General features: G+C 36.8%; 5 protein-coding genes and 1 long non-coding RNA gene across 9 annotated transcripts; 2 read left to right on the forward strand and 4 right to left on the reverse strand.

The window, feature by feature from the left end:
- Positions 1-2,749: 2,749 nt before the first annotated feature.
- Positions 2,750-19,291, forward strand: LOC113049051 (transmembrane protein 161B). Its single transcript, XM_026211081.1, has 12 exons — positions 2,750-2,971; positions 7,739-7,842; positions 9,127-9,213; positions 11,506-11,603; positions 11,713-11,869; positions 13,602-13,753; positions 14,969-15,029; positions 15,137-15,277; positions 15,811-15,924; positions 16,994-17,168; positions 17,778-17,874; positions 17,962-19,291. The coding sequence occupies exons 1-12, from the start codon at positions 2,969-2,971 to the stop codon at positions 18,225-18,227; spliced, it is 1,455 nt and encodes a 484-aa protein (XP_026066866.1). The 5' UTR covers positions 2,750-2,968; the 3' UTR covers positions 18,228-19,291.
- Positions 19,292-19,928: 637 nt separating this feature from the next.
- Positions 19,929-44,585, reverse strand: LOC113049052 (uncharacterized). 2 transcript variants are annotated; one of them, XR_003276569.1, is made up of 3 exons: positions 44,336-44,585; positions 22,706-22,961; positions 19,929-21,715 (listed from the first exon to the last, which is right to left on the reverse strand). It is a non-coding gene; the product is annotated as an uncharacterized LOC113049052 (long non-coding RNA). The 2 variants fall into 2 exon arrangements; XR_003276568.1 differs by lacking the exon at positions 19,929-21,715 and having other exon boundaries at positions 22,697-22,961.
- A 139-nt stretch (positions 44,586-44,724) lies between these two features.
- On the reverse strand, positions 44,725-46,833 carry LOC113049053 (uncharacterized). The gene is made up of 2 exons (XM_026211082.1): positions 46,678-46,833; positions 44,725-46,452 (listed from the first exon to the last, which is right to left on the reverse strand). The coding sequence occupies exon 2, from the start codon at positions 46,365-46,367 to the stop codon at positions 45,057-45,059; it is 1,311 nt and encodes a 436-aa protein (XP_026066867.1). The 5' UTR covers positions 46,368-46,452; positions 46,678-46,833; the 3' UTR covers positions 44,725-45,056.
- Positions 46,834-47,641: 808 nt separating this feature from the next.
- Positions 47,642-52,432, forward strand: ccnh (cyclin H). The gene is made up of 10 exons (XM_026211086.1): positions 47,642-47,828; positions 48,065-48,194; positions 48,357-48,479; positions 48,585-48,658; positions 48,743-48,953; positions 49,084-49,247; positions 49,329-49,399; positions 50,003-50,105; positions 52,091-52,154; positions 52,238-52,432. The coding sequence occupies exons 2-10, from the start codon at positions 48,078-48,080 to the stop codon at positions 52,268-52,270; spliced, it is 960 nt and encodes a 319-aa protein (XP_026066871.1). The 5' UTR covers positions 47,642-47,828; positions 48,065-48,077; the 3' UTR covers positions 52,271-52,432.
- On the reverse strand, positions 50,141-93,277 carry rasa1a (RAS p21 protein activator (GTPase activating protein) 1a). Of its 3 annotated transcripts, none has more exons than XM_026211084.1 (26): positions 92,303-93,277; positions 70,986-71,138; positions 68,651-68,786; positions 68,414-68,484; positions 67,070-67,187; positions 66,940-66,971; positions 66,550-66,602; positions 65,296-65,446; positions 63,230-63,308; positions 63,018-63,138; positions 62,116-62,272; positions 61,926-62,013; positions 61,334-61,414; positions 60,854-61,011; positions 60,690-60,766; positions 59,372-59,544; positions 59,076-59,235; positions 57,624-57,766; positions 57,262-57,377; positions 56,138-56,224; positions 55,981-56,048; positions 54,990-55,078; positions 54,801-54,878; positions 54,555-54,689; positions 54,041-54,120; positions 50,141-51,697 (listed from the first exon to the last, which is right to left on the reverse strand). In XM_026211084.1, exons 1-26 carry the CDS (start codon positions 92,671-92,673, stop codon positions 51,649-51,651), a joined length of 3,024 nt encoding a protein of 1,007 aa, XP_026066869.1. In that variant the 5' UTR covers positions 92,674-93,277; the 3' UTR covers positions 50,141-51,648. The 3 variants fall into 3 exon arrangements, with proteins under 3 accessions (XP_026066869.1, XP_026066868.1, XP_026066870.1); XM_026211083.1 differs by having other exon boundaries at positions 63,018-63,141; positions 92,303-92,673; XM_026211085.1 differs by lacking the exon at positions 50,141-51,697 and having other exon boundaries at positions 53,064-54,120; positions 63,018-63,141; positions 92,303-93,274.
- A 31,489-nt stretch (positions 93,278-124,766) lies between these two features.
- Positions 124,767-126,152, reverse strand: LOC113049057 (cytochrome c oxidase subunit 7C, mitochondrial-like). Its single transcript, XM_026211088.1, has 3 exons — positions 125,986-126,152; positions 125,041-125,178; positions 124,767-124,853 (listed from the first exon to the last, which is right to left on the reverse strand). Exons 1-2 carry the CDS (start codon positions 126,058-126,060, stop codon positions 125,062-125,064), a joined length of 192 nt encoding a protein of 63 aa, XP_026066873.1. The 5' UTR covers positions 126,061-126,152; the 3' UTR covers positions 124,767-124,853; positions 125,041-125,061.
- Between the last annotated feature and the right edge of the window lie 18,027 nt (positions 126,153-144,179).

Consider the following 144,179-nt stretch of genomic DNA (forward strand, 5'->3'; position numbering starts at 1 on the left):
CATTATTATTATCAATCATTAAATAATTATAATTTAATTATTATATTTAAGTGGCAAATAAGCCAGAGTTTAAATTCTAATGTTAAACAGAAAGCAGAAAAATCAAAGCAAACACAGACATAATTTAGATGTGTTGAATTTGTATGGCAGATTATACTGATACAGAAAACTGTCAAATTCATTGTATGCTACTGCAGAAGGACTATTTGTGTCTCTCTGTTTTTCAAGGGCAGAGCAGCTGGGAGCCCTGGTACATGTTTTAAATCTTTAATTAATAAAAGACAGAAACAAGATGTCATTTGGCTCTGTTTTCAGTTTTTGTTAAAAATCACCATGAAAAATAATGAATGCCATTTAGAAATGAGGATGTTTGACTAGATATAGAAAAGCTGGGCTGTAGTATTGTCACAGTATGTATTGTAGAACCAGGGAGTTGGATGTAAGCAAACAGACACCAAGGAGAAAGCTTGGATAAAAAGCAAGAAATGCCTGTGAAAGTTGACTGTGATCTCCCATGAACCAGATCTGGTATTTCATCTAAAAATAAAACATGCATCAGGGATAGTAATGAAAGCAATTTCCCACAGCACTGTACACATAATAAAATAGATGGATTCATTTATTAACACCACTTGTGTATTTCAATTATCATAACCATTTTTTAGTTAATTCATCTGACTTTTAACTATTTAATGGACATTAAGTTTTATCCTGTGTGTTCCTAAACAACTATATTTGAAAATCCAGATATTGTTGTAAGAAAATTGTATATTCTCAACGGGGAAATATATTTACCGAGTCATATTTTTGAAGAATTTATATATATATATATATATATATATATATATATATATATATATATATATATATATATATATATATATATATATATATATATATATATAAAAAAACGTGAATATTTAACAAAACTAATTTATACAATTAATTAACACACACACACACACACACACACACACACACACACACACAGTTATCAAGACATTGTTACGTCTGTTAAAAAAAAAAAAAAACTATTTGACAATAGGGGCATAATAAAGAATACGTTTAAATAATATTTGTTTGTTTTCCAGTGGAAGATGAATGAGAATTTCCTGAAAAATTGTACTGTACCATATTTAGATATGAGTTTTGAATGTATAGGCTGATGATACCTCATTGCAGATATGTCTTGCAACATAAAAATTTGTGATATAAAAGGAAAAAATTAAACACATCACTCGTAATTTTAAAATGAATGAAACTGAGGCAGAAAAAAGGTACTTTGCCCGTCAGCATTTCAGTTATGAAACCATTCAGATTATGGGTTTCAGCCGGATGGTCTATGGGTCTGTTAATGCTCACCACAAAAGCACTGTTTACACCAGCTCCATCGGTTTAATGTGTGTTTGCTGTTCACACAGCACCTACCGAGCATCTCTTATTACAACACTCAAATTTTCCAATTAGTTTCAAGGTAATGGAGACAACTAATAAGATCACAGTCAATGCACTGAAATGTGATTTGATCAGTAGGAAAATGATAATCATGTTTTAAAAGCTACGTTTCATCTGGGACGACAAAGCAACTAGAAAAGTGCAATAAAACACTTAATTGTGATATAAAGGCAAACATAAGACCATACCACAAGGCATTCACTCCAGTTGTATTTGACGGTTTAAAACATCAGTTAGACAAATGCATACAAAGGTCTTTTGTAAATACAGGATAAGAAGATGTGTTTACTGTGCACAGTGATAATGACCGGGGATGAGCCACTATTTACCCTACACCACTCACTAGTGTGGACACACCTACTCATTCTTCATTACTGCTATTACATGTCAAACAGATCAAGACTATTTGCCAATAGAATACTGCTAGAGGTGCTTCCAGTGATGCTTTTTAACAGCATTTGATTCTCTTAATTGTCTTTCTACAGAAATCATTTCACAAAAATATGAAGATATTATTAAATCCCAAGATAAAGTACATACAATATACTTTAGATAATAAATACAGTATATAGATGATGAGTAATTAACTTAAAATTAAGTAAAATAAACCATATACCGCAATCAAGCAATAAATAACATTAATAACAGAGTCCACATTTCTCATTTCACAATTCTCATCATCTTTTTGAAAACTACAAGAATGTTTTTAGCACTTTATTTATGAATAAAATAATCTAAAACAGTTCAGTTGCAAATATTTCCTATTGTTAATCAAAAGCGAATCAATCATAAGCTGTTCACATATTCAGTAATAAATATGTAAATATGTATTAATAAAAAAATAGCAATACGAATGTTATATAATGTAATAATAAACAAAAGAAAGAGGGTAAAGTCTGAGATTTAAAAATATATTTTATCACTGAATCTCCAACTAGCAATATACCCGCTGATTTCACTCAGTAGCACAATAATATTGTATTAGTTTGAATTTAAAGCCCGGCTCTTCGGTCCTGTGCAGGGTTAACAAAATAACAACACCGGTAGGAAAACGTCACATGTGCTACTTTCACTATTTCCGGTGAAGGGGGCCCTGCAAGAGACTTAAGTCGTCCAAAGAAGTGCCTGATTAAAAAATGTGACTAATACAACGTTGTCGTTTCAAATATACGTAATAATGTGGATATGTACGACAATATGTGTAAATAATAAAAATCTAAATATTACTGTGGCACAACATGTTGTTGTTAGGGAGCTCTTGCTATCATTAAGCCGCACAGGCTGGCAGTGGCAGCTCAGTACTGAGAGTCTGAGCGTGACCTCTATAGCGGTTGAAAACATAGCGGATCCTCGGCTCGATCAGTGGGGTGTTTGTTTAGGTCTTCATTTTATCTGTCAACACAGTAGCGTTACTCTGAAATAACAGCACCGCGAGACAGGCTTATGTGCTCCGTGCCGCTGGATCTCCGCTCAGGGGTCCTCAGAGAGTCAGAGACAGCACTGCAGCATCAGTATGGTGAGTGAGCACACCTTCTGAATGAACCATTACTGACATGTTTTCATTAATGCATACTAAAGACATATAGAGAGGACGTTTTATTTATTTTCCTCGTTCTGCTGATAGATGGCCACTGTTATGTTTCTAGATCGGAGTCATTTCTTTACAGATTGAGCCCATTGCATCCTGTGGGTGTAAAAATATGCGTGGCTTTTAAACAGAAATTAAGAATTATTTAATAATGTAATGCCATTTTAATGGTAATTGTAAGTCCTGGACTCGACGAATATCAAATAATAGTTTTGTTAGCAGGAGGATGTCCTCACCTGGAGCACAGGTGAGCCTTTGACCTCAGAATGCCCTCCACAGGAAGACACCAGGGGGGTCTCCTACCCTCAGAAGAAGCATCAAAATTAACATTTGATCATTATTTTCTCTCTCAGCCTCAAGTAGTTGCAAACCTGTGTGAAATGTATTTCTGACTGTATAAAGAGATGTTATGCTTCGCTCAGCATTAACTCTCAGTGAATGGAAACGGTGCTATGAAAATGAATGGAGACTGTCACAAACATTTTGCATAACATTTCGTTTTATGTTCCACGGTGGAAAGAAAGCCATAAAGGTTTGGCTTAACATAAGGGTGACTAAATGCTGACAGATTTGTCATTTTTAGGTGAACTATCCTGATTTAACTCTTATGGGCCTGTCCCAATTCCCACACTTAAAGTCTTTGCATTTGACTGCGTCTGCTTACATGACATATTTCATGATATATTCGGCCCAAGTGGACATGAAAACTGTAATCTGGGGCAGAGCTGTTGATAACCCAATTGTTTTTACAGAGCATTATTTATGCACTTTGCTTTCAGTACGTTTAGCACTCAGTCCCAGTGAAACAGATGACACAATTTAATGTGGTGCTATTAAAAGTGCGAAAGAGTCATTGCAAAAGTTTTACAAAATACACACGTCATTCTCTACGCCACAGGTTTAAATACCAAATTATACCTAAATAAACCTACACTGAAAGGTTTTCCTTGAAGCCTCGCATTAGAAGTTCCTGATCATGATGACTGATGTGATGCACTTAGCTTTAAATACTGCTGTGTGCTCGCACTTCCTACTCTTGGCCCTATGATTATAACTTCTGTAAAGGCTTCATTAATGTTTAACTCTCAGCAGAACATATAGTTTTGGACCACTGGAGGTGCCACATAGTGGAGATTGTATAATGTATACGGTAATATAGCGAGAAGGTCATGTAATTAATATATCATTTAATAATAACACTATTATATCAGTTTTAGATTGATGTCAGTTTCTTTCACACTAGCATTAACATCTTTGTGCCTGGTTCAGTTATAATCTGCAACATATCACAGCAAACATAGGTAATTGAAGAAAATGAATTGCTAAATCTCAAATTTGGATGTTTTTGAAGAGCTCAAAATCCATAATTTACCAGAGCAATTCTCCTCTTGACCATTATCTCATCTGGTGACTGAGCTTAGACCTGCCGGTTATCTTCAGCGGCCCCCCTCAGAGCTCATTTGGCCCCTGTGCTGTCCAGGTCACTGCCAGTGAGGCAGATAAGTGTCCCATGCTGCTTCAATTACCTCTCCTGCCCCAACCTCTCATGGTGACTTACACTAAAGGATCAAACTTCCCCAGCAAGGGAGGCGGCCCATTTTTTAAGTCATGCTTTTAAGGAGAATGTCCAGGATGTGACACATTTGTGATGATTTTCTTTTTTTTTTTTTTTTTGAGTATACTAGTTTTATCACTCTACCTTCAAGACCCACCCCTAAAATTAAAGGGGGGTGAAATGCTATTTCATGCATACTAAGTTTTTTACACTGTTAAAGAGTTGGATTCCCATGCTAAACATGGACAAAATTCCAAAAATTAAGTTGTACGTTTGAAGGAGTATTTCTGTTCCAAAAATACTCCTTCTGGTTTGTCACAAGTTTCGGAAAGTTCTTTTCGAGTATGGCTCTGTGTGACGTTAGATGGAGCGGAATTTCCTTATAAGGGCACTTCTGCCGGAAGAGCGCGCGCTCCCGTATAGCACAGCACTGAGAGCACAACAGACTTCACTGAGAGCGAGAGCGTCGCGAAATGTCACAAAAGGAGTGTGTTTTTGGTTGCCAGGGCAAGACAACCCTGCACAGATTACCAAAAAAAAAAAAACAGCATTAAGGGACCAGTGGATGGAGTTTATTTTTACAGAGCATCAACGAAGATGCTTGTTTTACAAACAAGGCCCAGTTTGACGCCGGATTTGCACATTGTTTATTTCTTAAGGATAATGCAGTCCCAACGAAAAAGGGTCACGATCGTCTGTTGGAACCGCATGCGGTGAGTAAAACTGCTTTCCTCACGGTAATGTCACAGCTTCCAAACGCTCTCAACGCAAAAGCCTACTGGCGCTCGTGATTCTTTAGCTCCGCCCACACGTCACGCCTCCAGCCGGTCGTGTTTTTCCGGGAAAAATCGGTACAGACCATCTTTCTCTTATGAATATAATAAAACTAAAGACTATTTGGAGTTATGAAGGATGCAGTACTACTCTATAGGTACTCAAGATTAACAGGATATTGAGTGAAAACGAGCATTTCACCCCCCCTTTAACTCCTACTTAAAACCGCTCGTTCTTCATGAAAGAAAATAGTAGAAGGCTAGTCTAAAAACTAGTAAAATAATGTTTTCTAAATAAAATTCAATTTATGTGTCAATACAGTATAATTTATTCATATTAATGATTTTCTTAAGCTCTTTTATCATGTTACTGTCTCTTTTATAAAATTGCGTATTTAAATGAACACTTAATTTCCAGCCTACCAAGAATAACATTCGTTGCTTCAACTTAATAACAATTTTTATTTTTTGGCAGTCTCACTTTCATTCTTCTGGGCCGTATAGTTCCCACTTCCCATGGCAATGGGTTGTCTGTCTGTTTCAGGTGAAGTGAGGGAAACGGTGTAGTCTGGCATCAGCTTGTGTTCTCTCACAGATTCCTGTAACCAACAGTGAGAAGAAGCATTCTGCTGCTTTTCATGTGTTTCAGACCACAGCATTATAGCTTTTGTGTCATTGTGTTGCTCTGCTTCTTTGCCGGTAGTGGCATTTGTGATGGAGTGGTGAAAAGCAGGATAAAATAAATGAAATATAACATTTTAGATTTTATGGCAAGATCTGCTTTAGCACTGCACACCTAGTGAGCTTTTATAGTGAAAGAGATGCTGGGAAACTTAGTGTTTTACTGTGAAGTAAATGGCAGCAGTGCTTAAATATCACAGCTGTTGATCCTGTTTTGGGAATAGTTTGGTATTGTTGAAATGAGTACAGAGAATCTATTTGACTAAGGAAGTTAAGCATTTTCCAGAGATACAGTAAAAAAAAAAAAAAAACAATTCATTGATAATAAACATTTTTGCAGTGATTTTCAGTCGGGGGTGGGGTCCACCACTGGGCCTCTGCAAACTTTAAGGGGGATATATATTTTTGGGGAATATAAGTTGCTTTTTATCATTTGAAATGTGCTGTGACTTGTATTCCAAAGTGATTTGTATAATACAATTAACGTCAAGCATGCCAAATGTGCAAAGCACTCATATTTAAATCTGTGCCAAATGATGGCGGTGCATGAGCCGAAGTTTATTTTTATAACATTACCCACATACCGTAAACTTCATTTTTGCTCGAAATAAATTTGCCATTTATAATAAATGTTGTTTATAATGAATGTCACTATTATTTATGTTTGTTTTATACTTCAATCGTTAATTTCTTTTTCTGTTCTGAATACCGTTGTGAGGGGAAATACATGTTTTATAGTGTTTCATTTTATTAACTGATATTTTATATATATATATTATTTCTGAATGGAATAATAAAATATCAAACCAACTTGTTTTTTCCCCTCATCAATGCAACTTTGAACTGTGTGACTGACATGTAGTCAGGTGCAGCTTATTTTCTAGAAATATTTTAGTCATATTACCATAAATTGTGTTAATTAAAATGAACACATTTGATGTGTTAATTTTGTGCATGCAAAATGCTTTGTTAGGCTATCCCTGAGGTGCTCTTTTGTGCTAGATTTTTCAAGAACATAGGACTATTATATATCACATATCTTGATAATTATTAGGCTCCAAAGTCAACCATGCAAATTTACGTTAGAGCCGAATAGTTCAGATCATTTTCTAGTTTTCTGTCTTGTGACTGAATTGCTGTACAATTTGATTCATGATTCCTGCGTTCCTGAGTGTCACTCCAGCCATGTTGGCATGTAAATTTCTTTTGTGCGAGTTTTGAAATGGCTAGCTAAGCACATAGCAATTTGTGCGGATCAGCGATCATTTGAATGCACGTCACCGTCTCCTCGACATAGGGGCAGGACACTGTGCCTTACACGCCTGGATGCGGAGATTGCCCATTGATGCCAGCAGTCCTCCCACGCTGTAGTTTGATGCTGGGGTGTTTAAGGCAATTACAGAGTTGGTAGGTGATTGACTGGGGAAGGTTATTACCTTTGCTGCACCAAATGCATTGCCCTGTGGACGTTCCACTTTTTTTTCTCAAATCCATGTCTGCAGGAAAATTTCAAGTATTTCGAGTCGTTTTATGCTCATTTTTCCTCACATTTTGCTAGTTTGGTTTCAAAAATCCCATATTCTGGCAATTGAGGTTAGTTGCTGGGTTTGTAGCGGTCTGAATGCTGTTCTGTGCTCTTGCTGCTGCGATCTGAAGGTGTTCTAATATTTCACTCTTTCCCTTCAGGGTGTGATCAGTGTGCAGCTGGTGGTTACCATGGTAATGGCCAGCGTGATTCAGAAGATCATACCCCACTACTCTTTTGCACGATGGCTCCTCTGCAGTGGCAGGTAATGAGGAAGTCCAGCCCACTGTGCCGCTCTGGCATCCCTCTCGATGGTCAGCCCAAAACGCCATCTTAATCTACAAGGCGGCCTTCACAACACAAAGCACAGATCCTGCTCCACTTTGCACACAGCATATCCAGTTTTATTGTTCATATTAAGGGCCCATCAAAAATGCATCATTATGATGTTTCAGTAGTACCAAAGGGTATCATCAAAAAGCTCTAGGACCCAAGAGAACCGCTAACGAAAGTACAAGCCACGCTTGTTTCCCCTCTTAATTAGCGCCATATGTGTTTAGAGTAAACAACTCTTCCAAATGTGCTTTAATAATTCATCTGTGCTTGTTTTTGGCTGTAAAAATAGTTTGGGGAAACTCTGGCTCGAGTGCAGGGCTTGAAGTGTTGCCCAGGAGACTTTCATAATCAAGTTTTCATTAGGAAGTAAACATGAGAACACAACTGAAAGCAGTGCAGTCCTCTCAGGGCTCGTGACAGGCCGCTTTCTAAACAAAGTTGAAGGGGTTGTGGTAAATGTTTGCCACCAAAGATCCACTAATTTTATTACCATCAAACAGCGGTTTAAAGACAGAAACGGTTTACATGGAAAAAAAAATTCTGTGATCATTAACCCTCATTCCACATCAGTATGCCTTCAGTGAAACATAAAAGGAGAAATCCAGAAAGCTGGAGTTACTTCCATGGAGTTACAGTGAATTCAGACGAAAGCTTTCAACCTTTAAAAAAGAAAAAAAGGTCACAAAGGCACCATGAAAGAATTATGAAAGTGGTCCGTGCGATGGAAGTCAATAGGTTGACTCGCATGTTGTTTTAGACCCATTTGACTTTCATTGTATGGATAAAAACATTCTTCAGAATATCTTTTCTATCTGTTCTGAGGAAGAAAGTCAGTCATACAGGTGTGAAACTCCATGACTGAGAGTAAATAATATCAGATAAAACATTTCAGGTGCATATTTCCTTTTATATTAAGCAGTACTACCTTTTTCAGTGTAGGTAATAAAAAGAAATGTTTCCTAATCAGCACATCAGAATGATTTCTGAAGGATCATGTGCCACTGAAGACTGGAGTAAAGGCTGCTGAAAATATATACTTAAAAAGAAGACAGCAATAATATTTAATAATAAATCAGTTGTATTTTTGATCAAATAAATTCACAGTGCTGAATAAAAGATACTTTTTTTAGAAACCCCGAAGTCTTGAACAGTACTGTATGTATGTATGTATAGGTTTTCTGTGATGGTAATATACTTCTTCTTGTCTTTTCAGTTTGCGCTGGTACCAGCACCCCACAGAAGATGAGCTGAGGACTTTAGCTGGAAAACAGCAGAAAGGAGGCAAGAGCAAGAAGGACAGGTAGAACACAGCGGCACTGTTGATGTGCTTCTAAATTTGTGCGTAGTTTGTGTATCAAAGAACATGTTGTGGATTTCACAACATGGTCAAAATCAAGCAGCTTTTGTTGCCCATATTCTGCAGTGGACTATGCATACAATGCTAATTCCCTGAGAAGGTAGACTAGCCTGTGTCTAGCAGCTTAGTTTTGACTGTCAACTCTATTATAGCAACCTCCTGTTCTCAGACAAAAGCCCATTTTTGCTCAGCAGGGAGCTCTTGGGCCATTTGGTCAGGCAGGTATGCTGCAATCCAGAGCAGGGAGACTAGCATGCCCACAGTGCTTTTGTGCTGAACACTGACCTTTGTAAACAACAGAGACCCCGAGGAGCAGTCCAAGAATCTCAGGTTCAGATGAGAAAGCTTGCATACCAGACCCGTTCACGCTAAGGCCTCTGCCCCTGTCCAATATCCCACCGTTCCCAGCGGAGCCCGACATTCATTTCTCTATTCTTTGTCATGCAGACAGCTTTAGAGTTGGGTGGAAATATGTTTGATTTGAACGTTGTGTGGATTTAGCTCTTTATTTTTTTTCTCAGTGGCGAGGAGGGCTCCTCTAATCCCCAGTAAAATGTGCAAACTCTGGTGTTTGGTTTCCAATAGAGACCGAGCCCTCAGTTAGGACTGTGAAATATCTGCTGTCCCGTGGGCAAAGCTGCAGATCCCACACGTTGACACCTGCTTCTCAGTTAGCTTCTTTTGCTTTCATTCATCAGTAAATGAAATTTGTATCGATTTAGCTTCAGTGTTCATATTTAAAGGCCCTGAAAGTTCAAACGATCAAAAGTGACTGTAAAGACTTTTAGCTTTTTATTTGGAATTTCGATTCATCAAATAATCCTGATAACCAATGTCTGATGGTTTCATGGTCTTAAGCATTACAACTCTTTTCAACGATAGTAATAAATGTTTCTTAATCAGCAAATCAGTATATAATATGACTGTATATAATATGGCAAATCAGGAATAAATATGATTGTTATTACTATATAGTTTTAATGAAATAAACACAGCCTTGTTAAGAATTAGAAACTTAAAAAAAAACATTTTTAAAAAATCTTATAGTTTGAGTACTAATGTATAAGTAACACTCCTAATGAGGAGAATGTATTATTGTTTGACCACTTTATTATATTACATTTGATTTGATGATACTCAGTGATGCCAATATATGGTTTCCTTTTTCTTTATGTAAAATACATTTCTGTTTAGGGTCAAACTATTGTAAAAGGTTGTAATTCTGAAAACATAAAGTGTTATCAATTTGTATTGCAACACTTCACAAATTATTTCAATATGATAATTTGATGTTTAAGTGTTCTCACTAAAATAAAAGTTTAAAGGACACTATTTCCGTTGTTCTCCAGGTTAGTCGCAGCTGATTCATTGCTAATTCATTGTAGCCTATATTGTAGTATCATTTATTTGTTCAAGTGAAGAGTAAGTAGTCAACATGACAACTCATTTTTTTTGTAGTGTAATTGACTTAAACCGTGACATCCCATGCAACTTATAGCTGAATATTAATTAAATAAATTAAACTAAAGTGTCTTTTAAAATGTAACCTGGGAGCGTCTGAACTTCTCACCCTGAAGATGACATCCCACTTCACATAACAATCTGAATTCACACGGCCAGGAAGGGAATATGAGTCATGTGACAGATTGCATTATGTGATGAGGTTAACTTAAATGCCATAGAAGCCCCACCATCCTACAACTGAAGCCACTTACAAGAAGAGTGCTGAAACATCATAAATGAATGGACCGAGGAGTCCAGTTGCTTCTGAATAAATTCTGTCTTATCTGGGCAGCAGAAGATGATAATGGCTAGTTCTTGAAATGGCATCTGTTATCATTTTGAAAGTATATATATATATATATATATATATATATATATATATATATATATATATATATATATATATATATATATAATAAAATATGCAAATTATTCTTATTTATGTTTGGCCTAGATATGTTTGAGTAATGTGCTTTGGAAGATGTGCTTTCTAATAATAAAACTGTTGTATTTGTATATTCTGTTATGTTCAAAAGCATTAATAAAAAGCTACTTTAATACAATTTATGCAACACTCCTGGCACGTGAATGGAGAAAATAGCACTCTAGCACTCAATTTGAGTTTTGGGCCCAGAATGTCCTTGGTAATTTGGGCATGTGTGTATTTCAGTTTAGGCTAATCTGTGTTTCATTGTTCACGATGACATGGGTTATGTTCACATTGCTTCTCAGGAAGTACAATGGGCACTTGGAGAACAAGCCGATGACTATTCCCAAAGACATCGACCTTCAGCTGGAGACTAAATGCATCGCAGAAGTGGACACACTCGGTAACTCACTGGTTGACATCATATGAAACTTAATGAATCCTTGAGCTTCAAGGATCTTCTTACTAAGTGTGGTTCCTACATCATCTCTCTCTTTTTTTTTTTGGTCTAGCTCTGCATTATTTTCCTGAGTTCCAGTGGCTGGTGGACTTCACGGTGGCTGCCACTGTGGTGTATCTCATCACCGAGCTCTACTTCTGTGTGGCAGAGCCAAGTGGAGAGATGAACATCAGTGTGGTGTGGAGCCTGCTGGTCTTGGCCTTTGTCATGTATCCCTTTATAATTTGAAATACTGAAATACTCTGAGAAATATTATTTCTTTCATATTTCATTGCAAATAAATCGTATTGTTATTAGCATAGTTGACAAATAACTGAAATTTAAAACTGATGTATAATGTCATTCAGTAATTTGGGGTCAGTAAGAAAAACTATTGTTTAAAATTGTGATAATATTTAACAATATTACAGTTTTACTGTATCTTAGATCAATTAAATCAAAAGTCTCGGTGAGTGTAAAAGACTTCTTTCAAAAAAGAAAAAAAGAAATCATAAAAAACTACAGACCTCAAATTGTAAATGTAATTAGACCAAGTATTATTTTTAGTTTGTCGCATTTTAGCCTTCTAAATAAATCTAAAATATAAGTAATATAAATTATTAATAATAATCAAGTAATATTTTAATAGTTCTGTTATTTTTAGAATACTTAATTTAAAATACTTAAATATGCCATATAGTTAACATGAAATCATGACGTCTGCATTTTCTGAAGGAATATTAGTGATATTATTTGTGAAAATATTAACAAGTTAACATTAGCATGCAGCTATTAGGGTGATTTGAGGTTAGCCACCATAATGTAACACATAGTTGCTTTTTTTAATTCGCTAGTCACAAATATGAGCATTTATAAGAGAAACGTTAGCAAACACCATTAGTGAGCTTACAGAGCTGTTTGATATTTTAACAGATCTACAGTAGGATCCTTAAAGTACTTTATTCAGTAACGTGCCCATATTCCCTAAATGTTAAAACAGCCTTTATATCAGACATCCATTGTGGAGATGCTCAATTTTCACAGTCTCTGTGTAGGGACATTCTAGCCATGAGTGATGAAAGCTGCACCTGTTGCCTTTTACCTGCTACTTTCCCCTTCTAGTGCCTGACCAAATCACACACATTAACCCCAACACAGTCCACAGAGATCAATCTCCCTGCGCTCGCCACTGCCCTTTACCTAGCTCAGCCTGCCACCCAAGATTGGAGGCCCAATTTTCACGACCCACCGGACTGATTTGCCTGGGGAAAAAAAGAGAGGAAGGAAGGAAGGTGCCTGGTAGGGTGATGAAGATGATGACGATGATGATAGGTCTATATGTGTGCAAATGGCTGAATGTGGACAGGAAGGAGCCATTTTTGCCTGATCTCAGTGGAAAGTGTGTGGTGGGGAAAATAGCCTTGTCAAAGTGATGGTCACTGAAACGTTTCCTCAGATGGCCGTCCGCTTGCCTTGCAGATTTGCACGTCATAGCCACAAGTTGAATGATGGACCCTAGACCAGTATAATCAAAACGGGCACACACAGGCATCGGAACACAGAGGCACAGCTAGACATTTTCTCTCTGCATTTGGCATATTTTTTTATTTTCAAATTTGTTGTTTGTCAATTGTCACCTTACGGAAATTAGCTTTGTGACACTAAATAGGAGACATGTAAGCCAGGAATCAATCAATCAGATTAGATTAGAATCCAACCAGCTTCAGTAGTACAGACAGGCTGTATGTGGGATCCATGAGAATAATGCCAGTTAAAGGAAAATTCTGGTGAAATCCAATTTAGGGTCTATATGTTGTTCTAGTGTGTCAAAAAAATGGGGCAAGTGTATAAGTTATTATAATCTAAAATATTTCCTCAATTACTCATTACAGTTATTTTTGTCTAGCAGTTTGGTCTAATGTGCCCTTTGTGAATATGTTCCTTAGCTTCATTTTCTCTCAGGAAGATCCTTTTCTCCCTCACGGCTCACTACTTCAGACTAGAGGAGGGCGGTGAGCGTTCCCTCTGTATCACCTTCGCCGCCTTCTTCTTTGTGAAAGCTATGGCTATTCTTATTGTCACAGAGAACTACCTGGAATTTGGCCTTGAGACAGGTATAGTAGTGTCAAGTTGCTTTCTCTTGTTTTTACAGTATGTAATAAACCAATACTTTTTTATAGTCTGAAATGAACACATTCTGGTAGAAATATTTAATACCAGCTACATTCATTGGCTGTTTTCCTTTGCATGTTTGTATCGCATCAGTCACAGTCCCAAGCACCAGCCAGTCTCACAAGAAAAACGTGGGGAAGATATTTGTTCCTTATGTTTTTGTTCGGGATGTCGCTTAACCCCAGGAATGTGTGGCCACATTCAGAAAAGAAAAGAAAAGCTTTTAGCTGCCTAGTTAAATTTCTGACAAAATTGTCCACTAAAGTAGAAACTTGTTAGGCAGTGCATGACAGTCGCTGTGCTTTTATGTTGCAGACCACTTTCGTCTTTTTGATTTGAATCACTTATTGTTAGCGAGGGTCAGGCTGTTATTCTTGCGTTATGATTTAGACCATGCATTAGGCGCTGGAGTATGTTGCAATTTAAAAAAAAAAAAAGATTTTTCTATTCTATTTTCTAGCCATAGACCCTGTAACCAGGGCCCAAAATCAAGACTATGACTATGACCAGGAGTTTGTAATATTGACAAAAAAAAGTATGATTTTGAAATTGATATGATATGATGAAATTGATTTTGTCAACAACAATAACTAGACAATAGTTTGCTGAGTGTGTTTCTGTGCTGGTATCTTAGCCCTGTCATGGACCGCTGACTCCCAAAGCATTTTATATTCTTTATATTGTGCATGAGTGACAAAAATGACCTTTTTCATTATGAGGTGATATTTGACTTAAACTGATTTCCTTGAAGTGATCTTATTGTATTGTATACCGGGGTGTCCAGTCCTGCTCCGGAAGGGCCAGTGTCCTGCAGAGTTTAGTTCCAACCCCTAGAAACGTCCAGGCTAAACTCTGCAGGACACTGTGACCCTCCAGGATCAGGTATGGATTCCCCTTTTTTTTTATAACCTAATTAGATGTATGCATCATCTTTTATGTCAAACTCTTAACATTTAATCAATAAATTCAGTTAGAATAACCAGACAGTGGGGGATGGCCCTGTATAAAATGAATTTCATGTGTGTTGTAACAGCATTGCAATGCACTCTCAATGTGTGTTTTTGTTTTATTTATTTATTTTATTATAGACTGCATGTATCACACACCCCAACTATGTCCAATTTATTTGCATGTCCTCATTTTTCTCCTTTTCATAGGCTTTGCCAATTTTTCTGAAAGTGCCGTGCAGTTTCTGGAGAACCAAGGCCTCGAGTCTCAGTAAGTATTATGGCTGGTAGTAGAGGTAGACCCATGGTAGATGTCTCTATGGGTTGGGATTAAAGCGTGTATGTGATGGCTTGTGCTCTCTTCCTCTGTCTCTACAGGGGCCCTATATCCAAGCTGACCTTTAAACTGATCCTGGCTCTGCTCTGCGCTCTCATTGGAGCCTTTCTCACCTTCCCTGGCCTGCGATTGGCCCAGATGCATATTGATGCCCTCACAATAAACAACTGCAAAGTCACACAGTAAATGTTTCAGAAAATCAAATTCATTATGTCTCATTTTCATAATAACTATTATATCGAAACTTTTAGTAGTCACTTTAAACGCTTGAATTGTGGGTATTTCTTTGACTTTACAGTTTGACAGTGTGTTACTTTTTTTATTTATTTAACCACTTAGCACTATTTCCATGTTAATTCATGTGGACCATCAGTGTCTGACTATATCCCTGCTAAATTAACAGATTAGTATGGACCTGGTCTACATTTTCAGCAAGCATTGGGCTCTAGGGTAACTGTGTTACAAAAGAGGGGTTAAGCATTACACATCTCACATAGCTAATCCTCTTCAGCGTGGCCATCTCACCATACCTGCTCTCATGACACTATGGGGCTTAGATTTAGACATCTTTTAGGCCTGGATTACTGCTATGCTTCTTGTACAGCTGAAATGATATATTTAAAGCAGTGACACTTTATGATAGTTGATGTTTACTGCTCCACTGATACTGATGTTACCTTATCTAATTGGTTGTTTTTATGTGTCCATCCCTCAGGACCTTGCTACATATCAACTTCTTGGCCCCCTTAATCATGGTACTGCTATGGGTGAAGCCCATAACAAAGGATTACATAATAAATCCCACATTTGGGAAAGATAGTGTGCCTTTGTGAGTATCTTTATACAGTTCTGTTTTGCATTACTAGTTTATGTTGAATTGTTATTAAACTTGTTTTAAATTTCTTTAAGAGCATCTGCACTTGAGCAAATGCACTTTAAAGTCAACATTAGCAACATTAGCGCTGATTATTTCCTTAATACTAGTGCTGTCAAGCGATTAATCGCGATATGTGTGTGTGTACTGTGTATATTTATTATTTATATATAGACACGCACATACAGTATATATTTTGAAAATATTAATGTCTATATTTTTATTCATACTATATAATTTATATTATATTTAAAAATATTTGATATATAAACAGCATGTTTTTTTCTGAAATATATACATGCATGTGTTTGTATTTATATTTACATAATACAGTACACACCAATATAATATGTAAACAGAAACTTTTATTTTGGATGCAATTAATCGCTATTAATTGTTTGACCGCACTAGTAAATAGTAAATAATAGTAAATAATCAGCGCTAATTATAGATTAATCTTTTGACAGCACTACTTAATACGTGTTCCTGGACTTATTGTGTATGTGATTATTTATCGGAACACAATATTCAAGTTAAAATAAATAAATGGCCTTGTTTGACTTTGTGAAGGGTTGACTAATGTTAATAAATAGCGATACACACTTACTGGTAACAAATTCGTATAATCTCAATCATATGTTTTTGTATTATCTGCTTACACCACACTGAGAGTTAGGTTGAGAGATACACTGCAGAATTTTTTCTACAATTGTGTGTTTTAATTTGTGTGTTTTCACGTTTTGGTCATAAATTGTCCTCAAAAGTTGTTGCTGTTGAGATTTATGGAAGGGAAGTAATCATCGGGCAATCCACTACAAACTCTCATTTGAGTTCCATTTTTGTGTGTGTTACCCGTTCCACCCTATATTTGTTAAACTCATAAATGCAGTAGTAAAATGGTTTGTGATTGCCATTTTATGCTGACTTAAAGGGATTTTTTTTTTTTTTTTAAGTGAGACATTTTAAATTCTCATCAAGTCACAACTTGGGTTTGGGCTGATGTCACCCGTTCATCTGTTTTCAGGATGTCTGAGAAGACATACGACACATTGCGTCTGTGGGTGATCCTGCTTCTGTGTGTGTTGAGACTCGCCATGATGCGGCATCATCTCCAGGCCTACCTTAACCTGGCCCAGAAGGGCGTCTTGCAGATGAAGAAGGAAGCGGGACGCATTAGTACAGTGGACCTCCAAAAGATGGTGTGTAGACTCTTATCACTACCTTGTTCTTACAGATGTGTCATCACATTAATATGCAAGTTATTGTGATGCATACAAAGCCATCTTCTAAGCCTGATATCCCATCTATCCCAGGTGTCCCATCTTTATAGGTTGTTCTTGTGATTTCTTTCTTCTTTGATCTAATTCTGGTTAATAAATGCACTCAGGGACCCTCTTGTGGCGTCTACTCTTGGCGCCTACATTACAGTGTCGACATTCCTCAAAGGTGGAAATATGTCGGTATGAAAAAGGACTGCGTGGCTTTGTTGCCCTCAAAGCTCTAAAATGAGGAGGCTATTTGAGTTTAGCGGAGCGCAAGGATCAAAACCCACAGCACTCCACAGCTGGAGCTGAGGAAAAGAGCCTGTTTGATGTTCCAAGCCATAAGTGAGACTCACAAATGGCTGTAGAGTCGCAGGGGTGTCTGGTCTTACATCTGCTCCAGAATCATACGCTTGCAGCTGTACTTAAGCTCCCAGCGATGGTTTCAGCCAGTCTGTTTGATGAGCTGCTCTCCTGCCAAGCTGCTTGTTTTGAACCAAATTTGCCTAAATGTTTTAACTGCAAATTTGTTTTTTCCTCACGCAGGTCGCCCGAGTCTTTTACTACCTGTGTGTAATAGCTCTTCAGTACGTTGCACCTCTGGTGATGCTGTTGCACACTACTTTGCTGCTAAAGACTTTAGGTGAGTGCACTAAGGTTCTTTTCGACACGTTCTCAATTGCCCCGGTAGGGTTTCTCAAATTTTTCAGACTCTTGTTTTAACCCCCAGGTGGATACTCGTGGGTGATTTACCCTGAAGAGAATTTGCCGTGTCTGTCAAATGAGGACTCGAGCCCTGCGGAGGTGGGGCAAGACATAATGCAGGCCTCTCAAAGTGTGGCCCAGCTGTCGATGGCTCTCGGGGGGCTGAGGACGGTTTTCTCCCCCTTGCTTTTTCGAGGGCTCCTGTCCTTCTTCACTTGGTGGATTGCTGCGTGCCTGTTCTCCACCTCTCTCTTCGGCCTCTTCTACCACCAGTATCTGATGGCTGCATAGCATCGTGAAGGGCTTGTTCGACTGAACTGTGCGACACGAGGCCCTGGAACGTTCCCCTTTTTCTCCAACCATATCAGCTGGGTTCCTCCGTGGACACGTTATTTTAACCTAGCCAATACACAAACAGCGACGGTAACAATTCAATCATTGTGACATTCAAAAGCATCAACGGACAGAGGATGGCGTCTGCAAGAGACCTCAGAATAATGCTGATTTTAAAGGGGATGGCGTCTTTGAACCACCAGAAGGTTGAAAGCGAGGGATCACTCATGGTCGTTGACATTCTGCTTTTTTGTTTTTTTCTTCAGAGTTTAAATGATGCTAATGAATGACTGTTTTTAAATAGTGTTTTAAAGTTGTTTCACTTCTCCAAAGTAGAAAGGGGCTTCTGCTTTAGGGGAGGTTTTCATTGCTGATCCGTGAAGGAAGAGGAGAAATGTTTTAGTAAAGCTTGGAGAGTGTAGTGAGGGGACTGATCAAGGAGAACAGTGTGTGTTGAAGGTATATTTATTTGTCCATTTCAGAGGGACTGAAGTCAGCCTTCTCACGTTTGACTGTAGAAGACTGAGAGATAATTTAAGTGTGCGTGCGTGTGTGAGAGTGTTAACATCAGTGCCTGCAGGCTCCCAGTGACCCCTGCTGCTGGTGAGTAAATCTAAAAAGGGCATTTTGATCAAGTATAAAAGCGAACTCAAAAAACTCCGCTCTTCTGATACCCTTCCCTGTCATTTAACCGGTCGGATGTTTCACTTTGAATTTGGGTCCAGTGACATCAAACGCGTCCTGTAAGCGTGCTCCGTGTTTCTGTATGGAGTCTATTGATTTTCTGTAATGCATCAAAGAACAGGATTGGATTTGTTTCATGTGAAGGTGCCAAGTATGCTTGTACTCTCCTGTGAGTGTGTACAGTACTTCCTGGTGGAAATCAGAAGCACACATGCTGAGGTACAGTACGAGCCGAAGCAGAACATGCAGCTCGATCACAAAGAAACGTCTACGAGGTCCACTTTAATATTGTGAGTTTTTTGGCACTACAACTACAAAAAAAAAAATCTACACGGGCATATCTGAAGTATTTTTTTAGTTTTTAGTGTTAACCTACTGTAAAAGTCTTACTCTCTTCTTCCATTTGGAGCTTTTGGAAGGTGCGCATACAATGAATGTATTGATCCTGCCTGAATTTTTTTAATTTTTTTTATTTTATTAGTGAAGAATAAATAGCCACATGTGACGTGACCTTGGCTTTTAAGAAATACCAGTTAAATTTGAAATCCAATTTATTCTGTGTTGTGGACCTCCAGGCATATTTATATTGCAAAGGAGCATCCAGTTTTATCAAAAGCACACTATACAATCAATACTTGTTAACAATGTGGCAGTTAGATGCTGAATTCAATTTTTTTCCCTCTGTTGTTGATTATCAAGCTGTGAAGATTGATGGACGCAATGGGGAGTTTACTTTAGCTGGAAACATTTACAATTTTTGGTAATCATCAGCAGGCAATTTTAGTCTTACACTTAGCTATAGAAGGTTTATATATAAACTTTATCTTATTTTGATTTTCTCCCTCTTTCCCTCCACAGAAAAATTTAAAACAAGTGACCAAAATTCATCTAAAAATCTGTTACTAAAGTCTTACTATAGTATAGCCCCTTTTATGAGCTGTTCGGTAAACATGTCTATAAACATATCTAACCCTAATGCCAAATAGTATATGAGACTCAGAACTGAGTAATATTAATTTAAGATATTAAAGACAAATCACTTTTTTCCTTTTTTTCCCCCACAGTATTCCAGTAGTGAAGTAGCTGGGATCTTTTAAAACCTATGAGCCTAAATGGGTCTGTTATTCTGTAATGCATTTTAAGTACTTATCTTTATTTATTACTTTTCAGTTTGTCTAATAAATGATTGTCAAAAAAAGTCTTGACTTACCTTATATTTTTAGAATGAGTTACAGAGTTTTTAGGTTTTAATTTTAAAATACACACTTTATAATTACTCTTCAAATCTAGAGTTAATATTTATGAATAAAATGAATTTGCACCACGAATGGGTCTCGTGCATGTGACGCAGGAGTGAGTTGTCGTGAGTGCTATAGTGGAGACGGGCCTCATCCTCTAGTTGCTGCTCTCGGATCAATGAGACAAATTCCAAAACAAACAGCCGAAGAGGCTCTTTTCTTTTCCTAAGAAGACTCCATTCACACAAAGCATTTTATCTGAGGCTCACAAAACAGCCCTTTTGAGGGTTCGTCGTTCCCAGTGCTCGAACAAGCGAATCTTCTCGAAAGGTATCTTTTTAATGACCGATCCGCTGTCTGTGCTAAATAATGAGAGTTTCATTATTGTGTTAGCTCAGTTGAGAGCAGCAAAATAAATAATGAGAACTTGTAAGAATGGGTGACCTAACCTTGTTCTTTTTGTCTGGAAATGAATAGAGTGAAAGCAAGGATGCTTGAGGAGCTAACGAACCTGGGCGCTTTGGTTTTCCACAGAAAGCTGCTTTCAAAGACTACTTGATTCTCCTTAATGCAAATGCACCAAAAAACAATACGTTCACATGCCTGCATGAACACGTTAGATGCAAAACAAGACATATTAGTGTGATCTACATAAATGCATTGGTTTACATGTTCTAAGGTGAGGGGAATGAGAGCTATCACATGAACTGTATTTTTTTGTTGTTGTTTATATATGACAGAGTATCTGAGGACGGAAGGTGCTTGTACTGTCAGTGTAATGCAATTAAGAAGACTGCATAATGAGCATTTGGACAGAAGTGACTGCCCCCTTGTGAAAGCATCATGTACTGACAAGCTTAAAACGAGCAAGAGCTTTTGTTTGCCTACATGAAAAATATCATTAAAATTCTTAATTATATCTTGAAGATATTGTGGGAGTACAAAGAAAGAGCTGCTGGACAATAGAAATATCTGAAATATTTGTTGAACCTGGAAAGATCGTAAATGTTTACAATTTGAAGAAGGGGGGGGAAAAAATCAATTAGCATTACATATTCATAAATGTAGAATACAAATAATAATGTAATAATAATTGTATTTTATTGCAATGCACAATAGTGAAAACATCAGTTACTTTAATATTGCATTCAGAAAAAAAGGTGTAGATCATGAAACCCAAACATTTGTTTTGTACTAAAATAGTATTATAAGAGTTAAACAAACACATTCTTTTCTTTGCTGTTGATCTATTTAAAGAAAATTAATGAAAAAAAAAAGACCACACACTACCATAGCTTGCAAAAAACAAACCGTATTTATTACAATGTTTCGGTGAAGTGGCCTTTGCCGGGCATATGTCCGCTGATCTATAATCCTCTTTAGCCCTTGGTTGCCCTTGATGTGTCCCTTGTGCCTCTTGTTTGAACTGTGGCTAGTGGTCCGAGGGCAGCAAAGGTCAGCGAGCAGTCAACCGAAGCCCCCGGGGGACACCGCCCTTTAGATTCCATCACACCAGCACTATCGCTGAAGATACTCCACGTATGAATGAGTGGAAACAGAGAGCAAATACCTGTAAGTGTGTTTCTTTATTATTGGCATTCTAAGTGACTATTCTTTTATATGAAGCAGAGAGCCTTTTCCCTTTAAAGGGATAGTTCACCCAAAAATGAAAATTAGCCTGTTTTACTCACCCTCAAGGCATCTTAGGCATTTCTCTTTCAGACGAACACATTCACAGTTCTATTTGAAATTGTCTTGTCTGTTCCAATCTATCTAATTGTAATGCATCTGAAAGAAGTGTATCCATCCATCATAAAACTACTCCACATGGCTCCAGGGTGTTAATAAAGGCTTTCTTAAGCGAAACGATGCATTAGTTTAAGAAAAATGTTGATTCATAAAGCTTTATAAACTATCATGTCCAGCTTCCGGCTGCTCAAGCATGTGCGTTCACGATAAGTTGGTCGAGCGTATGACGTAGGCATAATGAAAAGCGCAATGTAAGATCAAGAGAAAACTGTGAAGTCTCGTGAGTCTTCACAGCAATTATACAGATTTGTACAGACAGGACAATTTAGAATATAACTCTGAATGTGTTCGTCTGAAAGATGAATGTCAGAAACGTCTAATATGTCTTGAGGGTGAGCAAAACACTCCTTTTTGTGTGAACTATCCCTTTTAAGAATAATAAATGCACAAAATTTGCCTGCGCAAACAATGCATTTGGGTCAATTTGTTAATTATAATACTCTATGCAGTTATAATTGTTTTATGAATTTGTATTTGGTGGAATAGTAGCCTAGTCTTGAAAGGAAACTGTAATTAGCTAAGGATAGCGTGCATTACTTTTGTTTCAGCAATGAATTACTAAATTATGGAGGATAATAAGAGAGAAAAAATGCATGAAAAAAAAAAAACATATAGGATGTGCTTAGTTGCATGTGTTATCAATACAATATGTCTCTGAGAAGACATAAAAAATACAAATAAAAAACTTTGGAAGTTGCTTCATACATGAGATTTATTTCCACAGTCACAGATATGACACGTTTCCAGCGCTGCTCATGCGCTGCTGGTCTTTGTGTGGTCATTGTGATGGTCCCGTACAGAAGTGCTTGTCACTGGGGAGTTGTTACAACTGAAGGCAGTTGCCGGGCGCAGAGCTGCAGGCATGTTCCGTCTTTAGTATCCCAGAAGGCCATAGGAGCTGACTCCACCGTAAGTCACCACTGGTGGTGAAAAACTCATATTGTGTCCTGTGTTTGCTGGCCTGAAAGACAGGGGAAATAAGGGTAAGTCTGTATTAGATTTGAAAGTTTGCAAGGGGCATATTTCAAGTGCGGCGAAGCAGCAATGTGCCGCCATTGTGTGAATGGCCTCTGCTCACTTTGCTAAAGCCTGCCCATTTACCAACAGATTGCCTCTGTTACCTAGCAACAATTTAATTAAGATGCGACATGCAAGGTGGGGCTTTCTCTCTAATATTTTTATTTTTTTCCCAATAAGAATATTTCATATCACATTGTCATAGCTCAAATTCTCTTTGAATGACCTAAATCCCTTTTTAGTCTTGACAATTACAAATAATATAAGTAAGTCTAACCTGGATTTAAACTCATTTAAACATAGTTATTAAAAGTATAATACTTCATACACAAACACACACAAATAACAAATAATCATGAATTGTTTGCATTGCAGGAAAGGGCACAGAAATGATCTGCACACTGCTAAAGCTAAGTGTTATTTATTAATAAAATACCTATACAATAAAGCAGTAACACTTAACAACGATATCCTATTAATTAATGTAGTGCAATACAAAGAACACTGTGTTTATTAATGATTTTTTTTTTTTTTTTTTAATCAACTGTTCATTGCTAGCTCAGGTCCATTTAGTAATATCAACAGAGACTACTTTTGATTTTAATAATGGATTAGTAAATGATGAAATTAACATTAAGATTAACAAATGTTTTAAAAGTATTATTAGTTCATGTTAGCTATGTTAGTTATGGAACGTTATTGTATAGTGCTACCAGTAAGGCTGATTTTTTTTTTTTGTCATATTAATGGATAATGTTAAGCTGCAGTATTTTACAGTCTAATACTCTGTGAACTAATGTAAAATATAACTGTACAGCCAAATTATTCAACACAGCTTTGCCATGAAGGGGTGTGATTTTAATATGGAAAATAAATTGATTTCATAATTGTAATGTCTTCATATTCAAAATTACTCACAGAGTGTCAGTTCCAACAAATCAAACAAGAAAACGTTCTGCCATCGGCATCTTTCTGCCCTAAAAAGGTGATGAATGAGAATTTGAGATCAAGCTCCAGGAATGACAGAAACTCGTTTTAACCAACTGCTTTAGATACCTCATCATCTGCCGGAGGTGTGCGATTCATTATTTGTCTGTCAGTTTGCAGTGTATGAAAACACACTCAGTAGTTTTAGGTGGTTTATAGCAGATGGTGCAAAAACTGTAGATAATATCTGGTCTCCAGTACCATTAAACAAATATTTTCATAATTCAACAACTGACATCTGACAGTTAAACCTGGCTAAATTATATTCATTCATTTGACAGATAAAATTAACAGCAAATAAATCAAAATACTTGACAGGGTGTCTGTTAACATAATGACTTTAGTAGTTCTGCCGCCAAATTTGAGCCTTGACAATAACAGTGACCAGGCAAGCAACACTTGTGATGTGTGTGTGTGTGTGTGTGTGTGTGTGTGTGTGTGTGTGTGTGTGTGTGTGTGTGATTGTGTGTGTGTGTGTGATTGTGGGTTGGTGGGAAAGGGCACATGCAGTTTGATGTGATCGGTTCACACTGCTGTGTGTCTGCTCCTCCAGACACATTGCCAATCTTACAATGGTGACAATAATGAAGGCCCATCCACAATAGTAACGTCCCGGGGCCATATGCTGAGCCTCTTGACACGGGTTCGTTTGCAGGATCATCTGTGGGAAAGCAGGGATAAAGACTACACCAGACATCGAGGGTCACGGGGTCTTTCAAAAGAGGCGACGTGGGCAGGCTCCTATCCAAGTAACTGGTAAAGTAATGCATTCATTTTGAATTTATAAGAAAATATTTAAGTTACTTTTACAAAATAAGTAAAGCCAGATGCTTTTTTTTGCATTTATCGATTGATCATTTATCGATTGAAAGCTCTTCTGTCCCCATGTTGAGAGAAATCTAGAGTAAGATGTTACTTTAGTTCTAAAATAAATGTGAACATGCATTAATTCATCTCACTCACAAAACAATTAATAAAAATAAAACACATTTAGTGTTTTTCAAAATGAATAAAAACAATTTAGAATACGATGCAAACCTGCGATCATTAAATATGTTAAATAATACAAATATCCTTTATTAACCAGTGGCTTTGCTACTGACCTTCAGCAACTATTTTTTGACTAATAAGCAAAAAATAATTCAAGATAAACTAACATTTGTTCTTTTTTTATTGTTGAAGTGCATTGAACTTTCTTCTACTCTACAGACGTGAATTTACTTTTCCTTCAGCCTGAGGCTGTGGTGTGAAAGGGCTTTTACATTTGCAAAAATAGTACTCTTTATATTAAAAAACAAGCAAGCAAGCCCTGTCCAGATTTAAAAAGTAATGCAAAAAATAAAAACATAATGCATTAGTTTCTATAAAAATAACTAAGTAATAATTAGTTACATTTTAGGGAGTCACACAGTAAGGCATTACTTTTAAAAATAACTTTTCCCATCACTGTCTAACAAAACTGCTGAAAAGGGCAGAGGTCATTTTTAGGTGTACTGGCTTATTATTAAAATCATAAAAAATGCATGTTTTTCCTGAACACGGCATTACCACACCAACGTAGCTGCTGATAATTATCAGCCATTGCTCGCCGTGCTATTTTAAGAAAAATAAATAACATCCCTCATCATCTTTCAAAAAAAATTTGCCACGGCCCAAAAACGACTTTCACTATCCCATGCAGTAATTAGCATGCATGCAATGTAGACTGGATGTACGGCTTTGTATGCATGTATACAATTGCACAAAAGATGGATGGCCTTAGGCTGCTCCTCTGTACCCTTCCCCCACACTTCAGCGATCCCGCCTCCCTTCTCTCAATGCTACGCAAATAAGCATCTCGCTCCCAGTACCACATTAATTAGAGTGTACATAACTAGCTGCACCCTCCATTCACACGTTTGTACCCTTTTATTAGCATGACACTGGTTAGCGGCCTGATCTGCTACGGTCTCTTTGGGCCCCTGATTAAAAAGAGGACCCCTCAGAACGCAAATCTCCTGTCCCCTTTCATCCCTGGCCTCATATAACATGGCTCTCTGATCCATGCTGGCACCGCTAACTGTCAAGAGTACCTGTTTGCTTCCTTCTCATCACCGCCGTCCAACCTCGTTCCAGCTTGTGGCTTTCCAAGTGAGAGTAATTGCTGCTTTCACCTGAAAGCCAAGCCGTACAGATTTAACTCTGACGTACGGGTGTCACCCAGGACAAAAGCAAACAAAAGAAAGCGGGTCAACGTTGGCGTCTTTTGTGGGGTCACTTTGACGCTTGAAAATGTCCTCCTGTCATAATCCACTCTGGTTTGAGAGCATTATCCCTATCTGGATTGGATCCCTCTCTCTTTCGCTGAAGGATCCAGACTCAATTGTGATCCCACTATGCAAGCTCAGCTCAACAGGGTCTCCTCCTGTCTTGCTCTGATTTCAAGGTAAAACGTCTCATTAGCTCTGGCCCTTGAAAGACGCCCGCTCCATCTCATATTCAGTTATACATTCCCTTTGAATAGCTTGTGAGAGGCAAGAAGGGAGAGAGAGAAAGAAAGGCAGGGGTGAGAGCTGATCCAGCTACCTGAGAGACAGGGAGGGGAAGGCCTGCTGAGGCCTCTGTAATTTCATGCAATCATTACTGCCTTGTGCCACAGACACATTCGACTGTCATTTATGCCTTACTTGAGGATAAAAGCTCTCTAGAAAAAGGAAAGTAGAATGTGTCTCCACGTTTGTATATTCTTAGTATGCCGGGCAAATGAAAAGGGCTCCGCATTTGATGGTTAAATTGTTTCAAATACTGCTAAAAGGGATTACGGAGCACGCTAGACGCATGCTTTTATAATATTACACTGATTATTTCATTCATTATGGACGCATTTAGGACTATAGTTAAGTGAAGACCCTTTATTCATATCATTAGCAGTAGTAATGTTAGGAAGAGTGGTAATGGCAAGAGAAGGCTATATTATTATGTTATGACTTCCGTTTCTTTAAATCTTCAAAAGCCTTTCTGTTTCTGTAAACCTTTAAAAGCCTATTCCAATTGTTAAAATGCAATCGCTGCTCTTTTCTAAAATCAATGCAAATATATATATATATATATATATATATATATATATATATATATATATATATATATATATATATATATATATATATTTTTTTTTTTTTATTTTTTTTTTTTTTTATTTTTTTTTTTTTGGTCATGTACACCACAGCCACATAATTGCATGTAATTATTTTCTGAAAAGAAAGTGCGTGGGAATTTGTAATAGCTTTCAAATGCTTTGCCCAATTTAAAAAAAAAAAAAAATCATCAACAATGTTTTTACAATAGGCAGGTGGATTAAGACCCTTTCCAAGTCCAAGCCTTAAGGCACCAGAGCATGACTGGAAGCTACTGTGGCCCTGTGCCGCAGTGACTAATGATCAAGCCAGTCCTCACATCTCTGAATAAACTCTCACCGGAGAAAGCTGGCAAGGGCTATCAGAGCAAGAGCAAGAATACAGCAAAATCTACCGAGAACTCTAGAAAACAGAATAGCTCCATTATCCCCCAAACTCAGATTAGAGCTTGCTCTATGCCATGAAAACCAGAGGCTTTTAAAGAACCTTAGTTGCCAAATCCTCTTCTCAGATCCAGAATGGAAAGGTAAATGACAGGAAAACACCTCAACTAGCTCTTTTCCTTTTGACTCCTTGATTTGATTCATCCCACTGTGAGAACTTCTCTCATACCTGAAGGATTTAATAAAAAATACAGCAAAAAAGCAAGATTTTAAAATGATTTCAATTTAAAACAACAGTTTTCTATTTTATTATATTTTAATGTATTCCTGTAATGTCAAAGCTGAATTTTCATCAGCCATCACTCCAGTCTTCAGTGTCACATTATCCTTCTGAAATCATTTTAATATGCTGATTTGCTGCACAAGAAACATGTCTTTTTAATCTTTTGGGGGAAATTGTGATGCATATTTCTTAGGATTCTTTGATGAATGGAAAGGTTAAAAGAACAGCATTTATTTGAAAAATAAATCTTTAGTAAAAATTTTATATTTACGGTCACTTTTGATCAATTGAATGCATTCTTGTTGAATGAAATTATTAATTTATATATATATACACATAATTGTTGTGCAAGATGTAATTCTTGAAATACTATAACTAGGCTACAACTTTCTTTACAAGTTAGAGATGACAAACTCCTCAAAGTCTCGAAGGTCACAAGACACCATTAAGAACTCTTGTTGAATTTGTTTCTGGCCGGAAAAAGTGAAACTGAGAAACACAAATATACATTCAGGAAATTCTGCTTGTTACTTCACTTCATCTCCTGCCTTCTGCTCTTCCCCCGCATTTGCCTCGTGGCTGGTAGAAGAGCTAACATGACAACCAAGTTGACTTGACTTTGAATACCAGACAAAATCTGATATTTCCTGACAGAGAAAGATTAAGTAACAAAATAAACTGTATATACACTGGATATAACAGATAAAGACTACATCTAATCTTACATGCCAGACTGAGATCAATACACTTTTACAGAGAGACGTTACCTGTACGTCAAAGGTATATCTAAATGAGGCCTTTATTGCCCTTTTAGGGGTGAGCGAAATCAAAGATGAGCAAAAGAAAGTGCAGAGACCCAGAAGCAAGGGTTTTCCGCCGCAGGTATCACTTCTTGCCTTGCGGCACACCACAGGGACTAAAATGCTCTGCCCAACCGTACGTGGAATCTGAGCAAGCAAAAGGTGTACTGCGGATTAGCTGCCCACGCCATAGCCGTGGGCAACCTTTGAGATTCACGTGTAGCTGCTTTATCGGCTGTGTTTTCCCTCACACATAGCACAGAAGGGAGTCGCAGTGGAGGAGATGTCCTTCAAAAGTGGATGGTATCAGCAGAATCCAGTCCCACTGAAGGATTTCCCACAGCTTTGTTTCTATGGAGACTTGTATGCTTTCCAAGAAGGCCTGTGAACAACTGAACCGACTTTCTTTCGATTAAAGTACAAATACGCTGAAAGAGTTTTCACTTGTCTCCTAACTGATACCAATATATTGAATAACCAGTGTTACAGTCCCAGATGGGAGGTCTGAGATACAGAAATTCGATATTTTTGCCACCCTTAATTAGCTTCAAATGACAGTCACTGCATCCTCACTACTCTCTCTCTCTCACACACACACACACATATGTACACACACACACTCATAAATACTGTGATTCCCTGCCGAGTGCCTGAGGAGATGAAAGCCATTGCAGCTGCACCCACCTCAGTGTTGTGCAGTGCCTCTCAGGAGGGGCTACCAGCATGACACAAAGCAATAGCGCAAGCCACACACACACACACACACACAGATTCAACTCATAAACATCACGTAGTTAACCCCTCAGGACATCTAAACAAATACATATCTCACAGGTCACCAATTAAATGTATAGGACTAAATGGATTTAATTCAGTCGAGGGTTAGGTCTTTTACTGCACCCAAGACCACCATATGCAGCACTGGGTGGTAACTGATTACATGTAATCTGGATTATGTAAAAAAAAAAAGTACTTGTAATTAAATTGTTACATTTTAAAATACCCTGTAATCAGAATACAGTTATGGATTACATTACATATTATTTACACAATAGCAATAATTTCATTCATAATTTAATGATTCTCCCTAACTCCTCCTTCCGTCTTTTAAATTTTCCCTTATAAAATAACCTACTGCTTATAAACATTCAGAAAATCTTCCAGTTTTGTAGACATTCACACAGAAGTCAGTCATTAGTCAGGTGGCTACACAGCATCGGATGACCACTGGATTTACAAAAATCATTTCAGGTTTAAAAAGTGTACCAACATTGCATCAGCTATAGCATACTTTTACCATGCATTACTTTGGAAGGCTTTTCTATTTTCTTACTCTTTGTATTTTTGTATTAATGGTACAAGATGTTCCTATTTAAATCAATGTGAAAAACGAGATTAGTCAAAAGTAATCTGAAGTGAACTAAAAGAAGTCTGATTATATTTCCTAAAATGTGTAATGTAATGGATTACGTTAACTACACATTTTTCATGTAATTCATAATCAGAAATGGATTACAATTTTTAAATGATTTACCCAGCTCTGTGTTTATGCATAATAAAACAGGATTGTTTAAATCGCAATTAAAACAGGAGTAGTGACGGATCTTTTCTTTCGTACTGTGGTGTAAATAACCGGGGATTATGGGAAAAGAAAAATGTAGCAGGGAGGCTTTGCTCTATGCATCGGTTGTTGATTGACTTGTGGGATGTGGAAGCAGAAGAACATGAACTTGCAGGGGCGGGGCTTAGGTCTAATTGATTAAAGAAGTCCTTCATACATAATCACTGAAAGATGTAATGATGACATTTTCATTCAAAATGAGGTCAATTAAGGTCAATTAAAAACAGAAAGAAAGAAACGTACAAGAAAGAATAAGATAAAATGCATTTAGAAAACTGATGGGATTAACTATTTTTAGTGATGGGCCATCACATTTTCTATATCATGTATTAGACCTATGACTAGCCATATTTAATGTTTGAAAACAGCAATTTTAAACTATAGCCTTATGTCACTAGATTGTGTTGATCTTTAAATCATTGTCACTCACACCATCTTTTAGTCTATCACCATCTATATATTTATCCCACTGGACAGTCTCTGCACTCGACTAATAACATTCAAACTTTTGTCTGGGCAACTCAGTGCCCTTCAGTACTTTGGCTCCATTCATTCTTCTGAACAATCCCTTTAAGGATTGTACCAGCAGGGCCAACAGTGAACGCCCCGGTAATGGTTTGGGAACCTTGGCTGTCTGGATGAATATTTACTCTGTCATCATGGCAGGGTGATGCAGATAAATTTGTCTCCTTTAGCTGCCCATGCTAAAGATGGAATGCAGAATGGAAAGGGGAGGAGGACGTCAGTGAGAAAATGGCTGACAGTGAAGAAATCAATTACTGGACAGAGACAGCTGTGATGCACACTGCAAACTCATGCAGACGAGTAAAACAATGCAGAACAGTAGGAATTTATACAGGACAGCTGTTCTTATATTTATACTGTGTGAATGTTATAAAGAAGAATTCCTTTCTACCTGAAATGTGAAACAAACAATCAACATCTTAAGGGTTGAATTGTTAGAGAAAAGCAAATCAAATATCCAGTGTAACATTATTTAGCTGTTTTGTGTAGCCTGAGATTGACAGATGATGTTAGTATTCACTTTGAGTGTGTTATGTTTTAAAATTACAGTGATATCGAAGGTGGCAATTTCCATTATGGTCACGGTATGGTGTGCTAGAGATCAGGCAGGATTTCGTAGACAAAGAATACAAGAACACTTAAATCCACAAAAGGTAACATCCAAACAGGGTAGGAACACACACAGTGCGCGCACGCGCGCACGCACACACACACACACACACACACACACACACACACACACACACACACACAGGGTTACTAGAACACAAGAGCCAGGAACTAATATAGGGCAGATAACGAGGGGCAGACAGGTGAGCACAATGAAGGACATAACCAAATACAGACACAGAGGGAGAAACCACAATCAACAGTCTACAGGGGTGTGACAGTCCGCCCCCCTTCCGGGAAGGCATGTCGTCGTGCCGTGGGGATGGAGGTGGAATTGGGAGGAGGACAAAGTAGTGGATGTGAAATGGTGATGGGGAAGGCAAATGGCTGACAGGCAGACAAGACAGATGGAGGTTCTGGCGGAGGATGGACTTCCAGCAGGAGGACGACCAACAGAGTCCAGGGAGGTGACAATGGTGGGAGGAGCCAGAGAGAATTGGTTCAGAAGGAGGAGCCAGGCAAGACCCAGGCCACAGCCATGATAGCAGCCCATGGTGGAGCCGATGGAGGGAAAAGCCATGGTGTTGGAAGGGCTGACAACTCCAGGGGGCCGACTGACAGCGTTGGAGAAGGTAGTGGATGAGCCCATGGTAGAGACAGAGAGCCGATGAGCCAGGGTTACAGCGAGGATCCAGAGGGCCAAAGCAGAGTAGATGCCGCCGACGATTGAGGCAGAGACAGGGATCATGAAGGCTGTGGTGGAGCCAGAGGGACAAAGGACTGAGGGAAAGGAGCAGCCTGACAGAGCCTGAGGGATGGCGGGATGAGGCAGAGCTGAAGAAGTGGAGTCCCGAGGGCGGTGGATTGTCGACGACTGATCAAGGTGGAGCCAAAGGGAAAATGGAACCTGGTGCAGCTTTTGGACTGATGGGCCATGGTGGAGACGAGGGAGCTAGGAGCCATGGTGGAGCCGCTGAGGTGACAGGCCGAGGTGGAGACGAGGGATCCATAAGCAATGATTGCCGATGGAGACTGGCAGAACCGCAGTGATCCCACTGCACAGATGGTGGGCTGAGGGTGAGCAAAGGGGCAGACAGGAAGCAGTGGCAAAGTGGCAGATGATGGCAGGGCTGAGGTAGCCCTGAGGTAGAGTTTAGTGGCAGCTCACCCTCAGTGGTAGTGCAGTTGGTGGGGCTTTCCTCCAAGCCCTCGTATTCCCTTGCATCTGCCACTGATGCACACTCTTTTGCTGGCTCTCACACATGGACAGATGGGTCCAGTTTAAGCTCCGAGGCGATCCTCAGCTCTGTCGCTCTCTCCTGCGATGGCTCATCGGTCACGTTGGGTTCTGGGTTTCCTTCTGCGGTCGGCTCTGGCTTAGGCTCCACGCAACTCTTCAACAGTTTTACCCTAATTTCCAATAAGGCCATGCTTTTTCTACCTTTGTGCTTTTTATCACTCCATTTTTTACACTCAAGCAGTCAAAGAGACACCCCTCCTCAGTGCACTGATTACAGACCCTGAATGCCTTTAAAGGGGCAGGAAGCTGGAAAATAACCACTTGCTGTCCTGGGCAACTCCACCACTCCTTGTATATGCAGTTTCCATTCAAAAACTTAAGCAGCAAGGCAGGCTCACGCCCCAGATCTGTCATCCACCAAGCACCAACCCTTACTGGGTCAAACCTCTCTTTGAGAGAAAATCAATTGACTGATGGATGCCTGAAATGTAGTAGGGAAGTGACCCAAAGTGTCCCAGGAGACCACCTTTTTGGCTTTATGTTAGCAGAGATTAGCAACACAGAGATTAAATATTTATTTAAACGTATTTGCATTGTTGATGAGGATCTGCTGTTTCAGAATTGATCAAGGAAAATCAGGTGTTACTTACAAACTAACTGTGCGTTCTACTCCAAATATTTCACACAGTTCTAAGAATAAAACAGTTTTCCCCCTCATTAAACACAGCCTGCTTAATGCCACCATCTAATATATCCAAGACAGTTTTTATGATGGATCATTTATAATGATCATGAACTGAACTCTTGTCCCTGTAAACAGTCCTCGTCATTTAAATTTTGACCTATGGGATTTCAACCATTCTACTTGCCCTGCCCTCTATATGATACTACATCAGTATATGGTAAAATGCCACATTTTTGATTGGAAGGGAGGGGATTTGAGAATGATGGGCTTGACCAGTTCATCATCAATCACTTAAGTGGTCACTAACAATATGACCTTCAGCCGGAGAGCTTGTCAGTTGTCATAGACTCACTGTGGGAAAGACATGACCTGTCATTTGGGTGAACTTGGACTTAAGTAGAGAATGCTACAGAAGAAACCCAACTCATATATTGATACGCTATTAATACTGATCATTATATATTTTCTTACAGTTGAACTGAATACAGTCACACACCACAGTGTAGTTTCAGTTTTCAATTGATCACTACATTTGTTACAATACTGAATTTCAGAATTTTGGTTTAAAACAAACACATTCAAACTCCCAACGGGCGTGATTCAGTGACCATCTCATTAGTAAGACATCCCTAACACGTGGCCACCAGGGTCATATTGTGAGAACATACACAATTTGTTTGTGGTCAGCTCTCAGAACAGACAATAGATCTTGTGTTTCCTAAAACCCCATGAGGGCCTTCTATCTAGGAGCTTGTTTGAGCATGAACACAGGCCTGGTCAAAGATGGGAAGGGTCACAGTCTTTAACAACCTTAACCTATGACCTTTTCCCAAAGGACCTTCCCCATAGGCCAAATAACATGGTCATAGAAGGTTGATTGAGACATAGAATATTTGATGAAGAACTAGAAGAGAATGGTAATATTTATTTTTCATATGGAGTATTCAATTATGGATTCAAACCTTTTAAAGAATATATATTTTTAGCAAAGCACTTAGTTTACCCCAGTTTGGCATAAAATTATTCAAAGCTTTTGAGATTATAGTTTAGATCATTCTCATGAAGGGCAAGCGATCCTCAAGGTGAGGTTCATGGTGCATGAAGAGGATAAAGCATGTTAATTAGACATTTGACTTTATTGGAATGCATCTTATTAATGATGACCTAATAAAGTCTGTACACCTCAAAACTCATGAAAGATATTCTGCCTGGCTCAAGGATAATGGTAAAACCTGCATGTTGTCGAACGGTGGGAAGGTGGGTCACATTCATTTCTGGGCAAGATTTCTGGCCTAATGGCTGATGCAGAACTTATGATGTGTGATATTAAAATGAATTGTGAACTATAAAATTATAGCATGGAACAGTCACAAACATTGTAGAAAGAGACCTGAATTGTAGCTGTCCCGAAAAAGCCATCTCAAAGTAAAACATGTTAAAATAGTCTTTGTTCCAAACATGGCACACTTGATTGGCCCTCCAGGTCTACTTTAACATAACAATATTCTCAGTAAGACTGATGGACTTTTGCCCCGACCTGAGATTTTGGGCCTCTCGACTGAATAAGTACAGCTGCAGGGGCAGTTGACGTTGGCGCCTGGGCCTCTGAATAATCCTGTGCATATCCCCACAGTCCCTTTTCACACTATACCCCAGCTCTTTCCCCTTCCCTGGATTCCTCCCACTGTCCTCCAAACCCTGACTGTGCACCGGCAGGTAAGGACTCCGTTCAGCCCGCCACTCACACTCCAGGGTGACAGATTAGAACACATCCACCCGCCGCCTGCTTTCATCCTTTGCCAGTACTCGGGTAGGGGGCTCGTCCGGAATAGGACCGCTTTCTCCTCCGGCCCCTCCCCCCTTCTCGTCTTACCTCGAGGAGGTGGCTTGGGGTGTGGGGTGGGAGCCAAACCAAGCGGCATGAAAAGGAGGGTAATGGGGGAGGGGCACCGAGAAAAGCTGGGGAGAAAAAGAACGAACATTGTCCTTTTCAAATGGATGGGAAACGATTCAGTGGGATTTGCTGGCAATTATACGGTGCAGGGCTAATCAATTCAGACTATTCTGACCGTGGAGTGGACTGATCCGATAGAACAAAAGATCGGTCAGCAGGAGAGGTACCTGAGAAATGGGTCCGCTCGGTGTAAGTAGCATGGGGCAACACCTCCCCCCTCCCGAACTGCACCAGAGCATATGGACTGGCTATGAACTTATTAGCCAGCGGATTAAGGGGTAAAAGCAAGGGCTCACGGGGACATCGCAAGCCCCTTTCACTTCAGCACTCAGGGGTCTTGCCACTAATAATAAGATGATGATACCATTAAAAAGCCCTAAAACATATTCCTGGTGAAAGCACACATACTATAAGTGGGGTGGTGCTTTATCATGTGCCATCCGTGCTCAAAATACAACCCACAAAATCCTTATCCCGCTAATAAGAGGGATCAGATTGCCCAGTATATTCATGAGCAGATCCCTCACACAAGGAGTCACTTGTGGACTTTGATGTGATGATGCCTGTGACAGGTGATCTTTGGTCCTTTCATGCCTGTCAGCATGGCTCCATGCCCTCAACAACCTCTCATCACCTAGAGACAGTCAGCAACCTGCTTCAATGGGCTTGAGGGACCCTGAAGAGGCTCAATCTTGTGCCTACACAAGATGAGGCTCTACCTGGTTACACATGGCTCCAACACAGGGTGAGTTTTGTCATCATCTCAGCATGAAGGGGATAAACTATCAGTCCTTTCTTACCAAAAACTAAGGACCCTGTAGTATGCATGGAACTGTAACCACCTGGTGCTGATTGCAAGCCATGGAAAATGGACCTAAAAGACCAAAAAGACACTAACATAGAAGACATCTAGAGGCGGACAACACTTTGAGACTTTATTGAGACTTAAACAATAAGTCTTAAACATTATTGTCCATCTTTTTTTGTGGTGCCTCCTACTCTGTTGTGAGACTCTGTCTAAACTGTTTTGTCTTCACTCTCCCTCTAATGTCTCCTTCTTTCTCTCGACCTTTCTTTAAACAAACATGAAATGCAAGAGGATTTTGAGCTTTATAGTGGAGAATTTTAAATTGTGTGTATGTTTTGTTTTGTTTTTTTGTTTTTTTTACCATGGCAAGGAGGTCAACTTCCTTGAGGATTCTTTACAGAAGAGCTGAGAGGTTGCTCTTTAATGAGAAGGCATCTCAACAGGGCTTCGAAAGCCTCAGTCATTCCTCATCTGCTTGTCACATGATGCTGGGGTTATCAACTTCAGAGGCCTGCATCTTCACTGGTATCTCTCGAAACTTCAAGGGGAATCAGAGAGTATACCTCTCTTGCTCGTAAACATAAAGACAACGCGGTTCCTCCACTTCCCTTGCCACATGTACACAGGATGAAAACGGATGATGGCCTTGCTGTCTCAAATTGAAGTAAAAGACCTCTGTATGATCAGTGATGTCATTTCATTGCAATTTTTTATGTATTGTTTTTGCTCGAGTTTCTGCACATTGAAGTCTTTCTATAGAATCCTTTCAAAGGCCTTTCTTTGACAAAAGAGTCATGGATAGTACAGAGCTCTATGGTGTGTCTCTGCATAATTGAAAGGCTCTATTGACTGGTGAATTCAAGAACTAACTGTTAACAGCTAAGCCCACTATAGCATGTTATTATAATGAAGACAAAGATGCTTAGCTGGCAGAGAGCCACATCCATTCTAGTCTGGCTATATTAACTTAGCTAAATCAAGTTAAATCCTATCCTCTGTCTACAAGTCTTTCAGCTCAACCCATCAGTAATGACATGGACATACTGCATTTAGTATATCTAAAGCCATTTCATCCATCTTGAATGCTATTGTACAATGTACAGTGACCCGTGTCCAGTAAGGTCACAGATATTTGGGTATGTGACCGTGTTCCATTGCGGAAGGTTTGGGGGCTACTGGAAGAAAAAAAGTTGTTGACACCCCGACACGCTCACACCGTGACGGACACACTGAGAACTTCTGCCTTCCCCCCTTTTTCTTCCTGGTGCTGTCAGCCTGGGTCAGTCGGCTGTCAATGTGGCTATGTTTGTGTGAAGTGCCGTGGCATCACGCCTGCCTGTCAGTGTGTGATAGCACGCCTGGAGGTGACCACAGGGTTGTGCCAACCTCATCTCTCACCCCTCTGGTAGCACTTGACTTCTCCATGGGTTTTTCAGTCAGATCACCACTTAAAAAAACGAGAGAGATTGGCAAATTATTCAGAGCTGCTGTCTGAAAAATGTACCTAAATTATGATGTAATTCTCATAGTGGTGCAAATTATGAGATTATATCACAGAATAATGACTCAAATGTTGGTCAACAACACATAAAGCTCTTTCATGTATGGCCTCACAAGGACTTGACACTTATTGTTAATAGACTAATATTCCCATAATACTATTTACTTGCATTGCCTTATTTAATTGCAGAATTAGGGTTAAGGAGAAAATGAGGAATAAAATGTTAAAGATCTTGGTTTTTGCTACCGCATGTTATTATTGTATTGTATTGTTGCCAATATGATATTGTAATATTTAGCATTTATTATTGTGTGCATTTATTATTAAATATATTAATACATGGTTATTCATTAATTGATATTTTAGTTGAATGGAGCATAGATTTACTCATTTGATTTATTTCTTTATTTTGTTTTTTTGTTGAATTTTCCCAATACTTCACATTAAGGATCCCTCGATGATATCAGTGAGTATTAAATTGTAAATGTTGAATTTATGCTAAGTAATCACGGAGGGGTAAAAAAGAGATTACAACAAAAATGCGAGAAAAAAATATCCAAACCTAATAAAAAATTACAGACTATATAACTTATAAATGCATTGCTTTAAATTCATTTTACACTGGTCACTGGGGTTATTCCATGCAATTAAATATTAAATACACATGAGGTATTTGCTCATTTATGAAAAACCATAAATGCCCATTTTTAATGGGAGTATATACTGTATACACAATTTTAAGAAACACCACCAAACATAATTAAACGTATACTGATATAAATTGGTTAAAATTTAGAAAAAGAGTGATACAGAGGCAACAGTAGAGTACTGATCAAAGCCTCAATGTTTATAATTGTCATGGATGCAGGATGTCAATCCTGAAGAACAGAAGCATCTACATCTACATATAGGCTACTCTACCTTCTTTATTTTTGCTCCCACACACGCAGTCAATTACGGGTTCCCATGTCACTCACCGACACCAAACACTGCATGGAGGATGAGGCGAAAAATTCTTATTTGAAGTTTAGCCCTCATTTGAATGACAAAAAGGAGGCCTGCTAACAGTTAACACACCGATAATAGAATACATTTGCACACATTTATATGCACCAGAAATTAAAAGTCTCGGAAACAAAACAGCAATTCACGACAAACCACTAATTCAAAAAGTCTGATGACAAACAACAGTGTGAACAGTTCTGTAATTTTTCTGTGTTTCTTGTAGGCTACTGTTAATACAACAAGGGGGGAAAATAGCATACACTGAATGAAATCAGCTAACATAGTCTAGAGAAACAGGCAGACAATGACAGGCAGACATTTAAAATAAAAGTTAAAAAAAAGAAGAAAAAAAGCAGTCTGTAAATTAATCAGCAAGCAAACTATTACATTAAAGCATACAAGATATCTCTCTCTCTCTCTGTAACATGCTCACTACACACAAGAAACAAAAGCTAATTGAAGCGTAGGCCTACTGTCAAAAGGGTTTGAAATTTTAAGAGGGGCTCATACAGCTTTTGTTGATTTAGGTTTTGCACCATCTATCAATGGGTTCACAGGAAGAGGTTTAATCAGGTAGGAAACCCGGACAGAAAGAGGTGGGACGGGGTATTGTGTTGGTGTGAAAGCAGAACCAAAAAGGGGCGTCTTTTCACGTTTCTTTACTTTCACCTGCTGGGATCCATTTGGTCTCTTTCAGACGCGAAAGGGGTGAATGCAGGGAATAAAGAAAGACAGAAGAGTAGCCTATAAAGGCCAATAGCTTAATCAACAGCCACTTGTAGTCCATAGTACTAAACTCGACTGTCAGCTTAGTCCATACTTGCTCAGGTAGACTAGTCAAAAATACACACACGCACGAACACTCATAAATATATATATATATATACTTTCTCGGGTATAGCTTTAAATATTTTGTGTTAAATATGTTGGAAAGCATAGGGGGAACATTTAGAGATGTTATAAAATCACTCACATCAGGGGAATTTTTTAAATTACGTTCGCCTAGTCAAACAACGAGATCATTGCGCCATCTAGGGGTGGAATTGGGAACCAACTGCAGCTTTTTTAAATAATTAAAACGTGTTATGAAATGTATAGATTACATATACGTATAGTCCACGTTATCTAATTTTGTAGTCATGTTTTTATTTTGTAAATAATTGTAACCATATTAACACATCCTTAAAGGAAAAACAAAACCAAAAATAAGGAATGTGAAACAAATTCAGATTTCCCACGGTAAAGAATCAGCTCTGTTTTAAGGGATTAAGAATGTTTTACCATTAGGTTTCCAGTATAGTCTATTACGAAAAAATCATTTTGGAACTAATGACCACAAGGGGGCTATTTGCAGTTTGATACAGTCTAATTAAAGTCAGATCCACACAGAGGCACACACATTTCATACACACACAGCTCAAATATTATTATGGAAACTACATTTTAAATTATAAAAAACTGCATTCTGTATAAAATAAAAATATGCAGATCAAGTGGAATTTTTGTAGGGAAAATTTATTTTATTTTTTATTTTCATTTATTTTCTGCTTTGACGTGAATGTAAGGAAATGGCAAATCATGATTTGGCGTTTCACAGTTATCTGATGGCATCATAGTGTTCAGAATAGCCCATAATTCCATATTTTCCATACAAACCAAATTTGTTGTTGTTTCTTTGTTTCGTTTTCCCCACCACCTTTCTGAAATAATTTACTGTACGATAATGCTTTGGCCCTTTCTCCCCCCAGAAACAACTTTCAGAAATTCTTTTAATAAAATAATACATTTTCAATGGCATATTTTTCATCTCTCAGTGTAAGTACACCCTTCTTACCCTAGGATGACCACACTGTCATTTTAAACACTCTCAATGCAGGAAAATAACATTTTTACATGTGAAAGCCACATAAATAACACATTTGATGCTCTGGATGCCTGACCATAAGAAACCCATTTCAAAACATACCATGGACAATATACAGACACACTCTCACAACACACACACACACACACACACACACACATACGGCGGGGTCAGAAACCCAGAACATTGTGAAGACAGGTCATACATTACTCAGCCAGGTTTGTACATGCATCTATTCCTTGAGAGCGCACTGGCTATTTGGAGAGCTACGGACAAGGCACTTTGATAAAAGGGTCATTCTGCAGGCTTTGCGGGGGCTGTGTACTGTGAAGGATTGGATTTTCACATGAATGCTTGCACTCTCAGGCTGCCCGTCCTCTTCTCCGTCCACACTAAGATAGCATTTGAATGGCAGATCTCAATTTCTGATTGCTGTCTGATTATCTATTCACCTTCAGCTTTATTGACAGAATAAGAGTGGTCAGAATTCAGATTCAGACGTACAGGAGTGTCCATATTTTCTTTGTCACTTCAGTAGTGAGGAAAAATAATAAATTGCTTATAAAAATAAAAAATCTGTAATAAATTAATAACTTAATGGCATAGTTCACCTCAAAAATGGCATTGTTTATTTGCCCTCATGTTGTTACAAACCTTTATGACTTTCTTTCGTCTGATCTGAGGAAGACAAAATATATTTTGGATTTGTGTGTGTGTGTGTGTGTGTGTGTGTGTGTGTGTGTTCCACAGGAGATAAAAGGTCATTCAGGTTTGGAACGACATCAGGGTGAGTAAATGATATGACACAGTTTTCAGTTTTACTGAATTGTTCCTTTAAGACAAACTGATAAATTCTTAATTAGTTACAGCCTCCCGTAATAATTGTCCAATCAAATCAAGTCACCTTTACTTCTTTAACACTTTATGACACAATACAGATTGTGTAAAAGCAGCCTCACAAAGATACACAGGAGACTAGCAGAATCAGTTATATGAACTTGGGGACACAATTCAGATTCTGCTGTAAAGACAATAGTGTGATTGTTTAGCTGAAGTCAGCTAAGTGCTGGTTTAATTCCTTGTGAAGTTTATTATACAAAAGGCAAAAATGTCATTGAATTGTTTTTTTTTTATAACTAAGTGTAACCAGTTTTGAAACTTAAAGTCGGCATCGTAGTATGGTATTGTACAGCTGGAAATGCACTGAAAACAAGAAGCAAATAGGATGCAATATTAAGCTGAGGAATCTAGACAGAGCCCAATTAGAGAGAGATGGTTAGAACAGGACCTGTGGGGTGTGTGTGTGTGTGTGTGTGTGTGTGTGTGGAACTGATGGGGGAAGGGTGCCCGATGCCAACCTGAGACATTTTGATCTCCACACTTGGATTCACAGGCATACATTACTCCGCTGGCAGACTAATATGCTTCCACACACACGCATAAACACACACACAATTGGTCATTGCAGGCAACATGATCTGGGTGGCAACACCGTCAACACTGTGCATGGTGTTATGACGCCATCTTCTCTAGTGCAATCGCCTTTGTCGCAATGAGGACCACAAGCCAATAGCATCCTTCTATCCTCCAAAACACGTTACAGGAATAATCGTCGTGTTTCTGACAAATGCATTTTCAAAATAGTTTGGTTTTGTAAATATAACACTTCCAATGAGTCGAAGGCTACGTCTGACAGAAATCGTCAACGGTTTTTCAACCTGAAATTGTAAGTAAGCTATGAATATATTACATCCCTTGATCATGGCGCAGTGCCAGCCAGTCTGCAAGCAGAATAGAGATTTGATGAGGTCATGTGATTTAGTAGCTGTTTGCTTCATGGAGAGAGCTGCACTTGTCCATATTGTAGCAGCTAATATCACAACAGCCCTCCGTCGGTGTCCATGGCAACGGGCGACAGAAAATGAGAGGAGGAAATTAAATCATGCTGTCATGGGGGTGCATGCATTAATTTTGCATAAAGAGTGGATGATATGTGAACGCCTGGGCTTGCCTTTGTTCAGTGCCAGTGTCTGGTACACATCCAAATATTAAAAAGCCCAAACCAAAAACTGGGGTTTAAAAGCAGTTCAAAAGAAAAATAAATACTAAATATTAATCATTGTCAACATAAATGTAAATTTGACTGCTGGAAAAAGGGGTTTTCAGAGTAGGATTTTATTTTTTTCAACAAAAGATCAATGAAATATTATGGATTTACAATATTTAAATTATAAAAAGACATAGGTTTATTTACTATTTTGTCTAAATAAAATTAAAACAAAGAAAAAAACAATGTTTTAAATGTGCATTTAGGCATCACTTCAGTGCAAAATTTGATATTACATATTGATCAAAATAAATAAATGTACCTTTGCTTTAAATTTAACTTCATCTAAATATAAAAATAATAAAACTGATATATGAAACAATATATAATAAAAAATCCAATAAATTGTCTAAAAAAGAAAAAAAAACAATAATAATAATAATAATAATAATAATAAAACAATTATGAAGAGGAATATTATGCTCAACATTTTACAAAAGAGCTCCAAGATATTGCACTACTGGCTACAAATTTACATAAATCACATTTCCATAATATCTTCCAGCATATTGCACAGAACTTAGTGAGTTTTGGTTCTCTATAGAGTCTATATACTGTGGTGTTAAGTTGATAAAGGCCACAACGGAACGTCTGAATGGATGTCCTCGTTACATGCATGAGCCATTATGTAGTACTTGTAGCTTATAGACAATCTTTTTGATGGGTAACATTGACTGACATTATGCAGGTAAATTACTCTGGAAGGTTCTTCCCAGTATGGATCATATTGCATCTAACAGAAATAAAGGGTCAATGCCACGATATTGCTCTTTCAAGATGACCCGAGCATATACTTGTTAAAAAAAGCCCCGACATACACTTTCAATATGTGCATAAAACATACTTCAGCCTGAATGCAACATAACGAGTTTATTATTTGCTCAGACCTCAACAAGGAGCCTCAGCACAACAATCTTTGACTTTTTGCCTTACAAATCCGGGCACGAAGGGACACGGTGACAGCTGTTCATCACCACGACAGTAATATAAGACATTTCTATCTCTCCACACCATCAATTTAACAAGCCTGGACATTGATTTATTCATAACCATCAGTATGCACCATTTTTTCCAAATTACAGAGAGGGAATATTGACAAAATATAGATAAAGATAAACTGAGGCACTGTGGACAGTGTCAGACACAGCTGATTTCTTTCCAACCTGTTTTAAACAACAGTACCCAAAGACATCAGCTGATAACTAAAGTCATCTGCCAGAATATATTCACAATTTAAGGATACTCACTCATCTCCACCTGCATTAAATACCAATACAGACAAAATGTCAAACTGTAAATTTCTTGGCACCCTAAAGCCCACATTTCCAGGCTAAAGGCAGTGCTGACAGCGGCTATCAGCTGCTGCGTGACAAACAGATCATGCAAATGACCTCTGATGGATTCAGAAGTGGGAATCTTACAGTATCTGTCCATACCTGTGCTACATGGAAATGAGATTTTAATTCAACCACACCACCTGATAACGACAAAACACTGACCGAGGGTCTGAGAAGCTGCCATCAAAGAAACATTTGTATATTAGGTATCTTCTCGTGATCCATCACTTCACCAGTTTTTGCATCTTCCCAGCTGCCTATAAGGCAGAGCTTGGATCTCATCAATAATGCAGTGAAACATCATGTTTATGCAATCCACACAATGACAGAGCACTAGTACATGATAGTGATTGTAGCCACACACATAAGCAAACTACAGCCTGTGCCCACTCAAAAGCATGAAAAAAGACAGTTATTTAGGTAGGCTACAAACACATATATCACCCCAAAACAACAGCAGGAGACTAGAGAGTGTAAAAAGGCAGTACATACTCACCTTTTGATTCGGTTTTATGCAGGTTCTTATCGCTTCATGGTAGCACAACACACAGGAAAAATAACTGTAGTGCCATGGTGATATGCAAATTAATGGATCGCGCTGAATACAAGGACATTTATTATTCATAAATTACTCATGTTTATGCAAATTAGGTTACACAGCCCTACTCAAATAGGTGGTTGGTAATTTATTCGGTCTTGCTTCATACGCTTCAGTGGCTTTTTAAAAAGATAAATGTTTGGTCTAACTGTTTTTCCATATTTTATATCTATATATATATATATATATATATCTCTATATATATATATATATATATATATATATATAAATGTCAAATCAACAGATTTTTTTATCAAAAGCTTTTATTTTAAAATAAAAAAATTGTAAAAATTAAAAAATAAAATAAAGTCAGTAATTTAACAGTGTTTAGACCAACATCGTTGAACAATTTAAGCACTTACAATAATGTAACACACATTAACGCTGCAAATCAAAAAACTGGGTTAAAAATAATAATAATAATATCAATAGGTAACAGAACCACATTTCGAACATATGAGAATGTTAAAACAAACACTTGGCGCCCCCATGTGGTCATCTGAGAGAGAGCCCGTGCTGCACCTGTCCCGTTATGATTAGGATGAAATAAACACGGTTATATTTACACACATAATGGACCAGTCTCTAAAACTGTACAACGCACTGAAGTCCCAGAATGTTATGCTTGAGATCCGCTGTGCGTTGCTAGGGCCACAGATCTTCTCAAAACAGTGCTAACCTCTTTTTCAAACTGATGAAGAAGTTTAAAGTCGCAGAATCCTCTGTACAGTAACCCGGTGGCCAGTGTTTTCATAGCCTCCTTCATTTGCCACAGTGAAGGTACGGTGACCGTGTGTAAATCCCCGTTGAGCTCTGCCGTGACAGCTGTCGGTTCGAGTTTGGGGATGTCCAGATCCGTTAGTGCGTCGCTTTCATCGCTCGATTGGTCCGTTGTGCTCTCATCAGATTGTTGGCTATCTTGATCAGACGCACTTCTGTCCTCAGTTTGGTCGCTTTGGGGATTTTCTGAACACTGTTTGAACTCGAACGGCTCTCCTACAACTTTCCCACGGGTTTTAGATCGGTTGAGCCAGTCTGAGTTTGCTCGAAAGTTACGGTACCCCATCGACCGAGCCAACCGAGTCGCTTCTGAACGAATCATTTGGTCTGTAACAGTACCGCTCTCTCGAGAATGATCGATCCATCTCCGAGGCCCCGCTTCAAGTTGTCGCGTCTTTGTAGATGTGAAATCTATCCTTGGTACCAATTGTGCCTCCGTCTTATTATCCGAAGATTGGTTATTTCGGTCGATCTGGAACATCGCTCGTACGATTCCCTCTCGAGTTTTAAAGCGGGTGAACCATTGTGAGTTCGCTCTGAAGTTACGGAAACCCACAGTCCTGGCCAACCGAGCCGCTTTTGAACGAATCGTCGATTCATCTACGCTGATGCCGCTCTCGCGAGAATGATCGATCCACCGCCACATTGCAGCTTCGATTCGATGAGTCTTTTTGGCTGTAAGATTGGTTTTAGGTTTGTTACCGGATTTGGGCTCTTTTGGTGCATCTCCCGTTTTTCGGTCGACCTGGAACATCTTTCGTATTACGGTCTCCCGTGTTTTGAAGATTGTCAACCACTCTGTTGTTGCCCTGAAATTACAGAGGCCCATTTCTGTAGCCATCAGAGTGGCTTTTTTACGAATCGTTGAGTCATCAACTGTAATTCCGTTCTCACGAGAAGTGTCGATCCACCTCCAGAGTGCATCTTCTAACTTTACTCGAGGCGTCTTGCGAGTTGGAAAGACAGTCATGGGAAGGTTAGCCTTGGCATTTTTAATATTCCTTCTTCGGAGCCAGATGAAAAGCAGCTGGCTTGAGATGTTCAGCAGACGCGCTGCAGCGCTTTGGGACATTGGAGGAAGCTGGTCATATTTATCGAGGATACGCTTTCTTTCCTGGATTGATCTGCGGCAATATTTCCTCGTGGCCATGTTTTTCTTCTCTGAGAAAGCGATGGAGATTTGAACTCTGGCGGCGATTCTTTTAAGTTGGATCTTTTCAGTGAATCAGTTGAACCTGTTCGGTCAGAAAGATTCGGACACGAATCAGACTGAATTGAGCAGTGCTGAAATTTGACAAATAAAACTAAAATGTGTGTATGGCGTGACTATGTATGAGAGTTATACTTGACAAGTTATACGAGTACGAATCATTCACGGTTTATAATTGTATTTGTTCAAATTCAATAAATTAAGTCTTAATGTCTTAAAAACAAGTAATTAAGAAACAAATAATAAAGACCTTTATAAAACGATGTCATGTGTGGTTATAAATGGCTCTAACTGGACGTTTTAATGGGTGTGAAGATGAGCCTTAGCACAAACTCTGGTTCTGGAAGGCCTCTATCCTACAGAGATCCAAACAAGCTCCAAAACTTCTGACTGGAAGTTTCTAGTAATCCTGGAGACCTTGATTAGATGATCCAGGTGTGTTTAATTGACAGGAAACACTGCAGGCAAGGTTTTTTTTTTACGGTGTTTTTTTCGGAGTAGTGGAAAAAAAAAACACCCAAAAGACACTGTTAAGTGTTTCTTTTCTAGCACTTTATCTATCTTTGTCATTTAAATTGCAATAAATATTTTTTAAAGGCCGTTTTCTCAAAATGAGTTTTTTTTTGTCCTACACTGAGCCATAAATCTCCATTTCAGTTGCATTTATACACACCAAACTTACATTTTTATTTATGTTTATTATATCCTGAAGGTTTTTGCTAAGGGATTTGCTTGATTATATACAACCCAAAATTTAGAAAATAGTGTTTTCTAATCATTTTCTGAATTCTGAAGTGACAAAATAAAATATCCAGAATTCCTTTTGAATCTAATGTCAAAAAAATAAAATAAAAGAGTTTAGATTTTTGTACTAGAAATGTATGCGAATTAGCGCATATTTAATTAAATAATGACTAATTTGCATATCTAAATTTAACTTTGTAGAAAACTTGAAATACAAAAATGTTTGCAATTGTCAATGTAATCAATCAGCTGGCGATAACTAATCGTTTTTTTTTTTTTTACCCTTTTCACCTGTGTTTCGTCTTGAGGTTGGAGCCAAACTAACAAAACTAAATTTGACACCCCTGGTGCATGAAGTAAAACAATTGCTGAATTGTTTGTTCGATCTGAATCTTTAAAACAAACTGTTCTAAAGAACCGATTCGCAGAAATGATTCAGACTCCTGAGTGGAGAACAGAATCGACATCATCAAAAATCGACCAAAGGCGACGTAAATTCGTCAATGCGTGAATCATACGCGACCTGTCCTCGGCTCGCGCATGCCTACTGTGGAAACTTCGGTTGAAACAAAGATCAGTAGCTAGATTTTTTAAACTATTTAATATTTGTACGACGTTCCTTGATACACACGGAGAGTCACCGTGTGCCCAAGAGGGGTGAGACAGAAATATTTCATCCTTAAGATAAAACTATATTTTTATTTAAATAGGAAAAAATAGCCTTAGTTAACTCCCTCGGCAGTGCATTATACTTAAATACTCGTGGTTCTTAAATATATGTAGACTTTATTATATATGTGTAACGTTATACTCATCTGCTGGACCTGTGCATGAGAGCTGAGTTTAATGCACGTATCTGGTGTGTAATCATAGTTGTATTGTTCTGTTCACAGCTTTATATTCAACATGTATCACAACAGCTCTCAGAAAAAATTCTGGATTTACGATAAAGAGGAATCCTTAGATAAATTAAGATTAGAGGCTAATCGGAAGTTCTGCTCAAAAGGCATGTCCAGTGGGAAGGTAAGTGACATACACAAGTACACACTTATTGTACATGCAAGTCTACAAAATATTCTATCTATCTATTTATCTACAGACCTACACACAAAGCACAGTAGTCCAGCCATTTATAATGTTAACAGCATTAACATCAATCATACTTCGACATCATTTGTTTTTCAGCCTGGAATAAATACATCCATGTTTCTCAATGAACAAGAAGAGAAAGTGCTCTTCAGACACTATGAGAAGAGATTGCTAGACTTCTGTGCCATATTCAAGCCTGTGATGCCTAAATCTGTTGTGGTAATATATGTCACTTTTATTACTTAAAAATCGGACCATCTAGTATGCCGTTCTGGCTTTTTGTGTTTTAAAACCAGTGTATGTTTGTTTTTGTTTTTTTATCAGGGCACAGCTTGTATGTATTTTCGAAGATTCTATTTGAACAACTCTTTGATGGAGTATCACCCTCGGACGATAATGTAGGTGTGCGGAGTTGAAAGAGTCATAAGATCATGATTTATTAGAGGGTTTTAATTTCTGACCTTCTCGCCCCACTTTTGCAGGTTGACTTGTGCGTATCTCTCCTGTAAAGTGGATGAGTTTAATGTGTCCAGCACTCAGTTTGTGGGGAACCTTCAGGAGAGCCCAGCAGGACAGGAGAGGGCTCTAGAACAGATTCTGGAGTATGAGCTGCTTCTTATCCAGCAGCTAAATTTTCATCTGGTTGTTCACAATCCTTACCGGCCCTTGGAGGGCTTCCTAATTGACTTAAAGGTGAGTCTAAAGCCTAGTTGTAGACCGTCCCGCCCCAAATGCATGCCCTTGGCTGGGGCTGCTCAAACATTTGAAAAAATTGCTAACTGTAGATTAAGTGAATTGAAGTGTACCGTTTCTGTATTCTCAGACCAGATACCCATTATTAGAGAACCCAGAGATGCTGAGAAAGAGTGCAGAAGACTTTCTGAACAGAGCAGCAATGACGGATGCTGGACTCCTCTTTTCTCCGTCTCAGATCGCCCTTACCGCCATCCTTAACGGTGCTGCACGTGCTGGCCTCAAGATGGAGGCGTAGGTTTCTCCTTCAGCATTCAGAGATTCTAACGGTTGAGACGGCACAATGTTAAAAGGTATTTTCTTTGACATTTACAGATATTTGACTGAATGCATGGGGCTTAAGGAGGATAAAGAGACCCTCTCAAAGATGTATGAGTCAATGAGACGTAAGTATTTTTCATGCAACCTTTTTTCTTTTTCAACTGTTAAAATGTCACTAGATAAGAGATGAATAACCCTGAACATCCCTGCTAAACCTTCATAAAAAGTATCAGATATTCAGTGGGTAAATCTGATAGACGATGGCCTGGAACTTCATCAAAGTTATTTTATGAGAGGTTTATCTCCTAAAAGATCAATTAAGCTATGAAGTGCCATTTTTAGAAGACCAAAAACCTTTTGGCCAAGAGACTCTTAACAGTTCATGTGAGACTGAAGAATGGAGTAATTGGTGCATAATTCACAGGAATGAATTACGTTATAAAGTTTATTAAATTAATTTAAAATTAATATGGTTTCATGCTATTTTTGATTAAATAATTGCAGCCTCGGTGAGTGGCTTCTCAAACTATAGAAGAAAAAAAAATTACTAATGTAGTGCATAATATCCATAAATCAGAATTTTTGATTTGCTGTTGTTGTGCATGATACAAACTTATTGGGCAAACCAGTTGTTTGAAAGCTTGCTGTGTTAAGGACAATTTTGGTCATCAAAGATGTTTGCTATAGATGGATCTGAATCGATGATATTGTGTCCGTTTTCATTGTAGGAATGACAAGTCTTGTTAAAGCATACGAGCTTCCCAAAGCTGAGGAGGTCAATGCCTGCAAACAGAAACTGGAAAGGATACATGCTGAATTTGCTACAAACTTGTGAGTATTTGTTGGAAAATATTAAATCATTGACATGGCCCTTACAGCTCAAATCAGATCAGTCGGTTTAAAAAGCACACAAAACTAATCATACTAAGAGTTTTATTCAGCCAGGTTAGTAACTTGGTGTTTTGTATCTAAGATGCAAAAGTTGTGGGTTTTGAGTATAAAATAGAAAAATAAAAAAACATGAGCTACCTAAAATACAAAAAAAAAAAAAGTAAATCCGCATCATGCTTTTCATAGATTTGCTGGGTCATAAAATGTAGCTAGATGTACTGTACAGAATCCCTTACATCAGCTGTAGATGAAAGCTGGGAATGAGTACAAAGTGAGCCGTTTCAAGTCAGTTATAGTGATTATACACCTTCATCCACTGACATGAATGCATTACCATGTTTTTATGGTTAAAAGCAGTTTTTTGGACATTAGCCATGGCAGTCATTCATTACAATGATGTATGTCAGAGTAACATGGTATTTCCATCAGTTATCTCCACTGTACAATGGTACCGCCACAGTACTTTCTTTGTTAGGGAGTCAGCGAGTACAGGACAATGCAACTACTTGTCAAATCGAGCAAACAAAAGGACAATATAGAATAATAATAAACTGGTGATACGTTTTGAGGTTTTACATAAAAATACACAAAGAAACAGCCAAATTAACTCCTCAAGCAAGTTTGATAAACATGAACCGACTGATATAATAAAATCATATCGTTTTACAGTCAGTAGGTCTTGATGCTCAACTTTTTTGTGACTTCTGAAATCAACCAGGAATCTCATAATCTACTTGGCCCATTCTAGCCAAGCTTTAGAATTCGTTTGAGCTTGAGATGGTGCCATTGTAGGTTAGGTGGAAGAACAGGGGCAGGCTATTAAAAGTGGACGCATGCTCCAGCCTCGTTTAATCTATCCTCCAAAATTGAATCGGTCTCACTGATCTGCTCATGCATCACATACAAACACTGGTTTGGAGATAAAGCCAGGATGCAGCATCTTGTCAAGCGAAGCGGCTCAGAAGGTAAGATAGGAATCAGCCGATATCTGTAGGATCTAAGCCTACCTTTATCTGAAACCACAGTCGAAAACAGGAAGAGCTTGTGCGGTAGTATTGAGTGTAGACGGTTTCTTAAGGCGTGCATCTCGCTTCCCTGATGCTCAAGAGCAATGCAGTGCCAAAGTTCTTGCTTGCTACAGATCCCAGTCTAGCGCTCGCAGCTCCCGATTACACCAGTGATATCAATCCAAGTCAGACAGATCCAAGTTGAGTTTGCAGATGTCTCCATGAGGGGTCAAGTCGACAAGCTTTTCAGATTTACACACAGTTTTGGTTCTTCTGTTGAAGATTCGTGATTATCAGTACAGGAATGTCCAAGAGATCATTTAGTCAGAAATAATCTCTTTGACGGCTCGGTGTGAATTTAAGTTTTGAATCTGTTGCTTTGAGAGATGGAGATTGGCGGTTTGTTGTCTGACCAGAGCCAGAGCACCCACCGTCTTCGTTTGCATCTGAGGAGTTTTTGCTACCAATCTTTTCTCTCAGAGGATCTGGATAGTGGTTGCTACAGCCATAAAGGTACATTCAGTTCTGCAAAATAAAGACAAAATTAGGCATGGTGACCATTCAGGATTAAGTCTTGAGGGGTTGATGGTAAGCCATAAGAAATTTCAAGCACTTTCAGAAGGCTATGGCATTGTAATGGCTACATGCAATAGATCAGATTGTTCTTCACCCTGTTTAGACAGGATTTCTAGCTCATAACAATAATAAGTGTCTATGGAATCTATTTCTTTTGAGGCGGCGGTTAAACAACAACCTGGAACACGGACAAGAACTACATATGATCTAGAACTACACAGTTATGAGCTACTTTGATGTGTGTGAGATTGATGGGTCACCAAAGACAGTTACTAAATGAGTGTAGTCTTCAGATGATAAGGGTTTATGGTTCTGATGCTTTCCTCGGTCCATGTTCTTCAGGAAAAGAAAACATGGATATGAAGATGATGATCACGTGGTGAAAAGGCAGATGGTGGCTGAGGAAGTAAGTTTATTTGAACATTATTTGTTCCTCAGACGCACACCCTCTGGCTACTGCTTGGAGCTTATGGATTTTCTGTTTTGCAGGAGTGGACTGATGAGGATTTGGATGCATTGTGACAATGAAATTGTTTTTTAGATTGGCAACATCCTCTGAACAGGTCGAGTGATTGCCATAACTGACAGAGGATGCACTTCTCAAACTGGATTGTAGATATTTCAGCAAAATGTCATGTAAAGCTTTTTCTTCTGTGAAAATAAAACATTGATTTTTATTATTAATATAATTGTTGGGTTGTTGTATTAACACTTACCACAAGCACGGAGAATTTACTTTTAAAATAAATTATTGCTTGTCAGCAAGGAAGCATTACATTAATCAAAAGTGACAGTAAAAACATTTGTTATAAATGATTTTTTGACTATACTGTACTGTTCTTCTGAACTTTTCAAAGAATCTTGAAAAAAAAAAGAATCACAGGTTCCACAAATATTACACCACACAACTGCTTTCAGCTGATAAAGAAATGTTTCTTGAACAGCAAATCTGCATATTAGAATGATTTATAAAGGATCATGTGACACTGAAGACTAATGATGCTGAAAATGTAGCTTTGTCATCGCAGAAATAATTAACTTTTTAAAAATAGAAGATTTTAAATTGTAATAATTTCACTTTTTTTTCTTAATGTCTTTCAAAAATGCTATTAAAAATCTTACAGATCCCAAGCTTTTGAATGGTAGTTAAAATCCACAGGATGAGCATTAACTGCCTGCAACTTCAATGAGTATTGTAAGACTTGTACATTTTTCAGCCTTTAAGTGGTCGTTTAACAGATGTCTTCCAGTATCTCTACAGACAAACGGGGGTTAAAGGGATGTTCTGGGTTATGCTCAAGTGACACATCACAGATGCTGTTGATAACCATAATAATGGTCCTTTATTCAAAATCAAGAACTGAAAACAGAGACAAACACTAGAATATTTTTATAGGAGCACAACAGCTGTCTTGTTATTTATAAAAGCTGTTTTCTCGAGCTGATCTGAGACAGTCAGTACTTTATAAAACATGTTTAATAAGTGCATGCATTCCTGATACAATCTTTACTACTATAAATTTTACTGCTGTAAACATTTTTCTTTTTTACCTTAAACTTTTCTCCTGAGAACGTGTCTGGCGTTGAATTTGTCTCAGGGAAGACCGAACCAATCAAACATATTGTACAATAAATTGGAAAACAAATCAGGTTACCTCAAATTATATACTCGAGATTCCAGCAAGAGAATTTATTGTTTTGATATAAAATAATCATACTCTCTGAGGATGATAAAAAGAAAAACAAAATCCAGTCTACAGCACAAATCGAACTAAACAGAACAGGGAAAAGGACAAAGAACACTAGTCTGAGCACATTTTGCATATTCATAGCCATGTAAATCAGTAACAAATTACAGTATAAAACGCATTTTAGCTCATAATCCAGTTTAGAGAGAAGAATCGTTGCAGCCTTGTGTCAGTTCAGTTTCAGATCAAGCAGATGAAGAGATACACTTTGGCAACCTGTATTTAAAACATCATTCTGTCGACTTGATGGGTCATTCATTGGACCCGTCTGTTAGATTGATATGTACCCAAGATACGGAGAGCAGTCAAACCGTGTGATTATAAAGTCATTGGTGTTGGACTTGGGAGCCCAGCCGTTTTGTTTTCTGCGGTAGTTTGCATAGTTCTCGTGGCACAGACAATGAGGCGGAGGAAAAGGGAGGATGGAAGATAAGGGGAGGGTGGGAGCTGGCATGGGGATGAGGGTGGAGCATGCTGGGTTCCCATTGGCTACTCCATGGAGACGGAGACAAACTGACAGACAAAATGACGGAGGAGGAACTACCTGTTGCTGTTGGACATGGCATAGTGCGCCTGTTTCTGCTGGAGGAGCTCAGTGATGGCCAGCAGCTTTTTCAGCACGTGCTGTGAAGAACAGAAGGATTGCATTATCATCTTCACCTGCTGGGTTAAAAAATGGCACAGCAAAGCCAAAGGAAATGCATTTGTTTTTTTTTTCTTAAGGTCACTTGTGATGCCGACAGTCATTTTCTGATCCTCTGGTGGCCTTTTTATTAATGTTTGCACCAATAACGGTGTGTGGGTGACTGCTAGGTGACATTTAGTTTCAAAGTTACTTACTGGTAGTAGAATGTCTAAAGTAGACTATCAAAATAAAGTGTTACCCAGAACAGAAAAGAACACAGGGTCTCTGGAGTAAATTTTTCTTCAAATATAACTGATTCTCAACCAAGTGGCCCAAAGGAGCTCTAAAATATTTTATTGGATTGAGATGAAAAAATAATATAAATATATATATACATGCGCGCATGTATGTCAGTCACAAGAGAGACACATACCTGCTGTGCTCCTCTCTCATTGCTGAGGGTGCGGAGTTCGTCAGAATGAGTAGCACAGATCTCATGCAGGGCAGCAAGGTCACGGGGCAAATCAGTCCTAAAGTGCTCGGTAGATTCCGGGAGATCAGGAACGTTCTGGAGAAACAGCACCGAGAGAATGTTATAGGAAAGCTACTTCACACAGAGCTCATAAACTGAGCCGCAGGCAACCCATGCTGCTTTAAAAATGGATACAGGGCAGTTTACCCCCAGCTCATCCAGAAACATGATCATCCTTTGTTTGTTGTTCTTGATGAAAGGATTCACCCCCTCCATGTAGGGCTCCTGCAAAACAAACACATCACGACAAACGCATCTCAACATTAGCATTCACACGACGCTTTGACATCTATTCAGCGTAACTCATTTTCTAACACAGCGTGAAAATCCAAACACCTTAGCACCGAATTCCACCAGGTTGGCCAAGTTCTGCACAGACTTCGCTACCAGGGTAAGTGTCCGGCCTGCTGTGGAGGATGGGGGGTCTGCAAAGACGAGACACAGTTTCATTACAGTTAATATCAGACTAAACAAGTTGAGGTACCAATGGTCATTTCATTTTGTACACTTTTTTTTTTTGACATGGCTTTTACACACACAAAAAAAATAGCTTAAAATCCAATATTTTTTTATGATGTCACATTAGTTGTGGTTTAGTAATGTAGTCAGTTGTTAATTAACTTGCCCACATCTATAGTCTTTGAAGTCTAGGAAGTTTTTAGAATTCTGTGGTGAATAGAAAATTTAAAAACTATTTTTTTTTTAATAGAATTTTATAAATAAAATGTATCAAATTGATCAATTTAATGCTTCCTTAAAGTACTGAAAAAAATTTGAACAAAAATAAATCTCAAAATACATAAACATTAATAAATTCAAACATTTCTAAACACCTTTATTTATACTTCAATCTGATGTCCAGAAGATAGCGGAGTATACTTAAGAATTTACTTCTTTTACAACTTGACAAACACATTCTTTCCTCTGTTTACTGCAGAGTTAGTTTTGTCTTGCATTTATCCAACATATATGTAGATTGCGTTCCAATTAAAGTTTTATAAAAATTAACTAAAAATAAATTACTATTCATACAATTTTTATGCTCTTATGATCTGACATTTTTATTAGAAATAATTTAAAAACCCTTTATAAATATATTTTATTCCAGCTAAATATAAAATGTACAACAAATCCACTTTCATATAAAAATACGAAAGGCAGTTGACTTTGCCTCACTATGACATGTTTATGCCTTTTACACATTTGGACCGTTAAGTGCTCTTCTATCAGACTGAAGCTCTAACAGGTGCAGAATGAAATATTTGAGTGGGTACTTGACCTAAATATGTTGCCTCTGAAAGAGCTCGTGTGCAAGCTGTGCACTCACCAGCAATGATGTTGAACATTCTGGGGTTGAGAATGGCAGGGCAGATGAGCCTTAGGAAGACAAAACCACTGGAGGACAGACACAAACACGTCTTGACACTTTGCAAGATGTTGCTCTTAACATAAACACATGCAAATATAGCTTGACAATGTGTTACCTCACAACTCGGGTTCTCATTGTAGTGTTGGTAGGCCATTTCTTTTGCACAGACTTCTGAAGACAGCCATAAATGTACCTCAGGGTCCTTAGACAAGGAGGAAACAGACAAACTATGAAAACTAAGGCTGTATAAACAGCGTTGTATTATAAAGAAGTGTATAATTAATTCAGCACAAGATGGACAGGAAGTTAATATAGTGGGGATGCACTGGTCTTTATAACAAGCTAATAATTATTTTCTGATAATAACTATTCTGTTAAGCTGATATTGTTTTGTTATGGCTGATGACCAATAAGAATCTAATGTTACAAATATATTCCTAAAATAAAACAAAAACATATAATATTCAAGTATTAATTTTAACAGAAGTGTCAGGAAAGATATGGAAGTTACAGTACACACGATTTCTATTTCAAATAAATGCAAAAAAAGAAATTATATAAGAAATGTCATTTGAGCTCCAAATCAGCATATAAAAATGGATCATGTAGCACCGACTGGAGTAATACTTGAGTTATGACTTCTGAAAATATAGCTGTGCCATAACAGGAATAAACTACATTAAGATATATTGAAGCGGAAACAGTAATTTTAAATTTTAATGATATTTCACAATATCACAGTTTTTAACTGTATTTTTGATCAAATAAACTCAGCCTTATATAAAGCATAATAGACTTCTCTCAAAACATATAAAAATCCCCCGAAATTTACAAACCCAAACATTTGATCATTTTTATATTTAAGGAAATTTTAATTTAAGAAATAGTGCTCTTTAAAGGTTAAATCTTTGTAATATTCTTGCACTCTCCTTCTAAAAGAGCACTAGATGATAGGAATATGATAAGAATAACTGAAAATCTAACAGTTAAATACAAAAGGTTGACCTAGAAATATACAATATTTACCCCCAAAAATAATCAAAATACAATTAATATAAAGCTGCTTTAAAGCAATACCTTTTCTGCACTCGTACTGTATATAAACATTGGAATGACACTTGTGATGTCATGGCAAAATAAGGATTGGTATATAGTTAGTGTGGTTTCTAAGGTTTCTACATTTGTAAGGTTGTACTACAAAGCAGTAAAGCTGATATGGTGGTGTGCTATCACGCTTACGGGGGCAAGATCTCAGCAGCCATAAATATCTTCTCCACCAGCTCCGACAGGATGTTGAGTAAGTGAGCTAGATTCAGGTTAACATCCTCATTCTTCTCCAGTTTAGACGGGTTCAGCTACGGAGGGAGACCAGAGAACACGCCACATGAGGGAAAAGGATTCTGACTGCCAGTTCAGTTTATTCACTATTCAACAGAAACCCGACAAAAGCCAATCTGCCCAAGGCTTTAGAGGGAACATCATGATGATGGATTTGGCGCAGAAACACTAAACACAACACATCAGAACATTTACAGATCCGAGGCACAGTGGAGCCTGATGTTAACAGATGTTAACAACATCGCTCGATTTGGTTCCACTACCTCACAGGACTGCTTGCTCTCCATGATCTTCAGTATGGTGTCTTTGAGGGCGTGATGGACGAAAGGGGTGGCTGTGGCCTTCATGTACTGCTCCATCAAAGTACTGGCCAGAGTTGTGGCCCGAAACAGCGTAGTAGCTTCATCTGCAACACCATAACAAGAAACCACATTGGAAGGATGTTCATGATAAACAATGGGCAATAAAGAATAAATTAAATAAAAAATGTAATTTAAAGGACACCTTAAAATAAAAGGGTAACTAAAATTCTCGATTATAATTACACTATCATTCAAAAGGGTCTGTCTGGTAAGGTTTTTTAATTTTATATATTATATATATATATATATATAAACCTCCCTAAGGGCTCACATAATTTTAATAAAAATCATAAAATCATAAAACAGCTTTTTTTTTTCTTTTTTTTCTTCAGAAATCATTCTTATATGCCGATTTGCTGTATAAGAAATATTTTTTCTTAAGACAACAATCTACTAAAATGTCATAATACTGGAGGAAGTGGTTGAAAAGAAGAGATTTAATCGGTTAACTAAGGTTTTCTTTTTTCTTCTCTTTCTCCTGATTGAGACTGCAATGTATAGTGATGATATGCTATATATATATATATATATATATATATATAGAGAGAGAGAGAGAGAGAGAGAGAGAGAGAGAGAGAGAGAGAGAGAGAGAGAGAGAGAGAGAGAAGGCCCCAAAATAGGGGAAAAAAGTACTCTTAAATAGTTTTTGACTCTTTATAAATAAACTGTCAAATATGTAATTCTTTAACATAGATTTGTATGGCACAAACTGATTGAATTCTAAATACTCAAAAATGCGGTATTAGTTGTACTTGGTGACTGTTGTATGTCTATATGTCTATGTTATATATATGTTGTTTTTTGCCATGTTTTTTGGTATGTGTTCATTTTTTCGGTATTTGGGTAAAAAACCCTTTTATTATATATTTTGCTATACTATAACTTGTATTTTTTAGGATTCACTGCTGAATCGAAATTTGAAATATAAATCTTTGTAATATTATACATGACTTTCAATTTTTTCTTTTCTTTTTTTGACGTCTAAAAAAAAAAAACTATTCCTGCACAACTCAAGTCACAATCTAATTAATATTCATGAGCCGTACTTTCATCCTGATTGAGTTTGTAAATTCATCCACATACCAAATTGAGTCAATTCTACTAATACTGGTTTCGTGACAGCTCTTCTCTGAACACACTGCGCATTTTCATGATGATGTCTCATTACTAAACAACTAGTCATTGCTTGAAAAGTGGGACTGCATAAAAAGCACAAACAAAACTGTCAAAGCTTTGTTCTGTAGCTAAAACATAATGAACAAGCCTGAGGGAAGCTGCCTAGCCTCAGTGTAGCGCTGACATCTGTTTGCTGATGAATCCTGAACTGTGAATAATACCAAGAGAGAGCCTTACCCTCCATATTAATTTCTCTGTCATTCAACATCCTCAGTAACGGAGCTTCGGCTCGCTCGTGTCTCAAGATACGGAGCAGGATGCTGGCCAGCAGGGTGCGGTCCTGGCCACACACGTGAGCCAACGCGTAGATCACATGATAGTCTCTCTGCAGGATGAGCTGGGGATGGACAGAGAGAGCATGTCAGAAAAATCTACTTTTGTCAAAAGGGTAAGTGTTCAAGGCCACACAAGTAATAGATCCAACCAAAAATCTTTTTGTTCAAAGTGTAAAATATGACCACGTGTATGTTTACCTCTTTGAATTCACTGTACTCTTCCTCAGACATGATCTTCTCCATTGAATATCGCACTCTTATGCGCAGTGAGCCTGGCTCAATTCCCTTCAGCGGCACATAGGAGCTCAGAGGAAACCACTCATCGATCATCTGGCCCCTCTGCAGCCTGCTCAGCTGGCAACGCATGAACACTGAGACAATACAGAAGAGAAACTAATTAGAGAAGAGCTGAAGTCTAGTGCCAGCAGAGGGCGCACTTGTGCAAGGAAAAAGAGCATAGGGGAGGTTAAAGGAATGAAATTGATCTCTATGGAGCACCTTTAATATACTGCTGATTACCACAGAAAAAAAACAAAAAACACTTAAATCAAGTTACAGTAACATTTAAAATGCATAGTGCCAGGCCATAAATATCAAAATTATATTCAATAAATGGAGTATGTTTTTTTTTTCTTTTCGTGATGTGGGGTGTTCATTTAATAATAATAAATGTCTCTTTAACACTAAATCAGCATTTTTTTATAATTTCCGAAAGATCATGACACTGAAAACTGGAGTAATGGCTGCTAAAAGAAATCAGCTTATCAGGAATAAACTTCATTTTGAAATATATTTAAATACAAACTAGTTATTATTAAACCTATCTCACAATATTACTGTTCTCAAACAAATGCTGCCTTGTTGACCATAAGATTCTACTTTCAAATACATAAAAAAAAAAATCTTTCTGACCCTAAACATTTAAACGATAGTGCTCATATAAATAATAAGGATGAATATTGATTAAAAGCTCCACTAACAGAAATTATGGTAATAACACAACTAAACATTTGTCTAAATGTACAGCTTAATACCATTGACTTTGTACGTGCATTATTGTAACAACAACAAAACTAAAAAAAGAACAAAATTGTTTTGTGTGGTAAATGACAGTATGCCACAAATGATGTCATCAGACGATCATGGATTACTCCTTTAAAAGGTCAGGATACAAAATTAATCTTTTGCCACATCTGCTACACATACTGTAGGTCTTACTGGATACATTTTTTATTTTATTTAGAAGTATGTTTTATTTTTGAGTGGTTTACACCAAGAGTTGTTAACTTGTAGTCAGACAATCATTCTTACATATTATTCTTATATCTTATATTTTAAACAATTATTATTTTATATTTTTTTTCAGTTAAACTGGTCAGTTTCTCATTTCATTTGTCTGCCAAAGTGCATTTTTATTCACACAATGCTTGCTGAGTGTTCATTTATGAACCCGGTGTGAGGTATAAACAAATCGAATGCAATAATTATATGGTAATGAGCAGGCGATGATACTCACAGATGTCACTTTCTTTGCTCTTCTTGGTCTTGTTGCTTAGGCTTATTTCAAATCTGTTGATGTCGCTCGACAAGTCACTGCGAGAGAGGAATGGGAATCAGAACCTTAATCGAGCATCACTTTCAAAGCCTCTACACGAGTCTAGAAAGTCCCAATGTACTCACTCAAAGATGAACTCCTCGGTGAACACCGGGTTCTGTCCCTCTCTAGGATGAGTCTTCGCCACCTGCACGTTGTTCAATGAGATGGTGCAATAGGGGTTGGTGAAGTGTTTGATGGGAAGTTTGTGGGCCTCCTCCACATACAGGACTAAACTGCTAACCTAAGGCCAGAGAACGACACGCAAATGTTAGATTTTTCCGTGCTCTGTAATGAATAAGTGATGAGATGTCAGCAGCAGATGACATGCGGACATCTTTTTCCAAAAATATGCCTGTGGTAATTTAGATGACGAGGTTCTTTTTAGATTTGCGTGTCTGGGATCAGGTGCTCTGAAAGAGGTTTTCATCACGCTACTCAGCAGCATCCAGACAGCTCAGCTGTGGCCCGCTCAGACGGCACACTCAGAGTCATCTGAACACCTTAACTCATGATTAAAGCAACAGAAGCTAACATGAATAAAAACAGTGAGACTTCTCTCTCACCTGACGCAAGCGCTTGTTGAATGTGGTCTGCAAGGGTTTCCTAAGGTTATTGCAGAACGTCTGCAGGCATTTCATCCAGTCCTGTGAATGCAGGGCACTTGGTTGGTTCAAAGAGTCATTTATCACTTTTACACAGGCTTGGTTCCAACTTGCAGAAATCAAAAGTTGTATTCGCTCCCACCAAATTTTTATTTCAAATAAATGCGGTTCTTCTGGACTCTCTTTTCATCAAATAAGCCTGCAAAGTTGTATCACGCTTTCCACAAAAATATTAAACGGCACAACTGTTTTCAACATTGTTAATAATAAGAATTGTTACTAGTGCACCAAATCAGAAGGATCATGTGACACTGAAGACTGGAGTAATGACTGAAACAATTCAGCTTTGCCATCACAGGAATAAATTACATTTTAAAATAAGTTCAAATAGACAAATATTTATTTTAAACGTAAAAAAATAAATGTATTTGTACTTTTATGGGACTTATATTTTTAACGTTATATATATATATATATATATATATATATATATATATATATATATATATATATATATATATATATATATATATGTATAGAAGTGATGTAGGACCTGTGCCTGCTCAGGTGTCTCCCCAGCAAAGTAGAAAATGTACTGCTCCTCGCTAAAGTGCTGAATCACAATCTGGAAACAGTTTGGCCTGGACATAAAAATAGGATTAACATAAAATATGTACATCAATATTGCTGCTTTGTTAACAGGCCCCGAACACTGTGGACACTTAAGCTATACAACTGCCTACCTGCCAAACAGACTGTCGTGGACTCCATACACAGAGCACACGCTCAGATCGATTAGTCCTTTGGGTTTGGTGGCTCGCTTCTCACTCTCAAAGTAAATGAGCTGAGCGTCGTTGCCCTCCAGGATGAAGTACAAATGCTTCCAGCGCTTACCCTTACCTGTGGATGCACAAGTCAAAATGTTAGTAAAATGCTTCGGTCTCACATTTACTTAACTTGAACGGTTTAGAAAATTAATTTTAAGGGAGCCAAACCATGGGAGAACACCCTATAAGAAATTCATTTTATAATGCACAACACTGAGGTAGATACACTACATATCGACTACAATGCCTTAACTAACAGACTTGCAGAACAGCTCATGTATTCAGATCACCGATTTTTAAGAGAACATTTTTATTTGAATACAGGGAGCCTGTATTATAACGCAGCCAGGATTTGAGATATAATGATTTTAGCCCACATTAAACCACCTGAATATTAAATACAAACAGCTGAATACTAACCAGACAGGATGTCAGAACTAATTCAGATTCATGGCCTATGATCATTGAGCACATCCCACAGAGCGCCAGATCTCTTACTAAGCAAAGCCACTGTCATTGAACTGGACAGCTCTGTGTTCAGGTAAACGTTTTGCTTTTTGTTCTGCGTAGCTGATCCTGAGCTTTCTGTGAAGAGTCTTCCTGTGCGTTTCACAGGTGATCAAAGACTGTCAAGGCTTGACAAAACCACCCTCACATGGGGCTTATGTGCTACAAATTACCCACATCCTCCCGTCCCACTGAGAATGACTGAGCACTGAATACAAATGTTACGTGTATGTGTCAAACAGTCTTTTATGCTGATAACCAGTAAAATGTCAATGGAAGCAGTTAGATGCATAAAAAGTAGCCTGCCGTACCTTTGTTGAAGAGAAGATATCCTTTCTTGACAATGTTTTTGTAGAAAGCATCTTTTGTTTTCCGTCGAATAGTGTTATAGATTTCTCTGCCGTCGACCAAGTCGGAGAGGACTTGCTCTTTCTGCTAAACAGCAAAAAGGACGCAGTAGTATGCTATTTATTGAGATGTTCTTCAGCGATATCGGAGCTGATTGGAATGACCTTTCACTTACCTGGACTGAGACGGGATCTTTCAGAGTGTAGCCCTCCACGATCTGCTCTTTTCGGTAACGCTCGATAATATCGTCAACACTGCCAGGAAAAGTTTGGTTTAATTAGAGAGCAGCTGAATGTAAAGCCATGTGGTTTATTACTATGTGCAAAATTACATAGTGTTACATTTTAATTAAATCAGCTCTGCGGCATAATATATGGGACAGGGTTTAATCTCTAAAATGCTTTGTTCAGCATCAGGAAGCATATCTGGAGTTATCTGAAATCTTTACAACCAAATCAGTGATAACAATTGTATATAAAAAAAAAAAAGCATAATCATTACTTATCCATCATTGTGCAATTTACAAACACTGCTTAGCACTACATAGCAGATAAAGTTATTAATGCTATTCTGATTATGGAATCCAAGTTAGTGCCATTATACAATTACATGGAGTTTTTCTGCTCACTGTTTTGCATGTTATTCTTATGTTACTGGTTTTGCTGATATTTATGTCGGTTATGTGCATGTTATGTTATTGTTGTTGGAGAGCTCACCAGGAAAATGTCCAGACAGCTATGTTGTTATGGCAATAAAGTATTCTATTTTATTTGTCAGGCTGTCAGTAGGGCTGTCAAAATAGCTGAAAAACTAAATTCTAATGTTTTACTTCAATATTATAAAACTTCAAATTATAGTCAAATTAAAATGCATAATTTCAGTTAAGGCAAAATATTACTAATGCACCTTTATTCAAAGCATTAGATACTCTAAAGAAAAAACTAAAACTACTAGCAGGTGGCGATGTCTTTATGTGTCAATTCGCTTAAACGGCTGATTCATTCAGGAATTAAACGATTTACATTATGTATAAACTATTGAATCACTGGTTCAAACGATTCGTTCAATATGAGGATTCATTTAGAAAGTAGTTTTGTTTCCATGTAATTTTAACTTATGCGCAAAACTGGAATATTGCATAAAATATTTGCGAATAAAGCACCGTTTCCATCCAACGAGACAAAGAGACCAAAATCATCACTTCCTGATAAACTGGCACTAAATATCTCTAAGAAAACTAGGAAAAGCCAATAATTTTCGTAATAAATTACTTGTGCTTCAGAGAGAGCAGACATAACACAATAAATGCAGTCATTGCTTTTAGAGGAGGATGCCTGCTGTTTGGGAACGCAGTCATGTAAGACCGTAATTATACAGAAATACTTTGATGACAGACTTTCCTCAGGCATTTCAGAATGACCAAAACAACATATAGATGCTGTGAACGAGATTGATCCGCTGGTGAGTCAAGTTATCCTGTCTCATAGCACAAAGTCACATGATTTTTTTCAATGCGCATGGTGGAATTTATTCGGTAAATACGCTTCCATCGTAGTTTATGCAAATTTTATCTTATCGGATAAAAAGTGTATCCTACTTGGTTGTGCGCATAAGTTTTTTATGCAAATTTTTTTGAACTTATGTGCATCTTGGCATTTCCATCCAGTGTTTTTTATGCGATAATCCAAAATGTGCATAGAAATAGGCGAATGGAAACAGCTAGTGCTGCTTGGAGATGCACAACAGTGGCTTTATATGTAATATTTTTGTCGGCGAAACTGAACAAAAACAGACAATATTGAGTTTAAAATATAACACAATATTAACTTCTTATTTACTGAACTGTAGTATAAAATCACATTTACACTCGTGTTCGATCGTGAAAAGTGTGATCGTAAAAACAGCTTTACTCTCGCTGCTTGTGTGATATCACTTATCAAATTATATTAATATAAGACAAAAACTCATACAGGGGCATTTTTTACCCCAATATCTTGAATTTTAGATGTACAGGTTTGGGGGCGGGGCCAGTGCATTAACCGCATTAAAATATTTGAATCACTTTATTTTTTCATAGCTAATCAATTAAGTTAACACGTTAAACTGTCAGCCCTAATTTAATTATATGATGGGAAGACAAATAGGTGTTTGAGACGAGGATATGAGGTACCAGAGTCCATTTTCAGCCAGACCCCACATGATGCTTTTAGGTATTGACAAGACACATGTCTCCTGTCCTACCTGTTATAGTACCGCCCTCCCATCATGTACTGGTTGTTGGGAGTGGGGCTAATCTTGAACCTTTGGATGTTCTCATTGGTACGAAAGAAGAGGGAGTAGTCGCCTGGTGTGTTGTCCGACGGCCTGACCAGAAAGCTGCAGACCTGACCAACTGGACAGAGGAGACACAGCATATTAGAAGTGCTTTTAAATAGATTTAAATGGCAGTTATGAAAATAATGACAGCTTCTGTTGTACTCCATTATAATCCAGTTATCTTTAATGAATTTCCCATCTTAGGTTTGCAAGAAAAAAAGTATTCAAAGTTTGTGCAGCCAAAAATGACAAATGATTCAGATAATGCTGTATAATGAAGTCTTTAATGCCTTCATAAATCAAAAGTGCTTAATACATGTTCACTTTTATGATTTAAAGAAGTAGTCCTCCCAAAAATCTATCTACGACATGAGGGAGTAAATACAATGAGAGACAGATCATTATTTTGGCTAATAACAGATATAACAGATAAAAGACTAATCTATGATGAATAGATAGTCACTTTGACATTTGCCAAAGATTAACTTTACTAAAAATTAAAGATTAACTTTGACTGAGTGTTAGATGATGGCAAAGGTCATCTAAATATAGGGGAAATAAGCATTTACAATTAAATATTATATATATATATATATATATATATATATATATATATATATATATATATATAATATTTAATTGTAAATGCTTATTTCTATATAATTATAGAAACCTCTTTCTGCCACAGAATAGGGCAGAATTTAAAAATGTAATTGCAATTTCTCTTATAATTCAGAGTTTTTTCTCACAAAAGTTTATATTGCACAACTATGAGTTTACATTGAGGAAAAAACTCAGAATTGTGAAATAAAAATCACAATTACGTTTTTATTCAGTGCCGGAAACAAAACAAAATATTAAAAGTGATGTGAACAGAGTTGTGTGATGTAAATTCAATTTACAATTTTTGTTTCAAAGTTAAATGAAAAGTCGTAATTATCTTTTTTAACATTTTTATTTATGCATTTTTTTATTCCATTGTATGAAACAGGCGTTCATGAATAATTTTTATTTTCAACTAGAAGAGAAATATTACTTTAATGATGTCAAAATTTCATTCGTAAAATGCATTGCTGTGGTTGTAGCACATCACCTGGTATTACAGTCAAGGTTTTTTTTTTTTTTTAATGTTCAATACACAAACATGTTATAGGCAGTGGTTTTGCCTCACTCATGTACCTGTCATTAGCAGGTTGTACGCCTCCTGTTTGCTGATCTTCCTGTGGTACCAGCTATGAAGACAGAAAAAGAAAAACAAGAGGAAACAGGAAATGAGACATAAGTAAGCGGGGCAGAAAGGGCAGCACCCCGAGGCCCTGTGAGTCAAGTCTGAGTCAGAGCAGCCTACTACGGTCACAGCACAAGGGATCAAGCCACCTCTATCAAAGCTGCTCTCTGATCAGATCAACAGCCTGAGGCTCAAACACTCATATTCAGTGCAGCGTTTCTCCCTGATTCTGACAGATGTTTCTTCTGCTATGGAACAATGAACTAACTAAAACTAACGGGGCAGAAGTGATATGCATGCAAAACTAAAAGATATACTGGTCTTATACTATATATACTTACATTTTTCCCTCATGGGGATCCTCCTCTCGTCCCTGAAAATACAATTTTCAATTAATGTGCAAATCCAAAGGATGTTTGCGGAAATGTTTTATAATTCGCTTTTAAAGGACAAAAGCTCAAAGACACTTACCACCTCCTCAACAAGATCATCCACGATAAGGCCCTGTTCTTCGGTCCGAACATTGGTTACCCACATCCAACCATCATCCAGTTCATTGTGAACGATAAAAATGTCTCCTTTGAGAAAACTTGAGCAAGACAATAAGGTATACAATTATGTAAAAGAGAAAGATAGACAATGGAATGAAATGACAACACAAATTTTATCATTTTAGATCATAAAGATTCTAAAAAGTCATCCTATCCTGTTATTTTTCAGAGTTTTTTTATTTTTAATTTTTTTTCTTACAATCAGCTGTTGCATTTTGAATGTAAAAGTAACTATACACATTCAATATGTTCATTAATGAAAATACTATATGGTCCCTATGAGGTAACACTTTATGATGTATTTATTATTATTATTATCATTATTAGGCAGCTTTAAAATTTTACAGTCTAGGAAGGGAATTAGTCTATTAGACAGGATTTCCCAGCTTCAGTTGCAATCTAAATTGCTTTCCTGCAATGTTACTTTTTGTAACTTCCTGTAAGAGCCATTGAATACCACAGAGGAAGAAGATCATTCCAAGCAGCTACTCCGGTGAATCGTCTCAGTCCTGCTCAGTCACATTTTAAATGTCCTCTCTATTTAACACACCTGACTACTATAAGCAGCTCATTACGGGAGGCTCAAAAACTTGTCCTGCATCCAAATATGCCAGCTTCCCTTCTACACAGTAATATCCTTAAATAGCAGGCAATAATAACTGGATGACCTACTGCTTTCTCCCAACATGCATATAGTCATGAGGATACTTTAATATTACATGAGGCAACAGGAAAGTCATCTTATGCATAAATGGCAGGGAAACAGCAACACGGCTGTCATTGTAGATCACATTAATAAGTATATATTGTGGATTTAGAATGTCCAAATTGTTTTCAAACTACACGCATGAATACTTGAGTAGGTGCAATGAAATGGATCAAGTGGTAATACTGAATTTAAAGCCAGAATTGGTTTGAATTAGGACTTCACTATAATGGTTAAACTGATAATCACAATTCTTTTGGTAAAAAAAAAAAAAACAATTATTCAGTAACGTTCTCATTTGAGAAATGTTATTTAGATTTTATCAGAATTATGGACGCTAAAATAAAGAGAGCATCAAAGGGTTTATTTGACCCTTTTTTGAAGGATTTAAACTCTTCTCACTTCACAACCCCAAGCATGAAAGCCAGTGCATAATAAGTGCAGGATAAATAGCCAAAGGGTCTTGATTTCACTTTCACTCCCTCAAACATGCAGAACACAAGCTTGGTTTCTGAAATCTGATACTGGATGAGGTTTAAGAAAGTTTTTATATTTCACCTGATCTCATCAGTTTCTGGCACTTTGGTGTATGGAAGTATGGCCCTCACCCGTCGCCGGTCCTCTACTGGCTGGAAGGAGAATGAAAGGTTATAGCAACACCACAAGGGAGCATGACACACATTACCACTACGATGATCAGCACTGAAAAATCTACAAAGCACACTCCTGCTTATGGATACACAACCTCAGATATAGCAACGAATTCGAGGAGCATTGTAGAAGATCTCATCGTACCTCTGGGGGAGCCACTGGAGACGACAGTTTTTCACCTTTCAGTAGGCAAGACACATAGCTGTAGTAACCAATGAGGTCTGACAGGGACGAGAAGCGTCGCCCACCGATGTAGTAATCTCCACACATCGCAATGATCCTGAACACACACACAAAGCAGAAACTGTTTTGCCTTTCTGCATTAAAATGACAATGCCTGAATGAATTTGACTTACATTTACTGCAATAAAGAATTTATTTAGGCCTACTTCTGTGAGTCTTCCCATATAAAAATAAAACACGAGCACAAAAGCATTCGTAATGGCTGTAAAACTCAAGCTGTGAATGTTTATTCAACTACAACAAGAAAAGACACTCTAGAAGCATTTGCCAACGGAGAATGGAATTAATATATTACCAAAAGACTTGTTTGCTTACTGCATGTTTCTTTATAAATCAGTCATTGAGCAAGTTTGTTCTTTACAGATGAAAAAAATGCCTTGAGTATACAGTGTTTAAATGTAATCTATTATTTACTTCCGCTCAAGATTCTGTGCTTATCTAGCTTATACTTGGCTCTCATGATTATTTGCTTGCAATGTTCCTCATTTGTTAAATTTGTTAAAAAAAGAAAAGAATTCAGAAAACAAATTGCCTGGTTTGCACTAAAATATTATTCATTAAATAACACTGATAAATACATGCTTTTTTGAACAACAAACCAGCATATTAAATAATTTTTGTAGCATCATGTAACAGTGGCAGGAAAATTCATATTTGTCGTCACAGGAAAAAAAATGTTATTAGAGATCGAGAGAGTGTCAGAGGAAGTGTATATATATATATATATATATATATATATATATATATATGTATATGTATGTATATATATATATATACACATATATATATATATATATATATATATATATATATATATATATATATATATATATATATATATATATATACATATATATATATATATATATATATATATATATATATATATATATATATATATATATATATACACATATATATATATATATATATATATATATATATATATATATATATATATACATACATATACATATATATATATATATATATATATATATATATATATATATATATACATACATATACATATATATATATATATATATATATACATACATATACATATATATACATATATATATATATATATATATATATATATATATATATGTATATATATATATATATATATATATATGTATATATGTATATATACATATACATACACATATATACAGGGTGTGATTTGTGGAAAAAAAACAGAGGGGGGGGGATGTTTTGAAACATTGTAATTCATAAAAATAAATCATGAGAATATGAACTAGAAGATGTCATGCGCTAATTTGCGCATATTTATGACGTAAGTATTGTATTGCCTCTCTATGCTCACATACTGCAATTTAATTAAGCCATTTAATTTAATTCTCAGTAAAACTATTTTTATAACTATATTTTAATGTTTCTGTTGTCAGACAACGGAATGAATATTATAATGACTGAAACGCGGTCCATTAGGACTACATAACCAGCTCTCAAACATTAATCTGCACTAATGTAATCAAATACACATACGATAAAGTCAGTGGTTGTGCTAAACGTGCTTGTAAAATAGAGTTAGAAGCAACAGAATATCTTTTTTTTCTGAAAGTGCTGCTCCTCTCTGCGCTCGCTGAACACCGCAGAAGCAGAGAGAGAGGCTCACTCCGGGAAACAAAAAGTCGCTAGATTTGTCGCTAGTCGCTTTAAAAAAAAAAAAAAATTGCTAAATCTAGCGATAAAATCACAACTATAGCAAATCCACTGCCCAGCGGACCGGCTTCAATCGTCTCGCAAGTGTTGATAGGCTATTACTCTTGTAATAGCACTGATCACTTTGAGGGGGGAGACAGGGATACATTGACCAGAAAGGGGGAAATCCCACGCACCTCCCCGGCAAATCGCACACTGTATATATATATATATTAGTAAAGTTATTTTAAATTGTGATTTTTTTTCCCCACAGTATTTCTTATTAAATAAAGGAAAACTTTTGTACATGTGCAATAACAAAAAAGTCAAATTTGCAATGAAAATGTTACAGTAAAGACATTAATAAAGTTAAAAATACATAACATTTTAATAAATATTTACATTTTAAATAATTTCAAACCATTCACATTTCTATTGCATTAAGACTCACAGTGCAACCATAGCATTAGTCTCTACAATATCCTGGCCCATAGAAATATGCATGTACAGTATTGGGGATCTGGGAGCTCCAGTGAAACATTATGATCCAGAAAGCACAGCTCACCTGAAGTGATTGACCACATTGGTCACGCTGAGAAAGGACAGTACGAAGGATCCAGGTCGGCGGTCACTTTCCCTGATGAGGTAGCTGCCCGGTGTCCTAGCCTGACGCAATCGCTCTTCTGCAATGGTTCTGTCCAACATTCCATGGTACCATCTGAAAGAAAGAAAGCAAAGATGACGGAAGTTAGTTGGCAGTAAATCAGATTTTAGTGTCTTCCTATGTGGTCCATCAGCATTGATTTAATGCAGCCCTGAATGTTGGAAAATGCTGAAGCAGGTTTTTTGAAAGGATCTTTTTGGCATGCTGACATAATCAATCCTATATTTAGTACATTTTATACCAAATCACTTTCCAGATTTTGTGAAAAAGCTCTGCTGAAATGCTGTAACTCTATAAAAGGAGGCTTGCAGAGATTGCATTTGATTTTTAGAGAGAAAAAAAAAAATGTAAGCTGCCATTTCACTCAGAGATATGACAGGGCTCCCGCTGCAATATTTCTCTCCACAAAAACTCATGCGGAAATATCCAAAGTGAAATCTTGCTCAAAAAAAAAAAAAAAAAAAAAAAAAAAAAAAAAAAAAAAGGTGCCTCAGCATAGCGAGAACATTTAAAAAGCTTTTACTGCAGAGCCTCTTTAATCAAAAACATGGGGCTCTCTAAATTAAACAACAGCTTTTCCAACAACACTGGTTAATTTTTCAGTGATTTTAGATCCTTGTAGAAAAAGGGACAAAAAAATTAAAAAGAACAACTCTTGCCTGATTTTAGTGTTTTGCAACAGAGGGTCAAGACAGAGAGTAAAAGAAGAACTGACATCTATAAAGCTACAAAAATCCAATTAACCATTGTGAATCCACATAAACCCACTGTAGCTCCATTACATAACTGTATGTAAACGTAAAGCAGAAAACACACATGAAAGATCGATCACTGGCATGTGAAGGGTGAAAACGGTTAATATTAACTGTAGCTTTTATTACACTGTTTATTTAAGAAATATACAACTCATCTTGCAGTAATTGTTCCTACTCGATTCCAAGTGAACCACGCACTGCGGATAAAACGTAACTATAATAGACAGCTAGGGCTGCACAATATTGGGGAAAAAATGACATTGCGATATTATATTTTTCTGCGATATATATTGCGATATGAAATCTAATCAAATTTTTTCTTACAAAACAAAAATGGGGAGAGCACACTTACATTCTCATTTTAAATGATTTAAACATCAAAGTATTATTTAAATTAGAGTAAATTATTTGTTTGTAACTTTAGGATATGGTTTGAATCGTTAACATATTAACTAACATAAATTTACCACAAGCAATACTTTTGTTACTATATTTATTAACATTTGTTTATCTTAGTTTATAAAAACACAGCTGTTTGGTAATGTTACTTCACAGTGCACTAACTATGTTGACAAATACTGTACAACTTTTGATTTCAACTATGAAGGCTAGAATAGCCTAAATGTTGAAATTAACAATGTTGTAGAAGTTCAGTCTGTTAAATAATGTAGTTAAATAGTTTAATAAATAGAACATTATTGTAAAGTGTTACAGATTTTTTTTATACACCAATTCAGACGTCTCGTGAGTTCAATGGTGGGCAGGTCAGTTCTTTCATTAAATTTAATCGGTTCAAATGAATCATTAGTTCGCAAATCAGACGTGTACGGCACTCATTGTGTAATTATCTTGGCAGTTTAGGATATCCCACAAGATTTGACGACACAGAAAACATTTCATCACTGGATAGGTGTTTTAATTTGATTAATATGCATGAGGGAGAGAGAGCAAGACAGCGCTCGTGTTGTTTGAAGACGGTGAAGGTGAGCATGCGCGCGCGGCCGGGGCTCTCTCGTGCTCGCTCTCTCTCTCTCTGCTCGTTCTTATATGCGCCCTGTTAAACTGACAGGACTTAAAAACTCATACAAATGATAAACTTTCACTCTATGATGGTTAAGCTGTGCAATTAATCCACGAATCACATTCGTCAAGGGCCGAGGAGCAGCTGACCCGTACGGTTAATGACTAACGGATCAACTACGACAGCCTACATCGCACATCCTGCGATGTGAATATCGTGGATTCGTACATCGTGATATCGATGCTTAAATGACGCATCATGCTAAAAATAGAACACTAAAAACTAAATTTAATTGTTTTAAACTCCACAAGAGAATTTAACAATCCCAATGTGGAAAAATGGATTTTCATTTTGAGATTTGTTATTAAATCGAAATGTTAAAATATAGGAAATAAGCATGCACAATTAAATATCCAATTAATAATAATAAAAAACTGAAATAACATGATAATACAAAACCTTATATATTGAATATTCTTTATATTCTTTAAATATACAATTAAAAACAAGAAAAAATAAAAAAATTCTGTCGTGTCGAAAATGTTGCCCACTCCTTGAATTAAATGTCAAAGGGTCCTTTCAAAAACAAGCCAAGCGGAAGCGTCCTCTGAAACTTTCAGAAATAAAAAAAGGCATTTGATAAACATCATGATTTTGCACGCCCACTGTGGTTCAGAGTATTTCTAAAATTAAAACATTCAAGCTAACTAATAAATAAATAAATACACACTTAAAACACCTCATGGTACATCTGCACTTAAACTTTACTTTTTAGACTCAGTCTGGCTGCACAGTTAATCTCATTCAATTAGCACTTCAAACATGGCACAAAAACTACACAAACTCAATTACAGCATAAAAGTCAGTACATATATGTGTCTGTGTGTGTTGATGTGGTGAAGAGGAAGTGATTGCAAATGAATGGAGGAGGTGGGAGATGAGAGTGAGAACAACTGTGATATTTAGAGTCTTGCCCATGATGAAATGTCACACTGACTGCAGACAGCATGATATCATGTGGGCAAGCCACTCTCCCACACTCAAACTCACTGTATTCATACAGAAGCATATGTAGTGTAGTTTGTGCTGAATGTCAGTTTTCTGTGGAGATTTTCTAATGTTGTGATTGCGACAGTCCCATACTCCCATTTTTAGCACATATCATACAGTCCAAAAAGTAAAAACTGATGATTTACAAGATGAAAAATGCACTTGGTCATGTAAACTATTGGCCCATTTTATCAGCCACAGTGATAAAGAGCGTAGGCGTAATTTGCACACTGCGAGCTTAACTAGACTAAGCTCTTCCTTCCCTCTATATTAATTTATTGAATATGCGGGCTCTGTGAAGCAGTTCTTTGACTAAAACTGCACTGTTAGCAGAAGGAGAGTCCCTCAAAATTACCGGAGGCTGCATTTTGTTCTCAGTGGGACTGCCTCGCAGCTCTGTACGCTATAAAATGACATCAGTAATACAGGGTTATTAGCAGACAGGGTAATGTGCGCTTAAAACTTCAGCGGTCAAATAATTCAGAGGCTCCTGAAAACACAGATGTGGGGACCAGATGAAGCGGGACATCAATATTGGCTATCATAACGTACAAGCAACCAAAGCCACACACCCTTGATGCCTGTTCACACCAACAAGCCTTTAAATGAAAAGTCCATTACATATTCCACCATTGTAATGCCATTATCCCTTATTTAGAGAATGATAACATCACTTACAAATATAAATTATGACATATTAGAATAATATTATCATACAATAAACAATACATAAATCACTTCAGCTTTTTATTTTTATATGTCCTATTATTCTCTCTCTCTCTCTCTCTCTCTCTCTCTCTCTCTCTCTCTCTCTCTCTCTCTCTCTCTCTCTCTCTATATATATATATATATATATATATATATATATATATATATATATATATTAGAGCTGTAGTCAAGTCCAGCTTTGTCGAGTCCAAGTCAAGTCCAAGACTAGTTGAGACCGAGTCAAGACCGAGTCCAAAGGGGTTCGAGTCCAAAATTTTTGAGTCCAAGTCAAGACCGAGTCCAAATGAGAGAAAAAAGGGTCTTCTTCAAGACCACACACTTAACTACTGATAATGTATGTGATGCGAGAGACAGCATATCTCTTATTCTAAGAAAATAATTTGACATTATTATTTGTAATGATCAAAAAGCATGTGCAAAGTAAAAACTCTGTAGGACAGGGGTCTCCAAACTACATCCTGGATGGCCAATGTCCTGAAAAGTTTAGCTCCAACTGGCCTTAACACACCTGGAAGATTAGTGTGTCTAGTAAGAGCTTGATTAGATGGTTCAAGTGTGTATAATTAGAGTTAAAGCTAAAAGGGGCGTTTCACAGGATCCCTGGCCCTATGCTTAGGCTGTCCTGATTGGCCCCTATGCCCCCCACTCATGAAAATATCCAGGTAAAATAAAATATATTTCAGATTCATACTTTTCAAGGGCCCTCTCTTCCTTTGGGGTCTGGTAATCAGTACTGGTTTTGCCCCCAGTCCGACCCTGGGAGCTAAACTATAAAGGACACTGGCCCTCTAGAACAGAGTTTGGAGCTGTAAGGTCAAATAATTTGTATGCACTTTCTTTTAATTTTATTTACTTTATAATGCTGCTTTTGCTGACATGTCTGTGGTCAAAAATTTATATGACTGATGCCTTGGCACAGTGCACAGACACACGCAAAGCTCGGGATATGACAAATGCGCACAGCAAAGCTAGAAGGGATACGTTTGGCTATACTGGGCATGCGCACATAAATACAGCGACATTTTTGTCCTACTGTGCTAGTGCTTGCATAGACTAGTCGAGCACTGTCGGAAACAATCGACTACTCCAGCATGTATTAACCATAATGCATACAAAGTGTTGGCAAGTACGATGTGAATTTTAGAATTACAATATTGCGTTGAGCTGTTACTATATGACCTTATCTATGTTACATGTAAAAATAAAATATGTAATGTAATAATTAGGGTAGTGCCTGAAGCCGAATACCTTACTCGGAATGGCAAGGTTAATGGCTTAAAAAACGAAAAACGGACAAGGAGTAGAAGTAGGCTACTTCAAGAGTAGGCTAATAATCAGCTTAGATACTGATACATTGTCTACTTATCCTACATGTTTGCATCTTTACCTTTTGCTGGTTTGCGCGGCACACACATCTGTTAAGTGAAGTTCATTAACATTAAGACTCGCTTAAAGAGTTCTGCGTAATGAAAATGTGCACATTGAATGGATCCAGTCGTGTTCAAATAATCACTTAACTTTTGTCATGACATCTCTCTGCTTGCATGATAAATATTATTTTAAAAATTAATAATTATTTTAGTTTAACACGACATACTTGTCCAGTGATAACTACGAAAAAAAATATATAAAAAGTCATAAGAGTCTTATCAAGTAACTGTATGATGTTGTATCCGAATGCAGATACGAAAAGTGTTGTGATTGTAACAGATACAAATACTGGCTGTTACATGAAAATTTACATATGTAATTTCATAATTATAAAGTTTTTAAAATTTACATATGTAATTGTTGCATAAGACTATACATAAATATGTGTTGATTGATAAAAAAAAAACTATTTAATGTGTTTTCATTTACAATAGCATGAACCACGAGTAGTCGAGTTACTCAAGCATTTTTTTCTTAAAAAAATCTACTAGCAGAAATCAGTAGTCTTTCAGTAGTCTTGCAACCCCTATACTGTACAACAATAATTAGTATTTCATTATTGTAAAGGGTACGTTTAAGGCTATCTGGGTGTAGACGTAAATAAAACACAATCTAACAGGTAGAAAATTAAATTAGAAACATCTAAACTTTTCAGGTCGCAGCAAGTGCACTGTTTGTCATGCACATCCTTTCCCGGAACAATACTGAAAGCCAAGATGGAGAAACAGACGATCATAGTTGTACAAGGATAGCCATTTTGTAAATGAATCTATTAGCAGAGCTACTGAAAGGGATGTTTAGTGCTGGAAATCCATTTATTCTTTGCTGAAACTTCTGCGTCATCATGAAGAGCGAGTCATGGTTGCCCAGCAACACCAGACGCCACTGGAGCGCGAGCGCAGATTACAGAGTGCTTTGGAAATAAGGAGAGCGGCGCTCCTAGCGTTTTCCACATGTTTTCAGGACTTGAGTCCAAGACCGGACTCGAGTACTACAGCCCTAATGTATATATATTTATATTTGATAGTTCTGTTTGGTTTAGGGAAAGTATTTTTTTTTTTTTTACTTTTATGCTACCCAAGGCATCTTATTTCAATTTAAATTATCTAGCTAAATCTTCATGTTATTGTGTAAAAAAAAAAAAAAAAAAAAAAAAAAAAAAAGATAAAATCATAATGCAACAGCATAAAATGCAAGAAAGCCTACACCCTTCCAAATGACAACAAACTTTTAATTTTTGAGAATATTTAGATCATGGAAATTAACTATCCAAATATTAGATACATTAAAAATCCTTAATAAATATTAAAACTTTATATTATTATTATTATTATTATTACAAAAAGTGCAAAGTAATGAATAGAAAAAAAAAGAAAAATGCACAATGAACTGAGTTTTTTTCAATCTACAGATTTTTTTCCAGACCTTCTTTTCTCTGTAAATAAAGTGTGCAAACTAATGTTGAAAAACACAATCACTAACTTACTTAGCAGTCAGATGTCTGTATGCACAAAGGCACAAATCCCTAAACAAGACCAAATCTGCAGATGAAACTTTGTTTTGTTGAAGCTTGTTTGAACAAGCTTCTCACCTCTACACTAGGGCTGGACGATTATGGCCTAAAATCCAAACCTCGATTAATTGAGCATTTTACCTTGATTACGATTAACGAATGATTATTTTGTTTGTTGTGTTTTTTTGCCCTCATAGTTCATTGACAAGGTTTGTACTGTAAATATGATTGACTATTAAAAGTGAGATATTTTTTCCTATTGAAAGAGTGATCAGACATCATAGCTCACTATCAGCAGTTATTTTATCTATGTTCGTAACATTTCTTACAGATCACCACTCGGTGTAAGAGATAAATAAAGATCAGATAAAGATAAATTAGCACAGTACCAGTACGAGTGATGGTGTGTGTGAATTAGTCATACCGTCTCTATATTATTGTGAAGCTGTGGGTTGTAAATAGCCTAGTTCCTTCAAACGTAGAAAAATATGCTATAATAAGTTTTGAGATTCTAAGCTACTTTAGTGATAAATCACAGGACAGCGCTGACAATTAGTTTCTGCATTTCTCTGTGCCTGTGATCTTCACAGCTACTGTTTATATGGGTTTTCATGCCACAGTGCAGCTGCGCAAACTAGGGCTGTCAAAATGGCTGAAAAACTCAATTCAAATTTGCAATTAAATATTATCCACATCCTAATGCACATTTATTCAGAGCATAAGAAAATATGACTGTGGAAAAAAGTGCATAATATTTAAAAATTTTTATAAACCAATTATAATTAAGTAGCTTAAAGAACTATAAACAAAACAGCACCATGTGTGCATGTATAGTTTAATTCAAAGGGGTGAAAGCCAATAACAGTACATTTTTTCATTTAAACATGAGATGCAGTAGGATGGGAAAACCCACCATAAAGTCTCAAGAAATGTTTTTGAAAAAAACTAAACCCACATTTATTTTACATGGCTTTCTAAACATGCAGATCTATTGTGTGAGACGCGAGTGCAAGGGTAATAAAAGATGCCCCTCTCTAGAAAATGCATAATATGGGTTCTGTGTGAACGGCTTGGTCTTAGTTTTGACGTAAACAAGATCTCCTCCACATTCTCTTTTTCTGCAATATTTTGATTGGACATTGCAGCAGTGCTGCATCTAGTTGCTTCAACTGTAAAGGTTAACAAAAACATTCTAATGCAATGACACTTATATTGTCATCGCATCTCGTGCGCCACAGATTAAGGCCAAAGTATAATTTGACCATCCGCATCCGCATTATGTAATTCTCGTCATCAAGAGGGCTCAGAAGTGGTACTGCTTGTCGAGCTCATCCGCCTTTTGAAAGCTGTGTGGATGAAGCTGTGTGAGACAGAACATAACGCGAAATGTGTAGTATACCCGGGGCGGGACTTAAAGCTGCCTCCTTAACGGACACCTACAATCCGAATGCAACATTTTTGCATTCGAATGTGGATTTTCTTTTATTCACTGACTGGACTGGCCAGAGTCATGTGGCTACACACGCGGTAGTATGCTTTTCATGGGGGGAAGTATTAACAGGATTAAAAAAACATAATAACCGACATGGGAAAATTACATCGGTTGGAGGTTCTGAATTCCATTTTTGATTACTTATCGATTAACTGTCCAGCCCTACTGTACACCACTTTATGCACAAGAAGCTGCAAAAAACACAGGCGCAAGTGGAATGTACAAAACATGGTGATATACATTTTTAAGTAAATATTATAGGCGGTATTTTGCATCACCTAAAATGATTGAGGTCATGTACATATAATGCACGATATGTCGATATATTGATTCCAGTGTTGGGCAGTAGCGTCGCTACAAGCAGCGAAGCTTTCTGAATCAAATAGCTTTTCAGTAGCGAAGCTCTTTTTTTTTTACCAAGTAGTGCGGTAGCTTCCACACAAGCTACATTTTCGCAAGCATTTCTGAAGCTCAAACTCAAATCGGGATATACAACTGCTAAGATCGCTGATCCTGGATCAGTAGTGACGCGACGGCGCTACTTCATCTTGTTCGTGTTTACGGTGGATAGCAACCAACCATCTTTATGATGCATTACCGCCACCTTCTGCTCCGGATGGTACCACTCCTTGGCCAGTCACGCAAAAAATTATTTGATGAAATGATGGCATAGGATGAGGTCGGAGAACAGTTAATCCTGAGGAGTGAGTCGCCGTGGCCGTACCTCGACAGGTACATGACACTGACCGAGATAACAGAGAGAAAATATGTTTTCAGATGTTGCTTGTAAAAATTATCAGGGTCCAGCCTGGCCATTTTTTTGTACTGTTTGGAGGTCTTGTATTTTGTTCTGCAAAGGCCTACAGTATATTAATCATGGCCATGCAACAGGTGCATACACTTACTTGTGCACACATTGTAAATTACATGTATTTTGATTGTTTTTGTTGCCAAATTGATAGCATTGACTTGTAATAAAACGTGTTCAACATAAAAATCTAATTTTAAAAGTAGCTTAGATGTAGCAAGCTACTGTTGATGTAGCTTAGCTTGCTACATTTCCCAGGGGGGTAGCTTCAGTTTAGTGAAGCTTCATTTACTGTAGAGTAACTGGTAGCTTAGCTCACTACATTTTCCAAGTAACTTGCCCAACACTGATTGATTATTGCGACAGGCCTACAACCTGACTTATATAATAAAGAAATACTTTATTTGTATGGTTTTGTGTCATGGTATATCAGACACTTAGATGTCAATGGATTAAAACATTGCCTATAAATAACAGGCTGGATGTACAATAACCAATAATCTTATTATTTCATTTTTTTTTTTACAAAGCAGATCATATATATAAAACAGCTTTGCCAAAAGGGAGATTTAAGTACATGAGGATTCTGAATGGGATTTTTTTTTAGCAAGCCATTAAATGACTTGAGACTTGACTCAGACTCCACCGATAAAGACTTCAGACTTGACTTGGACTTCAAGTTAAAGACTCTGACCATCTCTGACACAGACCAAAAGTTTGGACACACCTTCTCATTCAAAGAGTTTTCTTTATTTTCATGACTATGAAAATTGTAGATTCACACTGAAGGCATCAAAATAATGAATTAACACACATGGAATTATATACATAACAAAAAAGTGTGAAACTACTGAAAATATGTCATATTCTAGGTTCTTCAAAGTATCCATCTTTTGCTTTGATTACTGCTTTGCACACTCTTGGCATTCTCTTGATGAGCTTCAAGAGGTAGTCACCTGAGATGGTCTTCCAACAGTCTTGAAGGAGTTCCCCGAGAGATGCTTAGCACTTGTTGGCCCTTTTGCCTTCTGTCTGCGGTCCAGCTCAACCCTAAACCATCTCGATTGGGTTCAGGTCCGGTGACTGTGGAGGCCAGGTCATCTGGCGCAGCACCCCATCACTCTCCTTCTTGGTCAAATAGCCCTTGATGCCTTCAGTGTGACTCTACAATTTTCAGAGTCATGAAAATAAAGAAAACTCTTTGAATGAGAAGGTGTGTCCAAACTTTTGGTCTGTACTGTATATACATATACATACATACATACATACAAACATATATATATACAAACATACATAATGTGATCGCTCCGTGCCGTGCTCGGGCGTGGTTGGTTGGAAGAGGTGGTCCAGAGCGTGGTTCAGTTTAATTAGGGTGCAGTACGCATGCAGTGTGAGCGCTAACCACACCGGAGCAGGGAACTACTGATATATAGTACACAGTTACCTTGTTTCATTTCTTAATTCAATTTATATATTTTTTGTTCTATTTGTGTTATTTATAATAAGTAAATCTACTGTTAAGTGCACTGATGTCAGACTCATTTGGAATAATAAAGTTTATTGTTAAATTGTTAAAATACCCTGCCTCCACTACATAGACCAATGTTTTTCACATATAAGTGCTTGGTCACCACATTTGGGTTATCATTGCAGAAAATGTGTTTATGCATATATATATTCTGTTCATGTAGGCTGTATACTGTATTCTATATACAGTAACAGTCAAAAGTTAATGGGAAGTAATATGATATTATAACTATTTTATTTTGCTTTTTAAACATTGGTAAGAAATCATTACATGTGATCATTTTATTCTACTGACTAGTTTTTAGCAATAAAAAAAGAAGAAAAAAGAAATCTACGTTTTGGGAGACCAAAAAGAAACATCAACACAACAGCTGGATTAGATGACACCTAATCCATCATCAGCTATCATGTGTCAGCTTGCTTTTGCATATCAACATCAGATCTGCAGAATAAATATGTCTCACATTTTTACATAATGTTTGCAAACTAAAACAGAATGTCATTTAGGGTGGGCTGCTTAAAAACCGGGCTTTAAAGACAACTTCTCAATACAACCGCGACCAAGAGCAGACATCTAGAGAACTGACACTTCACCTTTAACATCTTAATAATGGTTACACTCTAGCCCCACAGTCTGCCTATTTTCCAGCACAGACCAAAGGCCAGATGCTCTCAAACTGAGCATCTTCAATACGTTCTCTGACCTCAAGAGCTCTGCAGCTAAACATTTGCATTTGAGATGACTGAAGCTAATATATATCAAGCATGACTGTGAATGTCTGTCACCTCAAACTCGACTCGTGCAAAAGCAGAGGAACAGGAAGTGTGCTGAGGTGGACAGGTGACACTTTCTCAATAACACTCAAACCACTCACATGCCTTGATACTCAAAGCCCTTTTTGTGCCTTGCCGTAATGGAAATCAACTGATATATGCAGCACAGCTGACAAAAATAAATGATTACGACCACAGACAGCAGCAAGTCATCAGCAGCTTCATTCACAGCTTTGACACAACGGTGCTCTGAATCATAAATAGGAGTGAGAACAATGCACTAGTTCACTGTGTGCTCGTTAGCCCACAAACAGGACATTATAATGACACTTCACAAGAAAAGTGGTACTTCACACGTGAAGTGAAAAAGCTCTTTTGGCTGCCAAATTAACCCAATAATGGTGCATTTCCACTGCATGGTACGGCATTGTACAGTTACAAGTAATGCGAAATACATAATCAGATTACTTTTTGAAGTAACTAGTAAAGTAACGCATTACTTTTTAATTTACAAGAAAATATCTGAGTTACTTTCTCAAAAAAGTAACGACAGTTACTTTTGTTTTCTCATTCATTGACTGACGAGTCTCCTGTCCCATATTGGGAGAAATCTGAAGTAAAGAGGCATTGTGTGCGCTGTGAACATGTAGTTTTAGATTAAATGTGAATGTGCATTATTTCCTCCCACTCAAAAAAAAAAAAAAAAATTATCTAAATGAATTAAACCCTTGAAATGCAAACTCAGAATATGATAAATCTGCAAAAATTACATGTGTTAAATCACAAAAATGTGTCTAATCCCATTATATTAACCAATGTCTTTGCTGCTGACCTTTGATGATGCAGTTCACACTAATAAGCAAAAATGACTTTAGATAAACTTACAACTTTGCTTAATTGTTTTGTTTTTTTATTGCTGAAGAGTGTTGATATGAACCTTCTCCTGTGTTCTACAGTACAGGCGTGAATTTCCTTTTCCTTCAGCCTGAGGTTTATTTATTTCACTTATTGTGTGAAAGGGCTTTTATATTTGCTATAAATATAACTTCTTATATTAAAAACAATCAAACCCTGCTCATATTAAAAAAATAACAAGAAAGTAATGTTAAAGTTACATAACGCATTACTTTCCATAAAAACTAAGTAACGTAATTAGTTCCTTTTTTAGGGAGTAACATTGTATTTTAATGACTTACTTAAAAGTATCTTTCCCCCAACAATGGTTAGGAGTTTCAATTACCAAAAATGGCATGAAAATATCCTGACAAAATACCAGAGGAGGACAGTATTCTTCCTGGATGTTTCATCTTCATAGCTGGCTAGCTGGAAACAGAACATGACCTTTCTGCGATTAGTTCATCCCAGCTATCAGAAAAGGAGCTGGACCTCTCAATTTCCTAAACTTCATCTTGGAGGAAGCGAGGGCAGAGCAGGCTTGTTGAGACTTGATCAGTTGAATTCACTCTCTCAAGTAGTTTTAACTCATCCATCTCGCTCAATGGGTTTCGAATACCTCTAAAGAAGTCACGTCACCGCTCATCAGCATGACAGAGTAATGAATCTGCACAGCCTTATGTTAGCAGAACCCTTCCACTATATTGTCCGCTGTCACGAGCCCATCTCTCATTCTGAACCCCAGAAAAATCTGTCCACCTGAGACAATCACTCGTCATTTGAAATAAGACAATGTATTAGTATTTAATCACTAAACTCATAGATTATACTACAAAAATTATAAAATAAATATATAAAATAAATATACAAAGTATCTGTAAAACAATACAAATTATAGTATAAACTATATTTCACAATCTCCAGCGTCAATTAGGGCTAGGCTAACAGAGGACTAAGCTTAAAACAAATCCATATTTTTAGGCAGTATAAAATATATATAACAATATTCATGCATTTGATCAAATTAGTTTAATTTTTTTTTTTCTCAAAGGAATCTATCCATTTTTCTATCCATCTATCTATCCATCCATCTATCCATCTATCCGCAGTAATGGTAAAACTACATTTTTCATCTTGAAACAAAGTGTTGAATTATTCCAGCTTTTATAATAGTTTTTGATTGAGTCATACAGATGTATTGAAAGATCCTATTTTAAAGCAGTTTTTGCTGCTTATTTTAAATCAGAGATGATATTAAAACATTTATCTTAATGCACATTCATTGTCAATTTATGATGAATGTGCAATAAATCAGCCATCTCTGGTCAGAACTGTGCTCATCAATTTTAATAAAAGCACAGAAGTGTTTTTATTATTATTAAAAATGTATACATTTTTGAATTATAATGGAACAGACAAGACAAAAAGGGCAAAACTGAAAATATGGAAGTTTTTCACTCCATATTCTGTGAGTCTGATTTCCGGACGGCAGCGTTCATGTCCCACTTACGCTGAATTCATCCTCTGCTGCATCCTGGGCTCTCGAGCTCGCTCTCACGCACTCACAGAGTAATCCCGCTCAGCTGCTTAGTCGCCGGGGTCCGTCTCCTCTGTCTCACCAGACAAACCTCCCATTTGATCGTCGCCATCTCCCAAAGAAACCTGCTGTTTGAGTGCCCTCACCACGCAGCTCTTTAAGTCAGTGGGCAGAAACTCGAGTGGAGGTGGGGCTCCACCTCACATATGGCTGGCACAGTCTTAGCTGATGTCCAAAAGTGAAATAATCCAAGCTGGTTATCACTCCATTGAGGGAACGATTTAACTAAGAGATGCTGGAGAATGAAGAATCTGCCTTTGATGTCCTTCCTCTGTGAAAGCATCGCTCAAATAATTCAAAGTATGAAATGGCTCAGCAAAAGAGAGCAGGCAGGGCGGGAAGGGAGGGGACAAATGGGATGCGAGATGCTAAAAGCAGTGGGAGGATACAAAGTCACCACCCTTGTGTTGTTCACTATGTGTGTAAATAATGGTAGAGTTTTTAGTCTTGGATAAACTTTTTGGCATCCCACCCTCTTCAAAACAGCAAACTCAAAACTGCAAACTCTGCAGGTCAGAACATCGGTGGCCCGCTGGTTTGCTCAACAACTAACTAGTATATGAATTGCCTGGACTAGCTATGCATTTTTTCCAGAAGTTTCCACACTGGAAAAAAAAAGGTGGAGATGTGCAGAGTTTGGGAGCAGCTGCCAAACAGCTTTGTTTTTCTTCACACATGATGGAGTGTCACAGCTTGTTAGAGTCAGCACACGGGACTGTCCTCCAGCACACAGATGGATGACTAAAGAGCCCATCTTCAGCTAGCAGTTACTGTGCGGCAGGAGCCGAAATGGGGTCAAGCAAGAGATGGATAATACATCCTCAAGACCGGTACGCTGATCTACAAATCTGCTGCTAGTTGAAAAAAGGTTTGTGTCTTTTTCAAATAAACCAAAGTCACTGCTAAGTGAAAGATTTTAAACTTGAGACTGTTCCTAAAGTTCCTAAATGTCCTACAAATTTAAATCTATTTATCATCAGCTTTCTAGTGTAAGTGACTACATTTAAATCGGAAAACTTTACACTGTGATTTTAAATCTTATAAACTCTTATTTTAAACAATAGCTCTGCTCCAAAATCTAATAAGATGAAGTAAACAGTTTGAGGAAAACATTCCAGGAGTTTTCTCCATATTGTGAATTTCAATGGGACCCAACGGGTTGAAGGTCCAAATTGCAGTTTTAATGCAGCTACAAAAGACCCTTATTCCTCAGCTTGGGATCATGTAGAGCCCTTTGAAGCTGCATTGAAACTGCAATTTGGACCTTCAACCCATTGGTCCCACTGGAGTCCACTATATTATGGAGAAAAATCCAGGAATGTTCTCCTCAAAAACCTCAATTTCTTTTCGACTGAAGAACGAATGATATGAACATCTTGGATGCGATGGGGTTGAGTAAATTATCATGTTTTTTTTGGAAGTGAAGGCACCACCACCACAAATATCCTTTGCAGAAATGAAAATAATAGACTGTATTGAGTTCTGGGCTGTATTGAGTTCAATCAATCCAAGTGAATCATGCAGGAGAATTGTTGGTTATAATTAAAATTGGGAGTATTTCTTGTTAATTAAAAACTAAAATGTGTTTATGCTAGTGCACGATTAATTGCATGCGACTGTCATGCGCGTCTCGTTAGTAAAGCCGGTTCTGTGATTAGCAGTAAATGTCCTTCACCTGCTTTCAAATGGAGCGGCACTTAATAGACAGAGCCGTTGTTCGCTGACAAGCTACGCAATATCGCGTTCATAATCACAGGTGAAATCGCATGCGATTAATCATGCCCTAGTTTATGCTATTAAATTGTACAAACTAGCTTTAAAGTATTGCTTTGTTCATTTTGCATTGCTATCAGTGATATAAATAGTTTATGTTGCTAGTTTGACAGAGTATTAAGCATAATTATCCTTGTGTGCCAAAAAAAAAATTATTCCGTTTTTTTTTTTTTTTTTGTCTTTAAACAATCCATAAAAGAGCTGCACCTTTGCAGCATTAGACCTTTTACAGTATAATGGGGAAAAACATCATATCAGCTTGGCCTACAATGACCTATGATCTTCTCAACAGAAATTAATAGATGTCGATAAACAGCCAGGGAATTATCTGAAATGTGCAAAGCTTGAATAAATCCTGGTGTTCATAGGTTTGAAACATGCAACAAGGAGGTGGTTAATAGTAAATGCAGATGACTTACTAAGACCAATTTAGAAATGGTTAAAAACAATCCTTGTCAAATAAAACTGCTGCTTCAACTAAACACATAAGGTCATGAATGCAGTCAAAAACAATGAATTAGAGAAGTTGTTCAAAAAAAAAAAAAAAGAGGAAAGAAGACTTTTCTACCACATAAGCCTCTTGACTGTGTGAAGAACATATTTCACCACAGCGACCAGCAGTTTCTGCAATTGGCTGTGCTACTTGGCATTCCAAAGTCCCTGTTATTTCTTAAAAAGAAGGCAATTAACATGGTGGATGGATGCTCAATTAGCCCCTGACAGAGAGTGAGTTTGCTGAACAATTGCAGACACAATGTGCACCACTGTTGATCTCCAAATCAAACTCTCTCTCTTTCCAGCTCTTAAAGGAAAACAGTTTATGACTCCAAATCCATTCTAATCTTCGTGGAAACAAAATCAACTGGCTCTCTCTCCACAGTGCTGTTTGTTTGCGTTCAAGGCCCGGTGCTACAAAGAAGAAATGCCCCGCCCTTCACATGCTCTCTTTGTTAAAAAGTAGAAAGCATCTGTGAAATATTTATTTCACTGCTGGCATCATTGTTTATGAATGAAGTGCACAGCAGAGAGGCGTGAACGATTGTGGCACTAACTTTAGTCACACATTCTGACACGCGGGACCGCATCCAACCTGGAGAATGTGTACCACACTGCACTGCCATTCAACCTACTTCTCTGAGAAAACACTGAAACAACTGCCTCCGTTTAAAAGAAAACTGAAAGTGGATCTGGAAATGATGAAATCAAGAGAATATGTAGCTATACTCGTTATACAGGTTATGCATTGCCTACACAAGAAGCAGAGTCTTTTTTGACATCCTGGTGTCAAAATATACACCAAAAATAAAACAAGCTTGCAAGTTGTTAATGTCACCTACATCGCATGGGACACTCATGTGCTTCCTCTTCACTGCAAAGGTGTTGCATATTTTAGATGTGCACTGAGCTATAAGCCGACACAGGCTTCTATTATGTCGCAGCCTAGGCCATTTTGAGCAGATAAAGGCTGAAATGTGCATTACACTTCATCGTGGTGCAAATTCAGCAGCCGTTAAGTGCATAAAATAATATAAGCTTATGGAGCATCAGAATCGGTGCATCAGAGAGGAACATTGCCGAGCCTTATAGGCAGTCGAGTCTGTCACAGTAAATCATCTGGAAGCTCTGGGGAAACTTTCGTAATAATTGGGTCACCAGTCTACGGCAAGTGTATCTCAAGAGCTAACAACTGTATACAGTAGAGCGGCAGTGCACAATTTACATGTCAAACTTATAAAATCACTGTACAATGTCTTCTATGATCTTTGTTTTTTTTTCCACTTTTGAACTGTGCAGCACTAAAGAAAAAGAAAAACATCTGAAAAAGCCATGTTTGATATTGAAAGACAAAATAAATCGCCCCCACGCTTTCTGTGACAACTCTGAGCACTTTCAAAGAAACCACTGACAGCCAACAGGAAATGATATCTGAATTATCATTGCAAAATTCCTTGAATCACAATTATTGCTTTAAAGTTGGAGTAAGAGCTGCTGTCAAATCATAGGCAGGTCTCTTATTAAAGGTATTCTGCTTTGCTTTGATCAATGAAACAATGTCCTGGGTTTTTCCTGCATAGAGAATTATGAGGCGGCCACTGTCCTGACATTTTATCCTAACCTACAGATTTTCCTACCAGGGTTTAGTGCGTATGCGCACATTAATATTGCGTCCTCAGTCTAAACAACTATATTTAATGTATCTGCATTACTATAAGGGTAGGTTTAGACTTTAATAAAAACAAAAAAAAATCTATTGTTGGTTTCCTGTAGCTGTATACCTTTTAGCTACAACCGCGAATATAGGCCTAACACATAATAACCGTATTTGCATTACTGTAAGGGTAGGTTTAGAGTTGAGGTAGATATAGATGTTAACAAACCGTAACTTTACAGTAGCATTTTTCGTTGTCGAATTGTTCTACCCACTGCTTTAGTGGGAGGTAGGAAAATCTGACAGGGTAGGACAAATCGACAGAACACCGCCTCTGCAAAGTTTTGTGCCGCCTCTGGTTGTCCACAAAACTCAGAGAGGCCGTCATGTGCAAGCGTCACTGAATTGCTTCCATTAGAGCTTTTAGTTTATATTTGGAAATATACAGATATTTTTATACAAGTTTACTTTATTTCTTTACACAGAATCATAATTTCTATTAGTTTTTCCACTGATTTACGCGATCTGATGAGCATTAACTCATATTAGGTGATCAGATCTCTTTATGAATGAATGACGTGCGGTTCCGTTTACTACACACACACCAAAGCGCACGCAACACTCGCGGTGATTTCAGCATCTGTCTTCTCACTAAATGAGGTTATAAATATACAAACAACATCTCCAGAACTGCTCTGAGAGTCACTTCATGAGTATTTTATGATTTATTTAGAGTTAAACTAGCGTCATATGATTTACACAAAGAAGGTATTCAGGGCAACCCGTCAAAATAAAAGTCTGGTTTCCCTTGAATCCATTGCAGCAGAAATATATGACTTTTGTTCAGCAGAATGTACATACTACTACTACTACAATTATTAAAACTTTATTTTTTTTAAGGAATGATCACACAACATTTTTATGTTTTAATTTTAATATTGAATCCCCTTTGTTTGTCAAAAAAAAAAATAAATAATGTTTCAATAATTTAAAGATAAGTTCATGTTTTACGCCTTCATTTGAACACCCGATACACAATACAGAATTTCTGAGGAAAAATAAAACATTTAATAAGGCTATTTTAAGATTAAATGTGAAGAAATTAAGTTGTTTTTATGCGTACCAATAAAACATATGGTGAAAGAAATGAAAATATTTCATTGTGCCCTAATCATGTAATTTTTATCAAACTTTTAATAAACTGATGTGACATTGTATACGTTCCATGATTTTAATTAATTAGACATTCTTTTTGTTAGTAAAATGTAATTTTATGATTAAAAAGGATTCTAGAAAAATTAGAACAGAATTTGGGAAAAAAATAAAACATTTCATAGGGCCCTATATTTAACACACAATTACAATAGTACATGGTTTGTATGTTATTTTAATGAGATTTGTGGTGTTTTCTTAACAAATGCCAAACTGGTAGCTTAGTATAAAAAATATAAATAAGTTATTACACACACTCAAAGCTGAATTGAAATGAGATTTGAGTAAAAACTTACTATTCATTTTCTAAAAAGTCTTAGCTTGGTGCTAATGTTAGCTCTAATGCACCTGTTAGCCAGCTGCGATTGCATTTCATGATGTATCAGAAGAATTCACCCAAGGTCATAAGAAATGTAATGTGGATCCGGAGACCATAGGGAGTGGAAAAAGATTTTCAGTTTCATGAAATGTTTAACAACCTAATGTTATGCTCACCTAAACAAAAGGGCCCCTTTTAGCTGGTATGTTTCATTTAATTTCGTGTTCAACAGGTTTTTGTAAAATGTAACTTTAGAATTTCCATTTTTTTCAATTATTTAATTATAATAGCACCTAAAATATGTTGCGTGTAAAAAACGTGTTTATTTCAGTCAGTTAAAGGGTGGGAACATTGTGTGCACATGATCACGACTATAACACCTCAACCTCATTTCGAGCCAGGAAAAACCCTGACGTTTTTTTTAATTGTTTTATTTACTGTAAAATATTTAAAACTGATGATAGCGTACATGTGTTATTTTTGTTGTTGTTGTTTATTTGCTTTTTAGAAAAGATACTTGTTTGCCGTCTTATGCCTTTTATTTAGATAGGACAGTAGGTCGACAGGAAGCGAAGTGGGTGAGAGAGAGTGGGCTGGGAACTGGAAAGGTCTGCGAGCCGGGACTCAAACTCAGGACACCTGAAGAACAACATGTCAGCATGCTGCCCACGAGGCCATTGCCGCTAGTGTTTGTATTTTTGAGGAGCTGAAACAATGGTTTTCAGATTAATGGAAAACTAAAAACGCTACTTAGCACTGGCTAAGTGTAAGATACTGTACAATATACAGTAAAATAGAAGTTACAATTTAACATTTAAAGTATTTTTTTAAAATTATGTTTTACTGAAAAATATCGAAACTCTGATATCAATGTATTTTTGATTAACTTAGTATAGAATTGAGCTGAAACAACTGATCGCAATATAAAACTCCAGGCCTGATTATCAACCTACTCTTGAGCAACCGAAGATATGAGAGTCACAATAAATTACACACTATCATTTAGCTTATCGTGAGATAGACTGTCACCACCCTGACATTCTTCATTAGATTTAGCCACTGATCTCATCAGAAATATGATAATGGATGACACAGAAAGCAGTCAAATCATTTATCAGTAACTGCGGTTTCACAAAGTGTGCAGAAGAAAGGTCTAGATACACCAAAGACATTTAAAACACCATATTACTGCAATGCATATGACAATATTATAATTCATAAACTAAAAACAGATGCAGTGGCAGGATACAGTGGAGAATAAAATGACAAGACTATGCATCTCAAGTGGTAAAGTTATATTGCTAACTCATAACTAAATGGCAAAAAATCAGAAGACATAACCTCGAATTCTGCAATATGAGGAAGTAAAATATATCATATGAATGTCACAGAGGTAACTTGCCAAAAGTGTCTGTTAAATTTAAATATACAAACAGTTACATTTGCTACTTATGAATGCTTGCCAGTGGTCTGTATCAAAACCTAGTTTAGTTTACTGTCAAATAATGTAAGGGAAACGTAAAAACGCAACAGTTTTAGTTTTAGAATATACAGTAAAAAAAAGAGAGAATAACAGTAAAATATTTTAATCTTTTTAAATTAATTTTTTCATAGTAAAAAAAAACAAACAAAAACAAATTATGCACGGCTATTCCACAAAAATATTTACAATATTTGTGACAAGAAAGAAAGTTCTTAAATGCTGATTTGCTAACTGAATTATGTAGTTATCAGTTATATACTGGATTGATTCAGGTCTCATTAAATGCTAAATTAAAGCTTGTACTAGAATCATGTTAATGGTGTTTTGTCTTTGAGATAGTAAAAGTGCATTTATATAAATATTAGCTACATTATTTAGACTATCAATAGCTAATATATAACCACACATACGCGTACAGAGTTGTCATCTCTTCCTTTTAATGCTTGTAACTTAACCCTGAATTTCACCTCACTGTTTTTCCACGCTAAATTTCTAGTGACAACTTCTGCCAGTTAACAACAAAAACAACAACAAAAGGTAATCAACCATATGGAAGTAGATAGCTGACTACTTTTTGACAGAACCATTAAGATGATCACAATAGGTCTGCAACCATCCCATGTCACAAGTCCTTTCCTATCATGAATTACTAAAAACATGAAAGACACATGTGTGCAAGACGAATCCTTACTGGTTGGAGGGCGGCGCTGAAAGGGGGAAAACAACCTCCTCTTCCTCATATTCTGGCCCATCCTGTTGATCGCTTTCATCCACGCTCCCCTGCGCCCCGATTCCAGGCGGCGGAGGGAGCGCCGTTAAAGGTGGCAGGACCGTGGGCCCGTCGGTGGGTGACATCCGGCTGCTGCCCGGTCCGTCCGAGGAGGGCGACTCGCAGCCAGCAGCGGCGGCTCTCCCCGTGAAATCCTCTCCTCCAGAGCCGGGGTAGATCATCATGTCAGGATCCGCCAGCCGTGCTCGCGGGGGTTTGTTGTAGAGAGGAAAGTGGGTCGAGTCGGGGCCTCTGCTGCCGTCCGATCCCCTGTCCTCGCCCCTCACCTCCATACAGAAATCAAGAAGACAGCCTGAGCTTCTTCTCCGAGTCTGTTACAGCTTCTTCTGCTTCCAGTCTTTTAAAGAGACGGGACAAAGTTTCCTGGAGAAGAGCACAGACTCACTCACACACACACACACACACACACACACACAGCTCAGCTCAGCGGCTAACACATGAGTTTAAGTCTTCATTGTTTCCTGAGTTTCACAAAGAGAAGAAGGACTTTTCTGAAATAGTGCAGGGTAAATGTCCGAGTTGAGGAGAGGACGGTGTATCGAGGCCCTGGTTCGGTTTGGTGTCAGTTGTGGGCTTTTATTGTCAGTCTCTCGGGGTTGTTATTTTGTTTGCAAGTGAGTTCAGAAAACGCGCCGATCTGCTACTTTGGACGCTTCGCAGGTGTTCGCGGACGTCCGACGCGATTCTCCTCACTAGATTCCGCTCAAAGAGTGCGTTAAAGTGTTTTCTTCAGTCGTAAATGGTCTTTTCTTCTCGAGATTGCTGGACTGGTGGAACATTTGCCACAGCTGCTCCCAGTCCCACTCCTCTCCCTGCGCGTCCCCGCTCATGCGCAGACCAGGCCAGCAGATCACCGAACCGACCCATTCACATCCGTGAGCTCGACAATCGACGCAGCGCAGTCTAAAGAGAAGGAAGAAAGTACTTCTTTCCTTATATTCAAAACACACCGACTCACATTTGATACCGCTGCATAATGATTCATGTAGCCTAAACTAATAGCTTGGTCTTTCAATCTAAGGTAATACAGACTATACAGTCTCTGCTCTATACTAGGTGAGATTGTGAAAACTAGTTTTTTTTTTTAAATCACGCAGCTGAGTCATGGTTTCTACACTATATAGCTGTGTGTGCTTTTTAAGTCACTGTAAATATTCATATGACCTTTTTGGTCCCTGACTGTCATACACAAATTATTTATGTTCTTACATCAACAGACATGTTTAGTATGATTGTTACCTTAGCATCTTCACTGACAAATAAAGAGAGAAAAACCCTTGACCAACGAGGAAAGAAATACAATTTAGCATCTATTTTGATATTAATTTATTATTTTATTTTTTATCTAAGCATGAATCAAATAAAGTTTTATATGCAAATTTGTATCTAAGCAGTCTTCTAGCCAACTGGAGAATAGGAGGACATTCTGCTTATTGACAAATTAATGTCAACCCCCGGACAGTGACAACATTTATTTTTCATTTAATTTTTAAGTGTCAGTAGACCTCCTTAACTGAGCTGGTGTTTAGGTATACCTTAAAAGTTGAGACCATGTTTCATAGTTGTGCTTGAGAGGAGGCAGATACATGCTTTATGTAAGTAATCAGACAATAATCTGATGTAGCCATGGGAACTTAAGGCATGCAGATGCATCTGTTTTCACTGTTCCTCGTCTACAGTCAAAATATATCTTCCTCCAGCGCTGAGGACACTATATAAAGCTCTCTGACATTTCTCGAATGTCAAAGTGGGCAACCAGACACTTGCCTCTGTCTCCTCTTAATTCCTCTATATTTTCATATAGAAAATCATTTGCACCTACTACAAGCACATTTATGCTCTTACAAATTTGGAATTTGAAACATTAGTATTAACAGGAAAGTAGACCAATTTGAGATACAAATAATACCCCCACCCCGGCCCGTGTTAATTTACTTTAGAATTTTTTTTTTTTTGCTCTCTCTCTCTCTCTCTCTCTCTCTCTCTCTCTCTCCAGTTTAATTGTTCATTTTGTATTATCCTCTGCTAATATTTCAATGTTACAAACTGGTTCTTAAATGGCATGGACACTATTATGCTATTCCAAAATTTGGGGTCTGCAAGATTTTATTTATTATTATTATTATTTTGTTTTTAAAGATTTTTGAGTCCGCACTTAAGCTGCCATTATATCATCAAAACAGTAAGACATTTTCTATACATTTTAATTGAATTTCAGCTCAATCCAAATTATTATCAATTCTTAGCAGATTTTTATTGGATCCCTTTAGCACCCTTTACAAATATTTCTAAATCATAATAATGCTACTAATAAAAAAGAAATGTAACCACCCCCCTCCCCCATCCCCAGGCAGTCAGAACACTGTAACATACTGCCAGGAAACAGTGCAAGATAATAACCCTCTCCGATACATTCTGTAATAATTCCTTCCTTTGTGCTCAAAGTAGGAGTGAGGCTGTGTTTTCTCAGTGGTGTGTTTGGGCCACACTGCGGGAAGCCAGCTTGTGTTTTGTGGATGATTTGTAGGGAAGAGGGATGGCTCTTTGTCCTGCTGCACAGGCTGCTGCTGCCATGGTGTCTGCCAGACCCACGATAATGAGATTCAAAGCAGCTAATCGTCCATCTTAGAGCGTTAGCCAAGTGAAGGAGCATGAGCACCTGCTGATGACTGCTAGCCCCTACTTTGTAATTATGGCCATCTTTCTGAGTGTGGTACTGCTGAAGCTTCTTGTTAAATAAGAAGGTATGGGACAATCTGGGATGGTTTGTGCAAGAATCCTGAGAGAGCAGATCATTGGGACTTCTTGCAACCCATTTGTTATCCACCGTCTGCATACCAGCAAGAAACTGAACCAGTAAAGTAATTTTGGGTTCCCCAAAGAACCTTTCAGTTTTTAGTGTGAAGAACATTTGAATAACCTTTTAGAATCACCATATAAAGCCTTCAGTGCAACTGAAAGGTTCTGTGGATGTTAAAGCCCCCATGTAATGAAAATAAAGTTTTTTGGGTGTTAGTATGTATGTTAGTCTTAAGGATATCTATAAGCAAGTTTGCTCCAAAACAGTGGCAAAATTGGGATTTAGAAGATATAAGCATTCAAAGCTTGTCACCTCTGCCAAACTGGATCTATTAATTATTATTGTTTTATGTCACCTCATACTTCAGCTTCTCATCAAATCTTCTGACCAATTAAATGCTCTCTAGAATCCAAAGCTTCTGCCCCTAAACTTTAAATAGATGCTGAAGCTGCAGCTGAGATCATTCATTTTTTCACAGTGTTCGAATTTTCACAATGTAGGCAACAGGGAATGGTTCAGACAGTGTTCTTTGTGGAACTGTATACCAAAAAAAAAAGAACCTGAGAGTATGTATTGTTTTTACAACAATACAGTGTTTAAAATATTGTAAACGCCACTATTTTTTCCCAGGTCATATATTTCTAAAGGTAGACATGACATTTTCACCAGATGTCGGTATCAAACCAAGTAATCCACAAATAAAATAAAACAAATATGTTCAGATTTTAAGTCATGTGTATTAAAATGGAATGCACAGGGAAAAAGTATTGAACTTCAACAGAGTCTTGAAGGTTCTGTGAGCATCTTCTATGAACTCTGATCTTTAGTTCTTATTTTCTGTTGGATTCAAGTCAGATGATTGGCTGGCCATTCTAGCAGCTTTATTTTCTTTTTCTGAAACCAATCAAAAGTTTCCTAGGCTGTGTTTGGGATCATTGTCTTGCTGAAATGTCCACTCTTTTCATCTTCATCATCCTGGTACTGTAGGTGTTGGGACTGAACCAGCTAATAATAATTTCCACTGACTAGTGGCAAGATTGCTTTTTAATTAGGCCTACTGATAGATTTCAGCTGATGTCTTGGCTTTCCTTGCATTTTTGCTCCCTTTCTTCATGTGTCCAATACTTTTTCCCTGCGTCATTCCATTTTATTATACATAACTTAATTTCTGAACTTGTTTTGTTTTCATTGTATGTATGGATTACTTGGGCTGTTAAATCTGGTGAAAATTTTAAGACAGCAGCACCTTTACATAGCACATATTTACTGAGAAAAATGGTGACGTGTTCAATACTTATTTTACCCACTGTATGTTCTATAGTCTACACTTTTATAGATAAATTGAATACAGCTTTAAACAAAATCTAACATTAATTTTCACCCAAACATATAAAATCACTACAGTTAGGTCAAAATGTCAGCGAATCATTCGTTACATTAATATAAAACTTTAAACAGCCTATAGTGTCATAAAAAGTCTAGGTCAGGAAGTGTCTGTAGGGAATTTGAGCATTATCACTATCTTCATGAGAGTCTTGAAAATGAAAAATGTCCAAAAGCAGTCAGTGCCCTTAAAAATAAATGATGTGAATTTTATATTTATAAAATGAGGGAAATCCATGAATGTTTAAGCAGTCTTCCAGCCAACTCTGGAGTGCACTGGAGGATATGAGTGCTTTTCTTTTTCTTTTCTTTTTTCTTTTTTTTTGGACAAATTAAGGTCAACTCATGGACAGTAAAGTCTCATCATTATACTGCAGATCTGTTTTGATGTATGCCAGCTTAATCTTAAGACCATGATCAGAAGTAGTTTTATATTTTTTCTCAACACTTTCTTAGCTAACAAAAGCGTGCATTTTCTAAGAATGTTTTGTTAACATTCCTAGAAATCTGTGAAAATTTTATTTCTGAATGTTCTCTTAATGTCCAACATTCTGAATGCATGAGATTGGACAAGCACACGTCCATGATGCTTTTCTGCTGGGACACTGCAGGCTGCACATAGCATGGTGTACATCTTGTATATTTGTTTTGCAATTAGATTTTTGGTCGCTGTTGCAATGGCTTCATGAAATATTTACAACGCACACAGAGAGCTCTCTAAAAAAGGCTGTACCATAACATGACCAGTGTATATATGCAAAAGTAATAACATTGATCTCTAAAAATGAAGTATAATAAAATGACATGATCCAGTTAACTTAAAAGACAGTGTATCATACTGATTAATTACGACAGCAAAGTTTCAGTCTAAACAAAGATATCAACCAATTTCATAAAAAAAACATCTTTGTTTCTGAGAAAGAAAAAAAAAGAAAGAGGAATGAAGTAGAACAAGATACGTGTGGTAATCTAATTTATTGCCATATTGAACACATAATATGTCTAATTTACATGGTGTTCAAGAATCATTACACCAAATATAGCTTTGTCACACTAAATGACACGTGTAAGCATGGCTGATCGGGCTATTCTGGGAGAAATCATTTTAAAAGAGTGACAGTAATTCAGAGGTGTGGAAAAAATGAGAGCCACATGCTACAGTGCTATTAATTAAGCAATATACTGTGACTTATTTTGTTTATGAACACTGCCTGCTGTTTGTTGGTAGCAATCACTTTTCCCAGCCCTTGTTGCAATGTAATTCTATTTCTTGTGTGCAATCAATGTCTATAACTGTAACAAAAGCCTTACCTACTCTTGCACACACACACACACACACTTGAGAATTTTTATCACTTTAAAAAATGTGTTTTATGGCACTGTGCCTACAGCAGAGCAGCTTTAATGTAATTTACAGATGATTTTATCCCAGCGTTGCACAAGCAGCTCACCTCTACTGACGTCCAGTAAGAAGACTGTAAAGAGCATTCAGTGAGCTTGTATTAAGTCATTGTCTCTGGGAACCTTTTCCTCTTAAGCTTTACTAGGCTGAAATATCAGTAACTAGACAGGCTGAAAGGCTCTCGGACCGAGTCGGACGGCAGGCTTTTGGAAAATATTGCCAAATAGATGACATCATCAGGGCAAGAGAGCTCAACAGTCAGCATCAATTTCTTAATGGAATATTTATTTATTTACTATCCTAATACACATTCCTAGTCTCATTGTGCATGATTTCCTCAAATAAAAAAAGATATATGGCTTTGTGTTTCTTTTATTAAAATGCTTGCCTAGGTGACTTAAACACTACAATCTTAAAAGCACACATTTTTGATTTAACATTTGCATAAAAATGGTTGCAATACTTTTTCAGTTATTATGTTAACAACGTGTTTGCATTAGTAAAAGTAATTTATAGTTCTAGCTCATAGATAATCTATTTAAGTTAATAAATTAATATAAGAGCTCAACAGCTTAATATAATCATTATGGACTCAATAGAGAATAAGCACATCATAATTAATACATGTTTTAATTTCTTCTGAATGTGTACATTTCTAAAAACCTGAAAGAAGTTGTCCAGATTGGCAAGCAATGCATTTTTTCATATTATGATTCACAAAAAACATATGTCATATCGAGTTGCATGTGCATTGATGTCTCAGTCTATCCCTGCCTCAGCCGAGATGCTGTGATATAGCATTTTTTATTCCACTGGCGTGCATACAATGATTTAATGAGTGCTATAATAAAGTATTAATATCTGTTGCTTGTTAAGGTACTTTGGAGCCACATCGATTGACAGTATAGAGTCTTAATGAGATTGTGACAAGTGCTTAGGGATACTTAGCACTACCAACTGAGCTCATCTCTATTTTTTAACCCCCCAAAACTCATAACCCATCAACTTGCTTTTGAGCACCCATGGTTTTATTCATGAGCTTCTTATGGTTGCTGTCAACTCACATTGAGTCCACAGGAAGGCAGACTGTAAATAATAGAAATTCCTAGGTGACATCTTCTGAACTGGCCTCCCCTTCTCCCCAATCTGCCTCATAAAGAAATTTAAAGCTCTTTGCTGACCATCAGTGGCATGAGTACAATCTTTTGTGACATATCTCCTCTCGTACTTAACAAGAGAAGAAATATTTACACTGATATTGCCAACAACTGTAGAAAGATATAGTGATCTATAAAACAACAGTGAATTAGACTGGTTCATCTTTTGTCAAATCTCCAAAATCATGTGATGCTATCACTGGCAATGGTGACTTTCGCAGTCGATCAATCACAGGACTTCTCCAGATGATTCAATAAAGCCACTCGCGAGAGAGCTGGATCAATACACTTCCATCAGATTGTTTGTGGAGGAAAGAGGATGCATATGGTGTGTTTAAGTCCTTCCTCAGTGAGTCTATAGTGTATTTATAGAGTATGATTGTTACGGTCAGACTGTAACATATGTGAAGCAATATCCTAATCTTCTAAATGCAATGAATAAGAAAAATGAAAGTGGTCCTTGTCTTCACAAAATATGGGATCATGATGCTAATGTGTTATCATGTGAACGGTTGATTACAAGCAAAAAAGAGCCCAGCCCTCAAGTTGCCCTATAGATCTGACCTTCATTCCTTAATTGTAAGTGGTATTTTCCACCATTTTATTGTCCATCATGTACGGATTTCAACTGCAAGAACAGTAATCTTTAACCCTAGTAGTACTGCACACCTGCTTAACAAGTCACACAATTTGCTGTATCATTCATGTCCATAATGTCCATAGTGTAAAAGTATAGTGATGCTTGATAGTAAAAGTCACTAGTTAGAATGCATTAAAAAAAAGTATAACCTTAATGGCAAAAAAAATGTCATGGCGTGTAAGCTTACATTTGTTCATGTCAATGGTGAGATTTTACAGAAAATTGTGGTATAAGTGTTGTGAATGCACTGTTGATAAACAAACAAACAAACAACAACAACACAAAAACTTTGAATAAAAAAGTGTTTTGCTTCCACTTGGCCCTGCAACATTTCTATTGTGAACCAATAGAAAACAGCCGTTCACTGCAGACTAGCATTTGTGTTCTTTCAAATGGCTGAAAAGTGGGATTGATCAATGAAAAAAAAAAACACATTTATCATTCTTGCCGCCTCTTGAGGCAAACCGTTTGCCTGAAGAAACATCAATGACCAGGAGCACTTTACTGAGTTTATGTAACTTGAAGCAAGGATTTTTTTTTTAAATCGCTCTGATAACAAAAGGGCAGAATCTGTATTTTGCTGAAGGTTTACATGTGGACACTAAATGACACTCGTCCTCTTCCCTTTTTTTGGAGTTAAATAGGCGAAAGGCACATATTAAACCATGTTAAAGATGATGAGTTCCTCAACCACGAGTGACTAAATCAATGTTTTGGCCTTACATGCAATTTCTGCCCACATGACTCATCAAAACAACACCTGTTGTAGGACTCAGCTTTCACATCTCAGAGGACATGCTGATTTGCCTGCAGACAACAATGGATGCTTTTGTCCTTAATGGCAATTGTCCAAATGGCAAACTCGTTTCTTTTAGCGATTTATCACACCTGTGAAATTTTAGGACTCACAACTGTATTTTCAGTGGACCCCAGCTCAGTAAAAATCCTGGGGTGGCACACCAAAATGAACAATGACTGAAAGAAGGAAAGGTGAACCAAAATTATTTCAGTGTTTTGTTTGAGCTGGATCTGTTTCTATTCTAATAATCCGTAAAAATACTTCCCCCTTTTTTTTTTGATAGTTTGATAGTCTAAATATTTCAGATGTTGAAATTCTGTGCATTAAATACTCTGTGAAATTTATAATTTGATTCTTAGCCACATTAGACATTTCATATCCTCTATTTCTCAGTAAAAGCTAATATAGTATGTAGTATTGATCTGAAGTTCTAGTACTGGATAAGTAGTTGTCTGTCACATTACAGTACAAATGAACTCATTGTCATTCTTTTTATGTTGCCTCAGGTATACATTGCTGCATGGATGATGTATTTTGGTAGGCCAAAATTAGTTTAGAACTTCCTGTTGCATCATCCTGTGAGCTTTCGGTCTTTAATTAAAACAAGCTCAGGATATCATGTTTTATTTTTAAGCAAAATAAAATGCATCAGTAATACTTTTTTTTTTTTTTTTTTTTTTTTTTTTTTTTTTAAAGCTTTTACTAGTCTTGATTAAAAAGCAAAATAAAAACCGGTTGTTAACAAATGGCTAAATGGGTATGAGGTTGTAAGAGACATTGAAAGAGTTGTTCAAAGGTTGGTGATGACCTTGAAGTCAAGTAACCCTTGTGTACTTTGTTCATGTCCTATTTAAGCTTTAAAATTAATTTGTGAAGATTATCCTGATAAAAAAAAAGTGTAAGAATCAAAAACGTTCATTGGTCACAAAGCTTATTTTCAGCAATAATCCTAATGTCAGTGGAAAAATTCTATTGGGAACCAGCGTGATGCTAATTTTCATTTGGCCTACAACAATAATTTTTCAATTCAGTGCTCTAGTACTAGAACCTCTAACCATTAGGGAGTCATGACTTGTAACCTATAGGTGTTCACAGTGTTTGTGTGTGCACTTGCATGGGTTAAATACAGAGCACAAATTCTACATGTTACTCTAATACTTGTTCTGGAAAGTAAAAGAAGTTTCTTCAGTGCAGCTTCTCTGGACGGTTGGTGGCTGTGATGAGGTTGAGTGTACATGACAGCTGCCCATCTGTGACTCCTGGCCGCTCAGGAGCCCTGCGAGAGTACTGCTGTCCTAGCCTGGGCAAGCCTTCTGCTCAAAGAACACACACAACCACACAAAGGGCACAAAAAACAGGTTGACTAGCATATGCAAAAACTGACTTCTGGACAAAAGATAAAAATATCCTACATATTGTAATTGCTCCCAAGGCACTTTTAACCTAACAGTCTTTCATTAACAAACCTAGAACCTATGGATGACTAAACCTGCAGAAATTAAAAATAAATAAATGAATATATAGATAAAGGATACAAATTTAATAAAAGGAAACTAAGGACCATCACAATCCCATATTAAGCACCAAAAAGGATGTCTGTATGCAAGAATTATTTATTCTGTTCTGATGTATCAAAAAAGACTTGTGCTCCCTGCCAGTTCAGAAACAAGCTGCTCCCTTGTAAGTCTGCAGTGTATGTTCTCTGCGTAGAGTCTGTGATGTTTAGTCCGTTCCACTCAAGTTTTTCATTAGCTTTCTCTCTGAACGCCCTCAGGCAAGCCGCATCCAAGAGCTCCTTTATGAGAGACCATAACAATGACAGAAAAAACAAGATTGGCTCAGAAGCCTCTAGGCCTGCTTCATTTCTGAGCTCCAAATACAGATCTATTCAGTGGGATGAGAAAAGATAAATAAACAAACAAGCTGACTGAAAGCTACTCTTAGGGCCTAGAAAGGGAAACGCATTGGCTTTATTAGCCTCTGACAAATCAGTTCATTAGTTCAACAAGAGAAACATCAGATTCCATTAAAATGTGCACATCCTGTTAGAGCATTCCACCCTCATTTGCAGACTGAGCAGTGTGGAGGTAATGCTTTATTCAGGGCTCACAGGCCTTTACTTTTTCTAGTCATTTGTGGATCCTTATAGTAACTAATAATGAGTAAATGTGTAATGATGATAATATATTGTTATAATATATTGTACAGTATATATACTGTACAATATATGTATATATATATATATATATATATATACACATAACTTTATATTATTTACATTTTATAAAATGTATTATTTACATTTTATGAAATATTTTGTTAATTTTACAGCTGATAGTAACTTAAAAGGTATATATTTAATGGAACTGGCACATTTTTTCTGTACATTTGCTATCCAATTTCCATTTGATTTGATTTCCATCCAATTCCCAGGCTTGATCTTTTTTTATTAATATTCTCTGGCATTTCCAACCCATATGTGACCATGTTTTTGAGTGTTTAGTTAACAACTCATAATCATTTAGTGACTGTCATCCAAGTAGTTAAGAGATTGATAAGAAAAGGCATGTTTAATATAAACTGAGCCATATATGACAGGAAAGAAACCTGAAGTGACATGAGTGCAACATTGTGTTTGTGTTGCCCTCGTTTGGTTAAACTTGGTACTACAGTGGCTGACATTAGGAGTAACCTACAGGAATGAAGGCTTTTGAATGCGATTACTGTCCATTGAAACATTCATTTCCACATACTTCAGTTTCAATCTATGCGTTTAGCACTTTTCCCAATACATATGGTTCCTAAGCAGATTAACAGGGAATAGTTTCTTAAACTTCCAACTGAGCCAGTGAAAGGCATCAGCGGAAAGCTTAAAGCTACAAGAATTCGATTGAAAACATTATTCGATATCACAAATAGTCCCAAGGAATGTGTATTCTGCTAAGTAACTTTCTGGTCCATATCACACACACACAACAGCAAGATCCTGCTGAATTCAGCAGATACCATTGATTATTTTTGGTCAGAATAAAGATGACCAGAATTCATGCAGATATTCAACAATTTGGGTTTTTGATCATCAAACTTATTAATTATTTCTTCCTACCCTGTAGGAACAGTTAACACCCTAACAACATTAGACAAGAAGTCTTCAAGACCTCGCACTCACTCATACAACAACAACAAACCCAAAGTATATGCATTACTGATTTCCCTGTATGCATCCAACCCCCCCCCCCCCCCCCCCCCCCTCGAGAGACACATTTAGGTTTATATGCAGATGTACAGTGGCATTTGGGACTCATCTGAGTATATACACAGCGGTTTCCAGCACAGCAGTTATTAGGTCCTTCTTCTTGGTAAGGCTTAGTTTAGTAAGCATTGTGTATTCTCAGCTACATGTCCTGATGTTTGCAGTTAAAGTGATTTGTACAAAGTTTTATGTTGCTTTGCTTAGGAACGCAAATATAAAATGTGCATATAAAAGCAATCAATTATTATGACTGCAGTGAAATAAAAAACTGCAACAAGTAAACATGAAGCTGTCTGTGTTTATAAGCTTTCAAAAAGCATTGTGGGACATTGCATAGTGTTTTCACTATGTTGGCCTACAATTGCATTGGATAACACAGTGTGCGTGTGTGTTCTTGTTTATTGTACATTGTGGAGACAAAATGCATAAAAATAATTAAAATTGCGCTTATTAAAAAAAATATAATAAAAATAAAATAATAATAAATAAATAAAACAAACATTCATTCAAAGAATTAGTTTTATTTCTCTCCAGCAGGGGTCCCTCTGGCCATAGCAACAAATGCAGTTCAGTCGTCCAAACAGCACGTAATTCAGTTCTCTGGACAGAGAGTGAGCGTCTTTTCATTAATGTGGCGTACTGATATATTCCCACCGATCCCATACACAGTCAGAGTACAGCCGTAAAAGTGACGGGACAGCAATTTTATGAATATTTTATTGTGAAGGACAATGACGATGTCTTCCCCAATGCACCTATCACCAAATCTCAGTAGTCACTAAGTTATATAGTTATCTAATACGGCATTTTCCATTTATGCCACGAAAGAGAGTAAACTTGCAGCGAAAGTGACTCTGACAGGCCTTAATTAAATGTGACGCGTAGCCTCAGTTTCACCTCATTACAGAGAGGCTATATAATAGAACGCATACTGTTCACCCGTTGGCGCCTGGGCGTTTTTTTTTTTTTTTTTTTTTGGATTTCCACTCTCATTCCTGAACTCTCTCTTAGCCAATTTCCTAATTCTTGGCTTCCATCCTCCCTGAAAAATGTGGGCATTTTTTTAAATTACACAAATATTTATCTGCTCCAGATATCAACCATACAACCAGTGGCGCTCAGATTTGAATGTAATGTGTTGTCATGTGCGACATCTAGCCTACGCGCGCGAGGATTGTGTCCTTGTGTTGTAGGAACAATGAGAGACGGTCCAATTCCCCCAGCCTCTGCACTCGTAAATTAAAGCTAGTTCTGAAAATGCTTAATTAAAATACATAAACCACACGAAACATTTCAGCGCTGTGAATGGGGTGGGGGGTTCTCCCTGGAAAATTCCTAAAGTTATGGAGCTTTCCCACGCAAAAAAAAAAAAAAAAAAAAAAAAAAAAAAAAAAACACTGATAGTAATTTGTAGTAAATACTACAGAGTTTTTGAACCATAGTAGCCTATAGTAAACTGTATCTTACTAATATTATAGTTTTTACTACACTTTGTTAATAAATGCTACAGCATATAGTAATAGTGAACTGATAAACTATAATAAATACTGTAGTATAGGCTACTGTAGTGTAGGCATTGTAGTATAATACCCTATAGATGTGGACAACTTTGTACAGTATTGGGTAAAGTATTTTTTTATAGTACTATTGCTGTTATATTACTACAGCAATAGGCTATAGAATTACCACAACAAATGAATTCTGGTAGGTGTCTTTTACTACAGTCTATCGTTCAAACACACTACAGTATTTAGGCCTACTATAAATTACTATTGTATTTTTCATGTAGGTTTAAACTGCATGGCTTATGAACGTCTACATCTACCACAACCCTAAACCTATTTTTACAGTAATGCAAATACAGTAATTATGTGTTATATTCACGGTTGTAGTTAGAAGGGATACAACTACAGGAAACCCGCAATAAATATTTTTTTCTACCTATTAGATTGTGTTTTATTAAAGTCTACACCTACCCCAACCTTACAGTTATGCAGATATGTTAAATATTGTTGTTCAGCATGAGAAAAAGGACACAATATTGATTAACCCTTTTAAGGCATTATGACGGGTATAATACAATTCCAGGACATCGCCTCTACTGCCGTGACATCATCGTAGACGCGACACAAACAAACACACAACAATTGAGCACATCGATGGAATGGAGTTCTTCATTCTGAGCATGTGGATGTTATTAACTGCAAGATGAAGAAGTTTGTTTCAAAAGAGGCTGATGGCAGCAGGTGTGCTCGTTCAAACGGTTGATTTCGTTCAAAAAAGTTGCGTTCGATCCTCTCTGTCTGTGCTGATTTAACCCAGCGGGTCTAGTGTCTCATGTCGCAAGCTCAGTGATGCAGGTAGTGACGATTCTCTCTGGCCAATCAGTGACCAGCAGGTTTTACGCATCACATTTTACTGCTTGCTTGGAACCTTAGCTGATGAAAAAAGAACCAGCCAGGTACTGTACACAGTGCTGCTGCTAGCCATTTTGGTGCCCTAAGCATAATTCCTTTATGATGCCCCCCACCCCGACCCCGAGAAAGAAAAAAAAAAACGTTTGTTTTTGCCAGTTTAACTTTTTATGACATAACTCAATACCAATAACACACAATAGCAGCATCACAGTATAAAACTTAAGAACACTAAAAAGAGAAAGAAAATCTTCACAGCTTTGCTGACTTTGTAAAACAGTCAACAGAATAGCAAAATAAAAAAAATATCAAAATAATCCAGACTTTTTTTTTTTTTGCAAATTCAATGTCACTTTGAATAAATTAAATTAAATAATCATCAATAAGTACTAGGGCTGTCACTTTTGTGAAAAAATCATTTTCGATTTTTAAGACATAAGTGTTCATTGAATCGATTGTAAAATTGATTATCCATGTCTAACAAAAAGACGTTTCCTTTTTCAACGTCAATAAATGGACGAACGTAAAGAGAGAGCTGGAAACACTCAAGTCAGCAATATTTCTTATTTATTGGCATGAAGTTTCATGGCAAAATTTTAGGGGTCCAGAGAAGAGCGTTTTTTTATTCACTATATGTCCAGCTGTTGAGAAGACGCGCTCCGACCGCACTGATGTCCCAGGACACTCAGGACACTCAGGTACAGCTATCAGCTTGCAATGGTCCTTTTCATAACTCAGAATCTCTTGTAACTAGATGAATGAGGAGAATTCGCGTCTACCGTGCCGCGGGACCACCAGACGCGTGGAAACACGTCTTTACATTGTAAGTTATAATAACATAGTTTGCTGATGCTAACATTAACGTCAGCAAGTTCGAGGCGCATTATGATTAGCAGCAGCACATTTCCCGTACTTTCTAGACTAGACCGGACTAGACTAGAGCAATTATTAAATATCTTTCTTGTTCCCCCCTTTTTTTTTTTTACATATACATGGCTAAAATGTGCCTAATATTTCTATAGGCTAATGAAATAATTCCGGCATTTGAAAAAAAAAATCATTAGGCTATTTTTGGTGCCCCCTCAGCACTTGGTGCCCTACGCACAGTGCGTGATGCGCGTGTTGGGAGCGGCGTGCTGACTGTACACAGAGGAAAATAACCTCTAAAGTGAGCTGCGCTGCAGCGTACTGTGCCGTATCATCCAGTGGAAAAGCACCATTAGTGTTGCACTGGTGCCATATTGTCTTGAATTAAGGACCGCCCCAAGGGGTTTATTGATTTAATTAAGTTGATTGGCAAAGGTGGCTGACAATGACTTAGCTTTAATACCAAGCAATGAAACCAACTTAAATCAATCCTTCACCTCTGAAATCAAGGGTGCAATTCCCAGGACATCAATGCCAGTTAAACAGAAGCTCGGATGTCAGTTAGTCGACGTAAAGGTCTCTTTGACATGTTTGACAGTTGCACAACTTATCACAGCCTTTTATAGTGCCTCATGCATGAACTTGGCATGTATTCCTGGTCACATCTTAAAAATTCCAAAAAAAAAAAAGCTGGAACTCTGAAGCAGCCAATGTGGAAAACAGCAATAATGAACAATTCTACACAAATACGCCAGAGCATAGACTGATATTACACTTTTTAACGTTTTTTTTTTAAGAGACATCGGATGAAAATTAGCAACACAGCTTTCGTTATGATCTGAGTCTGAAACTGTCATCCAGCAAGCTGTTTCAGTTTGCATCCGGTTTCTATGTAGATAGCTAGCTATTTGTATAAGACCACCTCAAGCCATATCTTGTGTGTGGGGTGGAGTGATCAAAGCCTCATTATCATTTAAAGAGACATGCACTGAAACTGATCGCTGTGAACAGAGCTGTTTTTGTAAAAAGAGTTTTATTTTACACAGTCATTGAGGAATTTCCAACAACAATGTTTTATGTTTTACATTTGCACTCAATTTCACTGCTCATCTCAGGCAAGAATATCATATATATAGGTTTAAATTGTGTAAATTGTTTAAATAAGTTTAAATTGTGTTTAACTTTTAAAACAAGTTTTAAAGACCTTTTCCTTTCTTTACTTTCTGTTTTTCCTTGTTCTGCCCTGGCTTGTGTTCTGGCTTGATGAAAGATAAAGGCATAAACATCATATTTAAAAAAAAAATGTAAAGTTAAACAGTTAAATTGCATTTAAACTTTTACAACTACTTTTAAAGACCTTTTCCTTTGTGATTTTTCTCCGTTCCCCACTTTTTGTTCTGTTAATGAAAGATCTCCAATTTCCTCTGCCTCCCCTGTGACTCGCCATCAGATTGTGGGATGAAATTGCATGCATAAATACAAGTAAATGAGGTGTTATTTTGTTAGTAGCTCCACAGTGGTCATTTCTTTGATTTGAGTTATTTCTACGTCATTAGGCATGCATAATGTGATTAATAGCTTATAACAGCAGCTGTAACCCAGGAACTGATGAGACATTCAGTGGAAATCAGAAACTTTCCACCCACACACAGAGACACGTAAACACGTTTCCTAAGGCAGTTTTAACCATGTGAAGAGAGGTATGCTGGTCTCTCTTTCTCTCCCTTAATATGCTATTTGCCCCTCCATCAACCACCTCCTTCTGCTCTTACAAAAGTCACTGAACAGTAGCTCCTGATTGATTGATTGATTGATTGATATTAAATTGAGCTTCCTTTTGAATTTGCAGAGTTCATGCAGTGTGTTTCGTGCCATTAGCCACATTCAAAAAGATGAATAGAGTGCATTACCAAATACCTACCGTTCATTTATTATTTCTGTAATGAAATAGATGCAGCTTTGCACCCTACAATACTGTGGATTGGGGTGAGGGATTCAGACCTGATGTATTATTATTTTTCTTAAATATCTTTAATTTTTTTTTTTTTTCATATAGAATCCATATTAGATGACACAGCAAGCTTATTGTTTTTATTTCCCTCTGCAACTGAAGTGTTATTCGGTCTGTTTCTGGGTAGATTATCCATTCAAAGTTTGTGTTAAATTTGTGGTAAAAGTTTGGGATTGACAGTGGATTTAAAATAATGCACATCTGATTTAGAATAATCCTAAAGGGGTATCCTGGAAAAGCTGAGAATCATTTCTACTCTTCTAATAGGGTTTCTGGTGCTACTACCAAAACAGGGCTTTAGCAATCTTTTGAAAACACTGCCAAACAAAAACTGAACCGCAATGTGAAAATTTCACTCGATCCTTGAATTTTTAAGGAGGAGAAATAGCTTCTCACTAAAACTGTTAGAGCTCACTTACAGAATAATAATTTGAGTAAAAGGGGTAGCTTGAACCCAAAAATAGAGCCCATCAGCGAGTGCTAAACACTGAAGGTGACAGGATAAGACCCTAGTCCATCTTAGCACTTAGAGAATCTTCTTAAGAGTCCATTTAGCCCATAATTTCCCCATGTAATTTTAAAAGCTCTAATGTTATGGGCGGAAAAGTGGGACTAGAGAAGCTTATATCATTACAAGTAATGTATTTTTGGATGGATTTGTATAATATGAGATAAAGATAAATCTTGAGAAATGTACTTTACATTGAGGAAGCAAGACCCTCTTGAACTATTAAAACAAATAACAACAATCTTGCTATATATTTACAGTTAGGTTCATATATATTTGGTGCTTGACGCGATTTTCATAATTTGGTCTCTGTATGCCACTAGAATATAATTAAAATAAAACAATCAAGATGAAATTGAAGTGCAGACTTTCAACTAGACTAATTCTACTAATTCAAGACTAATTCAAGGGGCTGAACAAAAATATAACATAAAATGCTTAGGAATTAGCATTTTTATACACAGCCCCACACCACCCCATTTCAGGGACTCAAAATAAATATAGTTAAAAATAAATGTTAATTTGTAATATGTTGTTGAGAATCCTTTGCAGGCAATGACTGCCCTAAGTCTGGAACTCAAGGACATCACCAGAGACTGTTTCCTCCTTTGTGATGCTTTGTCAGGCATTTACTGCAGCTGACTTCGGTTGTTCTTTATTTGTTGGTCTTTCTGCCTTTAGTTTTATCTTCAACAAGTGAAATGCATGCTCAATCGGGATGAAATCAGGAGATCAGGAGAAACTCCTAGGTTGCTTTTACACTGTGTTTTAGGTCATCATCCATTTTAACTATGGATCAATCAATTTTGCTTCATTTGACTGAAACTGGGCAGAGAGTATATCTCTATATACTTCAGAATCTTCCGGCTGCTTCTGTCTTCTGTCACATCATCACTAAACACCAGTAACCCACTTCCACTTGAAGCCATGCATGTTTCATAGATGACGATGTATGCTTTGGATCATGAGCTGTTCCAAGCCTTCTCCAAATTGTTTTCTTCTCGTCATTCTGGTACAGGTTGATCTTAATTTCAGCCACTTTTTTTCTTGTTTGCACCTTCTGGTGAACCCTCCTCGTGAAGTCTTCTCTTGATTGTAGACACCTCCTGTAGAGTGTTCTTCACTTGGCTGGATGTTGTGAAAGGGTTTCTCTTACTATGGAGAGGACTCTCCGATCATCCTCCGTGGACGTCAAGGCCTTTTTATGTTGCTGAGCTCACCAGTACATTCTGTTTTTCTCTGAATGTACCAAACTGTTGATTTGGACACTCCTAAAGTTATTGCTGTCTCTCTAATGGATTTATTTGTTTGTTTGTTTGTATGTGAAGCCTAACAATTGACTGTTTCACCTGCATGGAGTTCATTAGACTACATGATGTGGGTTCACAGCAACAGCTTCCAGATTCAGACACTTAGAATTCACTCCAGACTTTTTACCTGCTTAACTAGTGTAGGAATAACTGAGGAATAGCCCACGTCTGTTCTTGAAACAGCTTTTGAGTCAATTGTCCAATAACTTATGGTCCCTTGAAAAAGGAAGGATGTACATATTAAAGAGCTGTAACTCCTTAACTTCTGAGTGTGCACATTAAGCCCAAATTCAGTATATAATTGTAACTTGAATATGTTTTGGCCAGGAGCTAAAAAAAAAGAAAGGAAATGTGTCTGTGTCCAAATATAAATGGACCTAACTCTATATGACAATAAATCCTATTTTGAATCAGCAGTGATTTATAGCTTTCACAGAAATTTTTCTCACAGACTGCATGGTGAACAAGAAACCAGATGGAATACAATCATAATTTTAATTTGGAGTTGAAAATATAAAATATGCTGCCAGAGCACCTGCAGGAGAAAAATGAACCTCAAATAATCTTTATATTTTGCAAAACAGTAAAATGAACTTACAGTCTGAGACACAGACGTTAATCTTATAACTCTCAGATGCAACAGTGCATATGCTCTGTAAAACTGAATTGCGATAAAAGCAGAGATGGACTGTTGAGCTCACAGCAAGGAAGAAAACACAATAGTACATTTGTGTGATTCCTTATCAAGGGTGAGGGAGGTGATAAACAAACTTAGATGTTTTTGCTGAACAGCAGTGCATATCGTCCTCCCTGAGTTGGCGCTCAGGTATAAGCAGTCAGCACTTCAGTTTTTCACATTCTGCTGCATACGCACACTCAAAAACCTCTTCAGTTCTCTCCCTCTGAGACCAAGAAGAAAAGGCCTGGCCAATGAAGAGGAGGTGCTAGATCGTACGGTGGAGGAAGAGAGAGAAATACAGAGATCTAGATATACTAATGACACTGAAGATAATGCATTTAACTGATGCAGAACATACTTTCCAGGAAAAAAGAATATTATAATGCTCTGCTTCATGGTGACCTAAATAATTATTGGTGGCGGTAGTGAATCTGTGGGTGTTAATAGATACTGCAGATTTAAAACATTTTATACTCATTAGCATAAGCAACTTTTCCATCGCAGTGCCAAACAGCTGGCACGTTTATGGTTTCTTTTTTCAATGTGGTGCTACGAAATCAGAACAAGGGGCCATCTACATGGAGCACGTTTTGCATTAAAAAATGTGAGATGCAGGGCAGTGTAAAAATAATAATAATAATAATAATAATAATAATAATAATAATAATAAAGGTTTCAAAACCCGTTAGAAGTTGAACTTCTTTTAACTTAGTGCCTCATTTTTAGAACATTGTGTCATGTGCAGGACACTGTAAAACACACAGGAGCACATTTTGTGCAAGTTTTTCATAAAAAAAAAAAATGTGGAAAAGCACTACAGTAGAATGCAAAAATCTAAGATGAAAGACAGTGGAATTTTAGTTTTTGCTCTCTTTTGCTTTTGTTTTTGACTTGAGCGGTGTTCTTAGAAGGTCCTCAAGCTTTTGGATTCAAAAATATGAAACACACTGCATTGGAGAGAAAACCCCCCACAAAAGTATTGAGAAACGTTTCTTAAAAAGTTTAACTACTTTTAGCAACACATTTTTAGAATGCTGTGTCATGCACATGATGCCGCTGCAAAAGACACAAGCGCTAAATATGTCAGTCTAGCGCTAGTGTTGGGTATAATTAGTTACTGTAGTTTAATTACTTTTCAATTTAAAAAGAAAAGTAAGAGATTATTATATTTATTTCTGTAAATTACAGTTCTTTATGTAATTGGAGTTAATATTTTGTATAGACTGTAGAAAATACAATAGTTGATTTAAAATAAAAAAATTAAGTCTAACCTTAAAATGCATGCTTTTTCTGTACTGAGGTAATAAGAATATTGGTAACACTTAAGTGTCCAATTCTCACTATTAACTACTTGGTTATCAGCATGAATATTACCATGATATTGGTTGCTTATTATTAAATAAAATAAAAAGGTTTTGCAAGGCCTTATTCTAAATCCTTAATACTACCGAATTCTTAAACTACTTTACTAAGTATTAATAAGAAATAATTAGGAGTATATTGGTAAATTAGGAGCAAAGGTCATACTTTAATATTCATAATAATTGAAAACTGTCCAGAACAGAGTAACTTAACCACATAGATAGTTTAGCAATATTATAGATGCTTTACTCTCTCAGTGCTTTAAAAACTGTGTGATTCCCACTGAGAAACAACCCATCTTAAGTTCTTATCTACTATGCATTAGCTTCCTTAACATAACTGTTGTGTTTAGTCCAGGTTATTTGTCTGTTTAAAAAGGCAGCACATATGTCATGGCTGTCAAATTTGAATGGGGGAAGATATCAAAAGGTCTAAGTCTTGAAGACAGACAATCTAACACACTTAGTGTGAGGTCCCAGATGGACAGTATGAAAGAGTTCAGTGATGGGCTGTGGCCGAATGAACGATGGGGGTCCAATCTCCCAAAAGCACTGAATCAAATCATTGCTTCCAGCTGCTGAACGAGATATGTGAAGTGTTTGCATGAGACAGAGAAAGAGTGTGTAAGAAAAAGGAGACAGAGTGTGAGTGTGTTTAACACAGACTGTTCTTCTTGATAAAGTCCCCAGATGAAAAGAAGCTGAGCCCACTGAGGACTTCCATCTGTGTGCTTCTTATAATCTTAGTCTCCAAAAGGAATAAAAGGGAGATATAGAGTGAGAACGGCATGGAGTTGGGAAAGAATGGGAAAAATAAAATGTAGGAAATGGTCATGTGACATTTGGAAAGAGTTACATTTTCCTAAACCTCCTTTCATTTAAAAAAAAAAATCCAAAACTGGGAACTTATTGCTTTATTAGGAATTAATAGAATAGAACCTAAATTACATGAATTAAAAGAATGAACCATGACTTTAAACAATTACAGTGCAGCACTTATTTAGCACATTTAGCACCAGTTGTTTACAAAATGTAACTAAAATACATGTGACAAATCTTATTTGTAGAGCATCTAAATTTTTGCTTTCTGTTTAACATTACTGACCATATAATTTAAGTGTCTTAAATACTTCACTAACTGATTGTGTTTATTTACACTATAGGGGCATCACCAGAAACTGAGATACTGTATTTGTCGCATTCATTCATTCTTAGGGAGTTCACACACTTTTCTTTGCATTCAACTGTGTTTCTTTTCCAATATGCGCTACATGGTAAGTTGGTAAGTTGCTCTATAAAAGTTATTACTAGCAAGGTCAATATCACTGAGCATTACAAAAGCATTACTTGGCTCTTTAGATTTTCTATTTTTGTTTTTGTTTTGTGTAAGAGGATGTGTGTTATTTTGCTGTGTCCAATTTACTGCTCAAGAGGATAATGATATAATGATACATATGAAATGTTTTTTTGTTAATTCTTTCAAATAAATAATAGATAACTATATAAATTATTCAGGTCACACTTTAGATTAGAGTCCAGTTCTCACTATTAACTAACTATTAATTACAGCAGGTGAAATTAGTATTGAACACACCACCCTTTTTTCTCAGTAAATATATTTCTAAAGGTGCTGTTGACTTGAAATTCTCACCAGACATCGGCAACAAATCAAGTAATCCATACAAAGAGAACAAAGTTATGTGTAACAAAATGGAACGATGCAGGGAAAAAGTATTGAACACACAAATAAAGGGATGAGGAAAAAGGCATGGAAAGCCAAGACACCAGCTGAAATCTATCAGTAATTAGAAAGCAATCTTACCCCTAGTCAGTGGAAATTATTATTAGCTGGTTCAGTCCCAACACCTACAGTACCAGGATGATGATGATGAAGATGAAACAAGTGGACATTTCAGCAAGACCCAAACACAGCCAAGGAAACTCTCAATTGGTTTCAGAAAAAGAAAATAAAACCGCTAGAATGGCCACCCATTAAGACTTGAATCCAACAGAAAATAAGAACTGAAGATCAGAGTTCATAGAAGAAGCTCACAGAACCTTCAAGACTTGAAGACTGTGTTGAAGAATGGGCCAAAATCACCCCTGAGCAATGCATGTGACTAGTTTCTCCATTCAGGAGGCGTCTTGAAGATGTCATTACCAACAAAGGCAGAGTATTAAATATATTTCAGTAGTTCAGTACTTTTTCCCTGTGTCATCCCATATTAATTCACATAACTTAATTTCTGAACTTATTTGTTTTTGTTTTTTTTTAATGTACAAGTATGGATTACTTTGGTTATCACCGACATCTGGTGAAAATTTACAGCACCTTTAGAAATATATTAACTGGGAAAAATGGTGGTGTGTTCAAGACTTATTTTACCCGCTGTATATGGCTATATAAATATAATTGCTTGTTAGTATAGACTGAACTTCAAGCTGTGTGTATAAAGTGGGGCAGTTCAAACTTTGCAAGGTTTTTTGACTCACAGTCTGTAATTACGTTTTCATATTTAAAAGATTTGCCACTGATGATTCAAATGTGATTTCTGAGCAGTGTAGAGTAGAGCTTGTTGTTTGTTGTTTCTCCGATCACAAATGCAGACATCATTTTATGTTTATGCAGTGCGATTTATACGCATATGCAATGCAACGCAACACGTAAAAAGACAGTGTAAGGGGCCATTCACATATAGCGCCTAAAAACGCGTGGAAAACGCTAGGCGCGCCGTTTTCTCCTTCTTTCCAAAGCAATCGGGCAGTTGCGCCCCTGAGGCGTCTGCCTTTGCTAAGCAACCATGACGTGCTCTCTCCATGAAGACGCAGAAATTTCAGCAAAGGATAAATGGATTTGCAGCTCTAAAAATCGCTTGCAGTAGCTCTGCTACTAAATTTATTTCAAAATGGCAATCCTTATACAACTATGATCAGCAGTTCCTTCATCTTAGCTGAGCTTTCAACGTTGTTATGGGAAAGGATGAAGATGATTGGTTAGTTCTTGTCACATGAACCACGGTGCGCTTGCGGAATTCTGAAATGTTGAAATGTTTTTAACTCGATGCGGTGCGGACGCGCCTGGAAAAAACGGGCGCGTCAAACCGCGTACGTGTCGCGACCGCATTGCTTCCATTATGAGCGCGCATACCGCGTGCTTACATTGGAAATAACGAATTTGACCACGCAAAAGACACGATATGTAAACGGCCCCTAAGTCATTATAATCAGTAATGGTCAGAGTCAATGGTCATAGCTGGCCAATCAGAGCACACCTCGCTTTTCAGACCAATGAGCTTTGTAAAAAACAACATGTTTCGGAAAGGCAGGCATAAAGGAGAAACAATAATGTAAAGTGTGTGGAAAATAATGTGTTTTTTGAACCTTAAACCACATAAACACATTTAATTACACCAAATACACAAAATAATGTTCATTTTAGCAACATCATATGACTCTTTTAAGGAATTAAATGGGATTAAATGGGCGGAAGAACATAGTTTTGATTGTGCCTCTGATAAGATACAAGATATCTTATCAGAGGGATTGACACATAGATATCAATGGTTTCTTTGTTTTTAAAACCCGTGATTCCCCAGGGATTTGCCATTGTTTTTGTATATAATCATCCACTAGAACAAAGCTATGAGTAGCTCATGTCTTACGTCGTTTGCAGCATAAGGGACATTTTAAATATAGCATATAGGCCTAAGATGTATTTTATTTAAATACACTTGAATTCATTTTATATATGTGAAAGTGTGGAACTTACAAATATTTCCTCACTGTGTACGAACAGTGCACACTGTAAGGATTCTGTGAATTGTAACATAGCTTTTTACGATTGCTCACAGGTTCTTTAGTTTTTCTTTAAGATCTTAAGGTTAAATATAGACTGTTGGGGAGCAGCACAGCTGAACCTGGATCTAATTTTCTCATGTCAACTATTTCCCTCGAGGGAGTCTGACCAACTCTAGCTGAAATTAAATTAACAAACTGCTGATGCATATGATCAGACCATTGACTCTATTTTCTTCAGATTGTTCTTAAAGACACAAAAGAGCCTGGAACTTTTATTAACCCGATATCTCACAGACTTGGAAAGAAATAGATGAACTGATATGAGGAAGAGATGGCATGAAAGCTACTTATTCAATCTGCTGCTCAAACCAATGGATAAATCTTTAATGAAGTAATGATTAATCTATTTAATAAAAGTTGAGAATTACAGAACACAGCTCATTTATCATAGGCTAAAATTGAATGGTTAATTCCAGCCTGACTTACTGTGAGACTGAAAAAGAAAGTGTCATTTAAAGCATTAGTCTCCTAATTCAGCTTCATATGGAAGACCATTTTTGGCCTCTATAAAATGTCATTAACATTTCACAACCCTTTGTCATGCCACCCATGCAAATATCACACAAAATGATTTGGGAAAGAGAGGCGTATCACATAGCTAATCCACAGTAATGCAAATCAACTCAAAGCCTATGGATCTTGAAAATCAATTAGCATTGCAACAAAAGTTGAAGTAGTCTTCTGTCAGAAACCAAATTATAGAGAGCTATTTAATAAATTCTATTAATTAAAGTATTCAGAACTTATTCAGTGGGCACTGAGGCTGAAACTGAACTAAATGGAATTCAGTAAAATGTAATTTATTAAGCATTTGTTTTATTAAGCATTAGCAATGTACAATAAATGGCCACTTTAGATTGAAATGGGTAAAATAGAAATGAGCAGTTGTTAAAACATATATACAACCCAGTGCTTGTAACCAATATTTCTGCAAAACGATATGTTGCTTCTTGCATGATTTGCCAGACTTTTAAATTGAAATGTTCAGTGAGTGCAGCTAGTATTATACGAAACAGATTAAGTATATGAATCTGGTTTTATTACTTTGGTTGTTGTATGTATTGTAGCAGTTTGGAAATGAAGCGTCTAAATGAGTGACGCAAAAGTTTTGTTTTTTAGCATAAAAAAAAACATGTATGTATCACTTGCACTAAGCCCTATCCTAAACCTAATTGGTAGTGTTACCTAAAGCAAAAAATGTAATAAATACAAACATACCATTTTAGCTTGCAAGTGTCTGAACTCTTTTATCAGGTGTTGTGACCCTCAACAGCAACATTAAAACCACACAAGACTTGTACCAGAGTGCTACATTGCTAGTACAACGCTGTACCAGGTGAGCAACCAAGCAAGTTTACTCTACACATATGGAGCTGGTGGTGTGATGTCAAATCTGGCCCACGAGATCCACTTTCCTGCAGAGTTTAGCTCTAACCTTAATCAAACACACCTGAGCATGCTAATCAGTGTCTTCAGGATAATTAGAAAATCACAGGTAGGTGAGTTTGATCAAGGTTGGAGCGAAACTAAGCAGCGCACTGGCCCTCCAGGACAAGATTTGAATAACCCTGCACTATGGTGAACGTTTTAAGGGTCATAACCGAGTATTGTGGAAGGAATTGCACAAAAATAATCTACAATTTGCCCTTCTAATCATAATTTGTGTGAAAAGGAACAAATGTTGTTGGCGTTTTACTGCAATAGTGTTCATTGCACCTGGAAACTGCAGTGAATGAGATCAGGCAATGTTTTGCAGTTGTGCAAAAATGTTGGTAGAGGCTTTTTTCCCCTTTTGCCTATGTGTTGCAGTTTTAATAGAGTATTTGAATGATTATGTTAAATCTATATTATTAATAATATCGTTGTTGTTGTTGCTGTTAAAAAGTGTAGCTGTGTTAAGATCAAACAATCTGACTTCAAGACCAAGCCCTTTTCAGCTTTCTTCTAGGTATGAACCTTGGTATAAGGCAAGGACTTTGAATGAAGGTCGGACCGAGTCATTTTGTAAATGATTTTCATTAAAAGGAGATTTAAAGAGAACTCTCTCTGCTTCAGAAGTTCAGAGTCTGTGGATATTTTATCTTTGCATTGTCTTGGTCCAACAACATCAGTCTCACATTCGCTTTGCAGGAAAAGAAGATAGTCAAATGAGCAGTGCCTTTGTAGCATTTCTTCTGTTCCAGCTGGTGGCAAATGAAGGCCTGACTTTAAAAAGACAGAGTACTGCCCTCCTTGCAAGACAAAACACCATGCTGTGCAATAGATTGCATTGTGTTTTTAAATGACACTGATAAAGACCAAACAAAGTCAACTATAAGCTTCAAAGTAAAGACAGACAAAACTGAAGAGAGACATATTGTACATGCATTGAATATGTTGTGCTCAGATCTGCTGATTAAAGTTTCTATAATGGTGAAGACAGTATAATAAAAGTGCTAGCCAGAAGTTATGAAGTTATACAAAACCTGCAAATTCTTATAGTTTCATGTTATGGAGACTTTGTATTGTTTTATACAAAAATGATGTCTTTTGATGTTTTCACATCTGTAGTTTTGAAACAAGCCTCAGGAATCATCTCTTTTATTTAACAATGATTTTATAGAAACTTGGTAAAATATTGATCCACAGTTTTAACAAACAGTCCAAAAAATTCCAAACAAAATCCCAAAGAAAGGCATATCACCATCTAAACTCAAAGAAGCCATAGCGGCACAATGTCTTTTCAGGTCTGGAAATGAAATAAACCTTTTGTGATGATGATGACAACAATAAAAAGGCACTGAAATTGAAAACAATAACTGAAATAAGAGCATCGGCAATTGGTCATGTTTCTGCTGTTGTGTATGTCAAGCCGGAAACAAATGACAGCAATAGGAGCTGCAAATTGCAAAAATGACAAGCTCTTACTGTTGTCATCAGTGAACTGCCTGGGTGACAAAACTGTCAGTCACTGAAATTGTCGAGAAAGACAAAGAGTAAGTTTTGCAATTTTGAATTGTTTGTATCAGGCTGATCCGCATCATCAGCAGCTGTCTGAGGGTTTTATTTCCAGCAAAACCATTCTGCTGAGATGCAAAGTACTCCCATCACTCTTGTTTAGTTTCATATATTATGCATCGTTCCATAGCAGGCAGTATTTAATATAGGTGGCTCTTAAATATCATGCATTTGTTCTGAAAAGCATATTGTTTTTATTGCATGTTATCAGAAATACTTTTATTGTGGAACACAGAGTATCCTCTGGCATAGACACAATGCAAATAGCATCAATGGACATAGATGTGAAGCCTGAGTGTGATTTAGGGAGGAATAAGCTACTCTCATGGAAAGAGAGAGATACTTCATTTCTGAATGTCATTCAACCATTTTTTGAAAACCTATAATCATTGTTATAAACCACCCCTGGTCCACTGAACAGTTGTAATTTTCTTAATTTGTCGGTTTTGGTAATGATTTTCAACACAATAGCCATTTTTTTAAACCTTATTAAAATACTCCAACAACTAGCATGATTTATCTTTAGTAAATGCACTTTTCATTTAAAGGTCAGATGTACTTGGTAAACACTGAGAAAGGGTCTTATTTTACTGCTGTGGCATGAAGGACAGAGTTATAATAAAGACAAGTGTCTGCCACCTCTCTGGTGGAAAACATATTGCATCGGGGACTTGACGACTTGTTTTGTGAGGGCGTATTTTAGAGGCCAGATGATGTTTGCCAATGCGTGAACAAGCACAGGTAGAAACTAACAGATGAGACCTCAGAACCGTCAAGACATCAGGTTCAAAAGACATCTATTTCTGTCCGTGGGTGGGAAAGAAAGCTTGCAGCTGCGAAAAGGAACAAATAATGATCTACACACAGCCCCCAAACTCCACGCAAAACAACATTGTGGCAGAGAAAAGGCATAATGGGAGAGTTATAGACTCTTGGCCAATCCTATTTACTAGTGGAACGATATGTCACCACCCTCTCGATGTCTCATTAGGCTCTGGTAGTTGTATCACTAAACACAGTATTTTAATGTCTCCAGTCTCGCATCAGAATTTGAATCTGATGTAGGATGTAGACATTTATTATCTTAAATGTAATTTTACATAAACATATTATAGTGTACATGTAAAAAATTGCTATATCACTTTTTCAGTCATTAACTTTAAAAACAACATATCCGTTTGACATGGTATATTCCCGATTCATCTGTAGACACTTCCACCATTAGGCCATATCATCCCCATCCCAAATGAAAGCCATCCTAAAAAGATTTCCTGAAGTGCTACATTTTGAGAATATTTTGTGGTGAGCTACCCAGAAATGGATGAAAAATAAATTAAACCTTTTTACTCGTATAGGAAAATAATCAATTTACTTAAGGAAATTATCTTATTGTGATCTTAATGAGATCTTAAAGCACAGCAATTTATCTTTGACAGCATTTAGTGTATTTGAAAAAATATGTTAAGAGAAATTCAAAGCTAAATAATTGTATTAATTTTCATTGTATGCATTGATTGACCTATAATGACTGTGATTAAAGTCTAAAACAATTCCAGAATCACACTACAGTCTTATTCTGACGAGACTGTAGAGCAGATTCCTCAAATCTTGTCCAGGAGGGCCAGTGCGCTGCAGAGTTTAGCTCCAACCCTGATCAAACTCATACCTGTGATTTTCTAATGATCCCGAAGACTCTGATTAGCATGCTAAAGTGTGTTTGATTAGGGTTAGAGCTAAACTCTGCAGGAAAGTGGACCTCGTGGGCCAGATATCTGATGTCGAGTATCATGCAAGAAAAGAAAAAGAAGCTCTCAGTCTAATAGGCAGTTTGGTTTTTATTTCTTTCCAAACCAACTGGTTACTAAAATAAAGCAGCATCGCATGCGAAAGATGGCTCACATAAAACTAATTGTTCCTTTTGGATAATTTTTGTTTTATTTTCACCGGTATTTGTTTTCATTGTCCACCCCTGCAGCTGCTTTGGCAATCTTTGGCGGTATTTCTGTACAAATAAAGCACAATTAATTTGAAACTGAGAGTGGGCAACAAGTAAACAGAATGTAAATATTTCACTTTTTTTTTTTTTTTTTTTTTTGTGATGGCGAGTTAATTCTTGCTGCTCATTGACTTCCACTGTATATGGACAAACATTTAAGACATTTCAAAGTCATACCAATTTAAAACAATATGAGGGTGAATCTGTGATTCCGTGAACTTTAAGCCATATGATATCCTTTCAAGTAAATATAACAAACTTGAAAGCATCTTTCCCACATTTGGACTTAAAACCCTGTACATGTACGGTATATTCTCCATTAAAAGTCATGTTATAGCCATATACAAACTAACAGCCAGGGGACATAGAGCGAATGAGTAAGACTTGAGACAATCAAAAGTAGCTAATTATTTCAGCAATTCAACTAAAAAGTTAGACCCATTCAGACATCTTAGCTTAAACGAGATATAAAAAGCCCAGAGGTAAAATGGTAGCTTTCCATTAAACAGACTAGAATTTAACATTCTTTTCAGGAGCAAATACAAATTCATCCAAAATTAACGCACACAGTTTATTGTTGCCTTCGCTTTCATTGCTTATGGCAAATTTGATGGTACATTAACTTTATAGCGCTGCATGACGGTCCAAAATCATTAAACATTAATATACAATTATGAAATAGATTTTTAATGACGCTGTTTTGTTTTAATCAGGGCCTGTGTCCAGGGAAGAGTTATCATACAATCTGGCAGACTTTGATTTAGGGATGGCTGGTTTTTAATGGCTTGTTCTGTGTGACCTTAGCATTCTGGCAGCGGCAAAGATAGCATCTTTGTTCTCAAGGACGTAGTGTTACAGTGAGACATAAATGCTTACACTAAGCCAGAACGCTGAGAGGTCTTTCAAAGTCACACTGACTGTAAAGATAACATGCTCACAGCATAAAACAAGAGTTTAAGCCATATGCCAACAATACACTTAAAAGTTAACATGTAATATGTAGTGCTGATTTTACAAGTTTAGATGAGAGTATTCTGAGTGGGAGAGATACTGCATTTATTTAAATCTGCCTAAGGGAAAATTTAAATAAAGATACTGGACATTACAAACCTATTGTAAAATGGATGTGGAGTAATGACATTTCCATGTGAATCTGCGCAGTGAAAAATAGCTGAATTTATCAAGCAACCGAATTGTATATGACCAGTGTGGTCTGAATGGTTTATAACAAGCTAGTTTTACTGCTCAGTCTTACAACCCCTTAGTCCTATGGTCTTCAAAATAAAATTGGCAAGCCACATTTCCTTGATTGATGCACACAAAACTCGAGTGAGCCAGTTCCCAATGAAATAAAATTTTTAATGCCAGTTCTTTTCCAATATTACCCTGTCACTTTGCAAGTCTCCCTCCCTGTTGTTTTGTTCCTAGATATTTATAGCTTTTGGCAGTAGAAGGTTAATTGAACTATAATGGGTTCATATATGAACTTCAACAGCAGAGGCACAAAGCTGACAATTGTAGAGGGAAAACAACACCCTTCCAAAATACCTTTCCAGCTGTTAGTGAATGACTTCTCGGCGCATACATAGTATCCTGGCTGACGTTCCCATTTTAATCATCTTTACATTGTAATCACTGTTGTAGAACGCAATTCATTCTCATTAAGTGAGAATGTTTCTGGAGTCCTGCATGTGAATAAAACAGACACAGCTACGAACTTCTGATACTTTATAGCCTTTTCATGTCATTATATAGGTCTATAATATTTAAAGGGATAGTTGACCTAAAAATATGTAAAAATACTATATAAGTCAATGGCTACCGTCAGCTGAAACTCATACAGTTTTTAAACAAGTGGAGGGTGAGTAGTACATGAACAGAATTTTCTTTAAGAGAACTCTTTTTAGTAAACGTCATATCAGTGTTTAAGTGAAGATTTTATTGTACAAATGAATGGATGAATGAATAAAATGTAACCGACTCTGGAGAGATTCAATCCAAGTAGGGCTGCAACAAACAATTTTTTTGAAAAGCGATTAACGATTATTAGATTAATCGACTAACCACTGATTATTTCGCCGATTAATCAGTGGAGATTTATTTTTCAGCTTTTGCAATTAGTTAAAATACCGAGTTATACATATTCTAACAAATAAATTAAGGTAATCACTTCAGCATTTGAAAGTCATATTATGTAATTATAGTCATGCAATTCAATTAAATAAATATATTTAGCACACAAAATGAGATGGCAGAGAAACTCGTATTCACCATTTAATTATCTGAAACATTTTTGTGAGTCATATGGATAAGAAACAAAATAAAGGTTAAGTGATAAGACATTTTGAGTATGTTCGTGCAAACATCCACATCTCTGTAAACAGATGTGTTTTAAACTGCTCACCACTGTCAGTTTTTGATGTGTTTATTTTGTTATTGAGAGGAAAGTGCACAGTATATATTTACATATACATCCAACAACGCTCAGCAGACTCAGATTTCTTCTCATGGACTGTATCCGGAATTAGTCTTGCGAAACAGTGCACACTGGTCAAAACGCATTATTGCAGGCTCTTTACTTTAGATCTTATGACATAAGACAAAGACTACTCGACAACAAAAACATTTGTCGACTAATCATTTCAGCCCTAAATCCAAATATACATTTACAAGGAGAACTGGTAACACTATTTTAAGGTTTGCTTGTTGCACGTCACATGCCCTTGCATATAGTTTATATGTATATATACACACGTATATACACATATACATATATACACACACACACATATACATACATACATATCCTATAATATTGCTCAACAAGGACACCTTAAAATAAAGTGTAACCGGAGAATCATTTCATTTATGTACATTTTAGCCTATGCTTTTAGGAAAGCGTGAAATAAAGAAGGAGAAAAACACAGCAATGTCATTGGCCAGTTTTATTTACAATAACATTACAGGATCCACACCAGAAGAAACTGAGAGCTGTGTTGGACAAGAATCACACTGACCTAAAAGAAAAACAAAACACAAAGGAGCAATGTAAGAGGAGAATAAAAAAAACAGGATCCTAAATTATTAATTGGTTATTGTTTGCAATAGTTTTCAAATTTTAATGAAGTTAAAGAACATTAAAGGTAATTTAGCCGTGAAGCACATGTGCTCAGAATGTGTACAGTAATATGTGAAGTTACTTACAACGTGTGACTGGTAGGAGCTTCACTTCTTCAGGATCTGATGCCTGACAACAATGAATGGGAAGGTGAATCCACTGCCAAAGAACAGCACCATCATGCCAAGAAGCCTCCACTTGTTCTCTACAGAGAATGGCAAGTTCTGCAAAAATGAAAACGCCAAAATTCATTTCAGAATTATGCTTTGACTTTCATCAAATTAATTACATTGAACAACACTACATTCATTAATAAAATTTGACTTAATTAGAAAGTTACTACTGAGATTATACATTTTTTATTGGCTGAAAAGTCTATACTAGAGTTCCCACACCTATAGTTCAATAAATTAAAATCAAGATCCTCGCATTTGCCACTAGTTTGATAGAAAGATAAACAAAGACCAGTTTATAGCTAATTGTAATATTTAGGAGCTAAATAGAACTACAAAAGTATTTTAAGATAGGTAATTTCCATGTCTGGGATCAGTGTAAAATATTAAGCAGCAGGTGCACTATTGCCAATGCAAGGGCATTTAACAATATTGCAGCACAACTTAATTAAAATAAACCAAATTGACTAAATTAAAGCACATGAATGCATTCAAATTGAAAATCATTGAAGGTTACCCTAGACGTGACATATGCGGTTAACACAGACAGGTGCAGTGGCCTGATCATCTAAACATGCTAAACTAAGCTAAGCTAGGCTAGGCTAAACTAAGCTAAAGACACTCCTGCATTGCTCCCTTGCAGGTCCATTACAATCACGGATTAACAAGTTAATGAATTTATTTATATAAGCTTAACCACAGCCATGTACATATCAAACTGATAAGTTTTTACTAAACACTTTAAAGGACATCCGGAAGGGCTTCAGACGAACACAAGGCCTGTGACAACCAGTCATATAGAAGCTGAAGCTGAAACAACAAACGACTTATTTTGCTCATATCCTAAAATCTCCTCACCTTTCCTGGTCCCTCCGCATAGTGACTGGAGCGAACCGCAGAGGTGGCGAAGCGTCGCACGGCTTGTCCGAGCATAGTTCACTGCTGAAGTTTGAGATCTGCTCAATCCGAGTCTGACTCTCAATGACCTTCCTGCATGAAGATAAAGAACCAACAGCCTTATGGGTAACGTCAGTCACGCCGCGAGTTATTATGGGAAATGTAGTTTTAAAGCAGACGTCTCAAAAGTCACGTACGCTGACACAACAATCAGCCTGAATTTCACAATAAGGAAGATTTTACTTGAATAATTAATATCCAAATAATTTTGCTACAAGTCTGGTGATTTATTTTCCTGCTGTAACGTATAGCTTAGTTTATAGTTAGCCCATCCTAACCTGAGCAGAGGCTACATGTAGCTTTTGATGCAATCATTGCATTTGTCCTTAACATTATTATAAAAATATGTGTACACAATTGTTGTAATAGCTACACAAGCCTTCAACAGAGACTGTAGCCTATTGATTGATTGATGTTATGTAGGCCTAACATGCAATCAGCTGTAGGTATTAAATTAAATCATGTGAAAGCTAAGCCTACTAAGATTCTTGCTATTATTATTGCTGTTTGCATTATTTTTAGTACAGTTCTCATTCAAGGTAATTATTATGAAAATAGGCTACTCGAAAACTTGTGATTTCTATGGAATAATAAGTCCTAAGTTCACTACTGTAAATTGATTTACAGTACTGAGGAAATACAGTAGACCGTATATTTTCCCATAATTCTTTTGCTATTTACAGTAAAATACTGTATACACATTTTACTGTACATATTACAGTAAAATCCTGTTCAAATTACAAAAATCAGTTACAGTGTAGCTTGCTTCTGAGTTCCACATAGCCTACATGTGAAAAGCAGTAGTCTTATGTCACACTCCTTAATATTTATGAAGCAGTAGCCTACATGCAATTTAAAGCTTAGCCTAGATTTTTGAATGCACAACGGATGGACACTGTCCTATCCTATAAGGCCGAGATGAATAGTGAACTGATGACACAATTGCTCAGTTGACAATGGCAGCACGGTGGATGTAGTATATCTGAATTATGTTAATGATGAATGCATGCATAAAAAAGACATACTTTTTTAATGGTCTTGATGTAAGTTAATTATCAAACATATTCCAGTTTCAGTCACAGGTATCCACCTTATTTTGCAATGCATAAGTAACCTTTTTTCTGTTAATGTGCGTCACTACAAGGGATGTACAACCCTACTCCTTGAGGGCCGACATCCTGCAAAGTTTAGTTCTAACTTCCAACCCAAATAAAAAACAAATCCAACTAAATAAGTTCAGGTAAGTATATTTAGGGCAGGTTAAGCTGAACTATTGAACTGTTCTTTAAACCTATATCTATTAGTGTAAACAACTGCTTGTGAATTGTATTATACTTTATATTGTTACTATATATATATATATATATATATATATATATATATATATATATATATATATATATATATATATATATATATATATATATATATATATATATATATATATATATATATTTTTAGGTAAGTGGTTGCAAACTATTTATTTTAGCTACATTTAATTGAAAGTTAGTCAACTAAATTTGTTTATTTAAATATAGCTATTTAAATGTACCACTTACCTAAAAAAAATTAATCCTTTTATGTTTTCAGCGTAGTTCACTTCAAAGGAGCTGTCCTAGCAGCAGGCTTTGATAAAACTGCCATTATGGAACCACTTACATTTGCGTGGCGTAAAAGTTTACAGCAGTAAATAATTTAGGACCGCAGCACTTTGTAGAGTTTGCTGGAGAATATCTAATTCATCTTTAGGTAGCTTGCAGTGTGATTATTTAAGTGAAATCAAAGCATTAGATGTCCCTGTGTGAATTCTGGGCAATTTAAGATAATGATTATTAAATATTCTGGGTTATTTTTCATATTTACTCACAGGGCCTCAATGCAATAGAAGACTGACACAGAGAAACACTCTTTCCCTGCTGTGCTCTGTTGCCCTTGGTTTATGCAGTAGATATAAAGAATGTGCAGTTACGACAATGAAAATCATTTTGGGCTATATTCAGCTGTTGTTCAATACATTCATTCACTTTAAGATGGTGAAGACTATAAAAAATTTATGCTTTTCATTTCTTTCATGTCAAGAAGAACAGCTCTCCAAGTCTTGCAATTAGATTTTAGCATTTTCTTTCATCTCAGACATTTTTCTCCATTGACACAAATAGACTAACCAAATAATCTTTTCAAAACATCATATGTAGGTTTGAGCTTTTTAGACCTGCACCAAATGGTGTTAAATGAGCCTTTAAGCAATGTTTTTTCCCCCTCATACATTTCATTTTGCTTCAGACTTGGGGAACATGAATGTATAATCTAGGTCACTGGTAAAAATGAACAGAATAAAGGTGCAAGTCTAGTATATTAGAAATAAAACCTTTTACCACTGTGGAAAACATGATTAGCAACTGACAGTTTCACCTTCTCAGCCCCTCAGCCTTATAAGAATTTTCTTGTCACGACAGCTTGTTTGTCCCATAGCCGAAGCATGTTTGACTATGTTATCCAGGGTGTTTGAGTATGCATGTTTGGTTCTCATGACACATAGTTCCCTGCCCTCCTCACTGATGCTGCATCCATCAGCAAAAGGCCGTAACCGGGGCAGCATCCACCTGTCTCTGCTGTCACTCAGCAAATGGTTAAAATAATGAAGGGTTCAGGGTAATGCATCTGCTCTGATAAACTGCCATAAACATCAAGACAATAAATAAATAAATATCAGCAAGTCATTTTATTTATATATATAAATTTTTAAAAGACAGTGCTGTCATTAAATTACTATTTATTGTTATTATTATATTTATTCTTAATACAACATGATATATTTTATATTTATAATGAGGTCTACGTTTCGGATTGAACTGTCATGAAATCATTTTGTGTGTCCACTGCAGGCAGTCCTTTGATGGAAAGGTGGAAACTTGGAACAAAATTGATTGACAGCTGCTTAGTAAGACCTTAAAAGGAATATGAAGACAAAGGGAAATAAAGTGATCCAAAAGTTATAGCTCCAAAGATCAAGCAAGATGACAGTGAACATCTGTAAAGCTTTTAATTTCCTGATTGACAGGTAAATGTCAAGTCAAGTATAATTGCCTGGATGTCACAATGAGAAATCTGTTTGTCTGAAGTTTTATAAGAGTGATCACTGATTTTTCAGCGGCCTTGGTTCTTGGTTCCTTGGTTGGTGTTTTTCCCATTTATTTTTGCCAGATGGATTTTCAAAAGTATTTGTTTTAAGCCTTGAACTAAAGCAACCAACTACGAGATGAATCATAGCTGTGGATTGTGTTTTTTGGGACAATTCTCTTTTTTTGATTCTCTGATGGATATTTCTTGCAGAATAATTGGTTATGCATATTTTATTTTATTTATTTATTATTTTATTTTATTTTTTTGACTAGGAATTCTGCTGTTGAACATGATGATTTAAATTTTAAAACATATGTTGAATCTGTTCAGGCTGATGGCTTCAACCAAATTGTATATCACCGAATAACAACCTTGTAGCTCACAGTAGCTCTATCTTAGTCTATCTTATCATTAAAAATCAATTCCCCTATGGTGAAATGAATGGGATTTTTATTTCCGCACTGTTGCACTCTATAACGATGTGTTTGTAACGTAATTTTCTATTGTGTTATTTTTCTTTCTATTTGTTAGTACTTTATGTTTTACCCATCTGCAGCACCTTGTGTTGATGGATTCTGATGGATTTTCTTGAATAAATAATTCAGAGCTCATTGACTATGTAAATCTGCTCATGTGAAAAGAGGCCAGAGACGAACAGTACGATCAAATCTGGTACAAATAACCTTAATGTGCATTTACCTTAATGCGTCTTTAATAAATGCATTCAACACTGTAAACTGCTGGGGCGACCTCACCTGTCAGAGCAGACGGTATTCTCTATTCAAAATGAGCAGTAACTTTAGGCAAAAGATGTTAATCAATTTATCAATTTGCTTTGGCAGCTGTGCCACCAGCTAACATGTCGTGCATCGTTGCAGCTGACATTTCTGTGCTGGAAAGATTATGTTCATAGTGGGAAGAATGCAGTGGGCTGAGATTGGTTTTAACATCCTCTGTTTTTCTCCAGAGGCAGACAGATTGCATACTTTATCAGGTGACTTTTCCTTTTGGTGGGACCTTAGAGTGACATCTTTATCTGTTGTTTCCCAAGGTTAGAGACGAGTGATGAAAGGTTTATTTTCTACCCCAAGGCCTGGGCTTATAGAGAGCTATGAGTCCAGATACAAGTTTCTCAGACTCAGAGTTTCAATTCTAAAAACATAAACTTGAACAAGCAGGAGAAATTACAGCCCCCCCCCCATTGTCCTGTAATTTAGACCTGTTTAAATTGAAACAATGTACAAATGATTTTGAGCACACTATTTCTCAGTGCAAATGCAATCAGCACATATTTATTTTGAGCACAGCGATGTATAGTAACAGTGAAGGTACAATTAAAGTCAATTTTTGGATGTAAACCTCAGCAGAAAATAAAGACATAATGATCCGTATGTGTTTTTACATGTCAACCAGTGACCATATCTAAAAAGCTGGGTGGCTGTATATGATATACACACATACAATTTTATTAAAAAACAGAGACTGTTTACTGTCCGCAAAGCTAACAGTACAATCTATAACTTTTAAGTGGAGATAGATAAACAATTCTGTTATCACTCAAGCACGCATAGTTGTCTGTCAATAATGATAATCTCAAAATGGCCAGATATCAGTTGATTGCACTGACTACGCATGCACACACACACACACACACACACACACACACACACACACTTTGCTTTCAGTAAATCTGAGTGAATCAAAGAGATTTAAACAGTTACACTCTAGGGATAAAGGTTTGTTTTTACTTCTTGTGTAAAATAGATTTAAACCATTATATTATTTATAGTTTTTATTCAAGGAAATATTCAATTGTAACACTGTTTCCTTTTCCTTTTTCTTTAAAAAAAAAAGCAGCTCTGGTGCACATTCATCTCATTCTTTTTCTCTCTCTCTACCGCCTTCATGTACCACACAATAACAAAAAGTGAATGTGAATGTATTAGTGACGCATGTAAACTCAGGGCAACAAGACCACATGTGGATAAATACTAATCTTTAACATGGAATAAGGTAGAATAGCCTGTGTTTACTGCTGACCTGATCCCAGGAGAAAATAGACCTTGGCTCTGACTGAATGAACTGGAAAAGCAAGGACTTCTTAGATTTCTCTTCGCCCACAACCGAGCAGAGACTGCAGGATAAAAGAAAGCGTTACATTCCTGTGAGATCTGGATGGATTTATAGAACTGCTCTGTTTACAGTGTTTTTCCAAGAGCATTTATGATCATGGGATATAGATACCAGAATTTGTTTACAGTGTGCAATGAATAACACACAGAGTGTATGAACTGACCTGTGATCATCATTATCAACTATAGTACATGAGCATCACTGGAACTCTCTAATACACCTTTACTGAAAGATAAAATGTCTCATGACGGAAATAGCTTAATGCTAAACCAATTTTTTAAAGGTATTTATTGGCAGGAACTTAGTCAATTCTTCTTCTGTTGACCGTCAGGACAAGACAGACTACAGCTCAACATGAGGTGGCTTTCATCTAATCTTCTGGCGGTTGATCTGAAGGCCTGTAGGGAGCAGTGTTGTGCAGACTCTGCCTCTCTGCCAGAGATCAAGCTTCCCAAATCAGAAAGTGCCTAAAAACACCTATAGCCCTATTCTGCCTACAGGAATAACTCCCATTATCTATGTCTCCTGAGGCACTCTAAAAATTAAAGTTGGAAATCCTGCACCATTCCCCCCAATGAAGCAAGCATGGGTAGTCATCAATATTTTTGGACCATTTTTCCCAGAAGACAAGAGGTGTACATTTTAAATGACATTTTAAAAGGATTTGGTGGGGTGTGTTAGTAATAGTGTGGTGTCAAAGCTGATTTTCTGTACATAAAGTAAAAGCCAAAGAAACTCAGCTGAGTTTATTTCGCATCTCTTGAGTGTCTCGCCCACCTGCATGGAAATTCCTCTCAAGAGAAGAGACTTTCAGCATTTAAATGTAGAAGCAGATAATGTCTGTTATTTCGAAGACAGTTTGCCCCTCCAGACCTACTGGAAGCAGCAGGAGAGTCAGTCAAGCTAGACGTTTAAGACAAGGTCTACAGGCCATTAATTAAACCCTGAACTGTAAAACTAGCCTGCTCTCACTTGATAGGCAGGGATGTCAATGCACTTTCTCAAAAATAATTTTGGCTACAGATAATTTTTTTTTTTTTTTAATGTCTGCTTTCTTCCAAATGAATTTATAAATTAATATAATACATTAATCTACTACATTAAATCCAACAGTGAGACTGGAAAGTTACCCAAACTAAAATATTCTATTTTTTTTATTATAAAGAACAAAGAATAAATGATGAGATTTTGATATTTTAGTTTTATAAATCCAAGGATTACTCTGACAGAGCTTCAGACACTCAGAGTGGATGTGCGATCTACACTCATGCATCATGAAAGCGGGAAGTGTTTTCTGTGATCTTTCATCTGTGCATTTGATGTCTTATCACATGCACCCGCATTTTAATGTTGTTTGCTGTGAAAGTGCAGCCTCTGTGATGGGATCTATCATCCAAATCTCTTTAATGCATTGCCCAAAATTGATTTTAGCCAAGAAGAACCATCCATGATTTTATACACTGCAAGATCAGACCATGAAAAGTGGCCATAGTGAAGAGGCAATTTACACTTGTTATGTGATATGTTTTTACAGTGGAGCGAAGCTCTTTGAATGTGTGGGCTGTGTATGTCAGTCAATACTCTAGATTTCTCAGCCATGTTATTGTAAATAGATATAGATAGGAGTGTGTGTGTTTGTATATTGTATAGTGTATATATAGTCACATGTTCACATGCATACACACGCTACCAGTAAAAATTTGGTATAAATCCTCACCGAGACTCCATTTATTTAATCAAAAACATGAAACAGTAATATTGCAAAATCATTAAAAATGCTGATTGTCTGCTTATGGAATATTTATTATTATTATCAATGTTGAATTCCCCCTATTTTTTAGCAAACCATGGTAGACTCTTAAAAAAGGAAGGCACAAAAGCTGTCATTGGGACAGCATCATTGCACAAAATATACCTTTGTACCTTATTTATCCCTAAAGGGTGCATATTAGCACTTTAAATTTATCAATACCTAAATGGTGCATATTAGACATTTTTGAAAGGGTAATGTCCCAGTGACAGCTTTTGCACCTTATTTGTAAGTAGCATTCAAATGTTTGGTTTGAGCAAGATTTTTATTTTATTTATTTATTCATTAATTTTATTCAGCAATGATGAATTAAATTGATCAGTCAAGTCATTTTATGACAGTGAAGATGAAATGACAGTAAATGCATTTTTACAAAAGATTTATATTTTAAATAAATGCTGTTCTTTTGAATTCTTTGAAGAAGAATAAAAGAATCAAGGTTTCCACAAAAGCACCACAAAATATCCTCTGAAAATTCATCTTTGCCATCAGTGGAATGAATGAAAAAAACAAACAAAAAAAAAAACAAAAAAAAAACAGCCATTTTAATTTGTACAAATATTTCACAATATTACTATTTTTACTGTACTTTTAATGAAATACATGCACCCTTTGTGAGTGTCAGAGACATCTTTTAAAACATTATTTCACCAACTATATATATTTTTTTCTCTTTATTTTTGTCACTACTATAGTTTCTTTCTTACTATAAATGTAAAACTGTATCATGTTCTTATGGAGTCACATCATGGAATCAATACTGGAAGAGAATTCCATTCACGTGCTGAATTCAGCATTACCCAAAGACCTCCTTGGAGATACATAGGTGAATGTGTACTGAGAATTGAATTTTTGCTCACCTCCTGAAAATAATAAATTAAAATAGACCTGCATGACCTCCATGGCAGCACTGGCTCCCTACTAAACATTAAAGTGACTAGTCAACTCTCTGCCCTCTCCCCTCATAGACTGTTTAAACACAGTAAGCTCTTCAGCCGCAGTCAGCGGCCTGCACATACAGCTGCTCTCTTAAGTAAATAGGGCAAAGGCATATGCGTGCACATTCACTCACTCTCTGAACTCGCAGGACCCAGAGGAAGTTACTTTGGAGCTGCAGGAACTTAAGATGCCTGTCTAATTCTCTTTAGAGATAGATATGGCAGGACCTTAATGCAGTTAAATTAATATTTAAAACACTGGCTGAAATAGAAACAAAATTAATGTCTGGAATTAATCATAAGGACACTGGATCCTTTTTAGAGGACTTCAAATATGATAATGTGTGGAACATGTACCATAAAGAAGACTTTTTGGCTAGTTATAAATTGTTTGAATTTGAGAAGTTAAAACTGCTTGATTAATGGATGCAAAGTACATGCATTTAGATATGAATGTTTGTGCAGTGTTTATGACTTCAAGTTCTAATTTGTTGGCAGCGCAAGAAGTATACAGACTTGCATGCCTCCTTGATGGGGGAGGAAAAAAAAATCTTTAATTTTAATTTGTGACCAAGGCAAGTACTGGACTTAGATCTTGGATGAAAGTACCACATTTCTTTGAACCCACAGAGAGATTTACAGCTAGAGAGATCCTTCTGAAAGCTCAATCTATTTGAAAGGATAAAAATTAAAATTGGGACTTGATTAGAGGATCAACCGGCTTAATGTTGTGTAAATCCGTTTCACAACTAAGATACTGGATACTTCACTAAGGAAGAAACATACAAGCAGACAACTGCATGTCACCCCAAGAGACCTCAGTGTTGACTAAACTCCTGTGCTCTTGTCCTTTATGCATCTGGCCACATAGCGTGACGGAACTTGCCATCTTCAGCAGAGAGGACACCCTGTGTAGTCCTTCGTATAGGCTGTCACTTCTTTTCTGTGTCTTGCGTTCCCAGGCCCACAGGGTAGCTGAGCACTTCTTAGACCTGTCTGTGGCTGTCACTAAACTTAGAGCCACCTGAGCATTATGGTCAGGAATATTTCATGAGTCCCCCTCTAACTTCACATCAATGATGCAGCATTGTAGCCATGACTTAATCTCAACAGTTTGAGACTTCTCTAAGTCCGTTGTAAGCATAAGACGACAGTGTTAGCTTTCATTGGTGGAACATAACAGAAGATAAAAAACATTTAAGTCTATTTTATCCATACAAACAGTTTGGTTACCAACATTCTTAAAAATATATCTTGTGCTTTACTTCATAAAAAAATGAAAGTCATACAGGTTTGGAATGACATGAGTGAAAGTAAATTATGACACACTTTATGACTATATATATATTTTTTTGGTTAAAAGTATGAAAAGATATATTACAAATGACACCGAGTGGACAAAGACAAAGAAATTATGCGTTAAGCAACAGTGCAATAAAAATGAGTTTCAGTGAGTTTTAATTTATTTAGAAAAGTTTGACCCGGTTTGACATTAATCTATTAGATTGCAAAAGTGATGAAAATTCGCATGACTCCAGCTTTGCATCTCTGATTTTCACACATAAATTTGCCTCACTAATGATGTCTTTCAGAGTGCAAAGCAAACAGAAATGTTTAAAAAAACTGTCAAACTCTATAAAGAAATCTTAATGCACTGTATTTATATCCATATATTTACCTCACCTTAAATCTTGATACATCAGTACTATATGTGAACTCATTTAAATTCACTAAGAACATCGTGGAGTAGAGTTTTGAGAAGTCACATTCTGCCATGCATCAAATAAATCTGTTTTATGCAAAAATACACAGTTTCTCTGTTTACAGTGCGCACTTTCTGCTTTCTTGCCACCCATCAACCTTAAATTCACCCTTCTGTGAAACTATCTACAACTTCATGAAGATATCAAACCCGCGCATGACACCTGAGTTCAGCAGGCAGGGTCATAAAGTGTTCACGGCCGTGGAAACCCACCAGCGTGTAAGATTGACAAAGCCCTGTTCTATATGATACTGCTGTGCTGTTCAAGTTATTGTATATTCCTCTATGCTGAGGGAAACACATTGCCCTCCCATAAACCCCAACAAAAGTTAAATGGAATTTCTTGGAACTATGAATTTATGAATATAAGCAAAGTCAGGAGATTACGGGTCATTGTGTGTGTGTTTGTGTGTGTGTGTGTGTGTGTGTATTTTTTTTTTTTTTTGTAGTTGAAGTCCACTGCAACAGCCTGTGAAAATCCAACCCTGCATCAATAGAATAACAATGATGCAGTACAGAAAAAAGGATTGATTAAAGTTGATTTCTGGTCCTGGCCCTGGCTGAGGGGTCTTTCATCAGGTTCAGCCTTTGGGAAGGAGTGAACGATGGAGCGGCGAGGCAGGGCAGAAGCCTGGCCCTATGGGAGAACTCGAATTAGATAGGGCCATTGCCAGCTGATGCAGTATTAAATGCAGCAGAGCTAAGGCTGAATCAGCCACTTTGAGAAGTTTGCATCAAAACTTCTGTTTGTCCCTGTCAATCACGTTACATCTTGCAGTCAAAGAGAGAAGAGAGTCTTTTAGTCGCTACTAGTTTAAAAGGAAAGTTCTCCCTAAAATGTAAATTCTGCCATCATTTTCCCGCTCTGATGTTGTTCCAAACCTGTAGGACTTTCTTCAAAAGAAGATATTCTGAAAAATGTCTCAGTGTTATTTTAGTCCAGCCCATTTTCCATTGTCAGTCAAGTAGTTGCTTCAGTTCTTCAAACGATCTTCTTTTGTGTTCTGTGGAAAAGTCAAACAGGTTTGGATCAACATGAGGATGAGGAAAGGATGACAGATTGAGCATTTTTTTTTTGTGAACTTTAAAGTTAAAACAGGACATTCCATAAAAGTAATTTTATGAAAGTAAGCAAAACATTGAATAATTTATCAAAGCAACATTAGTTTAGCTTCATAATCGGTTCCCTTTATAAAACTACAATGCAGATATAGCTAAATCTTCTGAACTGCTTTGAACCTGTGCTTTCATAATAATGTAACACTACTAGACTACTCCCATGTCAGGTCAAACGTTAAACTGTGAATCACAATATTAGCTTCTATGGTGTTTTATTGTTCAGACTTTAAGATCACTATCCCTTGAGCTGCATGGAAAACAACTAGCTTGCACCACAACTGTCCTTCAGTAAATTGCCTTGTTTTCTGTGGGTGATGAAGTGCCTTGAATTAAAGGGATAGTCTACCAGTGTCCTTGATCTGATCTTCCTACCGTTCGTGATCTTGATCTGAACTTCCTGCCGTTTGTGGTCTTGATCTGAACTTCCTGCCGTACGTGGTCATGCATCTCTGCCCAGGTTTCTGTCCATTTGACAGCGAATAAAACTTGAATTTGAACTTGTAAAGGCTAGCTTGCAAATAAAATGCAAGTTCAGCAAAGTTCTTGGATGACAGATAATCATTTGATGTATTCCGAAAGATCTGTGGGGGTTTGGATTTAGACATCAGAATTGAGATACATAGAAAATACTAAATCACCAAGCATGTCATTACAAACATCACTGCTCTCCATTCGTTTAGTTCAGCTGCCAAGCTGAATTATAATCTTAACAGAGGGTGAAGATACCAGAAAGGAATGACAGAAGGACTGACTCACAATTGATTCATTTCTGCAGCTGTTCAGAGAGATTCGTCTCATCTTTTCTCCCTTTATTCTGGACATCCATGTCTAGATGTTTTGAATGCCTTGCAACTGTGAAAAAAAAGAGAGGAAAGTTCAGCATTTATTAGCCTGGAGTTTATTTATATTCTGCCCCAGGACAACGTTCATGAGATCATTGGAGCAAGACTTTAAAGGATTTCATTCTTTATTAACGCTAAGGCTGACAATTCAAAGCTTCCACCCAAAACTTCACCCTTCAGTACTTATAAAATCTGCTGTACCAAGAGAAAAATCCAGGTTACAGACAGTTTTCTTTTTGCTTTTCTTTTCTTTCAAAATAACTTGTTTGTGGTAATGTGTTGTAAATGGAACAAACAGGCCTAATGGGAGGAACCTGAAAGCTTGCAAGCACAATTGTAGTGCTCAGTGATCTACTTTTTCAACTCAGAGTTAGAGAAATAAAATTGCTCTTACTAGATAAATGGCTGAGCATTTCACTCTGGAACATTCTCATCTGTGTGCACTGAAGAAAACTTTCATATATAGTAACTTTTCACCAAAATAATAGAAAACGGTGAATAGTGCAGCATAAGCAAAACGCCTGGATTAGACTAACATGAGGCCGGTCTTATGAATAGATATAACTTAAAAAACAAACTAAGAAAGGAGGAAAAGTAGCAGAAACACTGTTAATGCGTCAGAGGTGAATAAATGTAAAAATGCCTAGACAGCATAAGATCAATCATGCAGTGTTCTAGTAAATTAAAGACAAAGGATATTAAAGTTAATTTATTAAAGTCAATCACCTTTGGTCTCAGTTATGTGTACAGTAATGCATTCTAATGCAGCACAATACAAATCAAAGTAATGTGAATGTCAGAACTGTAGTAAATAGCTCTTTATTTGAAAGTAACATTTTTAATCCAATTGTAAAATACAGGTAATCCAATCTGGTTTAATATAATATATTCTAATAGCTGATTATTATCTTAACCATGAGTAATTTTTTTAAAGACTCAAAGATTTTAGCTTTAAGATGATGTAAGAAACTGTTGATTGCCTCTCGGGTCAGCCTGCAACCACAATTGGTCAATCAGCCTGTTATGGGCAATGAGCCAGGCTGTTTGTTATGCTTATGCTTCCACTGCTACCAAATATAAATAATTCATTCAAGCTTCTACAATTCAATATTCCCCTAGGGAGGTATAATTCCAAGATAGAGTCATATTTTAATAACAACGAAAAATTATTACATTGCCTTTTATTTGTAGCGGCAGGCTTTGCACCTCTTTTGAAGGTCTGGAGTCTTCAATCACATTCATGCTGTTGCTATTTGAACACAAAGTTCTTGCTTTAGTCATTAATTAAAAATATATCTATATCTATATCTATCTATATATATATATATATATATATATATATATATATATATATATATATATTATTAAAGTATGGTATAAGTATTGTATAGCACGCTGAAACTGACCACACATTGCAATAAATAATTTTTCTTACTCAGTATTTTTGTCTTGTTCATACAAATGCATCATGAAAACAAAATACATTTACCTGAGTAGCAAAATAGCTTAAGGTCCTGTTGCCTATTAAATCCAGAGAAATTAACAGCCTTTTTTGTAAAGCAAAAAGTAAAGCAAAAAACATTTTTCTTTTTCTTACACCATTCATGTTTTAGTCATTAACCTCATTATGGCCTTTTAAATCAGTTCATTTATCTTTTTTAGGGATATCAAAATATTTACTAGAAAACAAGTTGAATAAAAGTTAAGAACATTATTATTATTTTATTTATTTTTTTAAAGAGCACAACATTTATCACACAGACACATGCGACCTGGTCACACAGCTGCAGGTAATCATCCTGCTTTTATACAACAGCTCCACTAACAGAAAATGAATAATTATTCATTTCAGATCAAATTTGGCCAGTTTATGTTTTTTTCTATACCAACAAAAATTACAAGGTTCAAAGGCTTCTCCTTGTCCAAAAGAATAATTTAAGGCCAATTAGAATAAGACATTGCTGATATTTCTCCTGTAATTATGACAAAACAGCTTGTTTTCAACTTTTTATTAAGAGAACTGGAAATGTTGACATATTAATTAACCACAATTCATTTTGTGATTCCAGAAGTTTAAAAAACTATATGTTCTTTGTTATTGAATGAGGGAAAAGAAAGAAACATGGTTTTAATTTCTGTCTTGATTTTTTATATATATTATTAATAAAAACTTATTAAAGCTGCAGTAGGAAACTTTTCTAAAAATATATTTTTTACATATTTGTTAAACCTGTCATTATGTCCTGACAATAGAATATGAGACAGATAATCTGTGAAAAAATCAAGCACCTCTGGCTCCTCCCTGTGGTCCTATTGCCATTTGCAGAAATACATCGCTCCCGGTAAGAAACAACCAATCAGAGCTGCGGTCCGTAACTTTGTTTGTGTTCAAAATGTAGAAAAATGTATATAATAAGCGAGTACGCCATGAATCCATTTTCCAAACCGTGTTTTTAGCTTGTCCTGAATCACTAGGGTGCACCTATGATAAGTGTTTATATTCTGACTATTTTAGATTGCTTCGGGGGTACTGCGGCGGAGTAACCCAGTACCTTTGTGATTCTTCATAGACATAAACAGAGAGAAGTAGTTCTGGCTACGATGTTCTTCCGCAAGAAGCAAGCAGTTCTGTTTATTAACCGCTATAGCGTCAAAAGTTACCGACTGCAGCTTTAATTAAACATAATTTTGGAGTCGTCCCCCTGGACAACATGATCTCGTGTATGTATGAAATTGTATTTAGCCTATGTAGTTCTATAAAACGTACATGTATTTTAGTTTTTACAGGCAGTAAAACATATTTTCATCATCTAAAGTTCTAAACGTACAAATACTTGCATACTTGCCTTTTTTTTTGCAAAACCCAGCCCCACATCCTGAGGTCCTTCCACTCCCCCTCCCACTAGAAACCTGTGACCTGCACCAGACACTTTGTGCAGGATTGGTCTGCTCACTACCTCATTCAACTACCTCTTCAGTCAGTTTAAGTAAAGAACTGCTCTCTAAGCTTTTTGTGACTTTAAATCAGTCTGAATAAGCTCTTTTGCACTACAATCTTTTTATCAGCACTGTTTGTTTACTTCACTGTTTTGTAATCTATCTGCCATGTGCCTTGTCCTGATTTATCTAACTGTAACTATTTTTTTATATGCCCTTATTTGTGTAGTTGTATTTTATATTGAATCTGTATTTTTATGCTCATACAGTGTTGTCTGTATGCACTAAGCGTCTGAGAGTAATTCTCTGTATGTATGTGCTGTACAGAATTGACAGGGAAGAATTGACAATAAAGCAGACTTGACTTGACTTGACTTTAAGTACAGTGTCCATAAACAGTAAAGCCCGCGCTGACTGACGCACTATTTACAAATTCAAATGTTGTCACTTCAAAGGACAGGTTTTACAGCAATATAATTGAACACTCACTGCCTTCGTCACAGATTGCAACATTCTGCGTTTCTGGTGAGGTGGGTTTGAATGATGCGCGCACGCCTTCAGTACTTTGTGAAGTGGATCGAGAAAATAATGTGGAAAATACAGTATTTCCAGCGATTAACAACATCAATTCTATTATATTCCACCAGAGAGGACTGCGGCTGCAATGCATCGTCATTTGGATTACTTTTTGGTACTGCTTTTGAAATTTTTTGCAATAGATAAATGTTTGTAATTAAATTTATCTGTCTGTCATGTTTTTCTTATACAGTACAGAAATGGTTAGGCTTAAAGGTAGGAGTGAGATTGGCAACTATAAAAACTATAGGACTATAGGACTACAAATCCTCCATATTTCAGTCAATTGCATTTTATATATTTTTATATTAGCTATAGGTAGGTTAAGCGGTCTAAAAATCTAATTTGCTCATTAATAAAATGATAAAAATGCTTATTCATTGTAAAATGGGTATAGGTTTAGGTTCGGGGTTAGGTTAAGGGGTCTAAAAATCTAAATTGTTTATTGATAAAATGATAAAAATGCACTGATACGAATGTCTTAATGATATAAAAGATGCTCAAATATTTGTACGTTTTTTAGCTAAAAAAAAAGTAGTGATTTGTAGGTTTTAAATGTTGAAATAAGTCTAAACTGTAAATTTTTGCATCAATTAAAGCGTACAAAAATTTATGTTTTGTGCTTGTACATATTATGTATTGATACCTATGTATAAACATGAGACAAAGTTTGCTGATTCCCCTTCGTGGGCTCTGGACCTCTGGGACTGTATAATGAAATAAGGAATTGTAACAGAACATCTGCTTTCTCCTTCTGTTGTGTATAAATATATCTTTCACTTCATTAGAAGAAAGGATTCCTGTGTTTCCATATCACATCAAAACTTTTCCTTTCATAACTTCACATGCATTTTCAGAGGCCAAAGCAAATGTGATTTAATGCCAGGTTTCTCAACACTCGCGAATGAACGCTTCAGTAAACATCAAGCATCTCTTTTTACTCTATGAGCTCCTCTTCAGACCAAAGACCTTCACTCATAATGCATATTTCATGCTCTTGCATCCTTGGGCTGCAGGGCGGAGGAACCAAGGGACAAATTTGCTGAGGGCAGCAAAGAGCAAACTATGAAGCAGTCAAGCACAACTGTGCAATAAAGCGTTCTGATTTTTAATTATGCCAAGAAATAGAAGATCATTATAACCCTCTGTTAGCCTCGTAGGCTAGACCACATTCATTATTTTAATGCAGGCCATCATTTTATCTGTTGCACCTGCTTTTGCATTCTGCTAATGTGGGGATATACAAAAAAGTTTGCCACAACTCTCTGGAAATTTCCAGTCAATACATTATTACAGTTAAGGCAATGTTTGTAATGGAGACATGAATTATTCAGAGTGTGAATTGGTCTCAACTGTGTCCAGTAGGCAGAATCAATAAGAGTTTGCCTGCCTTCTCCCTGGCAAAGTCTATTATGCCATCTAATGCAGCTAAGTGCTTTCTGAGCAGAGAAGCAATTTCCTGTTAATATCTCAAGGGAGAAAAGTCACGTGCAAGAATCAAAACACCCAGGCAAGTTTGTGCGTGTAGCCACACATTGCCCAAAGGATCTCAGATGAAGTGACGGTCTGATACTCTAAACTAACTCATTTGTCATACGGAGAGCCTGAGTGAGCTTCACTGAGACTTACAGCAGAATCAAACCCTTCATTAATACTCTGTTTGTCTGGCACGCTGGCTATTTTGTCCCAACTTTCCACCTCAGTAGGCACATTGACAACATTCTTTGAGTCACCCTCATCTGGAAGCTTTGAGCCTTGTTAATACTACATTTTATATGTTACTTTCTCATTCTCTTAGACTCAAGCGCTGCCAAGGGTTTAATGCTTCATACTTTGATCTTATTTTTAAAGGGGTTATATGACGTTGCTATAAATAACATAATTTTGTGAATTTGGTGTAAAGCAATTTTATGTTTATGCTGTTTAAAAAAACACATTATTTTCCCACATACTGTACATTATTTTTGCTCCTCTATGCCCCGCCTTTCAGAAACGCGTCGATTTTTTCGTTGCATATCGCACACATAAACATAAAACCATGTATGTATTTGTGATCGAAAAAACAACAAACAACAAGCGCTACTCTATCAAAAAACGCATTTAAATCATCAGTGGCAAATTCTTTAAATATGAAAATGTACTTACAGGTTGTGAGTCAGAAGCGCCAGACTGTCCTTGGAAAGTTGGAATTGCCCTACTTTATAGAAACAACCTTCATGGACAGTCTTCCCAGGTTCAGGTCCTCCATAAAATGCACTGCACTATTTGGGAACTGTTCTGGAACAGTTTTAAATACAACTTAACCACTGATTTCTAGTTGTGTCCTTTTTTGGAAGACCAAACAAAGTAGTTTTGCTTTCACAACAAAACACAGCTTCTCTGCAACATGGCAGCAACAATACTACAGCGAGAATAAAAGTTACACCTTCTTTCTTAGTGTGAACATTTGGTCGATGTTATGCAAATATGCCCACAGTGACGTAGACATGTTTTATACGAGGTGTTTTAAGAGGGCGTGGATGAGTATTAACTTTTATAAAGAATATCTCTTGGGTTTGAGACTTAAGCCTTTGCAAATTTAAGGATCTTATATATGCACGAACAGCTTGTAGCTCTCATAAGAGAAAGGAAAACTTGAAAATTGCATCATATGACCTCTTTAAATAATGCTTGTTAAACACCACTGTGGTAATGATTCCCTTGCAGCTATAAATCATTTCATAAGTGATTTTCAGACTAAATCTGAAATAATAAAATACAGAGACTACCATTATCTGAACTCAAAGGTATAGTTCACCCAAAATGAAAATTATATAATCATTTATTTACTCTCACACCATTCCAAACCTGTATCA

This window comes from Carassius auratus, chromosome 30 (genome assembly GCF_003368295.1).
Source record: "Carassius auratus strain Wakin chromosome 30, ASM336829v1, whole genome shotgun sequence".
In the NCBI taxonomy this organism is placed as follows: domain Eukaryota; kingdom Metazoa; phylum Chordata; class Actinopteri; order Cypriniformes; family Cyprinidae; genus Carassius; species Carassius auratus.

Coding starts and splice junctions, on each gene's coding strand:
- LOC113049051 (XM_026211081.1), top strand. Junction 11,870..13,601: donor CTGGTCTTGGCCTTTGTCAT/GTATCCCTTTAT, acceptor ATTTTCTCTCAG/GAAGATCCTTTTCTCCCTCA. Junction 17,875..17,961: donor TTTGCTGCTAAAGACTTTAG/GTGAGTGCACTA, acceptor TTTAACCCCCAG/GTGGATACTCGTGGGTGATT.
- rasa1a (XM_026211083.1), bottom strand. CDS start 92,673: ATGGAGGTGAGGGGCGAGGACAGGGGATCGGACGGCAGCAGAGGCCCC. Junction 71,139..92,302: donor TCAGCGCCGCCCTCCAACCA/GTAAGGATTCGT, acceptor TCTTTCTTTCAG/ATGGTACCATGGAATGTTGG. Junction 61,415..61,925: donor AGACACCTGAGCAGGCACAG/GTCCTACATCAC, acceptor CTGCATTCACAG/GACTGGATGAAATGCCTGCA.
- LOC113049057 (XM_026211088.1), bottom strand. CDS start 126,060: ATGCTCGGACAAGCCGTGCGACGCTTCGCCACCTCTGCGGTTCGCTCC. Junction 125,179..125,985: donor ATGCGGAGGGACCAGGAAAG/GTGAGGAGATTT, acceptor TCATTTTTGCAG/AACTTGCCATTCTCTGTAGA.
- LOC113049053 (XM_026211082.1), bottom strand. CDS start 46,367: ATGGCCACGAGGAAATATTGCCGCAGATCAATCCAGGAAAGAAAGCGT.
- ccnh (XM_026211086.1), top strand. CDS start 48,078: ATGTATCACAACAGCTCTCAGAAAAAATTCTGGATTTACGATAAAGAG. Junction 48,195..48,356: donor AAGGCATGTCCAGTGGGAAG/GTAAGTGACATA, acceptor TTTGTTTTTCAG/CCTGGAATAAATACATCCAT. Junction 48,954..49,083: donor GCTTCCTAATTGACTTAAAG/GTGAGTCTAAAG, acceptor CTGTATTCTCAG/ACCAGATACCCATTATTAGA.